Source organism: Nuphar pumila, chromosome 2 (genome assembly GCF_984573655.1).
Source record: "Nuphar pumila chromosome 2, dmNupPumi1.hap1.1, whole genome shotgun sequence".
NCBI classification, from domain to species: Eukaryota; Viridiplantae; Streptophyta; class Magnoliopsida; order Nymphaeales; family Nymphaeaceae; genus Nuphar; species Nuphar pumila.
Window position 1 is genome coordinate 140,474,739 of NC_143250.1, and position 141,098 is coordinate 140,615,836.

Consider the following 141,098-nt stretch of genomic DNA (forward strand, 5'->3'; position numbering starts at 1 on the left):
CTGGCAGCTGAGATGCCAGTTTATGCATTTGGCAGGTACCTGGTCAAACTACCTTGGCTGTGTGTTTGGAAACTGGTAGCTGGGATTGGAGTTTTTGCATTTGGGAGAGGAAGTGAGACTGTCTCCCCTTTATATTTGCACTAAAGAGTGGTGGCATGCAGCTACCACTTTCCAAATGCATAAATTCCCTCAAAAAAACAGACCCTTAGTTATAAATTTACGACATTTACTGCAGAAAATGAGAGCTTTTTTCATAGGCAAGCTGGGGATATGCAGAGCCCCACCAGTTATACATCATACCATTGGGATTTGAACTTGCAACATCCCTAACACAAGGTGACGTGCACTAACAGCTCCTACCAAACAAGCGGAGCCCCCCCACCCCGTTGGTTGAAAATGGGATAGGTGGACCTGCAAGGAGTGGGACAAACCCAGGTCAAGCATTCATATTCCCCTATGCACCTAGCTTGGCTAGGATCCCTGGTATATGCCTGAGCCTAGACAAATCCATATCAGGCCCAGGACTTTACATTAGATCCGAGCATCTGGATCCATCAGGGTTGTGCTCCCAAGTCTGTCGATTTGAAACCAATTGGCAAACCGGTGTGGATGAGACAGTATATTGGACAATCCAACTACAAATCAATTTTGTGTAAACTTGGAAGGGTTGCATAAGATAGCTGGACTGCTTAGAATCTCACTGTCTTACCCAACGGATCTAATCCTATCTGGGGCAAGTCCAGCTTGACTATCAAAAGGACAAAGGCAGGGGGTTTTATACAATTTGGCCTGCCCATCCATTCGGCAAACTTGAGCACAGGATGCGATTGTATTTAATGGGGTCATCCTGATCCTGCTTCATACACTTGTCTTGAATTCAATTTGGGATTCATCTTGATAGGAACAGGGCCTAAGCCCAACTTGAGCTTGGTTAGTCTCCAGAAACCTATTTATCACACAAGCAGCCATACCCCTTGGTGGATTGCCACTGCCATGAATGGGCTATAGGACCCAAGAAATATGTGATTCAATTCTTTCTTGGTCAGAAGTGATCCGCTCCCGCTGTAGGATATCCGCAACCAGGGCTCACAACACGCATCAAACTCAAAGTCTTCATTCTGAGTCCAGTCTACCACAGATGCAGCGGTGACAAACCATTACCTCAATCATGGAGAGCGCATGTTTTGGGAGGTCGACTATGAGCCACATTTCCTCTTGAACATTTCCCTGCCATTAAAACAAAACAATAGTTCATTAAGACTGTAGATCCTGTTGAACTTGATTACTCTCAAGGTGAGGGTTTCCAAGTGTGTTCCCATGAACTCCACAGCAGCAACGCAAACACGCAGCGTTCTACTTTCCAATGACAAACTCGTGAGAAACTAGGCTGCCAACCTCTGAATTTCACAAATCAAGATACAAGCACAACTTCTGCAGTGCCCCCTCTTTAACTGCAATTACCAGGCTCATAGTTGACCAGCACGTCACAAATAAAACAAAAAGGACAGGAGGGGCAGAATTGCTTTGTCATCACCTACAAAGAGAGCCCTAGAGCTGCTCCCACACTTCTTGATTAACTTCATGATAGATCCAAACAATAGTACCGTCATGCCCAACTAATAATAGGATATGAACCAGCTAGAGGAGCTTGCCCCACTTCCATTAAAATCCATCTGGTTTGCAGGAACCAGAGATCCAGGATGCAGGCCAAATTGCCATGCAGAAAGCCAAACCATCAATTCTAACTGGCTTTGTTATTGGAAACTAAAAAATGAAGCTCAAAATTACAACAAAAACAGTGTATGAATTAACAAGAGAATGATTATATTATACAATGTAACAACAACACAGCTCGATGATTCAATACCATTTTACAAGAGAAGCAGCTGGGTGGACCAACCCTTGGAGCCATCCACATTTTTCCTCTTCCAGTGAAAACCAAAGAAACAGAGGCTCTTGGCTCTTAACTGACATTCCAACAAAACAACAATCCCATTCTAACATACATAGCTCATATTATCTGCCTTTTTGTCTCTTTTCTTCCAGTGCAGCAGCTTCTTTCAACATATCAGAAGCATCATTGTGCATATCAAGCTTTGTAAGAGCTGCCGCTTGCATGTAAAATGCTGTCGGCCATTCTGGATGAACACATTGTGCTTGCATTGCATCTCGGAGGGCCTCATCCGGTTGATCACACATCAAATGCGAGAGACTGCGCCTAGCATAAACAGTAGGAGATACCATTGTTCCCATGTTTATAAACTGCAATTTGGGAACAAATGTGATGGCCATGGTTAGTTTTCATTAAAACAATTACAGGGACTAATGTGTTCATTATTTGCATAACCTACATGAGTAAATCCATGTTCCCGCAGGTAGGTAGGTGTATGTGTAGTATGAATCAAGTGGAGCAACATCATTTTTGCAACTAGTTCTGCAATAATATTTTTTTGTGAAAAGGTATTCTCGAGAGAACTTAAATTTATATATCTTAACGTCAATAAAGTAGAAAACTCAGAAAATTAGAGAACTGAAACAAAACAGGAAAGAAGCTGGGGATAGGGATACAAAAGGTTAAAATTCTTTTTTTTCTAAAGCACACAAAAAATTAAAAGAATTTAACTAATTGCAACCATCGCAAAAATTGTTCATAGATTCTTTACGCCTTGTTAAAATATCAAAAGGTTTAAATCATGCAATATTTGTTGCATAAATGAAAATGGTGAGCATAAGTCAAGGTTGCAACGAGCACATGCCCTACTATCAGTTTAGTTGCCCAATCTCAAGTCAGGTTTTTAAGACTTTACAGATACATAATAGATGACAAGGGCAAAAACGTGCCTGAGAATAACAGTCGATAGCAGCTCTGAAATTTTTCTCACGGAATGCAACATCACCACGCTTTCTAGCTTCAAGCATATCTCTCATCTGCTGAGTCCACTCTTGAAATGATAGCTGCACACCCAGCAAACCCATGCTGCATGAACAAACTTTTACAGGTTTCTGGCTTCCCAAGTCAAGTTTCAATTAATCTACACTTTTACCTCATTGGTCCCCTCATCATCCTTGTAGTGCATAGTGATTAGTATTTGGTGCATTGCAGTAAGATCCATTCTTGCACATGCATCACCTAATGGAGAAAGAGAAAGTTTTGGAGGAGAAGGGGGTTCCTCTTGCTTCATTATACCCATAAGGATATAAGAAGGCACCTGTATTAATCAGCAGATACAAATTGTGAGCATGAATATTTGTCTATTCAAATGCAAGAAAAGCAAGGTTTTCAAAGGTATATACTTGGGATGAGCAAACAGTGAAAAGACAGACAAGATGTGCTCATTGTAACAGAACCAATGCCAAACCATGCAATAAGATTAAACTAGATAACCATCAAAGGATAAATTACAATACAGCCGACGTATCAAAAGTCATTCTTGAGAAGTTCGCAAGAACACAAGGGAGGGTTTTAAAATTTTGTTTTCCTCTATGAAATATCTCAAGATGATAGAAGTTTTACTTTGTTCATATAAATTTTGGGATAGTATGGAGATAATCTCATGACATGATTGTGAAATGGGAGAATAGCACAAAAATTCAAATGCTGATATTTTTAAAATATCACTTCCTCTGGAAAATCACAGTTAATTTTAATATATTGAGAGGTATTTATGTACAATTCAATTACTTAATGATGTCAGCTGTTCAAAATCAGGAGGTACACATGGAGTTTAACAAAAGAAATGGAGGCAAATTTAGGGAAGGAATCTTTAATAATTTCACACACACACACACATGTATCCAGTAAAAAGTTAGAAAATTGAAAAATGAAGTGAAAAAGAAACGATTGATTAAACTATATTTGAGCCCCCCCTGGACTGAAATAAATCAACCTAGCATCCACATGACCAGCAGGGCAGCTAATCAAGCAAATAGGTTGAGTCTAAATTTTAACCCATATCACACTTGCAAACATAAAGATTGACAGAGACTGAGAGACAAAATACTAATTGAAGTCTAACTATACATGCTGAATGCAAATGAATTACAGAAATTTGGCTTTCCTCGAACAACTAGAATAAACTGAATTGGTCAGAAAAAAAAACATATATATGATGGTATGCATATATGACCTTAGATCAAACCAGCTTTGAAAGTTTTCAGGATGTAAACCAAGCTGATAGAATGACCAGATGAATGATGTGACGACCTGGTGACATCTAGAACAAAGTGACAAGATAGTAATAGCCACCTTGACTTGTATTTGCTAACAAGTTTTATAGCCTAAAACATCACAACAGAAGCCATTCATGGCTAAATATGTACACAACTATGCCTTCAAATTTGAATAGTTATTTGGTACAAGTAATGGCTAGGGTTACATCACTAACAATGGACACTAACAATGGACACTGCCAAAAGAGGATCATGTGATCTGCAAATAATATGCCCAAGAAACAAGTTTTGTACTTTAAAAGCACCAAAGGATAAATGTATTGTCTGTGTTACTGGACCCCAGGGTCCCAAGCACCAATTTAGTCCAAGCTATGGTAGCAATCCAATCCTTGTATAAGGTTGAAAGAATCATAATAAAACCAATCAAGCATATAGCAACTACAAGATATTGAGAAATTTAAAAAGAAAATGCCAGTTTTTTATATGCCATTCCAGTAACACAAAGTCATTGATGTTACATTAAAGGATGGATGTTGATTCTTCAATATTTTCTCAACAACCAGTATGCCAAAGAATTTCACCAGCTCATTATCTTACATTCACCACAACCCTCCATCATAAGAAACTGAAGCATTTTCAATTTGAAATTCCCAATTTTGAGGACCACGTACTCATAGCCTGCCTCTCAAGGCTACAGTTCTAAACTTCTAAGATACAGTTAACAGATTCTAAACACAATAATCCCCTGCAACTCCTTCCTAGATTGACAGGCTTGAGGAAGATGATGCTGAAGAGTGGAATTACGGAATACAAGTAATATTGGTATTGGACGAAAGATATGCCACTGAATGCAACTAAGAAGGAACTGGCAACAGTCACCAAGGAGCTGACCAAGGTACTGTTGTTTACTATCACCATGGCACAGGTGCATGCATGCATGAATGCATGTGTGCATTTAGTTGACGTGAAAGACTTCATACTTTTGTACCATTAAAAAAATGTGTAAAGGTATCAACAGCTTATAAGGAGATCTAAAAACAGCAGGTATGAAGGCGATCATTGGTAGAGGGTTAAGGAATTTTGTCAAAAGACTCAAAACGGTGAACACATAGGAAGAGAGTAGGCGTTTGCATGAAGAATATGTGATCGCTGCAAATACATAGAGAATTGACCGAGTCCGTGTCTATTGGACAAGGTTTAGCAATGGCAACCATTGGCTCAGTTGGTTCTCCATGTGCTGCAAGGTTAAACATCAAGTTGACATCCACATTTTGTAAACTTTAAAAATCCATCAAATTGCATTCCATTGCCTTGGACAGCACCACCAAGACAATTTTCAAATATCACTAGTACTAGAAAAATGATTGCACAAACTATCGTGGTATAAAACTCATGAGTCATACTATGAAACTTTGGGAGAGGGTGATTGAGTCTAGGTTGAGGAAGGTTGTCATGATATCGGAGAATCAATTTGGTTTTATGCCTGAAAGATCAACTATGGAAGCTATACATCTTCTTAGACAACTTATTGAGAGATATAGAGAGAGGAACAAAGATTTGCATATGGTTTTTATTGATTTGGAGAAGCCATACGATAGAGTACCTAGGGACGTTCTCTGGTGGACAATGATGAAGAAAGGTGTTTCTCTCAAGTACATTAGTATAATTAAAGATATGCATGAAGGAGTAGTAACCAATGTCCGCACTTGTGGAGGAGTGACAACCAATTTTCCTATAACGGTTGGGTTACATCAAGGATCTGCTTTAAGCCCTTTCCTATTTACTATAGTGATGGATGAGCTTACGAGATCAATTCAAGAAAATGTGCCGTGGTGTATGTTGTTTGTTGATGATATTGTTTTGATTGATGAGTCTAGAGCTGGGGTTAATGCTAAGTTAGAATTATGGAGACAGACATGGGAAGCAAGAGGTTTTAAGTTGAGTAAGAGTAAGACAGAATATATGGAATGTTGGTTTAGTAAGCAACGAAGTAGTGATGGGAGTGTAGTGAAGCTTGGTGAGCATGAAATACCGGTGGATGATTGTTTCAAATATTTGGGATCTATCATTCAAAAGTATAGAAAAATTGATGGAGATGTAAATCATAGGATAAAGGTTGGGTGGATGAAATGGAAAAGTGCAACTAGAGTGTTGTGCGATAGTAGAATGCCATTGCGGTTGAAGGGAAAGTTTTATAGGACGACTATTAGGCCCGCCTTGCTATATGGTACGGAATGTTGGACTGCCAAGAGACATCATATTCAAAAAATGAGTGTAGCTGAGATGTGTATGCTTAGATGGATATGTGGAAATACAATAAAAGATAAGATTCGAAACGAGGAGATACGTAAGAAGGTAGGCGTTGCACCCATTGAATATAAGATAGAGAGAATCGTTTATGGTGGTTTGGACATATTCGGCGAAGGCCTAATGATGCTCCAGTTAGAAGGATGGAGAAATGGGAAAATAGATTAGTTAAAAGAGGTCGGGGTAGGCCTAGGAAGACATGGATGGAGGTGATAAGAAAGGATATGAATGCTTTGAACCTCACCGAGGACATGGCATTGGATAGAAATGAATGGAGGAGAAGGATTCATGTGGAAGACCCATAATGATTTTCTTTGTTGGTTCATATCGCCGACCCCAATTGTTTTGGGATGAAGGCGTAGTTGTTGTTGTTGTTGTACTAGTACTAGAAAAATAATTCAACACTAAGGAATTTCAGAAATTGTTAGGAATAAGGAAATTTTGGGTAACTTGAAAACATCCAACATGAGCCATGAAAGTTACCAGGTTCACCAATTTAACAAATTTCAGAACAGCACGATTTGCCTTAATAATCACATCAAGGGTATGTTGAATTCAACCACATGGAATTACCTGTTAAAAAAGAGTACCCAGTTTTGGAAAGAAAAACTCACGTAAATGCAATTATACCTTGTATAAAATTACAAGGATGCCCTTAACATCTTCAACAACTAAACTATCAGGATTTCTGGATGCAATTAAAATTCTTTGATGCTAATATAGTATATAGTAATTTGCAGGAAACAATTTAATTGAGAAGCTAAAAATTGATACTATTCAAAATTACATCATCATAAATGTAAACCAAGCAATCGATTGAAGCAAAAGGAAACAGTTAATTTACATCTGTTCTGGATTGCAAGGGTGCCAGTGCTGCAACAAGATCTGATGGATTAGGCCTATCCTTGGGTTCATATTGTAGACAACGTGAAACAAGGTTGACAACTTCCATTCCTTCTTCAGGTGAAAAATTTCCTTCCAAGTGTGAATCCATAAGCACTAAACCATTTTTACCCCTTATAACATCAAGAGCCTGCACACAAATTACCATGGACAGAAATGGAGTTCAGCTGTATTCCTAATGCTGTTAAACGAAAGAATATGCTTTTTCAAGTTAAGAAAAGGTACATGTATTCACCAAGACGCAAAAAATTTAATCAATGAACAAATAACAAGCATGGAACCATAATATAGGTATCAATACATAATATTGCTTGGCATCGTAGGCTGTGGCATCGTGGGGAACACATGCCACATGGACCAAGAACAAGGCCGTGACAATTGGTATCAGAGCAGGTTGACCCTAACGATTGATTGAAAGAAAATGAGAAAATGGACCGTTATCAGCAAATCTAACATAAGAAGCAAAACTAGTGGTTGCAAGACTTATACAGAAAGCCTTATTATAGGCTGATTATGACAGTTTCATATAATCCAAGATAAACAGATCTTTTATCTATAATCAGCACTGAATCCTCCATTTTATTCAAATCCACCTTCTCCCCACCTGGATCAACCTTGCTAAGGCTGTAGAAGGATCACAGACTCACGTGTTAGATCATGATTGAAATTTTCTGTAAACAACCAGCACCAACTAGATTTTCATTCAGATTCTGATCGGAAAAGATCAGAACAGGTATCTCAACAATGGAATTCAATCCTAATATGCTATATGTAACTACTATATATGCTTGTGGTAACATAGGGTAACTACCCGGGACCAAGTGGGGTTCCCATCTCCACTTGTTATAGTATTAGAATCATGAACCACAAACAGGTGACTAGAAGAACCAGACCCCACACATGGTCCAAACCAAATCTAATTTTGTTTGATCCCATCAGACTATCTAAATCCAGCCCACCCACAAATTACTAAGAAATCCAGATTGGTGAAAGTGAGTATGTGGGTTGAATTGGGTGACTACTTTAGTGAGCGACAACAATGCAAGCCAACCATGATTGATGGCACGACAGAATCATCCTAGTCCAATGCATTGGCAGCCCTGTCATTCACATTTACATCAAACTGTCCACCAAAAGTAAAGCATTATCAGCAACCACAAGTACAACTATTTGATCCTTTGGCTGCAATCTTTGTAAGCTCACAAGTGATCAAACTTTTGTTGATCTAGCATGTCTCTTTCTATTTTATGTACTGAAGAATGCTTCCAAAAAAAAAGTACAAATAGTTGTGACACTGTAAGTTTTTAACAGTAGCAAGCAATGTATAATGTTAAAAAAAAGTCGAAAGAAAACCCTATTACAAAAAGGGAGAAGGGCTAAAAAGTAAGCAAAAGCAAAAAGTAACCAAGCTAAAATTGCAAGTAGAGATGAGCAGAAAATCTTTTCCCCAATCCAAGAATTCTCTAACCCTGCCATGTAATGCTTCTCTAAATATGAAGTTTATTTTGAATTACGATGCCAGCAGAAAGATAAGAACCAAATGCCCCCTTGAACTATGCAGTTGTTCCTCTCTTTCCAAATAAGCCAGCAAGTATAGAACCTATGTCACAAAGACATGGATGCATACATGCACGCGACTTGCGTACATCACATGAATTTATTAATTTTGTAAAAGACAGTAAAACGTGTATGTGTGTGTGTGTGTGCATATGTGTGTGTGTAAATTTTGAAATATATTACATTTAAGAGTTCACTTCAAGTGATGGCATTTTTGAAATATTTAAAAATGTGAGGAGAGATGAACGCTGGGCCCCAAGAACATCTAATGTATAGACTACAGAGAGTCGAGGACAGCTTTTTTGGGACCCACCATATATTAAACAGTCAAAAAGTAAAAAGTAAAGATTGAAAATGTAAAGAGTGGGGGCGGCTGTTATTGGGACTATCAAAATGGTAAATAAAGCAACAGGTTACGTGTTTTACAGGGTCACATAAAAAAAAACTTAAACGTTGCAATGAACTAACCATTTTGACAAGACCACATCGTAACAAATTTGGTGTTAGATTATGTGCCATGACATTGGAAGCTAGAGGTTTTAAGTTGAGTAAGAGTAAGACTGAATATATGGAATGTCGGTTTAGTAAGCAACGAAGTAGTGATGGGAGTGTAGTGAAGCTTGGTGAGCAAGATATACCGGTGAATGATTATTTCAAATATTTGGGATCCATCATTCAAAAGTATGGAGAAATTGATGGAGATGTAAATCATAGGATAAAGGTTGGGTGGATGAAATGGAAAAGTGCTACTGGAGTGCTGTGCGATCGTAGAATGCCATTGCGGTTGAAGGGAAAGTTTTATAGGACGACTATTAGACCCGCTTTACTATATGGTACGGAATGTTGGGCTGCCAAGAGACATCATATTCAAAAAATGAGTGTAGCTGAGATGCGGATGCTTAGATGGATGTGTGGAAATACAATAAAAGATAAGATTCGGAACGAAGAGATACGTAAGAAGGTAGGTGTTGCACCCATTGAAAATAAGATGCGAGAGAATCGTTTACGGTGGTTTGGACATATTCGGCGAAGGCCTAATGATGCTCCAGTTAGAAGGTTGGAGAAATGGGAAAATATATTAGTTAAAAGAGGTCGGGGTAGGCCTAGGAAGACTTGGATGGAGATGATAGGAAAGGATATGAATGCTTTGAACCTCACCGAGGACATGGCGTTGGATAGAAATGATTGGAGGAAAAGGATTCATGTGGAAGACCCAAAATGAATTTCTTTTTTGGTTCATATCGCTGACCCCAATTGTTTTGGGATGAAGGCGTAGTTGTTGTTGTTGTTGTTGTTGTATTATGTGCCATGATGTGTCACACGAGATATGTGCACAAAATGACATGTCATTGTGACATAGTATAGAACACTTTCTAATAACAAAAAATATTACAAGCATGCCATCAGATTTCACAACTAAGATATATTACGATACTCAATCTAATAATGAAGATGATACAAGAATCAGATATTTAAAAATATCTATATTGAACAACTATATGGGTAAGGTTATTCAGCTGCAATTATTTCAAAATGCACCATCATACTGTCATACAAGACCAGCTTCCTGGAGCTATAGAAAATAACTTTATGAACATATAAAGTGTTAAAATATATATGTATATATATATATATTTCTATATATATTATGTTATAATTTATAAACTGTTTTGTAATAGGTAATGCCCTTTAGGGGCATTTTCATCTTTTTTCTCATTGTAATAAGTATTGTCCACTAGGGACAGTTTTGTACTTTTCATTTATTTTTATTTTTATTTTTATTTTTGTCTTTTTGTGTTTACAAAGGGGTGTTTTGGTCTTTTGTACCATAGAGCTGTTGGGAGTCCCCCCAATAGCCCTATTTTGGGAGCTCCCTTCTCTTTTGTATCCTATAAATAGGGGACTTTTTGTCCTTATTTCTTAATACTTTTCTTAAGCATTTTATGTGTAATAAAGATACATTTTTTATGTTGTGTTGATCTTTTTTATTCTTTGAAGTCTTGTATATGCACTTTGTGCTTGTGTAGTGCCTTAGTGCTTTGTTGTATTGTCCTATATTGGGCTTGTAATAATGCTTGTGCAGTTTGTTTTGTATTTTTGCATATTTCATTGCATGGTATCAGAGGCATAGTGCTCTTGGACTTGTGGAGGTGACCATCAATGTGTTTGTGTGTTCTTCCACATCTATCATTTTTTTCTTCTTTTTTCTCTCTTTCAACATGGAGCATGATTACAAGATAGACCTCTCCAAAATCAATGGGACAAACAACATGATGTGGGCTTCCGCTATGGAAAACAATCTTAAAGGAAAGAAGCTTTGGGGATACATGATGGGCACTATTCTCGAGCCTCAACTTGTGTTCACCAAGAAGGTAGGAAATGAAGTTAAAGCTCTTAATAGAGATGATCGTGCTAAAACCATTTGTGATTATCAACCTAAAGTAGAAGATTGGGAGAGTAATCGTGCAAGAATTCTTGCATAGTTTATGATTCCTTTTTTTCAGCCAACTTTTTCTTTTTGGGAACGGATAAGTGATGCAAGACCATGGCAATCTTAAGCCTACCAAGCTCCAAAGATAGAGCCATCTTAGAGGAAATTTTTATGTAATAGAACAAAAAGTATGAAAGCATAGTTGGCCATAAAAGTCAATTAATATAGGCATAGGAGTACACTTTGTGGGGATATATACAAGCTGCTAGTGTTTTATATATATATATATATATATATATATATATATATATATATATATATATATATAGAGAGAGAGAGAGAGAGAGATAAAGAAACTGGAATATATAAACCAGCAAAAATATGTAAACTGATATGAACCAAGATTTTCATAGTTTTTTGTTGCAAATCTAACCCTACAGATGCATTCGGCGTGGTCCATTTGCTTGTAATCAATTATTGGATCATCGTAATCAGATCAAGAAATGTGACTTTTTATGCTTTAATATTTACGAAAATTCTGATTCGTTCATTTTCAAGCCTTAAAAGATTCTTCTTATACATCGTAATTGGATGATCCAAGAGTTTGTTTCTATAAAACCAAGCATTTAGATCGCATTCGTATGGTAAAATTTTAGAAAAAAACTATGAAAATCTCGGTGCATATCAGTTTACATATTTTGTTGGTTTACGTATTCCAGATGTCACAAGTTTGAAACCCACAAGTGGCATTCCTTGTTGTAAGGTCAAAGCTGGGTGTACTACCCTGTGGTTAAGGGGGACCTCAAGGGTTTTATTTACCTACAGGAGGCCAGCCAATGTGCGGTCGGTGCTTGGGGGTGGGGGCGGGGGCAGGGAGGGTTTCCCTTGGATTATTCAAAAAAAAAAACTCCAAGATTATGTAATCTACACAACAGGGTTAAGAAATTATGTGATTCTGAATCAAATATTTGCATTAACTATAGAAAGTATGCTCCAGGTGTTGAACTTTCACAACTTACCTGAGAAAGTGGCCACTTTCTCAGGTAATCATCAGACGTTCCCTAAGTTAAATAATGATCTTAAAGATTTAGCGTGCTTAAGCATACCTACAGGGCTTTCTAACTTTCTTGTGATGTAAAGGAGGGGGACTTCTCCCCCAGCTCTGCTATGATAGAGAAAAAAAGCTAGTGTGGGGCCCACAGGCATAATGACATGATATACAATCAATATTATGTACTCATATATGTCGCTCATAATCAAGTATAAGATCATGGTCAGTTGGTCCATAGATTCAAATTGGCAATATATTGAACACAATGCCAAATATCTATTCTTTCTAAATTATGCTTCATTATTCTACTTTATCAATTTGCCAACGTCTATCAGGGAGAGTCCCCTTCCAGGTATGTATTCTTTGATTCTTGATTTGGGAGCCTCTTTTCATATGACCTTTTATGAAAACTCTCTTTTTGATATATGCACCAACCGAAATTTATCTTTTATTTCAACCACCGATGGGACCTCTTTAAAATTTGAAAGCATTGAGACTTTAAATTCAAAAACCTCTCAAAATTTCCTTGTTCCAAAAATAAGAAATGTTACTAAACTTAATTTAAATATTTTTTCAGTTTCTCAAATTTTCGATTATGCATGTGAAATCTCTTTCTCATCAAAAAGTTACATCGTGCAAGATCTCCGGTCTAGGAAACGGATTAGGCAAGGAATTACAAGAGAAGATCTTTATTATATGGATTTTTTGTCTATTTTTTCTAAGTCATTTTGTAGTTATGTCCAAGAAAAGGATATTGAAATATGGCATAAAAGACTTGGACATCCTAATTTTCCAAGATGTATTTATCCCATTTGTTGAGAATTATTTGAATGAAAAAGATATTACTTGTAAAGATTGTATTTTTCAAAAAATGAAATCTATCATCTTTCCTCAAAAAACTTTTATTTCAAAAAAAACTTTTGAGTTGTTGCATTCAAATGTACGGGGACTCTCTCTGATCATATCAAAGGGTGGTTACTCTTATTATGTTGTTTTCATTGATGACTTCAGAAGATATGGATGGGTCTAATTCCTTAATTTCAAATCAAATATTTTTTCTTTCTTTGAAGAAATTAATTTCAAAGTAACATTTCTATCCATAGATTCGACTCGAGTGGAGAATATATGTCAAATGATATTCAAAATTATTTAAAGGAAAATGGTATTTGTCAACAAAGAGCGTGCCTTAGAACTCCTCAACAAAATGGGTTGGCAAAAAGAAAGCATATGCATATCATGGAAACCGTTAGAATCATGTTTATAAAAATATTCCTAAAAAGTTTTGGGCCAAAGTCGTTTTAACTTCAACATATTTAATAAATAGAATTCCTTCTTCGTCTTCGCAAAATACTTCTCCATTTGAAAAATTATTCAAAATGACACCCGATTTCAAAAGATTACGTATTTTTTGTTGCAAAGACTTTATACTTTCCCACAAGAATGATAAATTGCCTCCAAAGGCAATTGAATGTCTTTATGGAGTATGGTGAAACACAAAAAGGATATAAATGTTTTGATTCTAAGAATAACAAACTTTATTTGTCTAAGGATGTGACTTTCTTAGAAAAAGAAAATGGCTTTGATAAAGAAAGTAACAACGAACTAGACTATGCTTTCTTGTTTGATTGTTTGCCAAGGCATGAATCGAACAACTGTGAATTAAGTCATGATATCTCTTTGAATGATAATGATACTTTCCTGTATGATCAAAATCCCAATAACGGTAATTTGGAATTATTCCACAATAATGATAATTTAGTTGAAAATCCCTCTCAAAATATTCAAGTTTATACCCAGTATAGTCAAGAAAACCAAACAAATGCTTATAAAGGATACTCTCAAGACCTTTCGTTAAATGAAACACCTAGTCAATATTTGTCAAATAGAGACACCACACTTGGGATGCCACGTCCCCCAATGTGATGGTCATCTTAATATCTTTGAACTGGAATGTGTTAGTTGCCAAGGAACTTTCATTCCACCTAATAGGTTTATATCCTACGAATCCTCACAAAACTACTGGATATGTCTTCTAACTATTCATTTTTATCATGAACCCTTTATTATAGTGAAGCCAAAAATTGTTTTCATTGGATTGAAGCTATGAATCTAGTAGGGCCCATACTTGGGAGATAGTAAATTTAGGAAAGAAATCTTTAGGATGCAGATGGGTTTTTAAAGTTAAAACTAAAAGTGATGGAACCTTAAAATGATACAAAGCTAGGATAGTTGCCAAAGGTTATTAACAATATGAAATTGACTATGAAGAGACTTTTGCCCCTGTAGCCAGAATGACTATTGTTAAAACTCTCATAGTTGGTGCATCCACCCCAAATTGGCCTATTTAACAATTAGATGTGAAAAATGCATTTCTCAATAGTGATCTTGGTGAGGAAGTTTACATGGATCCTTCGCTAAGTTTTAAGATTGAACAAGAAAAAAATTTAAAATTAAAAAAGGCTTTATATGGTTTTAAACAAACTCCTAAGGCTTGGTATGACCAATTTAGTGTTATGATAAATTTGGGTGTTCGATCATGTTATACTGACATTACTCTCTTTGTTAAAAATACAAGTACAAATATTGTAATATTGTTGTTATATGTTGACGATATGATAATTAAAACTTGAAGATCCTACACCACATAGACAGTTGATCGGATCCCTTACCTACCTATCCATTGCCAGACCCGAAATAGCCCATGTGATTCATGCAATCAACCAATTTCAGCATGCCCCAACGATTGTGCACATGAGTGCAGTATTAAGGATTATTCGATACTTTAAGAACTCAATAAGCAAAGGCTTTTTCTTATCTTCATCCTTCTCTTTAAATTTTTTTTGCTTATACTAATGTTGATTGGGGAGGAAACCCTAATGATAGAATCTCAACTACTAGATTTTGTGTTTTCTTAAAAGATTCTATAATTTTATGGAGATGCAAGCAATAAAAAATATCTTTGTTCCCAATTAAAGCTGAATATTGTGTGATGGTTACGACAACAATAGGAGCTTGAGAAGTCTTCTAAAATACATGAGAGTGATCATCTCAAATTTTTCGAATATGTGTTGCAACAATAAGAGTGCAATCTCCATTGTGAGCAACCACACCTTTCATGAGCTATGTAGTCAAAAGCTCTAGGCAGTACATAGTCGGTAGACCCTTAAAAAGACTAGTCAAGGACAAAGCGGGACTAACCGGACTAGTCGGTACCCCAATCAAATATAAAAAAAGTACATAAAATATACATGAAAATATATTTAATTCTTTTACTAATAAAATGATTTCATTACACAAGTGCAAAATTACACATGCTTTCACAAAATATATTAATATACATAACCAAAATATACATATATATAATTTTACACACACACAATATATATATATATATATATATATATATCAATTATTCATAACATATTTAGTATAATCAACAAAATATGCTTTCAACCTCTCAATAAAGCACAATAACAAATACATATATAAATAACATATTACATAATTCATAATGCTAAACATGCTTTCAAGCTTTTATAGAAAAATTCATATGAAACAAAGTGACACACACATAAAAAACATAATCAATTAAAATTAATTGTGCATGCTTTGAATGTTTCACAAAAAAATCCCAAAAGCAAAGTAGCACACACACATATATAAATATAATAACTAAGCATGTTTTCATGGTTGCACATAATAAATCACATAAAAATATGCACATACATATAATTATATATATATACAAAAAAATAACAATATATATATGAATAATAAATAATTAAACTGCCCTCGTACCTTTTAAGGTACCCACCTAGGAATTGCAAAGCCTAGCTATTTTACTTAGCCCAAACCGACTAGGCTGACTAGTCGGTGCCTAGTTGGGGCTTTTAACTACAGAGTTCATAAGCGAACCATATATATTGAGATGGATTGTCACTATATACACAATGAATATCTGAGATGAACTAATGAGTTGTTGTATGTTACATCAGAGTACCAACTTGCAGATTTCTTCACTAAAGCTCTTGTTGCACCTTAGTTTATTTTCCTCCTTAACAAACTTTCGATAATTTTACCGTAAGTTTGAGGGAGATGTTATATATATATATATTATAATAGGTAATGCCATTCAAGGGCATTTTCATCTTTTTCTCTCATTGTAATAAGTATTGTCCACTAGGGACAATTTTGTACTTTTCTTTTATTTTTATTTTTTTCTTTTTGTGTTTATAAAGGGGCACTTTGGTCTTTCGTACCAAAAAGCTGTTGGGAGCTCCCAACAGCTCTATTTTAGGGGCTCCCTTCTCTCTTGTATTCTATAAATAGGGGACTTCTTGTCCCTATTCTTAATGCTTTTCTTAAGCATTTTATGTACAATAAAGATATATTTTTTATGTTGTGTTGATCTTTTTTACTCTTTGAAGTCTTGTACATGCACTTTGTGCTTAGTGCCTTAGTGCTTTGTTGTATTGTCCTATATTGGGCTTGTAATAGTGCTTGTGCACTTTGTTTTGTATTTCCGCATATTTCATTACATGAAGATCTCCAAACTACATTGTAAAATGTCTTACACTCTACAAACCGTATATCTGAGCCCCGTGCTGCAATTTCTCAGCACTATTACTTATCCAAATAGCCACTTCAAAGGAAGCTTGTGTTAAAATATATGTAATACATATATTTATATATATATATATATATATATATATATATATATGTAACCGTCACTACCCGATAAGGGGTAGTTTTGTAATCTCGCCCAATAGGGGCATTTTAGACTTTTTTCTTTTCTTCCTTTTTCCTTTTTCTTTTTCTATTTTTTTTCTTATTTCCTTTTTTCTTTTTTGTTTCTTTTTGTGCATTTAATGCACAGCCATTGGGGGCCCCAACAAAGAGTCGTTGGACCCCCAACGGTCACAATTGTGACCGTTGGGAGCCCAACGACTCCTTGTTGGGACTCCCAATGGTCCCTCTCTCTTGCTTTTCTCTAACTCTCCCTCACTCCTCTCTTGCCTATAAATAAGTGGGGTCTCCCCCTTTGTAATGTGTGGCTTCTTCAAGCCCTTTAGTGCATTTATAAGATTTTATGCTTTCTAGCCATTATTGGCTTTTGTGTATGTCCTCTTTTGGACTTGTTCTTTGATTTCTATGTGTGAATGTCCATTGTAGGACATACATTTCTTTTCCGCATATTTCATTACATGATATCAGAGTCAGGTTGTGCTCTTGATTCATATAGCTAGTTGTCTTGTTTTCTCTCTCTCTTTATTTGTCCTCCATTCTTGATTATATAATGAAAGGAGAATAAAAGATTGATCTCTCCTTCAAGCTTAATGGTACTAACTACATGATGTGGGTCGCCGCCATGGAGAACAACCTCAAAGGTAAAAAGCTTTGGGGATATGTTATGGGCACCATTAGGGAACCTCAACTTCAACTTACAAAAATTGATGGTGATCAAGAAAAAGCTCTAGAAGGCAATGCTCGCATGAAGGCTATTGAAGATCACCAATTCAAGGTAGAAGATTGGGAAAGTAAGCATGCAAAAATTCTTGCATGGTTCATGAACAACGTGGAGCTAAAGATTTGCGCCAACATTGCTAAATTCCGCCTAGCAAATGAAACATGGTTCTTTATGAAAGGTATGTATACCCAAAAAGACCTTGCTCGTCAATTTTTTATCCAAGAAAAAATCCATACCATTAAGCAAGGTGAAATGAGTGTAAGAGATTACTATAAAACTTTTGGACCTTTACGGGATGAGCTATCCCTTCTTGAATCCAAATGGGTATCAAGTGAAGATGTGGAAATGAGAAGAGAACAAATGGAGAAAGAACACTTTTTCCAATTTTTACATGGGCTTAGGCCCGAATATGAACAAGTTAGGTCCTCCCTTCTTCATAAATCAAAACCGCTTCCATTGGAAGATGTCATAGCCGAAATATGCCAAGAAGAAACGCGTCTTGGCATGATTAAAGGAGGAGATGAAGTTCTTGCCGTGTCTAAACCCGGCAATCATATGAAAGCTTATAAGCCTCCACACTTTGGGAGGCAAAATAACTATAATGGCAATTATAGGAAAGCCATTTGCCATCATTGTCAAGAGCCGGGTCATATAAGACCTAATTGTCCAAAGATAAATGAACCTCCAAAAGGTAAAGTTGCTATTATTGAAGAAATCCCACAAAAGAAGGAGGAGCCAATGAAAAAGAAAGAGTCTTTTTCCCTTGCTCAACTATCCGAAGCACTTCAAATTCTACTCAAATCGCCGTCAACTTCGGGAGCCGCCATTGCCTCTTTTTCTCCTCCAGGTACGCCTTCTTGGATTCGTGATTCTGGAGGATCTTTTCATATGACCCCTATTGAAAATGGACTATCCAATGTATGTAGCAACTCCAAAAAATTTTTTGTTTCCACCGCCGATGGTACCTCTTTACAAGTTAAAAGTTTTGGAACCTTAGACTTTTCAAAAGATTTTTTTGTGCCAAATGTAAGAGTAGTACCTCAACTTAATTTAAATCTTTTATCTGTATCTCAAATATGTGATCATGGATGTGAAATCTCCTTCTCAACCAAGGATTGCTCTATACAGGATCTCCAGTCCGGGAAGCGGATTGGGCAAGGCCATAGGAAGGGAGATCTCTACTACATGAACAATTTGAAACTTCCCACTAAATCATTTTGTAATCATGTCCACGATAAAAATATAGAAACTTGGCATCAAAGACTTGGACATCCCAGCTTCTCAAAAATGTACTCCTTTCCTTTTGGAAAGAAATTTTGTAATGAGAAACATTTTGTTTGCAAGAGTTGTAACAACAACAACAACAACAACTACGCCTTCATCCCAAAACAATTGGGGTCAGCGATATGAACCAAAAAAGAAATTCATTTTGGGTCTTCCACATGAATCCTTTTCCTCCAATCATTTCTATCCAACGCCATGTCCTCGGTGAGGTTTAAAGCATTCATATCCTTTCCTATCATCTCCATCCAAGTCTTCCTAGGCCTACCCCGACCTCTTTTAACTAATATATTTTCCCATTTCTCCAACCTTCTAACTGGAGCATCATTAGGCCTTCGCTGAATATGTCCAAACCACCGTAAACGATTCTCTCGCATCTTATTTTCAATGGGTGCAACACCTACCTTCTTACGTATCTCTTCGTTCCGAATCTTATCTTTTATTGTATTTCCACACATCCATCTAAGCATCCGCATCTCAGCTACACTCATTTTTTGAATATGATGTCTCTTGGCAGCCCAACATTCCGTACCATATAGTAAAGCGGGTCTAATAGTCGTCCTATAAAACTTTCCCTTCAACCGCAATGGCATTCTACGATCGCACAGCACTCCAGTAGCACTTTTCCATTTCATCCACCCAACCTTTATCCTATGATTTACATCTCCATCAATTTCTCCATACTTTTGAATGATGGATCCCAAATATTTGAAATAATCATTCACCGGTATATCTTGCTCACCAAGCTTCACTACACTCCCATCACTACTTCGTTGCTTACTAAACCGACATTCCATATATTCAGTCTTACTCTTACTCAACTTAAAACCTCTAGCTTCCAATGTCTGTCTCCATAATTCTAACTTAGCATTAACCCCAGCTCTAGACTCATCAATCAAAACAATATCATCAGCAAACAACATACACCACGGTACATTTTCTTGAATTGAACTCGTAAGCTCATCCATCACTATCGCAAATAGGAAAGGGCTTAAAGCAGATCCTTGATGTAACCCAACCGTTATCGGAAAATTGGTTGTCACCCCTCCACAAGTGCGGACATTGGTTACTACTCCTTCATACATATCTTTAATTATACTAATGTACTTGAGAGAAACACCTTTCTTCATCATTGTCCACCAGAGAACGTCCCTAGGTACTCTATCGTATGCCTTCTCTAAATCAATAAAAACCATATGCAAATCTTTGTTCCTCTCTCTATATCTTTCAATAAGTTGTCTAAGAAGATGTATAGCTTTCATAGTTGATCTTTCAGGCATAAAACCAAATTGATTCTCCGATATCATGACAACCTTCCTCAACCTAGACTCAATCACCCTCTCCCAAAGTTTCATAGTATGACTCATGAGTTTTATACCACGATAGTTTGTGCAATCTTGTATATCACCCTTATTCTTATATAAAGGCACCAAAGTACTCTTCCTCCACTCATTAGGAGTCTTATTTGTTCGCCAAATCAAGTTAAAAAGATTTGTCAACCATTCTAAACCTTTCTCTCCCAAGCATTTCCAAGCCTCGATAGGTATACCATCTGGGCCAACTGCCCTTCTTGTTTGCAAGAGTTGTATTTTTGGAAAAATGAAATCCACCCCCTTTTCAAAGAGAACATTTGTGTCCAAAAGACCCTTTGAATTAGTTCATTCGGATGTTTGGGGTCCTTCTTCGGTCATATCAAAAGGAGGATACTCATATTATGTTACTTTCATTGATGATTTCACTCGATATGTGTGGATCTATTTTCTCAATCTAAAATCCGAAGTTTTTAATTTCTTTAAAAAATTTCATATGATTGTCAAGAATCAATTTTCAACTAATATCTCTATTCTTCGATCTGATTCCGGTGGAGAATATATGTCAAATGAATTTCAAGAATATTTGGAAACCAATGGAATTTGTCACCAAAGGTCATGTCCTAGGACTCCCCAACAAAACGGTCTAGCCGAGAGAAAGCATAGACCCATCTTGAAAACCACTAGGACTCTTCTCATTTCCAAAGAAATTCCAAAATGTTATTGGGCCGAAGCCGCCTTAACCTCCACTTATTTGATAAATAGAATGATATCCTCATCCCTACAAAGTATATCTCCATATGAAAAACTTTTTGAAAGAACACCCGACTTTAATAGATTAAGAATTTTTTGGTGTAAGTGTTTTGTCCTTACACATAAAAGAGATAAGTTATCTCCCAAAGCTATCGAATGTGTGTTCTTAGGATACGGAGAAAATCAAAAAGGTTTTAGGTGCTTCGATCCCAAAAGTAACAAACTATATGTATCCAAAGATGTTACCTTTTTAGAAAATGAGAACGGCTTTGAGAAAAATAAAGATATTGATGAAAGTGAATATGCTTTCTTATTTGATCTTCTTTCTCAAGAAGATGTGACTCCTCACGTAGAGGATGTTCCTAATGATTTAGAGGATACTCGTCTTAGTAATGTTGAAGATGGAAGTAATGATTTTGAAAATAGGTCAATTCAAACCTATACAAGGCGTGGTCAAGAAACTCCCATAAGCGCTTTAGAAAAATATTCTCAAAGTTCCAACATAGAAGAAACCTCTTTAAGAAGATCTAGCCGAATCTTCAATCCTCCTAAAAGGTTTGTTTCCTATGAGTCCCTAACACCTAAATATAGGGCATGCCTAATTGCATTACACTCTTATCATGGACCATCACACTATAATGAAGCCAAAAACATTCCTCAATGGGTTGAAGCCATGAAACTAGAACTTAGTGCCCTTGAAAAGGCTAAAACTTGGGAAATAACTTCATTATCCACGGGAAAGAAGTCTATTGGATATAGATGGGTCTTCAAAATTAAAACTAAAAGTGATGGGTTAGAACGTTATAAAGCTAGGTTGATAGCCAAAGGATATGCTCAAGAGTACGGAATAGACTATGAAGAAACCTTCGCTCCCGTAGCTAGAATGACTAGTGTTAGGACTCTTATTGCGGTTGCATCCGTTAAATAATGGCCTATCTATCAATTGGATGTTAAGAACGCATTTCTTAATGGTGAACTAAGTGAAGAGGTCTACATGGATCCTCCACCAGGAGTATCTATTGGTGAAAACAAAATTCTTAAACTAAAAAAGGCACTTTATGGGTTAAAACAAGCTCCAAAGGCTTGGCATGATAGATTTAGCAATGTAATGACTAGCCTAAATTTTCGTTCATGTTATACTGACACTGCGTTATTTGTGAAAAGTGCAGGGTCCTCTGTAGTTATTCTACTACTGTATGTTGATGATATGATCATCACTAGAAGTGATGAGCAAGGAATCCATGATATTAAGAAAATTTTAAAAGAAAATTTTGACATGTCTGACCTTGGTTTCTTAAGATATTTTTTAGGTATTGAAGTTGCATATTCACCTCGAGGGTATATTCTATCTCAAATGAAACTTGCTGCTGACATTTGTTCCAAGTCTGGAATTTCGGATGATAAGAAGACAGAAACCCCTGAGGTTATCAATGCAAAGCTAAGGCTGAAAGATGGGACACTTCTTGAGAATCCTACTCACTGTTAAATTATGTAATCAAACTTGTAATTTCGCATATATATTTTATACATATAAGGTAATACATATACATAATATATGTATATATATTTACCAATTATATATATAAAATATATATATTCCTAGTAAGGGTAGTTTAGGAATTTTACACATTCTTTTTCAAGAATATGTTTTTGTAATTATTTTCTTTTTCTTTTTCTTTTTCTTTTTCTTTATTCTTTTTATTTTTCGCATTTAATGCTTGTACTAGCATTGGGAGGGGCCCAACCCACTAGTCGTTGGACCCCTCCAACGGTCACATTTGTGACCGTTGGAGGGGCTCCAACGACTATGTGGAGCCCCTCCCAAGGCCTCCTCCAAGCCCTATATATATGGGCAGCTCCTCTTGTATTTTCTTAAGGGATTTGGGATTATAGCCCAACCTCTTTAGTGTTTATGAAACTTATGGGTGCAAGTGCACATTTGTGATTCGGTGTGTTGTGCTTGTTGTGCACAAGTGTTCTTGGGTGTGTATGTTCACACATTTATTCTTAAGGTTGTTGCGTTATCGACTAAAGTATCTTGTTGAAGATACTTTTACATGGTATCAGAGCCTCGTTGAAGAAGAAGAATTATGATTCGCCTCCTCTTGCATTCCTCGAAAAGCGTGCCTTCAAGTTTCTTGAAATCAAAGGAGATCACCTTCTTCGAGCAATATTTTAGGCTCCTCTCTTGTCAAGAAAGACGTGAAAAGTAATTAAGGTACGTACTATCCCTTGCATTCTTTCCTCTCTAATGGGCGAAAAAGACTCCCATTTCTCCCTTGGGTTTAAGCTTAATGGCTTAAACTATCATGTTTGGGCCGGTAATATGGAAGCTCATATTAAAGGAAAGGGGCTTTGGGGTTACGTTCATGGATCCATACCGGAACCGGAACCCAAAATTACCATTATTGAAGGAGCGGACATTAAGATCCTTGAAGGGGATGAAAGACAAAAGGCTCTTGAAGAGTATTCTAAGAAACATGATGATTGGGAAATGAAGAACTTCAAGATCTTATCTTGGATATTTTCATCCGTTGAGACCAAGATAAACGCCAATATCATCAAATTTAAAAGGGCCTCCGAAGCTTGGGTATATCTTGAGAAAATGTACACCTCAAGAGATCTATCCCACAAGTACTTTCTCCAAAAGAGGGCTTTGACTCTCCAACAAAACGACATGACCATTCGGGAGTACTTTGCCGAATTATCCTCCATTTGGGACGAGCTTGCCATCCTTGAACCTAAATGGAGTGGTGAGGCAATCGAATTAAGGCACAAACAACTAGAAGAAGATCGGTTCTTTAATTTTTTGAATGGCCTTAGACCCGAATTTGAACAAGTTCGGTCCTCTCTTCTCTCCGCCTTCACATCCCCCTCTCTTGAAGATGTTATCACCAAGCTAAGTGGTGAAGAAACCCTTATGGGGATTGGCAAAAATAATCCTAGCATTCTTGTTACTTCCTCTACTCAAGAAGATGGTGAAATGGCTAATGCCGTGTCAAGACCGGGAAATAACATGAGGACCTATAGACCTCCTCATTTCAAGAATCAAGTTCAAGGAGGAAATGATCGATATGGTAAAAGAGACTATAGCAAAGTGACTTGCTATCATTGTAAAGAACCCGGACATATCAAACCTTTGTGTCCTAAATGGAAGAAATTGATTACAACGGCTATGGCATCTCAAGTTGAAGAACGCCCTTCCTCATCAAGTGAGTCTTTTTCTCTTCAACAAATCGTAGAAGCTCTACAACCTCTTCTCAAGGGAGGCACTTCCGGAGCCGCTATGTCATCTCCTTCCCCTGGTAAGACATCTTGGCTTTTATATTCCGGGGCATCGTTTCACATGACCCCTAGCTATTGCTCTCTTTCAAATTTTTCTAAAAACTCTTTTCCATCCTTTGTATCAACCGCGGACGGAACATCTCTTGAGATTAAAGGAATAGGGAATTTTGAAAAACAAGACTTCTTTGTTCCAAAAATTCGTTTTATCCCAAACCTTAACCTAAATCTTCTTTCCGTTTCCAAACTCTCGGACCATGGTTGCGATATAAAATTCTCTTCTAATAAGTGTTGGATACAGGATCGCCAGTCCGGGAAATTGATTGGGGAAGGCTCTAGAAGAGGAGACCTCTACTACGTTGATTTTCTTCAAGTTCCCAAGAGTCAATTTTGCAACGTCGTTCAAAACAAAGATATTCATGTATGGCATAAGAGATTGGGTCATCCCAATATAGTTAAAATCTCCTATTTGCCTTTTGTTAAACATCTTTGTAAAAGTGATTTTTTGTGTAATGAATGCATTCTTGGGAAAATGAAATGTTTGCCTTTTCCTCAAAGATCCATGTTTACGACAAAACCATTTGAAATTGTCCATTCCGATGTATGGGGACCGGCTCCGGTAATGTCAAAAGGAGGATTTTCATATTATGTGATCTTTGTGGATGACTATACTAGGTTTTGTTGGATCTATTTCCTTAAACATAAACATGAAGTTTTTTCAACTTTTAAGAATTTTCACATGATGATTTCAAATCAATTCAATGGATGTTTGAAAATCTTTAGGTCTGACTCTGGAGGAGAATACCTCTCAAATGAATTTAAAAGTTATCTTGAAAATTTTGGTATTCTTCACCAAAAATCTTGTCCGAAAACCCCTCAACAAAATGGGTTAGCCGAACGAAAGCACAGACACATCATTGAAACAACTAGGACTTTGCTCACTTCTCAAAACATTCCAAAAAATCTTTGGGCTGAGGCAGCCCTTCTGTCTATCTCATAAACCGACTCCCATCGAAAAATTTAAACAAAATTTCCCCTTTTGAAAAACTGTATGATAAGGAACCTGATTATAGCAGGTTAAGGGTCTTTGGGTGTAAATGTTTTGTTCTCACTGATAAGAATGACAAACTTTCTCCTAAAGCCATTCCTTGTGCCTTTCTTGGCTATTCTGAAACCCAAAAAAGGTTTCGTTGTTATGATATCAAAAGTGATAAATTGTATGTTTCCAGAAACGTAAGTTTCTTGGAAAATATTAGTGGATTTGAACGTTGTGACCCCCATAATGAAAATATGGATTATTCCTTTTTATTTGATTTACTAAACAAGGACGATGACACTAGTGATAATGAGTCAAATCAAAGTAACACAAATGAATTTGAAACCGAGGAAAACATCTCCTTACCACCTTCGTCACATCAACCTAATGAATTACCTAGAGACCCTATCACCTACTCTCATAGAGATCAAAACAACTTTAGGAGTGCTCTTGACAGATATAATGATGTCAGTTCCAGTACCTCTCAGAATGAAGTGATCCCTCGTAGAACTGAGAGAAGTAGAAGGCCTCCTTCTAGGTTCATTTCCTATGACTCTTTTTCACCAAGATATAGAGCCTGCCTTAGTGCCATCCACTCTTATACCGAACCAAGAAATTTTGAAGAAGCACGAAAGTCCCCTGAATGGATTAATGCCATGGACAATGAACTTGAGGCCCTAAGAAGAGCCAAAACCTGGGAATTTCCAAATCTTCCTAAAGGCAAGAAAACAATAGGGTGCCGATGGGTTTTTAAAGTAAAAACTAAAAGTGATGGATCCCTTGAAAGGTACAAAGCTCGCTTGGTTGCAAAAGGATATAGTCAAGAATATGGCATTGACTATGAAGAAACTTTTGCTCCTGTAGCTCGTATGGTCACCGTTCGATGTCTTATAACCGTTGCCTCTATCAACAAATGGAACATCTATCAAATGGATGTGAAAAATGCCTTTTTAAATGGCGACTTAAGCGAAGAAGTTTACATGGATGCTCCTCCTGGAATGGAGACTCCTAAGGGAAAGGTGCTTCGTCTTCAGAAAGCACTCTATGGTCTAAAGCAAGCCCCCAAGGCTTGGTATGATAGATTTAACTCTGTTATGATTGAAAATGGGTTTTCCTCTTGCTTTACTGACACTGCTCTATTTGTTAGAAAATCCAATGCAGGGATTGTAATTTTACTTCTGTATGTTGATGACATGCTCATCACTGGGAGTGATTCTAACGGGATTAAGAGTATAAAATCTATCTTAAAAGATAGATTTGAAATGTCTGACTTGGGTTTTCTGACTTATTTTTTGGGAATTAAAGTAGCATACTCTCTTAGAGGATATTTCTTATCTCAAACTAAGCTTGCTTCTGAGATCATTGACAGGTCAGGTATTACAGATGAAAAGCTTTGTGAAACTCCTGCGGTTGTAGGAGCAAAGATGAAAATTGATGATGGGGTTCCCCTTTTGGATCTGACACCCTACAGACAGCTTTTAGGATCTTTGATGTATCTGAGTATTACCAGACCAGATATATCCCATGCAGTCCATACTGCAAGTCAGTTCCAGCATGCGCCTACATCCGTTCACATGAGTGCCATCTTACGGGTCGTAAGATACATAAAGGGTACTCTAAATAAGGGAGTTTTTTTGTCCTCTTCTTCTGACTTAAAATTGATTGCTTATACTGACTCAGATTGGGGAGGTGACCCAAATAACCGTCACTCCACCACTGGTTTTTGTGTGTTCTTAGGAGACTCACTAATCTCGTGGAGATGCAAGAAACAACAAAAGGTGTCGCTCTCCTCAACTGAAACTGAATACCGGGCCATGGCAACTACTACCATGGAGATTGTTTGGATTCACCAACTGCTAGAAGACATGGGGATCAAAATTGAAGGACCCACCAAGCTATGCTGCGACAACAAGAGTGCAATCTACATTGCAAAGAATCACACCTTTCATGAGCGGACTAAACACATTGAAATGGACTGTCACTATGTTCGTGAAGCATATCTCCGAGGAGTTATTGATCTTCCCTATGTCACGTCCGAATATCAGTTGGCAGACTTCTTTACTAAAGCCCTGTGCGCCCCACGATTCAACTTTCTTCTTGGCAAACTTTCGGTCATCTTGCCCTAAGTTTGAGGGGGGGTGTTAAATTATGTAATCAAACTTGTAATTTCGCATATATATTTTATATATATAAGGTAATACATATACATATATATAATATATGTATATGTATTTACCAATTATATATATAAAATATATATATTCCTAGTAAGGGTAGTTTAGGAATTTTACACATATTCTTTTTCAAGAATATGTTTTTGTAATTATTTTCTTTTTCTTTTTCTTTTTCTTTATTCTTTTTATTTTTCGCATTTAATGCTTGTACTAGCATTGGGAGGGGCCCAACCCACTAGTGGTTGGACCCCTCCAACGGTCACATTTGTGACCGTTGGAGGGGCTCCAACGACTATGTGGAGCCCCTCCCAAGGCCTCCTCCAAGCCCTATATATATGGGCAGCTCCTCTTGTATTTTCTTAAGGGATTTGGGATTATAGCCCAACCTCTTTAGTGTTTATGAAACTTATGGGTGCAAGTGCACATTTGTGATTCAGTGTGTTGTGCTTGTTGTGCACAAGTGTTCTTGGGTGTGTATGTTCACACATTTATTCTTAAGGTTGTTGCGTTATCGACTAAAGTATCTTGTTGAAGATACTTTTACACTCCCTACCGTCAACTTGTTGGGTCTTTGACATACTTATCCATCACTCAGCCAGACATAGCTCATGCAGTTCACTCCGTCAGTCAGTTTCAACATGCACCTACAACTGTGCACATGAGTGCAGTCTTAAGGATTGTCAGATACATTAAAAACACCATAACTAAGGGAGTTTTTCTTTCCTCCTCATCATCCCTTGATTTAATTGCTTATACAGATGTTGATTGGGAAGGAAATCCCAATGATAGAGTCTCAACCACTGGTTTTTGTGTTTTCTTAGGTGACTCTATGATTTCTTGGAGATGCAAGAAGCAGCATAAAGTATCAGTGTCCTCAACTGAAGCGGAATATCGTGCAATGGCCACTACAACCATGGAGCTTGTGTGGTTTAGAAGTCTCCTCTGTGATATGGGCATCGTCATCTCAATTCCTTCGAAGATATGTTGCGATAACAAGAGTGCTATCTATATTGCAAGCAACCACACCTTCCATGAGCGTACTAAACACATTGAGATGGATTGCCACTATGTTCGAGATGAATACCTAAAAGGAACCATAGCACTGCCCTACGTCACATCCGAGTACCAGTTGGCGGACTTCTACACCAAAGCTCTTGCTGCTCCTCGTTTCATGTTTCTTCTCAACAAGCTTTCTGTTGTATCCCCGTAAAGCTTGAGGGAGGGTGTTAAAATATATGTAATACATATATATATATATATATTTAACAGTCACTACCCGATAAGGGGTAGTTTTGTAATCTCGCCCAATAGGGGCATTTTAGACTTTTTCCTTTTCTTCCTTTTTCCTTTTTCTTTTTCTATTTTTTTTCTTATTTCCTTTTTTTCTTTTTTGTTTCTTTTTGTGCATTTAATGCAGAGCCATTGGGGGCCCCAACAAAGAGTCGTTGGGCCCCCAACGATCACAATTGTAACCGTTGGGAGCCCAACGACTCCTTGTTGGGACTCCCAATGGTCCCTCTCTCTTGCTTTTCTCTAACTCTCCCTCACTCCTCTCTTGCCTATAAATAAGTGGGGTCTCCCCCTTTGTAATATGTGGCTTCTTCAAGCCCTTTAGTGCATTTATAAGATTTTATGCTTTCTAGCCATTATTGGCTTTTGTGTATATCCTCTTTTGGACTTGTTCTTTGATTTCTATGTGTGAATGTCCATTGTAGGACATACATTTCTTTTCTGCATATTTCATTACAGCTTGGTACATGTTCAATCATCTTTCTTTGCATATAATGCATCATAATTGGTAGGAGTTAAACACAAGAAAAGGATTTGATACACTTTGCCCAACAGAAAAAAGATTTCTGGCATTAAGCACATTTAGTCTCCATTTAAAAAAGCAAAAAGGAGAAATGCCCATCTATGGTGTACTTTTCTGAATGTTTATGCAAGATTTGTCTCTGTCAAACACCATGGTTCTCATGTACTGCATTATAATATTGGAGCTCATGATTTAGAGATGTAAGCACAATTGACAGAACAAAAATAATAACTGTGTATACCAAACTACATGTCTTTTGCACTTCCGCATGCATCTGAGCAAACCACAGCAATAAATAGAACATAGATCAAACCATTAACAAAATTGACCATACAATAGCAACAAGGATAATTGCAGAAGCACCAAGAACTTCAGAAAGCATATAACTTGGAGAAATTTCCGGATTGCCAGAAAAAACCTAATTTTTTCCACCACATATTTTCAGAACTAAATACAAAAATGAAAAGGATGAACAATAAGAAATGTGAACTGTGAACCACTCACATGGCTTGGAGGGATACGTTTTCCACTGAGAAGATCCAGGAGTACAGTACCAAAACTAAATACTACACTTTCTTTAGTAACTCTTCCTGTATGAAAACAATTCTAATTACAAAAAAAATCGAGAGGCTTCTACCACTTGATAGTGCAAATTCAGAACTTCCTGATTAAGTTTCGAGAGGATGCATAACAGTTCGACAAGGTAAAAGAAATATAGAGTAATCATTCAGCAGAAGATGACAACTTAATCTGCAAGAAATTGGTAAACACCAAGTATCAGATAGTCATGCATCATCAGAGATTCTTAACGGACAAAAGTTGAATAAAAGGTGTGTAAACAGTCCCGACCATTCTGATTGGGGGGCGGGGATGTTAAAGGATCAGATCCTGGCTTAGATCCTCCAGATCTCACTAAACAAATTTCAACACTCGATGATGGCACCAAATCCAGAAACTTTTCTGCTCCAGATAAGGCTAGTGGGAATCAGAGATCAAATGAGGATTAGTCCAGCTAGTCGTCCCTTGGATAGCGGAGATATCCAAAAATCAAGGAAACAAGAATTGGAAACCTTACACAAATTCTTTGTTGTAAATAATGTAAATGGCTATCCAAGGAAGCCAACAAGAGAAACTAAAACTGGGTAAAAAAATGCTACAATTCTCAAAAAAAAGAAAAAAAAAAAGTATACAAGCTGCCAATACACAATTAAGTATTGGAGGTGTGACCTTATGAATGCCATAATTGATAAATCATAAAAGTGAGACACCAAAGCTAAGCATGCTTCAAACATTTCCAAGTAATGTATATGAGTGATTATCATCATGACAATATTGTATACAATGTTGTTTGTATCGTACGATACGCTACGATATGTATCGTTACTTTTTAGAAAAAACGATATGATACACTTGTATCTGTTAAAATATGTACCTAATCATTTTATGTAATATATATATTTTATATATATAAGGTAATACATATACATATATTAATAATATATATGTATATGTATCTACTCATTATATATATAAAATATATATTTCTACTTTGTTTAAGCCGTAGGGGTAGTTTAGTCTTTTCCCTGTTTTTACGCACATTCACTTTATGAATGTGATTGTAATTTAGTTTATTTTTATTTTTATTTTTATTTTTTATTTCTTTTAATTCTAGTACCAAAAGGTACCTTGGGGGGCCACTCAAATAGACGTTGGGCCCCTCCAACGGTCACATTTGTGACCGTTGGAGGGGCTCCAACGTCTATGAGTGGAGCCCCTCCAAGGCTCCTTTTTGTGGTTATAAATAGGGGCTCTCCCCTTTGTATTTTCTCATGGCTTCGAGTCAAAGCCCAAGTGTTTAATAAATTGATTCCATTGTTTTTATGCCTTTGTGCATTTGTGGGTTATTTGTGAGTTGTGCCTTTGTGCACAAGTGTTCTTATTGTGCATTCGTGGTGGGTTTATTATCAAGAATATTAAGGTCTTGATCTTGGTATCTTGGTGGAGATACTTTTACATGGTATCAGAGCCTCGTTGAAGAAGGAGGATAGTGCATCCCGCCACTTGTGAAGTACCTCGGTAATCGTGCCCTCAAGTAAGTGAAGTTTTGAAGTATATCATCTACTTCGGGCGATATTTTAGAAGCAACTTTTGTCAAGAAAAGTTGGAAAGACTCTTAAGGTACACATTATTTTCTATCATCTTACCTCTTTAATGGGTGAAAAAGACTCCCACTTCTCCCTTGGGTTTAAACTTAGTGGTTCGAACTATCATGTTTGGGCCGGCAATATGGAAGCCCATATCAAAGAGAAAGGCCTTTGGGGATACGTTCAAGGTTCCATATCGGAACCCGAACCCAAACTTTCTATCATAGAGAAAGGGGATATTAAGATTCTTGAAGGTGAAGATAGACAAAAGGCCCTTGAAGATTATTCAAAAAAGTATGATGAGTGGGAAATGAAGAACTTCAAAATTTTATCTTGGATTTTTTCGTTCGTTGAAACCAAGATCAATGCCAACATCATTAAGTTTAAAAGAGCCTCCGAAGCTTGGTTGTACCTTGAAAAAATGTATACTTCAAGGGACCTATCACACAAATATTATCTCCAAAAGAAAGCTTTGACTCTTCAACAAAATGATTTGTCTATTCGGGAATATTTTGCCGAATTATCATCTATTTGGGACGAGCTTGCTATGCTCGAACCAAAATGGAGCGGAGAAGCTATTGAATCAAAACACAAGCAACTAGAGGAAGATCGATTTTTTAATTTTTTAAATGGTCTTAGACCCGAATTTGAGCAAATTTGGTCCTCTCTCATATCCGCTTTCACATCCCCTTCTATTGAAGATGTCATCACCAAGCTAAGTGGTAAGGAAACACGTATGGGGATTAGTAAAAATAACCCGAGTATTCTTGCTACCCCTTCTCAAAGTGATTATGAAGTGGTTAATGTCGTGTCAAGACCCGGAAATAACTTGAAAACCTACAAACCTCCACATTTCAAGAATCAAGGGCAAGGAGGAAATGATCGATATGGCAAGAGAGACTATAGCAAATTAACTTGTCATTTTTGTAAAGAACCGGGGCATATCAAACCCCTTTGTCCTAAATGGAAGAAATTTCTTGCAGCGGCTTTAGCATCTCAATCAGAAGAACGACCTTCGTCATCAAATGAGTCTCTTTCGCTTCAACAAATTGTGGATGCTCTTCAACCTATTCTCAAAGGAGGCATTTCTGGAGCCGCTATGTCATCCTCATCCTCTCTCGGTAAGTCATCTTGGCTCCTTGATTCTGGTGCCTCATTTCATATGACTCCAAGTCCTTGTTTTCTCTCTGATTATTCTAAAAATTTTCTTCCATCTTTTGTCTCGACGGCGGATGGAACACCTCTTGAAATTAAAGAAATGGGCAATTTTGAAAAACAAGACTTCTTTATCCCAAAAATTCGTCTTATACCAAAATTAAACTTAAATTTACTTTCCGTTTCTCAACTCTCGGACCATGGTTGCGATATAAGGTTTCCTTCTAATAAATGTTGGATACAGGATCGTCAGTCCGGGAAGTTGATTGAGGAAGGCTCTAGGAGAGGCGACCTCTACTATGTTGATTTTCTTAAAATTCCCAAGGATCAATTTTGTAATGTTGTTCAAAACAAAGATATTCATGTATGGCATAAGAGATTGGGTCATCCCAACATTGTTAAAATCTCTTATTTGCCCTTTATTAAGCATCTTTGTAATGAAAATTTTGTTTGTAATGAATATATCCTTGGAAAAATGAAAAATCTCCTTTTTCCTCAAAGATCTATGTTTACAACAAGACCTTTTGAAATTGTTCACTCGGATGTATGGGGTCCGGCTCCGGTGATATCTAAAGGAGGTTTCTCATACTATGTTATCTATGTGGACGATTTCACTAGGTTTAGTTGGATATTTTTTCTTAAACATAAACATGAAGTTTTCTCAACTTTTAAAACATTTCATATGATGGTTTTAAATCAATTCAATGGAAAGTTAAAAATTCTTAGAACCGATTCGGGTGGCGAATATCTTTCCAATGAATTCAAAAGTTATCTTGAAAATTATGGAATTCTCCATCAAAAGTCTTGTCCTAAAACTCCCCAACAAAATGGGTTGGCGGAACGAAAACATAGGCATATTATTGAAACAACACGAACTTTGCTCATTTCACAAAATATTCCGAAAAAACTTTGGGCGGAGGCCGCCCTTACTTCTGTCTATCTTATAAACAGACTTCCATCTAAAAACTTGAACAAAATTTCCCCATTTGAAAAATTATACGAAAAAGAACCTGATTATAGTAGGTTAAGGGTTTTTGGATGTAAATGTTTTGTCCTTACTGATAAAAATGACAAACTCTCCCCTAAGGCCATTCTTTGTGCCTTTCTTGATTATTCTGAAACTCACAAAGGCTTTTGCTGTTATGATATTAAAAGTGATAAACTATATGTTTCCAGAAATGTAAGCTTCTTGGAAAATGTTAGTGGTTTCGAAAACCTTGAAACTAATGATGAGAATATAGACTATTCTTTTCTGTTTGATTTATTAACTGAAGATGATGATACTAGTGATGATGAAACAAATCAAAATGACTTGAATAATAATGAAACTCATTCTGATTCCTCAACACTTCATCAACACATCAATGAAGAATCACATAGAGATCCTATAACCTACTCTCATAGATATAGGAATACTTTTAGAAGTGCCCTCGAAAGATATGATAGTGAGCCTACCCCTTCGAGTGAAGAAAATCTTCGTAGGACCGAAAGATCAAGAAGACCCCCTTCTAGGTTCATCTCATATGAGTCATTTTCACCGAAATATAGAGCCTGTCTAAGCGCCATCCACTCTTACATAGAACCTAGAGATTTCGAAGAAGCACGAAAATGTTCGGAATGGATAGTCGCTATGAATAATGAACTTGAAGCCCTAAAGAAAGCTAAGACATGGGAGTTTCAAGACCTCCCTAAAGACAAGAAAGCAATAGGGTGTAGATGGGTGTTTAAAGTCAAAACTAAGAGTGATGGGTCCCTTGAGAGATATAAGGCCCGCTTAGTTGCAAAAGGATATGGTCAAAAATATGGGATTGATTATGAGGAGACCTTTGCCCCGGTTGCTCGGATGGTCACCGTCCGATGTCTTATAACCGTTGCCTCAATCAATAAATGGAACATCTATCAGATGGATGTTAAGAATGTGTTTTTAAACGGAGATCTAAACGAAGAAGTATATATGGATGCTCCTCCTGGAATGGAGTCTCCTAAAGGGAAAGTGTTTCATCTTCGGAAAGCACTTTATGGTTTAAAACAAGCTCCCAAGGCTTGGTATGATAGGTTTAACTCCGTAATGTTAGAAAATGGTTTTTTATCCTGCTTTACTGATACTGCTTTGTTTGTTAGAAAATCTAATGTAGGGATTGTTATTCTACTTCTTTATGTGGATGACATGCTTATAACTGGGAGCGACTCTAAAGGGATTAAAAGCATAAAATCCATTTTAAAGGATAAGTTTGAAATGTCTGACTTGGGTTTCTTAACTTATTTTTTGGGTATTGAGGTAGCATACTCTCATAGAGGATATTTTTTGTCTCAAACTAAGCTTGCATCGGAGATTATTGACAGATCAGGTATTACAGATGATAAAATTTGTGAAACTCCTGCTATAGTAAGAGCTAAAATGAAGATTGATGATGGTGTTCCTCTCTCCGATCCTACTCCCTACAGGCAACTAGTAGGATCGTTGATATACTTAAGTATCACCAGACCAGATATCTCACATGCGGTGCATACGGCAAGTCAGTTTCAGCATGCAGCAACTTCTGTTCACATGAGTGCTATCTTACGTGTCGTGAGATACCTAAAGAACACTATTAATAAGGGAGTTTTTCTGTCTTCTTCTTCTGAGTTAAAATTAATCGCTTATAGTGACTCTGATTGGGGAGGTGACCCAAATAACCGTCACTCCACCACTGATTTTTGTGTTTTCTTAGGAGACTCATTGATCTCGTGGAAATGCAAGAAGCAGCAAAAGGTGTCTCTATCATCAACTGAAGTCGAATATCGTGCCATGGCGACTACTACCATGGAAATTGTTTGGATTCGTCAGTTGCTGGAAGACAAGGGGATCAATATTGAAGGGCCTATCAAGCTTTGCTGTGACAACAAAAGTGCGATTTATATTGCTAAAAATCACACTTTTCATGAGCGGACCAAACACATAGATATGGATTGTCACTATGTTCGAGAGGCGTATCTCAAAGGAACCATTGACCTTCCATATGTCACGTCCAAATATCAATTGGCGGACTTCTTCACTAAAGCCTTGTGTGCACCGCGCTTCAACTTTCTTCTTAGCAAACTCTCGGTCATCCTGCCCTAAGTTTGAGGGGGGGTGTTAAAATATGTACCTAATCATTTTATGTAATATATATATTTTATATATATAAGGTAATACATATACATATATTAATATATATGTATATGTATCTACTCATTATATATATAAAATATATATTTCTAATTTGTTTAAGCCGTAGGGGTAGTTTAGTCTTTTCCCTATTTTTACGCACATTCACTTTATGAATGTGATTGTAATTTAGTTTATTTTTCTTTTTCTTTTTTATTTTTTATTTCTTTTGATTCTAGTACCAAAAGGTACCTTGGGGGGCCCACTCAAATAGACGTTGGGCCCCTCCAACGGTCACATTTATGACCGTTGGAAGGGCTCCAACGTCTATGAGTAGAACCCCTCCAAGGCTCCTTTTTGTGGTTATAAATACGGGCTCTCCCCTTTGTATTTTCTCATGGCTTTGAGTCAAAGCCCAAGTGTTTAATAAATTGATTCCATTGTTTTTATGCCTTTGTGCATTTGTGGGTTATTTGTGAGTTGTGCCTTTGTGCACAAGTGTTCTTAAGTGTTCTTATTGTGCATTCGTGGTGGGTTTATTATCAAGAATATTAAGGTCTTGATCTTGGTATCTTGGTGGAGATACTTTTACAGTATCGTGATACAAGTGTGTATCTGTTAAAATATATATATATATATATATATATATATATATATATATATATATATATATATATATATATATATATATATATATATATTCATAATATATATATATATTTGTTGTAATAAGTAAAAACCATCAAGCGCATTTTAGACTTTTTGCTTTTGTATATAAGTCTTCTTATAAGGATAATTTTGTATTTATTTTTGTTTTTTATATTTTTTGTAATTTGTTGTAATGAGATGAATCGTGACTTCATGCGCAAGATTCAAAAGAAAGAAATTGCAGAGGCTTTGAAGAAAATGAAATAAAAAAGGGCAATTGGCCCAGATGGTATACCTATCGAGGCTTGAAAATGCTTGGGAGAGAAAGGTTTAGAATGGTTGACAAATCTTTTTAACAAGATTTGGCGGACAAATAAGATGCCTAATGAGTGGAGAAAGAGTACTTTGGTGTCTCTATATAAGAATAAGGGTGATATACAAGATTGCACAAACTATCGTGGTATAAAACTCATGAGTCATACTATGAAACTTTGGGAGAGGGTGATTGAGTCTAGGTTGAGGAAGGTTGTCATGATATCGGAGAATCAATTTGGTTTTATGCCTGAAAGATCAACTATAGAAGCTATACATCTTCTTAGACAACTTATTGAGAGATATAGAGAGAGGAACAAAGATTTGCATATGGTTTTTATTGATTTGGAGAAGCCATACGATAGAGTACCTAGGGACGTTCTCTGGTGGACAATGATGAAGAAAGGTGTTTCTCTCAAGTACATTAGTATAATTAAAGATATGCATGAAGGAGTAGTAACCAATGTCCGCACTTGTGGAGGGGTGACAACCAATTTTCCTATAACGGTTGGGTTACATCAAGGATCTGCTTTAAGCCCTTTCCTATTTACTATAGTGATGGATGAGCTTACGAGATCAATTCAAGAAAATGTGCCGTGGTGTATGTTGTTTGTTGATGATATTGTTTTGATTGATGAGTCTAGAGCTGGGGTTAATGCTAAGTTAGAATTATGGAGACAGACATGGGAAGCAAGAGGTTTTAAGTTGAGTAAGAGTAAGACAGAATATATGGAATATTGGTTTAGTAAGCAACGAAGTAGTGATGGGAGTGTAGTGAAGCTTGGTGAGCATGAAATACCGGTGGATGATTGTTTCAAATATTTGGGATCTATCATTCAAAAGTATGGAAAAATTGATGGAGATGTAAATCATAGGATAAAGGTTGGGTGGATGAAATGGAAAAGTGCAACTAGAGTGTTGTGCGATAGTAGAATGCCATTGCGGTTGAAGGAAAAGTTTTATAGGACGACTATTAGGCCCGCTTTGCTATATGGTACGGAATGTTGGACTGCCAAGAGACATCATATTCAAAAAATGAGTGTAGCTGAGATGTGTATGCTTAGATGGATATGTGGAAATACAATAAAAGATAAGATTCGAAACGAGGAGATACGTAAGAAGGTAGGCGTTGCACCCATTGAATATAAGATAGAGAGAATCGTTTATGGTGGTTTGGACATATTCGGCGAAGGCCTAATGATGCTCCAGTTAGAAGGATGGAGAAATGGGAAAATAGATTAGTTAAAAGAGGTCGGGGTAGGCCTAGGAAGACATGGATGGAGGTGATAAGAAAGGATATGAATGCTTTGAACCTCACCGAGGACATGGCATTGGATAGAAATGAATGGAGGAGAAGGATTCATGTGGAAGACCCATAATGATTTTCTTTGTTGGTTCATATCGCCGACCCCAATTGTTTTGGGATGAAGGCGTAGTTGTTGTATATTTTTTGTAATCACCTTGGTTTTGAGGGGTTCTTTTAAGTTAGATTCTTTTTGGACTAGTCAATAGAGCTGTTGGAACAGCCCCATATTATACGATATGGACTTGTATCATATTGTATTGTATGATACAAGGTGTATCGTACAATACACCTTCGACGCACTTCAAAAAGGCCCGAATCGTTTTTTGTTTTTTGTTTTTTGTTTTTTGTTTTTTTTTTTTTTGGGGGGGGGGGGGGGGGTTAAAGACCTCTTGAGGGTCGATTCTCTCTTATGTGTAAAGGTCATTAGAGAGGTATTCACGCACCCTAGGAGTCGTGAGAGCGATTTGAGGGCCGATCCGTGTGCAAGGGAGAGAGCTTCTGTGATTTCCTCAGGAGTGCATTTCTACCATTTTTTCACCCAAGGAAGTAGGTTAAGGTAAAAAAACTCATTCTTTGCTTCTTATTGAGTTTTTTTGGAAGAAGATGGCATCAAATGATCCGGCATGCAAATGGGGCACTCGAGTAATGAGTAAAAACTGATTTTATTGTTGCAATTTGTGCATTTCATCATTGTTTCGTGTATTATGATTTTTTAATTAAAGATTTTTTATGATACGATATGTATCTTATTTTGGGCCCGACCGATACGGGTTACGATACGATACTTACAACCTTTATCATATATTCATCCTGACTTGGTCCCAAAAGTTTTAAAAGTTCAAAATTTTCCATTTTTTCCTTAAACAATAAAAGATCTCTTTGAGAAATTCTCATATGAAAAATTTTAAATATAAAATATTTTCTTTTGTTTGTGTGACGTGAAAATCAAATTGGTAGAGAGAGAGAGCTTAGCATATGAAAATTTTCTCATTCTCCAAAGATGGAGAAATTTTTCATATGAAAAACTTAGATTTTAGAAAAATTTCATGTGAAAAAATATCTTTCGTTTGGAATCACTGAAAAACCTGTACCTTTTTCTTTCTACTCATAAGTATCCTATCAATTCATTTTCCCACTTTCAAAGATGACCTAAAAGTCTTTAAGATATACTAGGAACAATATTGTGAGCTAGGTTTGACCACGTGACATTCTGTCCATTCTACAGGTCAGCAAAGCATTACAACCTAGTCTTGACACGACTTAGAAGGTCATTTTGATCATGCGCTTCAACAAAAAGCTCTTTCCATGAGAAATTGTCCTCATGGGACTTTTCTACCACAATTCCCATGTTTGCTTCCATGCTATTTTACGTATTCCACTTGTATGTGCTCAACCTAACGTTCCTGAATCAGTTTTGTTTCCTATTCCTCTTCATTCCCACACATCCACATGTTTCATGTGTCACTAACATCTTAATGCACCAACAAATCTTTAACTGTTCACAGAATGGTCCGCTCTTTTTTTTTATAACTCAAAGAAACCACACCAGGCAAGAAAACCTGGTCGCACTGGCTCAGCCTACCATACCCATGGTCGTACCGGCAGTGTAAAACTCTGAGGCTAGGACCCCTGGCCCTAGGTCCTATTGCGCAGAGGGAAGACGCCCAGGGAAATCAAACCTTGACCGCCTGTCTACCAGCCAAGGTGCTCTTCTTAACACTGAATGCTTTAATTAGGCACCGGTTTTGCCAGGCAATCTTGTATATTTATTTTTAACTGATCAGAATTGGTTCAGTGTGTAGACTAGTCATGTCTCAACATTCAAAGGAAAATCAAGTCCTGGATATGCCATTTAACCCAAAAACAAAATAATGCAGCTCAATCCAAAGACTAAATGTATGCATTGATATTATCAATCTATAATCTAAAAAGGAATACAACCTAATGAGCCAAACTTGTTATAGACAGGGAGGCAACGAAACACTATAAGACCAAATTCAAGTAATTTTCATTGATAAGTGAATATTTATGTACCATTCAGTGAAAGATGCTTTAACAAGCCACAACTTCCATCTTCACAATCACAACCAAGAACATTGAACAACCCTTACATGTCCAATGAAAATTTCCTATTGCACTCCCTCTATTGGGTTAGTTAACAGAAGCAGAAAGCAAGTATGAAGCAGTGTGACAAATACCACGATATTTATGAAAAAAATCGTGAAAAATTTGCGAGAAATTACCTAAAAGTTTTAAACGGCAATTTCATGTGATATTTTCAAAATATTATATTTTTTTTATAAAAACATAAATATCATTTTTTAAACATGATATTTATGATTTTAATTGCTACTTATCATGAAAAACCAAGTGTGTTTTATTTGTAAATACATTTTGTGTATTTCATCATAAAAAAATTGTTAAAAAAATTTATTCTTTTTATTATTGCCAATATTCTGAAGAAAAAAAATGCGAGTTTTTTTTAACATGTTCTATTTCTTGCAAGTTTTTGGCTGCCGATATTTTTCCATTTTAAACTTTTGTCGCTATGGTTTGAAGAAGACACATGTGTGGACACAATGCACACACACATATACTGTAATGCCCCAAAATTTTAACCCAAAAATTTGATCATTTTTTTAATACGCAATTTATTACAAGGTCTCATCTATGGCATTGTCTTAACCGAACTAAGCTCTAAGGAGTCAGCTTGTGGGCAAGCGCTAGCGTTTAATAGCCTCTTAGAACATGTTTGGGAAAAGACAACCAAGAGCAAGTCAATAAAGTATTGTTCTATAGAACTAAGTTCTAGGAAGTCAGCTTGTGCGCAAACGCTAACATTTAATAGCTCCATAGAATCTAGCTCTAGAAAGAGACAACTCAGTAGCAAAACATCAAATACAGCAGAATAATTCTAGTTGGCCTTTGGTTACAAATCTTATTATTTTTAACCTCGTGAGACAGAATCCTAATCCCTTTGACTTGGGTCTACGTCCACTTTCGTAATTCGGTTCTACTAAAAAGAATTTAAATCTGAAACATAACATATGATCCATAATCGGAATTTCAAATCATTCATATAAGTAAACTATCTAATTCAAATTAAAAATGTAATATTCTTAATACATCAGCTTAAAATAAATTGTTTATGGCTTAGAAAAAATCTAAGTGTTTCTCTGGGATCCTAAAGAAAGTGTGGCTCTTAGCTCCTCCGTAAAGCCACTACTCATCACTTGAATGATTTATATAGGGTTAGACTCATTGAATCTGGTAGGTACAATAACAATGCAAGTTGCACAGAACTTAAGCATCCATAACCCTCATTCATTCAGGATACAAGTCAAGATAATACATCCATTGCATAATCATTATATACGAATATCAATTGCATGCTTTCAATATTTAAATTCAACGTAAGCATAATACAAAAGTTTTCACCAAAACTATTTCATAATCTCGCCAATGACTATCTTACCTTGCCATTCCATATGATGCAACATCGTACCAATATTCAAAATTAGGGTATGTTCCAAATACAAGGTAATTGTGATTACAAGGTCTTTGTTTTTCTTCCTTAACACTCTCACCAGGTACTTGTGGGATACCCTAAGACAGAAGAGACTATAATGGGCGTTTATTATGTTATGTTATTTCATTTCTCGTGCATCCAATTGCTCGATGAGCCAAGCAGATGATTTGTGACTAGGAGGAACCCCGCAAGGCATGCAACAATTAGGATGCACCCTGAACTTCTACATAATCTATGAATCTACCACCTAGGATACATTGGTAGTCCAATCTCCTATACACCCAAGGACTCGAGACCAAGTGAGACGTCTCGCTCTCATAAAATATCAAAAAGTTATCACACAGGGGATTGTATCACCTACCCTCTCCAAGGTAAGACTAGAAATGAATAGGTCATTAGGTTATGTTCATTACTAAGGGTTAATTTATATTACATGTGCATTATCTCTTTAGGCAATTCTAGGCTAAAATAGCCCAAGTACCCCTTCAGGGCAATCTATTATTCAAGTTCTTAGGTTTGACCAGACCCCAACCCATTCATGTATGCTCTGGGGCCTTCATCCCATACGAGCATATCGCCTGTGAGGATGATCATCAAATTATGTGTGCATGCATTTATATTATTCATAACTTGGTGCATTTATCGCACCCCATGGGTCCACATCAACCCCTTGCTCGTTCTAGAGCGAAACTACATACATGCATGCTTTTTCATGCCTTACAGTACGATAAAATCACATGTCACACATATATGTGCAAATCTGCACCACATTGGTTCCTTTGAACCCAAGCTCATGTTAAAATATTATGTCTCTTTTATATATAATGAGATGTTGCATGGGGTATTTCTCATGTATATATACTCCACTGTAAACTGAAATACCCATCAGGGGTATTTCAGTCCTTTTACTCAATAGGCGTCAGCCACCCTAATGGGCTAACATTTTTACTTTTTCTTTTTTATTTACTTTTTCCTTTAAAACCTTTTTCTTTTTGACTGTTGTGAAAGGGACAGCGCCATATAGTTGTTGGAGCTAATGTGACCGTTGGGTGCAGCTCCAACAGTCATATAGAGTTGCACCCTATGGCTTCTCTTTGTATTATAAATAGGCCTTAGTGGCCCTTGTAAACAATACACTTTTTTGTGAGTGTATATGCAATAACAATTCTTTTAATAAAGCCCCTTTTGGGACTCAAGTTATGAAAGTTGATATTTTTTATGCCCTTGTGCATGTGTATCCGTGCCTTTGTGCACTTGTGAGAGTTCTCCTTGTTGTCTTTGTGCACACTTCGTGGTTCTGGCATTGTGTTTATATACAAAAATCTCTTTTTATAGAGATTTTCACATGGTATCAGAGCCACATTGAAGAAGGAGGATCGTGCGTATCCTCATTTTTTAGTGCCTCGAAAATCGTGCCTTCAAGATTTTGAAGATTAAAGTGAGTCATCCTTCTCGGGCAATATTTTAGAAGCTTCTCTTGTCAAGAAAGACGTGAAAAACTTTTGCGGTACGGGGTTTTCCTCATCTTCTATCCTCTCTAATGGGCGAAAAAGACTCTCAATTCTCCCTTGGTTTTAAACTTAGTGGTTTGAAGTATCATGTTTAGGCCGGCAATATGGAAGCCCACAACAAAGGAAAACGCCTTTGGAGTTACATTCAAGGTTCGATTCCGGAACCGGAGCCTAAAATCACTTTGGTGGAAAGAGGGGAAATAAAAATTCTTGAGGGAGATGATCGAACCAAGGCTCTTGAAGAATATAGCAAAAAACATGAGTGGGAAATGAAGAATTTCAAAATCTTGTCATGGATCTTCTCCTCCGTTGAGACGAGAATCAATGCCAATATTATAAAGTTCAAAAAGGCATCTCAAGCATGGGAGTATCTTGAAAAGATGTATACCTTTAGGGACTTGTCCCATAAGTATTATCTCCAAAAGAGAGCGTTAACTCTTCTCCAAGGGAAAATGACTATAAGGGAGTATTTTGCCGAACTCTCTTCCGTTTGGGATGAGCTTGATATGCTCGAACCAAAGTGGAGTGGAGAGGCTATAGAGCTTCGCCATAAGCAATTAGAAGAAGATCGATTTTTTAATTTTTTGAATGGGCTAAGGCCCGAGTTCGAGCAAATTAGATATTCTCTTCTATCCTCCTTCACCTCTCCTTCTCTAGAAGACGTCATTACAAAATTAAGTGATGATGAAACTCGGATGGGCATTAGTAAGCAAAGTCAAAGTGTTCTTGCAATGCCCACAAATCAAGAAGAATGTGATGCGGTGAATGCGGTTTCTAGGCCCGGAAACAACTTGAGGACATATAAGCCTCCACATTTTAAAAATCAAAATCAAAATCAATGATCCAATGGAGGACAAGGCGGTAGAAGGGACTATAGCAAAATTGTGTGTCACTTTGGAAAGGAACCGGGACACATCAAACCGGTTTGTCCAAAATGGAAGAAATTATTGGCTATGGCTACCACATTCCAACCTCAAAAAGAAGAAGGAGCATCTACTTTCACAAATGAAGCTCTCTCTTTGAATCAAATTATGGAAGCTCTTCAACCTCTTCTTAAGGGAGCCATTTCTGGTACCGCCCTATCTACCCCTTCCCCTCTAGGTAAAACTTCTTGGTTGTTAGACTCGGGTGCTTCATTTCATGTCTCCAAACTTTTCTTCTCTTTTCGAATATTCTAAAAGTTTGTCACCATCTTTTGTTTCAACCGCGGATGGCATTTCTCTTGAAATTAAAGGGATTGGAAACTTTGAAACTCAAAATTTTTTTATTCCCAAAATTAGATTTATACCTAAATTGAATTTGAACTTACTTTCCGTCTCTCAACTCTCGAACCTTGGATGTGACATTCAATTTTCATCTAAAAAATATTTAATACAGGATCACTGGTCCGGGAAGTTGATTGGGGAAGGCTTTAGGAAGGGAGACTTGTACTACGTGGATTCTCTTCAAATCCCTAAAACCTCTTTTTGTAATGTGGCCCAACGTAAAGATATAAATGTTTGGCACAAAAGACTTGGTCATCCCAACATCACCAAGTTATCCTATTCGCATTTTATTAAAAACCTTTATAAAAGTATTTTTTCTTGTAATGATTGTATTCTTGGAAAAATGAGAAGTATGCCTTTTGAACAAAGATCTATGTTTACCCCAAAACCTTTTGAAATTGTTTATTTGGATGTTTGGGGACCGGCACCCGTCATATCTAAGGGAGGCTTGGCCTATTATATGATTTTTGTGGATGATTTTTCTCGATATTGTTGGATATATTTCTTTAAACATAAGCATGAAGTGTTTTCATGTTTTAAATCATATCATATGATAATTAAAAATCAATTTAATAGTAACTTAAAGATATTTAAGACCGATTCCGGAGGCGAATATTTTTTCAATGAATTTAAAAAATATCTTGAAGACTATGGTATTGTCCATCAAAGATCGTGTCCTAAGACCCCACAACAAAATGGGTTAGCCGAAAGGAAGCATAGGCATATCATTGAAACCACTAGAACGCTTCTTATTTCCCAAAGTATTCCAAAAAAAAATTGGGCCGAAGCGGCTCTTGCTTCAGTTTATCTTATTAATCGTCTCTCATCCAAAAATTTAGATAAAATCTCTCCTTTTGAAACTCTATATGAAAAAGAACCCGATTATAATAGATTGAGAGTTTTTTGTTGTAAGTGCTTTGTCCTTACAGATAAGAGTGATAAACTCTCACCTAAAGTCATTCTTTGTGCCTTTCTTGGCTACTCTGAAACCCAAAAAGGGTTTTGATATTATGATACTAAAAATGATAAGTTATATGTCTCATGGAATATAACTTTTTTAGAAAATGATTGTGGTTTTGAAAAGAATGAATCTCATTTAGAAAATGCCGACTATTCCTTTCTCTTTGATCTTTTATCTAAAGATAATGATATCTCTAGTGATGATGAATCAACATATAACAGTGACAATGAAGTGGTTGAAATCAACAATAACTCTAACCCTACTACCTCTCAAGAAGAAAATATAACTAGAGACCCTATCACATATACTCATAGAGATAGACGCACTTTTATAAGTGCTATTGAGAAGTATAGTGAACCTAGCGAATCTATCCCCTCACATGATTCAAACCCTAGAAGAACCAAGAGAACTAGACGAACTCCCTCTAGATTCATGTCTTTTGACTCTTTCTCTCCTAAATATCAGGCTTGCTTAAGTGCCATCCACTCATATTTTGAACCGAAAATTTTTGAAGATGCCAAACGATGTATTGAATGGAAAGAAACCATGGAAAGCGAACTTAAAGCGCTTAGAAAAGCCAACACTTGGGAATTTCAAATACTTTTCAGTGGAAAGAAAACTATAGGATGTCGATGGGTGTTCAAAGTCAAAACCAAGAGTGATGGATCTCTTGAGAGGTATAAAGCTCGTCTTGTAGCTAAAGGGTATAGTCAAGAATACGGGATTGACTATGAAGAGACATTTGCTCCAGTAGCTCGCATAGTTACTGTCAGATGCCTCATAACCATTGCTTCCATTAAAAAATGAAATATTTACCAAATGAATGTCAAAAATGCCTTTCTAGATGGTGATCTTAATGAAGAAGTCTACATGGATGCTCCGCCTGGTATGGAAATTCCTAAAAATAAAGTTTTTCTTCTTCGTAAAGCTCTTTATGGCTTGAAACAAGCTCCCAAGGCTTAGCACGATAGGTTTAACAATGTAATGACTGAAAATGGTTTCACTTCATGTTATACTGACACTGCATTATTTGTTAAGAAATTTGATGTAGGGATTGTTATATTATTGTTATATGTTGATGATATGTTAATAACAGGTGATGATATCAAAGAAATCAAGAGCATTAAATCTATTTTGACTTCAAGATTTGAAATGTCAGGCTTAGGATTTCTGACATATTTTTTGAGAATTGAGGTTGCCTATTCTCACAGAGGCTATTTTCTGTCTCAAACTAAACTTGCTTGTGAGATTCTTGACATATCAGGAATCACAGATGACAAGGTCTGCGAAACTCCTAAAATAGTAGGTTCAAAGATGAAGATTGATGATGGGATTCTCCTAAAAGATCCCACACCTTACCGACAACTGGTTGGATCCCTAACGTATCTCAGCATTACCAGGCCTAATATTTCTCATCTATATCACATGGGTGCGGGTGCGGGTGCGGGGATTCGGCACTTCCAAAAAACCCGGGTGCGGGGGTGCGGCAGGGGGGAAAATGTAAATATATATATGTATGTATGTATATATATATATATATATATACCGTAGGTTCCCCCGGCGCGGGTCGGGGTTCAGTTATCGACCCAGCCTGTTGCGTTCTGCTGACTGTCATGATTCAATCATGTCTGGTCTTTACGAAAAAAAATATTAGCAAAGGTTTGATGTGGTTTGTTGGAGAGAGTCTTCACGAGGCCTACGGCTCCACTGCCACGCCACTGCCTAGGGTTCTTCAAATTTCATTTTATATACAGTTGCACACAGATGACAGCTAAAAGAAATTTATTGGATTTGACATGTGGAAAAGAGAGGTCTACACAAGGCTACGACTAGAGCACCCATCTTGTTAGAAGAAAAGTGAATACTAATAGCCACCAAGGCTACCACCATCATTATCATTTATTATGGAGAGAGAAAATCCTTGACGAAGAAGGATCTGGATCGTTGAAGCCTTGAAGGATAAAGACTTCAAAAGGCTCTTGAATTTTGGTTTTAATTTTTGAGGAAGATGGATCATCATTTCCAAAATAACAGTGTGTTTTCCAATGCTGCGAATTAATTGTTTGGAGGCAGAAATAGCATGGGAATCTGGGATGCCAACAAAGCTCGTGAGATGTTGTGGACACAAGTGCCCCTTTATAAAACAAGAGCAGCATCAAGCAACTGTCAACAGATTTTTTTTTAAAAATTTTGAAGCCCATTTCGTAGGGCAAATTTTTTTTTTTAAATCCAAAAAAATGGACCGAAATGACCCTGGGTGCGGTCAACGCACCCAGGATCGGGTTGACCGCACCCGGTGCCGCACCCGCGTCGATGCGGGTGCGGCACCCTGCTAGCCGAATCCCTGTGACATAGTTTCTCATGCAGTACATGTTGCTAGTCAATTTCAACATGCATCTACTACAATCCATATGAGCGTCATCCTTCGCATCATCAGATACATAAAGGGTACAGTAAACAAGGGAGTATTTTTATCTTCTACGTCTGAATTAAGTTTAATTGCTTATACTGACTCTAATTGGGGAGGTGACTCAAATAACTGTCACTCCAACACTGGTTTCTGTATTTTTTTAAGTGAATCATTAATCTCTTGGAGATGCAAGAAGCAGCAAAAAGTATCGCTTTCATCCACCGAAGCTGAATATAGAGTCATGACATCTACTACCATGGAGATTGTTTGGATTCGCAACTTATTGAAAGATATGAATATTCAAGTTCAAGGGCCCACAAAATTATGTTGTGATAATAAAAGTACAATCTACATTGCCAAAAATCACACATTTCATGAGCGCACGAAGCATATCGAGATGGACTGCCACTATGTTTGTGAAGAATATTTAAGAAGAACCATTGACCTTCCTTATGTTACATCAGAATATCAACTGGCAGACTTCTTCACCAAAGCGTTGTGTTCTTCAAGATTTAACTTTCTTCTTGGCAAACTTTCGGTTGTGTCACCCTAAGTTTGAGGGAGGGTGTTAAAATATTATGTCTCGCTTATATATAATGAGATGTCACATGGGGTATTTCTCATGTATATATACTCCACTGTAAACTGAAATACCCATCAAGGGTATTTCAGTCCTTTTACTCAATAGGCATCAGCCACCCTAATGGGCTGACTGTTGTGAAAGGGACAGCTCCATGTAGTTGTTGGAGTTGCCCCAACGGTCACAAATGTGACCGTTGGGTGCAGCTCCAACAGTCATATAGAGTTGCACCCTATAGCTTCTTTTTGTATTATAAATAGGCCTTAGTGGCCCTTGTAAACAATACCCTTTTTTGTGAGTGTATATGCAATAACAATTCTTTTTGTAAAGCCCCTTTTAGGACTCAAGTTATTAAAGTTGATATTTTTATGCCCTTGTACATGTGTATCCGTGCCCTTGTGCACTTGTGAAAGTTCTCCTTGTTGCCTTTGTGCACACTTCGTGATTTTGGCATTGTGTTTATACACAAAATCTCTTTTTATAGAGATTTTCACAGCTCAATCATGAGCATTGTACATGCATGTATTTTCATGCCTTACGGTACAACAATTATATACCACACACATATGCAAGATGAGCATTGTACATGCATGTTTTTTCATGACTTATAATACAAGAATTACATGACATATTCATATGTGCAATATTGTACCCAAGCCGCCTTATAGCACTTAAATAACATTATGTTGCATATTCAATATCATGTTGCATCTCAACATATCATGTGGCATAAGAAGATCATGTTTAACATCATGAATCATTCTACTATCATGACAATATATAACAACCTGCTTAACATGTATTCATCACAAGCATGATATTTAAACACAATCACTATGTAGATAAACATAGTACTAACATAATTTGTTTCCACCTCAACAACACATAAATCACATGGCATTAAATTTGATTTTTAGTGCACATAAGCATGGAACGATTTGCATACATCAAATCAGATTTTCGGTGCACATAAGCATTGCACAATCCTAAGTATAAAATCTGATTTTCAGTGCACATAAACATTACACAATTACATAAAGTCTGATTTTTTGTGCACATAAACATAGCATCAATATACTCATCAAATCTAAAATTTTGATGTATATAAACATCACAATAAATCTTGAAATTTCTTGTACACATGAGCACCATTTAAGTTCAGAAATTTCTGTGTATCCAAGCACACAATTCAAATATGAAGTTTTTGTGCATATGAGTACACAATCAAAATTGAATTTTAGTCACACACATGCATTCTATTAAATCTGAAATTTTTGAGCATGAGCACGAAATCAAAACTTAATTTCAGTCATGTACATACATTCTATTAAATCTGATTTTTTTTTTTTTGCATATGAACACTTTATCAAAACTGAATTTTAATTGTTCATGTGCATTCTATCAAAACTGAAAATTTTTTGGATATGAACATTTTATTAAAATTGAATTTTAATTTTTCATATGCATTCTATCAAATCTAGAATTTTTGTGCATATGAATACTTTATCAAAACTGAATTTTAATTGTTATTAAATCTGGAATTTCTGTGCATATTATCAAAACTGAATTTTATTTGTTTATATGCATTCTATCAAATCTGAAATTTTTTTGCATATGAACACTTTATCGAAACTGAATTTTAATTGTTCATATGCATTCTATCAAATCTTAAATTCATGTGCTGAAATTAAGAACCATGTTAATTTCATGTTTGCATGAATGAAAAAAAATTCAAACACAATAGTTAATTTTAGATTTGCATGGAACCTTATTTCAATGCTCAAATAATTTCATATTTGCATAATAACATGGTTTCAACCCATGTATAAATTCAGTTATGCATAAAAACATATTTTCAATGTATGTCTAAATTCAGATTTGCATAGAAACGCATCTGTAATGAATCTATAAATTCAGATTTGCATAAAACTATATTTTTAATGCATGTATAAATTCAGATTTGCAAAAAACTACATTTCTAATACATGTATAAATTCAAATTTGCATAGAACTACATTTCTAATGCATGTATAAATTCATATTTGCATATAATTATGTCTCTAACACATGAATAAATTACAATTTACACAAAACATATGGACAAATTCAAATTTACATGGAACATGGCTCTACCATGCATATATCATTCAAATTTAGGAAAAACCCTAATTCTAATTAATTCTAATTTTTACAAAACATTATTCTAATATGCATTTAAAATTCGGATTAACATAATCTCTAATTCTAAAATGCATATAGATTCCAAATTTGGGAGAACCCCCAATTTTAACACATGAATTGATTTTAATTTTCACAAAACATCATTCTAATATGCATTTAAAATTCGGAATAACATAATCCATAATTCAAACATGCATACAGAATCTGAATTTGGGAGAATCCCCAATTATAACACATGAATTGATTTCAATTTTCATGAAACAGCATTCTAATATGCATTTAAAATTAGGATTAACAAAAACCTTAATTCTAACATGCATATAGAATCCGAATTTGTAAGAACCCTCAATTCTAACACATGAATTGATTCTAATTTTCATGAAACATCATTCTAATATGCATTTAAAATTAGGATTAACAAAATCTTTAATTCTAACATGCATATAGAATCCGAATTTGGGAGAATCTCTAATTGTAACACATGAATTGATTCCAATTTTCATGAAACATCATTCTTAAATACATTTAAAATTAGGATTAACAAAATCCCTAATTCTAACATACATATAAAAATCGAATTTGGGAAAAATCCCCAATTTAATACATGAATTACTTCTAAGTTTCATGAAATTTGATTCTAATATGCATTTTATACTTAGATTTATACAAAAACCTATTTCTAACATGTATTTAGAACAGAGTTACCAAAAGCTTCTTAGATAGGAAGGGAAGCTCGCTTCCCGAAAACTCACTTCGGAAGCGCGATACTTCTCGCTTTCAAAACTTGATGAGAACCTCGATTCCTCCACGCTTCTCTTATGCTTTCCACATGCTCCATTTATTCTTATTACATGTTCTCTTACTCAACTTTTTATGTTTTTTGTGTTTTCTCTAACTTTTTTCACTCACTTCCATGTACTTTTGCTAAATTGGTAGTCATCTTTAGATTTTATTAAAAATTTAATTCTTACACTAAAAAATTATGAAATTTAATATTAGTCATTTTTATTTGTGTTTTAATTTGATTCTCATTCAATTCTTATATTTTTAAAATGCATCGCTTCCTATATATTTTAAAATGCATCGCTTCTCGCTTCCGCTTTCCGTATCATTTTCCGCTTCCGCTTCCTAGTTTGGCAACCTTGATTTAGAATTAAGATTTAGCATGCTTTAGAACCATACAAGATTAGAGTATTCCCTACCTCTTGCTTAGAAATTGAATTCTCAAAAAAAAAAGAGAGAATTCCCAAAATCATGAGAGATTGAACTCCAAATCGTGAACTCCAATTCTAATATGCATATAGAAATAATTTGGAAAAAATCCTCAATTTAATACATGAATTACTTCTAATTTTCATGGAATTTGATTCTAACATGTTTTTAAAACTTAGATTTATACAAAAACCTATTTCTAACATGTATTTAGAATTAAAATTTAGCATGCTCTAGAACCCTATAACCATACAACATTAGAGTATTCCCTACCTTTTTTGTAAAAAATGAATTCTCAAGAAAACCAAGAAAGAATTCCCAAAATCAAGAAAACCAAGAGAGAACTCCAAATCGTGAATTGAGAGGGAGAGCTCCTTCTCCAAACCGAAAATGAGAATGGGGTGGAGTGAGCTCCTACTCCAAAAACGCCAATGAGAGAGAGATGAATGTTTCTTCCAAGTCGTTGATGAGAGTGAGTGTCTCCTTCTCTTCTCCAAAACGGCAATTAAGAGAGGTGAAGTGTGCTTCCTCGAACTTGAATGAGAGACATGAAGAGTGCCTCCAAATTCATGAATTGGGGTAAGGAGAGTGAGTAAGAGAGAGCAATGAGGACTCCAAAATTGTGAATAGGGGTTTGCATTGAGATGATAAGATTGAGAGATAAGTGAAATTGGGGGTGAGATGAGGGGTTACAAATAGTGGGGAATTAGGGTTTGTGGTGTTGGCAAGAGAGGGAGAGAGAGGGGGTCGACATTTTGTAGAGTCTCGGGGTGACGACTTAGGGAGAGAGGAGAGTGGGAGAAGCTTTCACAAGCTTCTACACACTTTCACCATGGGTTAAATTAATTTGGTGGTCCCCACCCCCATTATCCCACTAGGGAGGTCGACTAGAGAGAAAGGAGAGGAGAAAAAGTTTCCCAAAGCTTCTCCTTCCTTTCCACATGGGATACCCTCATTGGTTGTCCCCTCCACTACTTGCTCCAATTGCCCCACTTGCTCTTACTTGGCATGTGTGCCCTTCCACTTGGGTCTCCTGCCAAGTAGATCCAAATCATTCATTATATGGGTCAACCCACACTTGGGTCACCATTAAGGTCCAAATCCATTATTTAGACCCAATTCACTTTTTAATGGTTTTCTTAAAAAGCCTAATTAAATTAAGAATGCAATTTAATTTTAAATTATAATTTAAATGCCTTCTAAATTCTAAACAGTGTTGTGAAAAACGTTGTCGCATAGCGAGGCGCTCCACCAAAAACCAAGGCGAGGCGTAAAGCGTAAGCCTCAAAAAAATTTGAAAACTTTAAACAAATTATAAAAAAATATCTAAAAATATAAAGAAATAAAGAAATTATTTATTGATGAAATAACAACCAATAAGAAATGGAAAATCTCAAATAAATACTAAAAAATATGAGATTAACATATAAAAGTAACTAAAAACTGATTACATAACTGGAAAATATATGAGATTAACCAATAAAAGTTAAAATATACTAAGAAACTGATTACATAACTGAAATAACTGGAAAATATATGAGATTAACCTACAAAAGTTAAAATATATGAGATTATTCTAAAAAATATGAGATTAACATATAAAAGTAACTAAAAAACTGATTACATAACGGGAAAATATATGAGATTAACCAACAAAAGTTAAAATATACTAAGAAACTCATTACATAACTGGAATAACTGGAAAATATATGAGATTAACCTACAAAAGTTAAAATATATGAGATTATTCTACAAAATATGAGATTAAGATATAAAAGTAACTAAAAAACTGATTACATAACTGGAAAATATATGAGATTAACCAACAAAAGTTAAAATATACTACATAACTGAAATAACTGGAAAATATATGAGATTAACCTACAAAAGTAAAAATATATGAGATTGTTCTAAACAATATGAGATTAACCTATGTCACATAGGTGTGGGTGCGGATGCGGATGCGGCACTTTAAAAAAACTTGGGTGCGGGGAGGATATATATATATATATTTTTTAACAGTTTTAAGTTAACACTATGTGTATTTGTATGCATTTATGTATTTATATATATAATATAGATAAAAATGGACTTGATTAAGGTTAACTGAATCGACTTTTGGATAGAAATGGACCTCAGTATGGTTGACTTCACCTAACACAAAGGAAGTTGTGTCCAAGTGTCGCACTCGCCTGGGTGCGACGTGGGTGCGGTGTCCGGTTAGAAGAGTCTGTGTGACAGAGATTAACATATAAAAGTAACTAAAAAACAGATTATATAACTGGAAAATATATGAGATTAACCAACAAAAGTTAAAATATACTAAGAAACTAATTATATAACTAAAATAACTGAAAAATATATAAGATTAACCTACAAAAATTTTGTTGATTATGTCTTAGAAATCTTGTTGTACAAAAAAAATTATTTGCGCCTCATGCCTCAAGCTTGCGGCTTGAGGCACAGAGGGTCGCGCCTTGTGCACCTCAAGGCACGTTTTTGATAACACTGATTCTAAATTAATTGCCAATTTAAATATAACTCCAACTAAATGTTAATTCAATTAAATTCCAATTTAATTTAAAATCTACAATTAAATGCCAAATAAAAATTCAAATATCAATTAAAATTGCAAACCATATTTGGGTAAAATTCCACTTTTATTTATGAATAATCATGAAAAATTCATACAAAAATTTCAGATTTTACAAAGACAAGCACATACATATTTGTTCTACATACATAAATATCTACACATGATGTACACACACAAAAATATATACATACATGCATGATGTACACACACAAAATTATATACATACACACATGATGTATGCATGTGTGTGTATCATTGTACTATGTTTTTAAACATTTTTTTTCATGTAAGCTGAAAACTAAAACATAACAGTAAACTAAAAGAAAAAAATCATAAAACAATTATCAAGATAACACTACAAATTTATCACCAAAGAAGAGAAAGCAACACTACATTTTCCAAAAAATTTAGAAAAAACAATTTTTAAGGGGTTTAAAGTGTGAAAATAAAAATTTCAAAGGGATGCCAAATAAAAAGGAAGCTCTAAAAAAAGTTGTGTTTAACACAAATAACCAAGCATGAAACCGATGATTCAACAATGAACAGGGGAAGGTATCCAATATTGTCAAGAGCACAATTAACCATAGTTGGCAAACCCAGCCAGTCGACTTGGGATCCCGAGTCGACTCGGATCAGACCCCAAATGGGTCACCGATTCACGTTACTTATCCTAATGCCGATTATAAACTTTTTATCATGCATTTTATGATTTTAATGCACAATTCTTATATAAAGGCACTTGTTATGAATAATTTAATATTGTTCAATGAAAAATGTTAATGATCATGTATAGTTATAGTTTTTTAACTTGCCTGTTGACATATTACATCTTGAAGTTTAGTTATTTTCATGTCTTATTCATGTGCTTACACTATAAATATAGAATCCTAACTCGTCTGAGTCACTGAGTCGACCAGTTAAGTCGCGAGTCAAGAGTTGGGCGATCCGAGCCCGAGTCACGAGTTTGCCAACTATGCCATTAACTTTTTCCTCAACAAGTTGAACTAGACCCAGAATGTTCTGCTATTGTCATCAGTTGAAAAAAAGAGCATAAATCAAATTCAAAAATTATGTCACACAAACACTTCACTTAGCATGCGTATCCCGTATCAACACGACCGACCAACATGATATGACACTTCATGGACATAGTCAAAACAGTTTCAAGCACAATCAACATTGTCATTAACTTTATCTATTTTCCTTTATGATCTTATTTACTTATTTCATATTCACTTGAGTTAGTTTTCTTTTAAAATTTGTCATCAATTACATTACATTTCAATTTCAATTTAGGTCCATTATTTGATGTTCCTAAATGTAGTGATTTAAAATGCACACACATAAATACATCTATGTGTGTGTACAGTCGTGTCCTAATTTTTAAAATTATTGTATTGTGCTAAGTGTATCTGCATGATATCCCGCTCTCACATCTGTATCCATGTGATGGTTCATAAAGATATCATTATCAGCTCATGATATAGGAAAAGAATAAAAAATGAATATAACAAAGAATAAAATGTTACCAGTTCTGAGGAATTCAGGAGGTGTATATGCAAGATTTGTGCTATAACTTTTTCCATCACGGCTATTTTTCATAAGGCCGAAGCATGACAACTGGGGATCACCATCCTATAAAAGAACAAGAATACATTACAGAAAAACTAAACAGAAAAGATTTATTTCTTCCAAAATAAAGAATGAAATAATGCTTAAGAAAAAGAATTGACGCCTAATCAAGCTTACAAAATCATGTTCAGATTAAAGTTCTCCAAATGCAGGTCAGCATCAACTTGTACTATTTGCTACCCAAACTAACAGTAAAAGACTAAATTTAAAAAGTATAACAAGGAAAGAGTTTTGAAAATATTTTAATGGATAGTTTAGGAAACCAAAAGAAGTTTGTAAGGGTTATATTAGGGGTTTCTATTGGGGTATGTTCTGGTTATTTTTGGGCTTCTTCATTTAATATTTTATTTTTTCTTTATTTTCAATCTCCATTTTTTCTTTTCTTTTCTAATATGAGATTTTTCCAGTATTTTAGATTTAACATATAACCCTATTATATCATGGGATTTTCACTGAGATATTGCCTATATATTTTTGCAAATCCAACAATGCAGATTTGTTCAGCTGGTAAATCTAGGAATCAACCATTGGATCATGTATTTTCGATGAAAAAAATAGGATTTTTAGATGAATATTTATGAAAATTCTGAGCTGCTATGTCACACGAGTACGGGTACGTATGACACGGCGATTTCAAAATTTGCGGGTAGAAAGACATGACTATATATATATATATATATATATATTTGGACTTTGGATAGGGTTGGACCCAATCCATTTTGTATATATATTGTTTTTTTTCTTTCTCTACCTCCAGCACCTACAAAAGAAGAGAAAAAGAGGAATCCAAGTGTGCCTCCCCCCTCCTCTCTCTCTCATCCTCCTTTGTTTTTTCTTCTCCTCTCCCTCTGGTCTTGTTCCAACTCCCCCCCCCCTCCTCTCTCTCTCATCCTCCTTTGTTTTTTCTTCTCCTCTCCCTCTGGTCTTGTTCCAACTCCCCCCCCCCTCTCTCTCTCTCATTGTTTTCCTCTCTCCCTCTCGTTTCCCAAACTAGAGAAGGGGAAAGATGAGAGAGAGAGAGAAGGGGGAAGTCGATACCAGAGAAAGGGGGAAGACGAGAGCAAGACCAGGGACAAGGAGAGAGAGGAGGGAAAGGGTTTCGAGAGCGAGAGAGAGGGGGGTGGCCGCCCCTGTGACCTTGGTCACACCAAGGTAAAAAAATCAAAAAAAAAAAAAACTCAGAGTCTGGGTTGGACCCGACCTGTAGCAGTGCGGGACCCAACCCAGGGCATACCCGCACCTGTGTCGCCGCATGTCAACACGGGTACGTGATCCCTTTAGGCATGTCTATGTTACATAGATGAGTTGCTAAATTTCAAGCCTTAAAAAATTCTGGTTATGCATCATAAGTGAAAAGAATAAAAAAACCAAGAAAATCTTGGTTCACATGGTAGTTCTCATATTCTTGCGGTCCTATATACATATATATATATATATGTGTGTGTGTGTGTGTGTATAGATATGTGTGTGCACGCGCGAATTGTACATGGACGTGCATGCGCACAAAGCATCCAGATTTTTGTTAGATTTTACCAATGTTTATACCAAAGTTACCGAAAGCTTCTTAGATATGTGGGAAGCCCGCTTCCAGGAAACTCGCTTCGGAAGCACAATACTCCTCACTTAACCTCGATTCCCCCATGCTTCTTCTATGCTTTACACACACTTCATCTATTCTTTTTATATGTTCTCTTACGCAATTTTTCATGTTTTTTATGTGTTTTCTCTTTCTTCTAACTCACTTCCATGTGTTTTCTCTAAATTGGTAGTCATCATTTTTAGATTTTGTTAAAAATTTAATTCTTACACTAAAATCATGAAATTTAATATTGGTCACTTTTATTTTAGATTTTATTTGTGTTTTATTTTTATTCGCATTCAATTCTTATATATATATATATAAGAATCAAACATATTAGGTCTCATTTCTCGTTCTGCCTCATAGTTTTGAAGTGTTTTACGATAGATCTGAACCATTAGATATGTTTAGCATGCTCTATTTAATGGGAATCGACTCTTGGATCATGTTTTTTCGATGAAAAACATGTTTTTATGAGCAGGGAAAAACTGGTACTTTCATTGACATTGATTTTAGATCACCGGAAAAACCTGTATACAGGTCAGATTCCGGTGATAGAAAAGTCGGTTCCTACCAAACAAAACCTATAGATCACATCTATGGTGTTAGATGTGAGAAAAAATGTCAAAAACGATGATTTTTTAGGGGGGCAGAACGAGAAAGTGGGCAAAAGGAGCACATTACTATATATATATATATATATATATATTCCCGCTTTCTATACATTTTAAAATGCATCGCTTCTCGCTTCCGCTTCCTAGTCTGGCAACCTTGGTTTACACACTCCATACCCTTATGCCTACTAAGTATATAACAGTTTTAGGACATAGCATATATTGCTGATTTTTAACAAGGTTTGAGAATCCATTTTCAAAGCAAATATGGATTAGATTGATGTTCAGCCTCAACAAGTAGAAGCAAACATCAACCTGAGTGCCTTATAAGCTTCAACTACCTGGCTTATAACTAACCAAGCTAGATTTTGAGTCAATGGTCAACAAAAAGACTGCACTTTGGGTTATTAGATAGACATCATTTTTTCATAAAGCAATCCACATTCCAATGACCACTGCGTGATTTGAGCTGATGGAAAAACCATAGAAACAAAGATCAGTGCACCAAGAAATAGACAAAAGACCATTAGAATAAACAAGGAAAGATACATATGGAGACTAAAGTGGACTTCTTTGTCATTTTGCCTCATATATTAGAAATTTAGAAAAAACTCGTCATAAATTCAGCTCCAAACCATATCAAAATAAATTAATGAAGCTACCATTTGCGAGTAGTAGAGATAAAAAATTAAAAACAAGCACACACACACACACACACACACACACACACACACACATAAAGAGAGAAAGAGGAGAGATTTATATAATATAAAAAATGATTACCCCATCAAAAAGAACTCTGTAAGCATTTAGATCATGATAAAGTGGTCGACCCTCGTTGTTACAATATTCTAATGCTTCAGCAATGTAAAGGGCAACCCTTATCCTCATAGACCACTCAATCGTTTGCTTTTCCCCTGCCAAAAAATTATAAAAGAAAAAAATAATAGAGAGAATTGGACAATTTACACTGTGAATACCCGCAAAATAACAAAGATTAAGATCACTCACTTCCAAAATTTATTGTAGGACAACATACGATTGAAGCAAATGTATGTCATGCAAAAAAAAAAAAAACAGCTCAAAATTTTTTTGCATAAGTAACTAACAACCTTTGAATCCAATAAGTAGCTTCCCTTCATCGGACATGCTCCACTGTATCATTTTTCTCTATACTTCTCAGCACATACATACAATGTACATGTGTACAAACACATATATAGATATAAAAAAAAAATCTTAAAAAGTATCAGGACTGTTGCTGCATGTTTCCTTCTAGGAGATTCACCAAATCCATTGTCAATACTTTCAAATTTTCAGATAAAACCAACATTATGTCCTAAATTATTGCTTGCACAACAATGGTTTACAGAAACTTCCAACAAAAGTAGTAAAACAACAAGGAAACTATCTGAAAAGGAACCCAGGTAATTGGGCCATACAATACTGCTGCAATGATCCAATGTTAGCACACAGATTACCAACTAGATCAACTTCATAGATTTAGAACTTTAACCAGCAGAATCAAGCAAACAACTTGTGCCCCATACAAAAACTTGCAAGGTATAAAAACTTTTTCTAACCACCTGTAAAAAAAAACTTTTTTAACCAAATTTGGTGAAGCTGTCTGCTTCCAATGAAATGGAGAAAAGGTCACTGAAAGTACTCTTGTGGCTTTCTTTCAACATTTTCCTATAAAAGTTAATGCACCTCTTTGTGATTGGACCTGCCATAGGTATGTAGCTAGCAGACGATGACAGCAACTCTTTTCAATATTCTATCCTCCATAGCACCCCAATGCACCCCTTTGGAACCCCACGAATGCAGTGACAGACCAAGGTCTTTGACAAGTAAAGAACTCAAGCCACATCCTAAAATTATACTTAACTTCCACTTCAACCGCACTGAGAAAAATCAAACCATGCTTGGCTTTGTGCCCTTTGAAACCAGATACAACCTTGACAATTTTTCAGATTGTCCATAAGCTCCCTCCCACATGCGCCAAAGAGGTCAAGAGAGTAGATCCACTTCCACCCCCAGTTACATTAAGTTCCACTACGTTGTTTTGTTTATATTTTTAACTTATTCGTGCTAATTCCATTTCTTTCTTTATAGTTAATAATTTGAAATTTAATAAGAGATTGGAAAACCACATAAATCTATAAAATTAATACAAAAGAAGAAAATTAAATGAGCAAGCCGTTGGCTTTATAACTTCTTATTTTGCTTCCTTCTACCTCTTTAATTTTTTATCTGAAGGGCTAATCGGTTAACCCATCTTCACTATCAAATAGCTTTATCGTGCACATTCTCTTGCTTTCTAAAGGAGACTTCCTCCATCACTTCGCTGCCTCTTCCGTGCAAGGATGCAAGTAGAGATTCCTATACCTCTCCTCCTTGTAAGACTATCCATTTCCCTTGCCTTCAAGATATGTTCCACCCCTTGCCAAATTTCTTTATCATTCGCCCTTTCATGATAACCTTAAGGGGCACTAAAGTAACTTCAAAACCATTATCATTGTGCTTGCTTTCACATGCAGATGACTGGGAAGAGACTGCAAGTCAATACTCAACACTCTCTGGTGAAGAAAAGTCCATTCCCGCATTAAGCTAGCACAAACAAATTGGCACTATGACCCAAGTTTCTAATATATAACACTAAAAATTTCATCGTAAGCATATTCATGTTTCCATCCAAATGCTTTAGAATCGAACCACAGCTTGATCTGAAGCACTGAAACCCCCACCATACTAATCAGGATACAGTCCATGACCAAAATATGCAGCTTCGCATAGAATGCATAACCTTCCCATCAGGCTCCTCTTGTAATATACATCTACTGGTAATGCAGCATCCATGCATAAACTACCATTCATATTAAGCAGTTTCCTGTAATGTGCATAATCTTCCCACACCTGCTGCAATACATAGCTACTCATAGCGTGGTAATCCAACAATATCTCCATCAAACTTAACCTAGCATTCCTAAAAGGCACCAATTATAGGGCATGCAACAACTCTATCAGCATCAGCCAAACTTTTCACTTGTTTGCCGTCTTCCAACATATCATCTTCACTTTCACTTCCAGGCAATGTTTCAATGTACTCAGTTATCCAGCTAAACGGGATAAACTGGGAATTTAACCAGAAAAACTGGGGTATCGAGACAGGATCTCAGGAAGCTACTAAATCACACCTCATTCAACTAACTCAAGAAAGTCCAAAAGCTACAATGCTGCAACAGCAGCAATCAAAGAAAAGCACAACAATCATTTCTCGAAAAATAATAGTGACCACACATCCCAAAAGAAAAGTACACCAAGGCAATGACGGTGAATTCTCGATGATCCCCAACAAACAAAACCAGAAGCAATCAAGAAAGGGAGAAAAATCGAAAAATCCCATCGACTAACAGTGGAAAAGATGCTTCGCAAGCGTGTCATTCGGCATGAACTCCGCGACGAGGAGCCGCTCCTCGCCCTCGCAGCAATACCCGATCAAATTCGCAAGCCGCTTGTGCCGCAATTTGCCCACTCCCAAAGCTTCTTCCTACTCAAAATCCACAATCAACACAAACCAACAATCAGGAACGAAAAAATAATATGGATTTCCCCACTACCCACCTCAATCTCCAAAATGGAGAGAGAGGAAGAGAGGGAAGACGGGAATCGGCTGGTGGGTACCGCGAATTGGTTGGGGTCGGGCCAAGCCATCTTGGTGAATTTCTTGATGGCGATCCACCGCTTGTCTTGCCATTTGCCCTTGTAGACGATGTTGGGCGCCTTCACGCCACTCTCGGAGACGATGAACTCCGGTGAGAAGTTGTTTGTGGCAGAGCGGAGCTCCGCGAAGGAGAACTGTGTGAGGACCGGCACCAACCCGTCGTGATCCGCCGGGGCGGTGCCGGATTCCGGAGCTGCCCCGCCGTCGTTGTGGTTGTGGTGGTTCGAAACCACCGGTAGCGACGCCTGCTGCCGACTCTCCCGGTGGCGGATTCCGGCGAGGATGCTGGACTCGCAGCACCCCATTTTATTCTGTCGCGCGTGCGTGATTGTTCGTGCTTTCGCGTGGGAAAACCAAAAACACGCCCCCGATTTCTCTTTTGTTTATGCGTCTCTCTCTCTCTCTCTCTCTCTCTCTCTCTCTCTCTTAATTTTGTGGTTTCTCTCTCCTCATTGCTGTCCCTCTGATTTCTCTCTCTTCATTTCTCTCTAGATTTATATCCCGCTCTTTGTCCCTCGTTTCACTCTTTTGTTTATATTACATAGCTCTGGTTTTACCTCCTTACACTTTCTCTCTCTAAGTTTTCCTGGCGAATTTTCCGGCGGGAGGTGGGAAAGTGGCCGGATCTCATGTTGGTTGAAATTGACAAATATAAGACAACCAAAAGATCTTTTGGGATTAACTTTGTTATTTTACCTTCCTGCTATGTTTAGGACAAGGTTTGCTAGATCTTAGCTGCTGTAGATGTGTGGAGTTTGGTTGGACATTGTGGTGATCTGGATCATGGGCAAAGAGTTTTTAGGACTATATTGACTGCTTGAGTTGGATATGAAGCATCGGGTCCTAAACAAAGACCGAACAGTACAACAAACCACTAAACCATTGATCTGGCGCCTTTCACAAGAATTTTTTTAATGACCACAAAACCTGCTTAGGAATAAGTCCAACCCGGTTTCTAATCTGACCTTATTTATCACGAAACCCTCACCCTATAGGGCTTGGTACCGGTCGAGTCTTAGTCAAACCCAACCCATTGACGCTCCTAAGAACAAAGGTCTCTTAATGGCTCTCATTCGACATATTCAAATTGAGCTCTTTAAAAAAGTGATTGACTATGATATGCTAGCATGGACCAAGATGACTTGGAGGACGGGGCTTTGTTGATTGGACTTTGGTTGCAATGTGGGTCTCAATAAAGAAATTTGGTCTATGAATCCAGTTTTGCATTGACAGAATAATTTCTTTTAGGTGTAACTGAGCTCCATCTTCATTTGATGTGGACCTTATTCCCCTTGTCTCCTTACAATTGTTAGCTGGCAATCTAATCCAAAGAAAGCCTGGAAAAATCTACACTCAAATCAATAAGGATATTCTCAAATGCATTCACATTATATGCAGCGGCATGCTTGACAGCCACTCATGAGATGAGTATAGTGTTTATCTTGAGAAATGTTGAGATGGATGGTCATCAGCAATGGAGCTGCATGCTGAGCATGCAACACCGCTGCATAAAAAAATGCTGATTTAATCTTGAGTTCATCTTCAATATGAAGACAAAATGACTCTATTACTCTGCTAGAAATGTGGCTATATTCTTTATTGATACAAATTTATTTTTTAACTCTAAATCGTATTAAGTATTCATTATTTTCAAATATCTAAGATTATTGGATCACAATACAGCTTTTATCTGTCATTCAGCCTTATTGCTTAAGATTAGAAAGTTAAGACAAGGATATGAGTCAAAAGGTTGAAACTCAATTGGGCTTTGACTCATGGGTTATTTGCTTTACTGAAGTAAAAGTTTGAGGTTTGAAAATGGAAAAGTTTAGTGCATGTATTAATTAAAACCAAAAGTTTAGTGATCAGTTGAAAAATTCATTTTGATAAGAACCAACTTTACTAATTCTTTCAGAAAAAAAGTACCAACTTTACTACAAAGCCAGCATTTACTCTGACTAATCTTTTTGTTGGTAAAGATGTTTTTGGAAAGGGGCTTTTGATGGCCATGAGTTATCTTGTTTTCTTGCTTTGATCTTGCAATAATTTGTTATAGAAAGATAAACGTCACTGGATCTTTTCTAATTTTTTTATTCTTTAGTATAAAATCAAGGTAACCCCTAAAAAAAATTACTACAAAGTTGTTGAATTTGATCAAGTTCTAAATGTGGTTTATCTTTTTTTTCATCTCTAGGGTTGATTCAAAAAGCTTGCTTAGGTGGAGAGAAATTTACCAAAGGTCTGGTTTGTTTCTTTTGGTCTAGAACAAGGAAGGTTCTTGACATGCACCACTTGTTTGGCCCTTTCCACATCTGTGGACTTGACGAAAGAGGCTGCCATGGAAGGGCATATGAATTTTGGCTAGGAAGCATGTGACCTGTACGGTACAATTGCAATCTCGTGTAGACAAGCCTGTTGAGACAGGTTAGAAATTTATTTGAAGTACAAAGGGTTGGTAGAGGAGAACAACCTCTCTCTCTCTCTCTCTCTCTCTCTCTCTCTCTCTCTCTCTCTCTCTGGAAAGATAGAGATGATGGCTTTGTATTGGGTGGTGCTCTCGTATGTGATGGCAGTGGAGGGGTTGCTGGTCATGACGCTGCTTTCTTTCTCCCTCCAATATCGACAGATGAAGAAGAGAGGAAGCTAAGTACACATCCCCCCTCCTCATCTCTCTCCACTACCTCTACTTCTTCTCCCCCTCTTTCCTCTCTCTCGTTTCTCTCTATCTCTATTTCTTGCTCTTCTGTCAACTCTCCCAAACCCCAAACCCACATCCCCACCGGTTGTTTCTTCGTTTCTCTCAACAGTCCCAAACCCCTATCTCTCTTTCTCGGTCGGCAGCCACCGCCGTCAGCGTCCATCTATAGCCTCATCGACCTCCGTCGGCCCCCAGCGGCAGCCATTTGCGGCCACCAACGTCAGCATTCATCTTTAGCCATCATCGACCTCCGTCGGCCCTCAACGGCAGTCATCTGTGGCTTTTGCTTTGTAGTCAACACTCCCAAACCCCAAACTTCCATCACCACCGGCTCTTGCTCCTCTCTCTACGATACCAAACCCCTGTCACCATCGTCGCCTCCCCCCCAGCGGTAGCCATCTGCGGCCACCACCGGCTGCATCCTTCTATAGCCATCATCGACCACCGTCCATCTCTAGCCGTCGGACACTTCCAAACCACCATCTCCACCGTTGGCCCCCAGCGGTAGACATCTGCGATAGCCTCTACTCATCGTGGCAGAGCTCAGCCAACAGAGCCCCTCCTGATCTCTCTTTCTCTCTTTCTCTCTCTCTGCAAAACACCGGTCGTAGACACACATATTCCACCTCTGGTATCGAGCACCTCTCGATCTTCATAGCGCAGTTTTTCGCCCTACAGTGTTCCGCCTAGTCTGCACTCCCATACCTCAATGGATTGTTGCTGAGATCAAAGATAGCCCCAGCAGCCTTGGTGAACTCCCTGTTCTAGTCCTGGAGGAACTGTATCGCGTCTCCAACCTTCAAATTGGCCTTCCACCTTCCCTGCAAAGGTCTCGTTGAAGGAGACGCAGATCGTTCTCCCGAGGCAGCGAGACGGCTTGAAGATTCTGGCTCTGAGAAAGAGGAGCATCGTTTTAGTCTTGAAGTGGGCATGGGTCGCTTCCACATCTACATCTTTTTGGGCTACGTTTGTTAAGGAAAAATATGGTAGATTACCTGACTCCTTTTTTTCGACGCCCAGTTTAGTGTGTCATTCGTCCATCTGGTTGGAGTGGCGGAAAACACTTCGCTTCTTCAGTGATAGGGATCTTAAGCCTGGCCATGGTCGCCCGTGGCTTCACTGGGCAATGGCGAGCGGAGATAGGTTCTCCATTAAGCAAGTTTACTATTCCTTGTTGTCATCCGGGATTGATTAATTTTCCATTGATTGTATATGGGGTAAGAGGCCCGCTCAAAGAGCAAAAGCGTTGGCGTGGTTAGTGGCTCTGGATCGTGTTCTAACCCAGATTAATGCACTACAAGAAAATACGTTGTTAGCGACGGAAAGATTCTGTCGCTAGTTAGCGACGGATTGGCGAGCGACAAATATTCGTCGCTATTATCACTGAATCTTATGAAAGTAGCGACGGAAGATAGTCTGTCGCCTAGTCCGTCGCTAATTAGCGACGGATGTTGCGACGGATTGTTTTGTCGGTACGATCGCACCATTTACCGACGACGTTAGCGACGGAAACTAGTCCGTCGCTAACTAGCGACGGATGTGGCGACAGAATATAATCTGTCGCTATTTTCGCGAATTTGATTTTACGTTGGCTTAGCGACGGAATTAATCCGTCGCTAAGCCGTCGCTAACTTTCGAATAACCCTAATCCCAACCAGGTTTTCCTTTTCTTCTTTCGCTGCTCCTGCGCCGGTCCCGCTCCCGCCGTTCGCCGTTCGCCGGTCCCGCCGTTCGCCGGTCCCACCATCCGCCGGTCCCACCGTTCGCCGCCCGGAGAAAGGTAACGCCCTCCCCCACCCGTTTCCGGCAGGGGGTTAACCCCCTCCCGGTTCACGCAGGGGGTTAACCCCCTGCCGTTTCTGACAGGGGGTTAACCCCCTCCCAGTTCACACAGGGGGTTAACCCCTGTCGTTTCCAGCAAGGGGTTAACCCCCTTCCGGTTCACGCAGAGGGTTAACCCCCATTTTCACGCAGGGGGTTAACCCCCTGCCATTTCCGGCAGGGGGTTAACCCCCTCCCGTTTCCGGCAGGGGGTTAACCCCCTCCCGTTTCCGGCAAGGGGTTAACCCCCTTCCGGAAAACGGAGGGGGTTAACCCCCGCGTTTTCCGGCAGAGGGTTAACCCCCGCGTTTTTCGGAAGGGGGTTAACCCCCTGCGTTTCTTGCAGAGGGCTAACCCCCTGCATTTTTCGGCAGAGGACCCTTGCCCCTTGCCTTTTCGGTAGGGGGTCGACCCGGGCAAGGGGTCGACCCCGGGCAGGGGGTCGACCCCCTGTCGGAACAGCAGGAGAGTCGACCCCTTGTCAAAACAGTTTTTTTTTCGTGGTGACTTCATTTTAAAAAATTGTTTTTTTGTGCAGATTTCTCAACGGAACTCGCTTGTGCCCCGCCACCCGTGGTAAGTAAGTGACAAAAATAATGCAAATCGGGTAAATACCCGTGGTGAGTAAGTGAGGCAAGCGCATCACATGTTATTTAATTTATTGAATGTAACACTTTATTGTTCACACACTCACTTAGTTGTTGATATCTAGGACTGCTTTGTTGGAGTTCGGAGATCATGCTGAGCATGATTTTAATGTATGAATATGGAAGTGTTCTTATTTTTGGAGTACGGAGTCCATGCTATGCATGGTAGTAGTTAGTGGGATATTGAAGTGTGTTTGCTGCAGGTACATGTTTGACATTTGTTTGATATGAATTATTTTGATGTATTGCAATGTTTGATGTGATTGTATCCATGCTTACATGTAGTTACTTTCAATTTGATTATGTCTTCCATGTGAAATTGTATACTGAAAGCATGCTTCAAATGAATGTATCGTGTCATGAATAGTTTGCACATGAAAATATTAAGTTATCAATGCATGCATCATAATTCTTGTGATTGTATGACATCATATATTCCATGATAAATTTGATATTTTCTTCATCATAGCATTCTGATGGTTCTCTTTTAACTGGTTAGGATACTATTCGTAACATCATACGACAGAATGACTGCAAACTGTGAATGTATGTACCGTAGGATAGTGGACAATGAGTTATCGCATGAATATATGGATGGTGTCGACAGTTTTATTGAATTTGCAACGGCAAGTGTCAGTACGGTAGATCCCACAGGTCGGATTAGGTGTCCCTGCAAGATTTGTAAGAATAATCGATTTGTAGAACCTCATAGCGTTAGACATCACCTATACAGGAAGGGTTTTGTGAGTGATTATCAGAACTGCACGTTTCATGGAGAAGAATTTAGAAACGATTTTGATGCACGGGTGAATGTGGTGCACGATAATTCATATCCGGATTTGATATTTGATGTTGCAGGAACAGAACTGGGTTCTGCTATGAGTTCTAGTGATGTAAGAACTGTCGTAGATGAAGAATCACCAAACGATGCAGCTAGTAGATTTTATGATTTACTTAGAGATGCTGATGAGCCACTTTAGAACGGTTGTGAGAGTCACACTATCTTGTCTGCAGTTCTTCAACTAATGAATTTGAAGTCCAAGTATAATTTGAGTCAATCATGTTTTGACCGTTTGTGCATGATTGTGAAGAGTATGTTGCCTAAAGATGAGAAATTGCCACAAAATTTCTATCGTGCGAAAGTTATGGTCAACGCTCTAGATATGGGTTATAAAAAGATTGATGCTTGTCCAAATCACTGCATGTTGTATTTCAAGGAGCAGGAAAACAACATATCATGCCCGTCATGTGGGCATCCTCGGTTCAAGCCAAAGACAAGAGGCAATGGTAGCACGAGATCAAAGGAAGTTTCATACAAGTCGCTCCGCTACTTTCCTATCACTCCTAGATGTGAATTATTCGAATGCATTATAATACTTGATGTGAATTATTTGAATTATATGAATGTATTATAATTTATGCAATTAACGAATGATTTGAATTAGTGCAATACTTGATGCCAATGATTTGAATTATTTGAATGCATTGCAATGCTTGATGTGAATGACTTGATTACATTGTAATACTTGATGTGAATTATTTGAATGTATTTTATGACATATGTTATTTGTTAGAATATGGTTCATGGAGGTTATAGTGGTCGCTCATCCAGTAGTAGCCAGGCTCAGCCTTCATCTTCACGGGCTCCTGTGATAGGTATATCATATAACTAATTAGATGCTTGATTAGTTCAAATGCACATTCTGAGAATTTTTAATGTATTTTTTTACAGATGATGTTGCGCCTGTACACGACCCACCTACACCAGTTGATCACACAAGTCAACAGCCAACACAGGAAACAGGATCTTCTCAGGCTGGCACAAGAAGACTCATTCGAATAGTGTATATCGATAATCGACCGTAAGTATTTTGTTTTAAATTATTGCATATCTTTTAAATATTTTATATTGATATTTACTGTGTAACAATTCATGTGCAGCACGAGGTTTGAGCCACAAGAAGTAGTACGGGAGATTATGAATTCACTTCTTCAACATCTACCAGGACCAGTTGCTCAATGGAAAGAGTACCCAAAGAAGGTGTTAGACAGATTGTGGTCCTCATTCATGGTATACAGTTGTTCCTCATAGTTAATGTGTTTCATATTTAATTTATTTAAGCAATGTCTACTAACTTTCTGAAAATATTTGTAGGCTTCGAATCGCTTCGCAACTACGGTGGAAGAAAATGATGCAAGGAAGGTGTGGCAGAAGGTGGCTGTCAATCGATTTGCAGACATGCTGCACACTATGAAGACTGCAGCAAAAAAAACATCTGGCGTAGTAGATGATCCATTACTGTGGAAGGGCCATGGTCCTATTACTATCAGGAGAGATTACTGGGATGAAATGTGCGATAAGTGGGCGGGAGATGCATTTAAAAATCACTCTGCGAAGGCTTCACAAAATCGATCGAAGATGCCCGAATCCCATCTACACACAGGTGGATCTAAGACATTTGGGAGCCACCTAAAGAAAATGGTAACTCATCAATATATAATATTAATTTTATAAGTATTGTTGCAAACTTGTGTACTAAATCTTTTGTCATTTAACTTCGCAGGAAGCAGAAAAAGGAGGCAGTGTACCATATAAGGATGTGTTTGTAGAAACACATAAACGGAAGACCACGGGAGTCTTCGTATCAGAGAAGGCGAGAACGACAACGGTATGTATTAATTCTATTAATAATCATTGCAATATATATGCAAGTTATCATAATGTTATCATTAATTATTAATGAATACTTTAAACATTATTTTGTAGGAGGCATATGAGCAACAGATGGTAGAGCGATATGGCGAAGACGCTACTCAGCATCCATCATTTGATCCTACAGCATGGGTGACTGCAGTAGGTAAACCAAAAAAAGGTCGCGTGTTCGGGTTTGGGAGTAATATGAACATTTCACCAGTTATTGGTTCTTCCAGTTACGGCTCACCGACTTCTTGCGCTGACATAAGCTTCAAGCAGCCGACTATTCTTTCTGGTGATGACGTACGCGAGATCATTGATGAATCACTGAATAACTACTTTCAATACACCGTCGCCCCCTTTCTTCGAAATGAGATCAAGGCCGCTGTTCAGGATAAAGGATCTTCGATTCCAGGTCCCTCTTAGGTATAATCACATATTCAGTTTTTTGACTGCCTTAGAGCACATATGAGCCTGCTATATTCACATATTCAATTTTTTTACTGCCTTAGCACACATACGAGCATGATCGAATCACATATATAGTTTTTTGCCTGCCTTAAAGCACATCTGAGCATGGTAGAATCACATATAGAGTTTTTTTAGATGCCTTAGAACACATATGAACATGCTATAATCACATATTCATTTTTTTAACTGCCTTAGAACACATATGAACATGTTATATATCATTTATGATAGAATCACATATAAAATTTTTGGCTTTGCCTGCCTTAGAGCACATATGAGCATGCTATATTCACATATTCAATTTTTTTACTGCCTTAGCACACATATGAGCATGATAGAATCACATATATATAACTTTTTGTCTGCCTTAGAGCACATATGAGCATGATAGAATCACATATAAAGTTTTTTTTACTGCATTATAACACATATGAGCATGCTATAATCACATATTCAGTTTTTTGACTGCCTAAGAACACATATGAGCATATTATAATCACATATTCAGTTTTTTGACTGCCTTAGCACACATATGAGCATGCTATAATAACATATAGAGTTTTTTTACTGCCTTAGAACATATATGAACATGTTATATACCATTTATGATAGAATCATATATAAAATTTTTGGCTTTGCCTGCCTTAGAGCACATATGAGCATGCTATATTCACATATTCAATTTTTTTACTGCCTTAGCACACATACGAGCATGATCGAATCACATATATAGTTTTTTGCCTGCCTTAAAGCACATCTGAGCATGGTAGAATCACATATAGAGTTTTTTTAGATGCCTTAGAACACATATGAACATGCTATAATCACATATTCAATTTTTTGACTGCCTTAGAGCACATATGAGCATGATAGAATCAAATATAGAGTTTTTTTATTGCCTTAGATCACACATGATAGAATCACATATAGTGTGTAATTTATTTATTATATTTTGTTTATCAATACTGACTGTTCTTTTCTTGTGTAGGCTGCTAGCGATATTCAGGGTAGTGGAGCTGAAGGGACAGATAAAGACAATGAACAAGAAGACGCACAAAATCTTGGCGATGATTAGAGGACTGTGTTGAAGAAGTTCTATTTTTTTTATTTTTCCTAATTGTAATTATTGAATTATAAATAATTAAACTTCTTAATTTTAAGGTAGAACGATTAATTGTTGTAGATTCTTGTTATATGAATTTTTTTGTGTGGTTTGTTTTTTATTTACAAGAAATATAAATTGTACAGGAAATAGAAATTGTACAGTTCTCGGTAATTAATTTTCAAATAATTTTTTTTTAATTTTTTTTCGTGTTTGCGACGGATTAGCGACGAAACCATCCGTCGCTATTCATATTAATATAGCGACGGCATAGCGACGGAAGTAAATCCGTCGCCAAGCGGTGGTCGACGTTGAGTACCGGCGGATTGGCGATGGAATATAGCGCTCGTTATTCCGTTGCAATTAGCGACGGACCTGGCGACGGAATAATTCCGTCGCCAGTTAGCGTCAAAATATTCACGACGTAAGCATATTGTCGCCTCGCTATCGCTAATCCGTTGCTAACCATGTTAGCGACGGATTAGTGACGGAATGTGGTCGTCGCTAATCTACTGCTTTGTTGTAGTGATGTCAGGAAACGAGGGCTTCAATTTCCAAGCATGTGTGTTCTTTGCGAGAAGGCGGTAGAGGACACGACTCACCTATTTTGGTTTTGCTCAGTAGTTTTAGACCTATTCTTTCAAACTTGGGGTGCACCGCCTGTTCAAATGCGTTCGAGTTCTGTTATTCTGGACCTCTTGTTTGGTCTCATGAGTTTACGAAACAAAAAAAAAAGAGATTATTGTGGCGGGTATGGTTGTTTTCAGCATGGTGGGTGATATGGACTGAAAGAAATGATATCTTTTTCAGAGGCATCAAATTCAATTTTGGAAGGCTACGTCAGCGGGTTATGTTTGATGTGTATTTGACTCTTAAATTACATAGTAGAGACGGGGTTTAGATCTACTTGTACTCTGAACTGTGCACAGTCACCATCAAGATAGTGGCTATCTTACTCTTATGTTCCTCTCTCATCCAATATTTGGTTGGATGTATTTTGGTAATGTTGAATGATAAATGTTTTTTCTCTCTCTCTTTAAACAAACTCGTTGAGGCAGGTTAGAGATTTATTTGAAGTCCAAAGTAAGGGTTGGTACAAGAGAAGAATCTCTCTCACACACAGGGTTGGTACAACAGGACAGGAATCTCTCTCTCTCTCTCGTTGAAACAGGTTAGAGTTTTATTTGAAGTCCAAAGTAAAGGTTGGTACAACAGAAGAATCTCTCTCTCAGTGTCTAATCAAGCTCGTTGAGACAGTTTAGAGATTTATTTGATGTCCAAAGCAAAGGTTGGTACAAGTGATTCTCCAAGCTAAGAACATTTGTAATGATGCCATCATTTGTCTAATCCAAAATTCGTAATGGGGGATAAGTTCTACCTGAAAAGAGAGGTCTCTTTAAAAGGGAGGGGGAATTGCAAATGCAGATAGTTTTGGCATCAAAATTTTGTTGAGGAATCTCTCATCTATCTATCTGAGGTGTGGTGCTCCAACTCATTTGAGTTTTCCTTGTGATTCTTTTTTGGTTTTTTGGTTTTTGTTTTACCAAGAAATCATAGTGATAGTCCCCCCTATATTCGAATCCAAGAAACGTGTAGTCTGAATGCTCATTCCAACTGTAAAGATTAAAAAAATCATAATTATTAGTTGTGCTTACAATGATTAAGAGAATATGCTTTAAATCACCAATCATTGTGTATTTCATTCACACCGGGAGTGCATGTGCCGTTCAATAGTGGGCTTCATAAAGGCACCTGTGTTGATGACGCTACTCGGAGATTACCTGCTTTGGTGGAGAACTTTGCCATTAAAAAAAATTGATGGGGGTTACTACAAATGAAAGTCTGATCTTAGAATAATCTTATATTGATGTTCAAGGCTTCAAGCAAATCAACTTTAGGGATGACACTTTTAGTATAGATCTATCTATGGAGATGATCATATAGTCCAACTTTGAAAAATGATGGTATTGTATGACACAAATGATATGTTTTCCAAAATGTTTCTCAATTTTCAAAATTTTGCCTAATGTCTAAATTTGTAAATGTTTGACGGTTTAAGACTATTTTACCTTTCACACTAGTGAATCTCTTAAAGTTTGTGTGATATATCGATACACTCTTCTGGTGTCGCAAACTCTCACTAAAAAGGTAGATTTACATTTTTTTTACCTCACAAAATTCGCATAACTAAATCTTTAAACTTTTTTAAACTGAAACCTAATAAAACTTCATAAATATTTCATTAAATTTGCATATATAGTATGAAGTTTGCATAACCAAATATGAAAACATTCTGTAACTGAAATTTATTGTAACTTTATAAATATTTTATTAAATTATATATATAGTATGAAGTTTACGTTACTAAATTTGTGAATTTTTTGTAACTGAAACATGCCATAACTTTGCAAATATTTTACTAAATTCACATATATAGTATGAACCAAATTTATGAACTTTCTATAACTAAAATTTATCGTAACTTTGCAAATATTCTACTAAATTTACATATATAATATAAAGTTCGTATAGAACTGTGCATATCTCCTTTAAGTAATTGATCATCAAGGAGATCCGTAAATATGAAACAATCTACACAAATTCTTGGCATGTGAATTTTCTTATATTCGTATGTTTGTTGAATCATATATACTTTTTTTTGTTTTATTTATTTATTTATTTTTCTTGTTCGTTTCTGTAAAGAATGTTGACCCTTTTTTCTCTAGAATCCTCAACATTTTCTCTCTCCCCTTGCAGTGATTCTTTAGTATAGTTGTTCAACGAATATAGATAACCAACATAAATGGATAGATGTGTTGAACGATGATGTCATTTAATAGCGATGTTTACTTAGTTTATCGCAAAGCTAAAGAAAAAATTATTACTTACGGGGTTAAACAAAAAGCAATTAAAAGTGATGTGCAAGAAACAATTGATAAATAAAATAACGAAAATCGTGTGGAGAATGTATAGTTATCTCAGGCACCATCTATTGAGATGAGTCTTTTGACAGACATCAAATTGTTTTAAATAGTAAACGATATTGATGTCTGAAACAGTTAATATGTGTCACTTAATGTTGAGGACGTTGCAAGCAGAGATGCACAACGAGCTGAGCTAGCTCGGGCTCAACTTGTTTAAGCTCGGCTCAAGCTCAGACATAAATATAAATGAGTTCAACTTGAACATAAGTCCAGGCTCATTGTGCCTAAACAAGCCAAGCTTGATCAAGTAACTGAACTCGATTAAGCTCATTTAATGTATATATAGCATGTTTGCAAAATAAATCAATAACATCATTGTTTCCCTACTGGGCAAGGTGTTAGTTTCTTTTGCAGAAGGTGCTCAATTCGAATCAATAACATCATTGTTTTTGTTGTACAATAATCTACAAAAATTTTAGTATATGTAAGTTATTTTTGGGTCACTAAACAAAATACATGTTCTAGCTATCTCAACGATGGGTCATTTGTGTAGTTTTTTTAGAGGTTGGGGATCGAATCCCACCTTCTCTCATAAATAACTTTCGGAACAATGGCCAAGAAAGGTTCGGCTCGAGGTCAAAATTGAGCCAAGCCTGGACAATGTTGTGGACAATGTTGTTCAAGCTTGGCTCTGAGCTCGAGCCAAGCTTGGATAGGGGCATTGTGAAGCGAGTCAAGTTCCAACAGCTTAGGCTCAGCTTGTGTGCATCCCTAGTTGCAAGTTCAAAAGCCAATGGTACGGTTTTGTAACTAGTGTGGGTCTGCCTAACCCCAGATTTTTTTTATATATTCACATGGAGAAACCATCTCCAGGATCAGAGACCTAGCCGTGCTGGCTCTACCTGCCATACTTACGGTCGCTGTCTTGACAACATAAAAATCCATGAGATTACCTCTTGCCCTCATAGAGTCGCCATGCTTTGCTATAAATTTTTTTTTTGCATGTCCTGATCTGTGTTCAAGTGAAAATTTTAAATTTAAAAGCGTACGTTTAATGAAACAACCTCTCATTGTTGAGTTTTCCTCTAACTCAGACTCCAATTAGTTCTCTTTGGATTTAGTTTACAGCTAATATCTAGGTAAGTCGAAATTAATGGATCAGTGAGTGATTTGCCTTTTTTTTTCCTTGAAAATAATTGAGTTATTTTTTTCTTGAAAATGGAATGTTGATATGTAGCTTTTTTTAGCTTTAAAATTTGAATAATACTGGGTTAAATAACTACATTTCTTTAATTTTGCCTAGTTTTTTTTAGTCAAGCCAAGCTAACCCCCCCCCCATCACTCGTTGTACATTGGCAAGTCTCCAATTGGTAAAACCAATGGGGGCTCCGTTTGTCTGGTAGGAGCAGCTAGTGCACGTCACCTTGCATTGGGACGTTGCAAGTTCAAATCCCAATAGTATAGTTGTAGAACTGGTAGGGATATGCCTAACCCCAGCTTGCCTTTAAAAAAAAAATCCCCAATTGATAAAACCCTTGAGGTCCCCCTGCACACTAGAGACTATTCCTGAGTTGAGATCAAAGGAGCGGCTAAGTACCAGGGCTAAGTGTCATAGCCAATCCCATAACAGCATTGTATGAGGCCCACAGTTACTGAGTGCAGGCCCCACATGAAATGCTGTCATGTGATTGGCTGTGTCCAATAGTCATGGCACCTAGCCCTTTCTGGATCCCTGCTCAGTACTCCTAGCTTCTACCTTGCGGCAAAAAAGGCCCAGCATGAGTTTCAAACTTGTGATGTCCTATCAATTTTTGTGTTCTATGTTCTAGTGTCGAGTTTCTAATGAGTGCAAATGAGCTCTAGAGTCAATTTTGTGAATCGAAATGGGGTCTTCTTTACAACCATACCCATTAACTTAGATTGTAGACACTATTATTGCTTGGCAAAACTATGATTCTATCCTCCTACTACAATAGGAAAATTAATTAGCAATAATAACTCTATTAGTTACATAATGATAAAGAATCCACCAGTTTAAATCATAAATCAAGCTCAAATGGATCTTCGAGAAATAAAGCAATTAGAAAGTTGAACTAATCGATTCAAGAAAGATCTTTATATCATGGCCTTAGCCAAGATAAATATGTTAGCGAAAAGAATAATTAGGAGCATAGTTAATTCAATGCATTTTTCTTTGCAACTTGTGCTACTGGCCCCAAAGAGGTTTGACTAGTGGGATGAGACCTAGGCCGCTAGGCAGGTGGTCTAGGTTCAAATTTCATGGCCATCACCCCTTGCGTAAGCCAAAGCGTAGTGACTCTCTACGGGCATGGGATAAGCCTATAGAGTTTTTCGCTACCAAGACAACGACCGTAAGTATGGCAGGCAGAGCCGATGCTGCTAGGTCTCTGATCTCTTGTGGTTTTCTCTGTGTAAATATCCAAAAAAAAATGTGTTCCTGCCTTTTTTTTATTTTCTTCTCGGGCGACTTGCAAACTTGGGATCTAAAGGTTAGCCCACCTCTGTTTGTTCCTTAATGTTTTTTTTTTCTTGGTTTCAATCTTTTTTGCATTTCTTTGATTTCTCTCAAGATTAAATCCTCATACAAGATTGATTCTACTTATAATCCGAGTTCTCTAAGGTGATCTATAGGGAGCGTCTTGCTTTGCAGAAGGGGTGTCCACATGAGGATTCGAACTTGGGATAGGGGAAAAGCTCTATATCCACAAGCCCCATGCCATGTGGTCCATCCATGAAATAAATAGATATAAGCTCTTGAGTTACTTTTAGGGGTGACAGTACAGGGTCCGAACTCGGGTCTAATCAAACCCACCATAAAACCCACCATAAGAGAAACTATATCTAGATCTTATAATGATTATATGAATCAAACCTGTATCATACCTGGTAAAATAATATTTTTTATCTTTTATTATATTGAAAAATTACATATCTAAGTTGAAACTTTGGTGGGGCCTGGTATAAAATTTCACAAACCGTACCTGGCTCCATATATTAATAGGACCCTTCGGTTTCAACACAGATTTTAACTGGACCTTACTTATCACCTGATCCTAATGCTATAAGGTTTGGTACGGGTCGAGACCAGATCAAACCCGACCCATTTACACCCATACTAAAAAACAAGAGTTCTTGAGTTATTTGAATTTCCTATTATTGCTCTTGCTCCTTTATATTTAGATTAACTTAAAAAATAAATGCAATAATGGAAGCCAAATCAATCTTTGCACACCCAGTAGTACATAAATATTTATGCCGTGTTTGATACATTGCCAGCTAAGACGTTGTCCTTCTGGTTGGCAACGTCCAAGACACAATTGTCGCAACCCTTGTGGTACTGCCACAATTTTGTCCCACCAAAGCTCAACATGTCCTACTTTGGTGGGGACACCCACATCTTGGGTTTGATACAAGACGCAAGCGACCCAACCACGCGGAGGAGTACTCCCATCTTTAACCTTGTGGCAAGAGCAAGGGGTTTTAAACTTGTGACAGCCAGTCACCTTGGTGACATTCATAAGTCGCCCCTACCAAATGAGACGAGCTTATGTGGGCATTCAAACAACCCTTTAATGGTACCCTTGGGATGACAGTGGACCAGGGCGAGGGCAGGGGACAATGTCTCCACCCCTGCCCCGTCTTGAAATCCTACCCTCCATCTTGCATGGGTTTTGATTTTAACCTCCATCCCCGTTTCATGTCCTTCATCCTCGGTCCAAACGGGATGAGGCGGGACACCATTTTTCCTCGATATACTCTCATTTTTAAAGAAGGATCGAGGACGGGGTGGGGTGGGGCGGGGCAAGGCGGGGATTGAAGACGAGGATGGGACGGGGAAAAGTATAAATCCATCCTGTTGTAAATAGTGCACAAATATGGTGTTGGGGTTATCAATGGGTTGGGTTTGAGCGGGACCCTGACGCGTACAAAACTCTATAAGGTCAGTGTTTGGTGATAAAAAAAAAAGGGTCGATTAGAATCCGGGTCAGACCTAATGGGTCTGATTAGTACATGGAGTCGAGTATGGTTTGTGAAATTTCATACCAGACCCAGCCCTGGCCCGAGATTTAATTAACATCCACAAATTTTCAATGTAAAAATGAAAAAAAAATATTATTTTATAAGGTATGGTACAGGGTAGGATCCGGGTATGGTTTCTCTTATGGTAGTTAAGACATTTTAAGCCATATAAGCCATAATTTTACCTTAAAAGATATAATGATAGTGAAAGAATTACCAGTTCTTTAGACTCCCAAATTTGGCTACATGCACTATAAAAATGAAAAATAAAAGATATTTTAGGTTTCGAAGACACAGACCATAGGCAGCTACGTTGTACTAAACCACTTCAACCATTGTGGTTTTCGTCTTCACACCATAGTCACAAATCTTGTTCTCAGGAGAATGAGATTCTCATCTGATGAAAATCTTGGTAGATTTTCAAAAAAAAAAAAAAATAATAATTTTGGAAAAAATCTAAAAAAAAAAAATTGGGAGGAGTTTTGGTTTTCAGGTTGAAAAGTAGAAAAAGCTAAGTAGGAGGCAGGATCACAGTGACAAATATTTATGAAAATCTCATGATAATATCGCAAGAAATTGCCTAAAAGCTTAAAACGGTAATTTCTTTCGAGATTTTCAAAATATCATGAGATTTATAAAAGACATAAATATTGTTATTTAAATGCAATATTTTAATTTTTTAGACGGCTATTTATCGTAAAAAACTGTGTATTTTATTTATACATATTTTTATAAAAAATATTTTTTATATTTATTTATTTATTTATTTATTTATTACCAAGAATTTGCCAAAAAGTGAGATTTATGAAAATAATTCAAATTCCCGCGAGTTTTTGAAAAGCGATATTTTGACTTTTTTAACTTTTGTGAAAGGAGCAAAAAGTAAAATGCAAGAGAAGGGTTAGCGTGAGGGAAGGCCCTCCCCCAACTCTATAAATGCAGGGCTTCCCTCTCTCTTGTTTTAAATTTTCAAGATGGCTGCCAGCCACATCATGTGGGGGCAAGCAGGCATTATAACCTTGCCTATATTCAAAATGGTGGGCAAGTAAAAAAAAAATTGTCTTTTCCTTCATTGAAAAGCGTGACAGGGAAAAAAGATTGCTTTCATTATATTATGTTTTATTTAAAATATTATGAAAATAAGCGATATATTTAATAAAAGATATATTCAAAATATTGATTTTGACGGTTGAATTTATTGTGTTTTATTTATGATAAATTCAAAATATCACCGAGTTAACATGTTTTAGACCAATTTGTCCTAATCATTGGCTCTACAAAACCATGGGCCATTCTTTTTTGTTAGGTACGGTTAGGTCCGTTCAAAAATCATAGTTTTAAGTGAGATGCGTTGTAAAGGTCTTGTTTAGTAGTAACCAGCTTTTGGATTGCCCGAATCTGACCTGTATACAGGTTTTTTAGGTGATCCAAAATCAATGGCTATGAAAGTATCAGTGTTTTCTAGCTCATAAAAACAAAATTTTTTGTCAAAAACATGATTTAAGAATCCATTCTCACTAAATCAATCATGATAAAACACATCTAACAGTTCAATTCTAGCGTAAAACACTTAGAACCTAAGAGGCTTAATATGTTCAGTTTTCATATATATATATATATATATATATATATATATATATATATATATATATATATATATATATATATATATATATATATATATATATATATATATATATATATATATATATATATATAGAAAGAAAGAAAGAAAGAGAGAGAGAGAGAAAACATTCACCATTACCAAAATAAATCCATGAAAATATTGGATGAGAGAAACATAGGAGTAAGACAGCCACAATCTAGATGGTGGCTGTCCACGATTCAGAGTACAAGCAAATCAAACCCCCCTCTCTACTATGTAATTTAAGAGCCAGATACACATTAGACATGACCCATTGGCAAAGCTTTCCAAAATCGAATTTGATGCCCCTGAAGAAGATATTGTTTCTTTCAGTCCAGATCACCCATCATGCTAAAAACAACCATACCCACCACAATAATCTTTATTTTTTTTTTGTTTCGTAAAATCATGGGACCAAGCAAAAGGTCCTGAATAACAAAACTTGGACGAGTTTGAACAGACGGTGCACCCCAATTTTGACAAAATAAGTCTAGAACGATCAGGCAAAGCCAAAATAGGTAAGTCGTGTCTTCTACTGCCTTCTCGCAAATAACACACATGCTAGGAAATTGAATCCCCCGTTTCCTGACGTTAATCTGGGTTTGAACACGATTCAGAGTCATGAGCCACACCAAAACTTTTGCCCTTGAAGCGGGCCCCTTACCCCACATACAATCACTAGGAAACCAGTCCATCTCGAATGGCAACAAGGAATGATAACCTTGCTTAATGAAGAACCTATCTCCACTTGCCATGGCCCAATAAAGCCATGGGTGGCCATTGACAGGCCTAAGATCCCTACCATTGAAGGAGCGAAGTGTCTTTCGCCACTCCAGCCAGAGGGATGAATGACACACTGAATTGAGGGTCGAAAGAAGGGAGTCAGGTAGACTATCATATTTTTGCCTAACAAATGTAGCCCAAGGATATTGAGATGTGGAAGCTACCCAAGCCCACTTCAAGACTAAAACGATGCTCCTCTTTCTTAGAGCCGGAATCTCCAAGCCGCCTCGCTGCCTCGAGAGAACGATCTGTTGTCAAGAAACAAGCGGGTACTTTTTGTGAGACACATTCCCAGACCAAAGAAAGTGTGAAAGCAAACGATTAATAATTTGTTCTACTGTCGTCGGTATAATAGACATGCTCATACAAAACTCTGGTAATTAGACTAAAACATGGCGAAGCCTTCTCGGAGAAACATCAGTCGGACGTGCCTGGTGCATCCGTTATTTTTTTTGCCTGTTTTTGACAAACAAAACACATTCTACCATTGAACTTGTGCAATCAGCAACGGAAAAGTGTCTAATTTTCGTCGAACTCTTTGTGTGTTTGCCGATACATTAGTTCCTTTAAAAGAAAAATATCCTGCTGTTTTTTGTTTGCTTGATTTGCAGCTCTCAATGTTTGTCATTCCTTATTTAGAAATTTTGAATAGGTTTAAAGAAAAACTTCAATCACTTGTCATGAAGCGTTAGTACAATTTGAGCCATTGGTTTTTTATTCCTCTAAAATAACGCCTTAGCATGAAAAATACCTAATCTAATACATGTTTTCTAATAGATAAACCATAACAAACACATTTACATAATGGTGTGTGTTATATAAAATCTTTACACATGCATTGACATTATATTACACTACTTGTAGTAATAAATAAAGATTCTCATTAATTTAATTAGAATGACACTTATAAATAACAACTTAGACAAATGATTCATATTAAGAGCACATTTGATGAGCGGTTAAAACTATTGCACAGACAAAGCAGCCCTTGTGTAGGTTGTACCGTGTTAAATAAGGGTTTGTTTGATGACTTGTTCAAGATTAGACAAAACTAAAGAACAAAACATATTGAACACTTTATGTAACAACTGTACTCGATGGAACATTTGATGGTTTGTTCATGTTAAATTAATTAAAATGACACTTATAAATAACAAAATAGACAAATTCATATTAAAACTACAGCACAGACAAAGCTGCCCCTGTGTAGGTTGTTGTACTGTGTTAAATAAGGGTATGTTTGATGGCTTGTTCAAGATTGAACAAAGCGAAAGAACAAAGCATACTAAACACATTCTTACTCCCTCCAACATTTGATGGTTTGTTCACAGAAGTTGTGCTCCTTATGTCCAATGTTTGCTAGATTTGTTATGCTGACAACATGGACACACGTGGATAATGGGTCGGATAGCTTCATTTTAGATCATACGAGTGTTTAACATGTTTATTATGGATTTTAGCTAAAAACTAAAAAATGTTTAAAATTTGAATAATTTGAGAAAAATAAGAATTGATATGTTTTGATATATAAATGCTTTAATCAATGTCATATTACATATAATTATGAAAGCATATCATAAAAATATCAAATCTTAAAATCAAATTAATTATAAAAAATAAATTATCAAGCCTTATTGAATCATAAAACATTAAAATGCAAGAAAATAAATCACAAAAAAACCTTAAACCATAAGAAAAACAAGTTATAGAATCAAATAAAAAAGCCTTAATTCAAACCCTAATCAAATAAAATAAAAAAGATAACCTTAATCGAATTAACTATAAAAGCTTTAATTAAAAAAAATGATTCAGAACCCTAATCAAAGAAAAAAACTCTAATCAAACCAAAGAAAATTCTAATCAAATTAAGTATAAAAAACCCTAATTTTAAAAATTTGATTCAAAGCCCTAATCAAAGAAAATAAAAAAATCCAATCAAATTAACTATAAAAACCTCAATTTAAAAAATTTGAGTATAGCCCTAATCAAAAAAATTTAAATAAAGACCCCTAATCAAATTAACTACAAAAAACACTAATTTAAGAAATTTAATTCAAAGCCCTAATCAAATAAAATCAAGAAAAAAAACCTTAATGAAATCAAAGAAAAACACTAATCAAATTAACTACCAAAAACACTAATTTAAGAAATTTAATTCAAAACCCTAATCAAATAAAATCAAGAAAAAACCCTTAATGAAATCAAAGAAAAACCCTAATCGATAATCAAAGAAAAAAACCTATTCAAATAAAAAAAAAACTACAATAAAAGCCCTATGAAAAAAAATCTTATTCAAAACCCTAATCAAAGCCTTAAACCCCTAATCTAAGTGAAGAGAGAGAGAGAGAGAGAGAGAGAGAGACCAGGGTGCCATCGGCGAGGCGACGACGCCCTGGTCTCGCTGCCTGGCCGTTCCACAAGAGAGAGAGGACCCTCTCCTCATACTTGTTTTTGAAACGAGCCCCTCTGTCACAGTTCTTTTGGTAACTGGGGGGGGGGGGTGGAATGGTGATTTATCGTTCTTCAGATGTGGTGGACACGGATTGCGCGTGTTTGCCACATCCTTTGTTTGATGGCAAGGGCATCATGCGCGATGTGCTGGACACTTTCTTCCCCTCCATTGTTTTTTAAGAAGGGTGCATGGGATGCACCAAACACACCTAGGGACAAACACATGTTATGTATGTCTGAGCATTTGTCCCATGAATCAAACACGTCCTAAAGGTGCATTTGCGTGCTACAGATTAGACTCTCCTAAGCTCTCTTCTGCAAAACACAAATCTAATACCAATTCCTCATCCCATCCTTCTTTTGTAAGGAAAAAAAAACTTGTAATGTTTGTGTTGCGATGTTGGATTGTGAAAATGCACAGGATCACATGCATTTTCGCAACATCCAGGGCATGTTTGCTTTGGTCACATATGGGATGAACAATCACAACTGAGATGGTCGGTGAGGTCAATCTTGTGACCAACTTTCACAAGATTCAAATCTAAACAATCACAATCACAACTTATACTTTTCTCGTGTTTCAGTAGCCTTGAGAAAGTTTTGTTAACGTGATTTAGAATCAAAAGATCTTAAGAAAATCCAAGAATCAGAGGACATTGCAAACATGCCCCCAAACACACTAGAATGTGCACTACAAGAAATCAGGGTTTACTGGCGCAACATTTGCGCCAGTGAAAGACTTGCCGGTAAAGGCTAACTAGCAAAAAATTCCTCCGTTAAAAGCTTTCCCCTTTTTGATGCAACAACTTAGGCTCTATGCACCTGAAAAGTTGAGCATTCAAGTAATACACTAAGTTCTGGAAACACGAGCAGATAGACTACTACATAAGAACACAGCATAAAAGAACCACATTGTGTTAAACTCAGAAAAATTATTCAATTAAGAGATGACATATGCAAATAACATAGGAAATTAATCCACGTGTAATAGTTTAAGAAATAATGAAATTCAAAGCAAGCCTAAAAGTAAACAAAAGCTTACAATATTTGTGATATATTCAACTGCTATGTCCTCAACAAGGGCAACAGTTTCTGGAAGGGGCTGCAACCAGTTAAGAATAGATAACATCAGTTCCTTGTTGCAACTAGTTGTACAAGAAAGATCTTAATAACACCTCAAACTCAAAATGGGGCTATAGGTAAAATATATAACACCATATATATCAAACATTTTTGTTCAATGATTATGAAAAATCTGCAACATCAAGGATATTTTTAACTGAAAGTGTAGAACTACCCTACATTCACCAAAATCACATCACCTCTTATATTTTCTAGATAAGTATCGCATCCATTTCTTTCATCTCAGCGTACTTTTCTTTTGCTAATGCAATTAGATATACTATAATGTCAGATATATAAGATTTAGAATCATCTAATGCTCTGCCTTTTACTTAGAGATTAAACTGAGGCCCTGCCAATGCAATGGGTTCATCTATAACTGATGAGCATGCTGCAACTATAAATCATCAAAATAATGAAGTATGCACATAAAGAGACTCCTGTTCCTATAAAGGAAGATTGTTTAGTCGCATGGCCAAAAGAATTCCGGGTTCCTTTGAACCTAGAATCTCTTGCATTTCCTCTGCAAAAAACCTATGCTAGAATAAGCTGATTTCAAACATTTGGAAACAAGAACTGGCCCTAGTTGGCCAAAGTAGAATGAAACTGGCCTTTTCTGCATCAAATCTGAATTTCTGCTCAATGAAAGCCTAGGAATGGTCCAAAAACTGGCATATGCAATTTTTCTTTGTCTTCTAATAAAAGAGAAAAGGAGAAAAATTACTTTAACTTCAACATACATTAAGAAAAACAGGGATTTTGGGAGCAATTTTGAAATTTCAAAAGGTCTGAGGAGAATTTTCTCAAGATATTAACATCTGGTAGGTTATTAGAACATAACCAGCACAGTTGAAAGCCAGATGAGACTAACCCATTGCCCACCCCTAGTCTCAACTCCAGTCTTCACATGGTACCAAAGGCATTTGTAGATTAAGATTGTTTTTGACATCTTAGATCAATGTTGCTTTATCTTATTGGCAAGCTAACCTCGACTTTACCACAAAATAAAGATCTAAAAGCAATCCTAGTGATAAATCTCATTATGGCAAATATCTTTTCCTGGCAAGATCGACATGTTTTGGTCACATTTTGGATATGGGATGATAAATAGTCAACTCAAAAAAATAACATGCCTTAAAATGTAAATTATGCTAGTATGACAATAACATCTATATCCTTTAATTCCCAAAAAGAAGAACAACAAAGATAACCAGATGGCGCCAGTAAAGCTCTGATTTCTTGTAGTGATCTTTTTTCAACCTACATTCATTTTCAAGTTTTTCTTGAGCTCGAACAACCTTTTTGTTTCGTTTTCTCTCAAAACCAAAACACTTATCTTCTCTTTTTCTTTTTTATTTTCGTTACGATCGGGGATTGCAACAATTGGTATCAGAATTGAGCATGAAAATGGAGGTATTGCACTTTCATCCACTTCAGATGTTGTTAGCCCGATAATAGTTGGTACATTAGGCCCACACTTTGAGCTGGTTACTTGTTCCCAAAAGATATCTGTTTATAGGAATTCTTTACCACTCGACACTATGTTTGGTTGCATTCAAATGTGATTTGGAATCTCATGCAAATGAGAGAATGAATCTCAGCTGAACAGATAACCAAACATGTGATTTGCAATCTCATGCAAATAAGAAAAAGAATGTGATTGCAAATCACATTTGATTCCATCAGACGGATTCAAAATCACATGACATGCAACCAAATATGCCCTTATAGTCAGTCGACAAATATTAATGATTATGTTACTCACTTGGGAGGTGATTGTAGGAAAAAGGATGGCTCACCTGATCCCTAATCTAGACCAAGCTCTGAGCAATCACAGGTACGGCCAAGCAGATCTAACTACATTACAGAAGCTACTTCAACATATGAGCATGTTTGAGATGAATATAAATATAAATAACCATTTGATAAAGGGCTTCCTTTTAGAAATTGCATGCAAAGAAGCAAGAATATATGCTGAAACCTTAAGGGAAAATGAATATCTACAAGTTATTTTCGTAATGATCATAGTCAAGCTCACAGTGCAACAATTCACTATGGTTTGAGGGAGTTTGATGAGGCACTTGCAATCTTGGACAATCTGTTAAGCAGAAACCCCTACCATGAGGATGCTAGGGTTGTATACTCAAATGTGATGAATGCAAAATAGACTGGACAAGGACTGCTTATAAAAAAGGATGCTTATGGGACATGAGGGTGGGGATGAAGAATCCAGCTGCAATCCAGCTGCAACTGTTGATGATTATTAGATGGCTATTGATATACATGTTCAATATTATTAAGTTATTAAGGAAGAAAATAAAGGACAGAATGTAGCAAGATGTAAGCAAGAAGCTCAAGGGTGTCTGAAGATGAATGGGTCACGTTATGCCGATTGGTATCTGATTGTGTAAGACCCACAAATTTTTAGCAAAAGTTCTGATAAAATTTAGGAAGCATTTTTATGTAAAAATAGTATCTGAACCAAAAAATGGGAATCAAATCGATTTCAACAAACTAGTTATACTTAGAATATTCGTATCTTCGCAAATATATGCTTAAACAGTCAGAGAGCCATAACTTACTCCCTTAGTAAAATTAGGAGATTTGTATCAACCAACTTTCTTAGTTTTGTAAATACGAAGAGAACGGTGTACTTAGGATTTTTCAGAAAAAAATCATCGAAAACCCAAAATTTTTGTGAGACCCACAAAAATATTGGTGGAACCCATGAAAATATTCTTCAGAAAATATCTTGTAGAACCCAGAAAATATCTCATTGATTTTCTATGTACGCCCCACACCAAAAGAACCTCCAATCTTTATCTAGAAAGCCAAGGGCAAAATGTGAAGGAGGAAACTTCAAGAAATAGTTTCCTTTTTCTATAAATAGGCATCTTCCCTCTCTCGCTTCTCATATTTTTGACCCCCCTCTCTTATTTGCTCTCCTTCTATCTTTAAAACCTCCCCTACCTAGCCCACTTGGTTTGAGTCTGCCTGACCCGGTCTGAACCTACCTGACTTTGTCCAAACCCACTTCACTTGGCTTGAGCCCAGCTGTGTCTAGTCAAAAGTCAATGTCTTTTTTGGTCCTAAACTCAGGTTTTATTCACTTGACCTGGACCTAGCCTATGTGAGTCTGAACCTACCTGACCCAGTAGTCTTAGACCGAACCTAGTTTGGTTAAAACCACTTGGGTTTAGCAGCTTGACCTGCTCTTCCTCTTTCTCAACTAGGTTGAACCCATCTGCCTAGTTCAGCCTTTCGAAAGGAGGTTCAAACCCAGTTCAAAACAAGTTAAAGCAGTCGACATCATTCTTCATCGATTGAAAAATAAGTTTGGTTCACCGATCACTATCTCTCAAGTATTTGCAGATTTGTATTGTGATGTATACCGTATATGTTCTAAAGTAGTATCTGACCCTAGTCCATGGTTTACGCCTTCTAAGACACTTTGGTGTGCATGCACGTCTCCTTGCGACTATCGTTGGATATTTTAAGATTAAAGCTCCTGCATATTGCAGTATATATGTATTTGAGAATGTCATTGCGTTGAATAATGCCAAGACTCCTGCTTTTTGCAATTTATTTTATATATTTAAGATTATTGTTGTGTTGAATGACGCTAAGACTCTTGTTTTCTGCAAATATATAAGTATTTACTTTTTACAAGTTATTTAGTTCAGTTTTCCCCATCAAACATTAAATATGTACTCATTTACGCCACTGTATTATAAAGCACAAGCTCCTTTTTATATTACATATATTACGCATAAATGAGCATTCAAATGGAGATCAACTCTAAATCGCCAATGTTATTCTATTGTCGCTCATCGATCAAAATTCTGCTTGACGAAAGAAGCTCTTATTGAAAAGGCTTTGCATTTGCGTAAAATCGCTTTTTCGTAAAAACCTAAGTCACTTGTGCATGGCCTGACTAAGGCTCAAGGTTTCAACGAACCTTGATGGATGGAAAGTATGCATAACAGTCTGTATCCATCCCTAAGTTAAGCATAACAATTTTTTCGTCAAAGAGGAAAAATACTGCCAAAATTTCTGAAAAGATGCTCATCGAGCTTAAAATAAACACAAGCTTTCTCCATCAAAGAGGGGAAGTGTTGCCAAAATTTTTGAAGAATCTCAACAAAGCTCACAAAGAACGTAGCATGTTACTCCGTCATAAAGAGGAGGAGCTGCCAAAATTCTGTCAAGTATTTTCTACAATGTAGAAAGAGTCATCACACTTCTATCGTCAAAGCAAGGGAAGCGTTGTCGAAATGGTTGGCAAAAGAATTGTATGAACCGATTGAATGGCACGAGGGTGTCCTCTTGTCAGAACGCTACCAGAATGGTTTGTTCCCATGTTCGCCTGTAAGAGCACTTTACTCGTAAGAGTCAAAGAGCCAGAGTAGTTGTTGTACCTTGACGAGGCCAAGTGATCGTTGTGGTGATATATGTCGAGCTGTACATCCGTTGTGATCGTGTCATATGCATGCTCATAGAAAATATTGTTGCACAACTATACTCGTAAGGGTTGGATAGCCAGAGTTTTATGTCCACCCAAAAGTAGTGAGGTGCTCGTGATGGTCGTAGATGTCGAGAGCAGAGTTAAGTATGCATATGAATATAATTTAAGGTCGTAAGAACCTCAAGGTTGGATCGTGCTGAGAAATATTGAATAGGGTCGGGTATATATTTTCTCAGTACGTGATGCATTAGCTTGCCCAAATGACATGCAAATATCCGACAAGTAATGGTTAGTCCGACAGACCCTTTTAGGACTATTGCTCATCGTGAAAGATGGTGATGGTACAACCATGAGTGACACATATTTAATTATAAATCATAGAGTTCAAGGGGCCTCCCATCACTCAGGAGGTTTGGAGATCATGGTTATTCTGAAATATCTAAGAATTGAAGTCAACTACTACAATAGAGGTTGTATTCGAACCAGTCTGTTAGGGTTATCCCGCTATGAGTTCTACCACCTTATCATGTATAGGGTCAACACGTTGATGCTCGAGTTCTAACTTCTCCCATGTATCAGGGGGTGAACGGGTTAATATCGAAACAATGCATTATTTCTAGGTCCGGCGATAAATGAATGTATGAATGAATGGCCGTTGTTCTGTCAAGTCCTGCATAACCTTGAGAAAAGTGTCATGATCGATATACTACTAGACCGATAGGGTAAAGACCCGAGTTGTATTTTAATGACTAAGCTAAGCTCGCACTTGGTTTCATGGGATACAGATATGCCAAGTCTTAAAGACTTCAACTGGATGTTTCAATTGAGACCCAAAAGAGTTCAATTGAGGCCCTGAAGAGGCACACGCCAAGTTGTGGAGACTTAAGTGAAATATTCAATTCATAGTCCTGAGGAGGCTCTCGTGATATCCGCTAAGTCGTTGAGACATGAACATCGATGTTGTGAATAGTGACCCTGAGTGGTTTGTGTATTTTCTTGAGTTAATATTTGATTGCATGTGTGAATGAATGCTTGCTTACCAGACTAACAGTGGTTCTAACCTCGTTTAATGGAGCTTATAGGTAATAAACCTGTGATACAATATGTGGATCAAAGCGGCATCGAGTTCTAGGGTTTTTTCGAATAGTATTTTATTGCTTTCTTTATAAAACTAAATATTGTTTTTCTAAGCAGTGATGTTGGTAATAAATAAGTTACTTTGAAAAATAAAACTCCTTGGTGGTCAATGATTGCTTGGCCACATACCTGTGACTTGCCCAGAGTTTTCTAAAACTAACGACTCATTATCGTCCATTTTTGCTGCTAAAACCTTTTTTAAGTTCCGTTGTAAAGAAAAAAAAGAAATTCATGAATTTTTCAACTTAACTTTGTTTTTGAAAATCCAGGGTGTTACAAAATTGGTATCAGAGCCTATGTCTGAGAAACCTGGTTCAAGATCTGTCATGTTCGTAGTATCGCACTGTAAGTATTGTTTTTCATACTTTTTGATCTGGTAAAACCTTGTCAAATATAGATGGCAACTCACGATTTACGCTGCTATTGTTATCAGTGCAAGTTTATGGACGATGAATTAATATGTCTGTTTGAAATCCAAGACTGTCAGTATTGTGGCGAAGATGAACAATCCACCAATGAATGCTAAAGAAAATATACCATCGATATGGGTTGACGGACATCGATCGGTCTTAAAAATGAGACCTCTCGCATCAATGGATTCCACCATTTGAGTCTTGAGAGTAGTAGTACTCCATCGCCTTCAGATGGAATGGGAGGCAGTGATTGAATATTCTCTGTGGAATTCTATCGCTCTCCAAGCTACCACCCGACATCATGTACGAATAGCTTGTATGGCCCGAATGAAGGATACAACTCTTTTTATTCATCCATCATGATTTCGGATTCTCCAACCGAGTCATGATGCTACTATGCCACAGAATAGATGGGCATTACTGGCCTCACATGAGAGTGTGAAAATGCTGCTTGAGCCAGCTTCTACTGCGCCTAAGTCAAGGCAATATGGCGATCTACGAGCCTATTTGATGTTGTTTACGTTGAAGAAAAAAACCAGTTCTTAGAGATTGATTATGTTTATAGTCGACAGACTGATATGTATGGTTTTTCGTCGCCAATGTCCATCAACGTGGTGTGACGCTTGTATTAAATGGCGATGTAAGCTTGTTGTGATGAAATGCATATAAGTAAAAAAAAATTATTTTCTTATATACATCGAGAAACTAAACAACATTGCTTGTGTGTGAACAGATAAATAGCTCCTACGATGAGAAGAACCATGCCAAGCAAAGAGTCCCACACGCAGGGGTTCTTGCTAGAGACCCTTAACCATCTTGTGACAACCATCCATGAAATAAGTCAAGAACTGACCCCGCCTCACAATGAGAGTTTCAGAGGAATAACTTATGAAAAGTTTCTCAAACTTGACCCACTAGTCTTCGTCGGTTGGGCTAATCTAAAACTTACAGAAAGCTAGATCGAGAAAATAGAGTGTGCATTCCTAGTATTGGGAGTACTATAAGATAAAGAGATTAACTTTGGCACGTATAGGCTGAAGAATAATGCACGGAAGTGGTGGGATATCACTAAGATCATCCAGTTCTCATAGCTTGAATTCATCCATTGAAACGATTTTCGGAGAACATTCATGGACAACTACTTCTCGTTGCACTGGAGCAATGTGGTATGAGTCTCATCGACTATACCATAAAATTTCAAAATCTTGAGTGGTACTGCTCCCGGTTGTTTGAGATAGACCAGGAGAGGGCCGATGAGTATATCAATGGACTACGGGAAGGTCTGCAGTCTCGTGTCATAACCAGCATGCCCCATACTTTTCGTGTTGTTGTGGCGACGACTTTAAAAATTCAAGTTTACTCGGAGCAATCCAAAGTGATCGTAGCAAAAAAGGCCGTAGCGGATAGTGAGAACCACATGAGGATGTTCCCAGGTGGGCAAGGATCATGACAACCTTTTCGCAAGAGAGAGTTTCAAAGAAAGAACTATGTTCAACAGGTCGTGAGGCTACTACCAAGACAAGATATAGTTTAAACATACTGGCAGTATAACTCCAACTGCCAGAAGTGTCGCATGAACCACCCAAGAAGACAATGTCCTCGCGACACAGGTGGTTGTCTTTATTGTGGCAAAATGAGCCACTATATGAGGGAGTACGCCAAGAAGGTTATAGATGATCAAAAGAGGAACGCCGGATCAGTCAGACCCTCTCGATAAGCACAACAACGGCCTCAGTTCCAGCGACCGCCACCGAGAGTAGAACAAAGACCTGCGGCATGTCATGTATATGTTGTAATGATTGAACAAGTCAAAATGGTGATCTGATTAAAGACACTGTATCTGTGAATGGACATATCGCTTACGTCCTGTTTGATTGTGGTGCTACTCATACCTTTATCTTCGATGATTTCACTGATTAACTCCATACTTCAGGAGAACCAGTTGATAAAATGATTGAAGTATACAATTCTTTAGGTTCATTCACCAAATATATGTGGTGTGTAAATGACCTAGATATAGAGATAGCTGAACAATATTTGCCTATTGATGCCATCCTAATCGATATGGTGTAGTACAACATCATTCCTAAAATGAACTAGTTAGCCCAGAACCATGCTAAGATTTTGTGCCGTGAGGGTAGGGTTACTCTATCTCGATCGGGTTTACTTAAGGTGGAATACTGATTATCCAAACATGTCCCGCAGAAGTGACTCATATCAGCTCTTAAGACACAAAATAACCTTAAGAAGGGTTGTGTAGCCTTCCTAGTGAGTCTCTCGGCAGAAAGCTCAACTGCCAAGCCTGTTGAGATTTTGAAAGTGGTGCAGAAGTTTTTCGATGTGTTTTCTGAGGAATTACCAAGACTCACTCCACTTGGTGAGGTTGAATTTGGAATTCAATACTTACGAGGGACTACACCCATATCAAAAGCCTCTTATCATATGGTGCCAACAGAGCTCAATGAGCTAAAATGTTAGTTGGAAGAATTGATAGAACAATGATTCATCCGTTTGAGTGTGTCACCATGGAGAGCACCGACGCTATTTGTAAAGAAGAAGGATGGGTCCTTATATTTATGCACCGATTATTGGATGTTAAACCAAGAAACTATTAAGAATAAATATTCGTTGCCTCAGATTTAGGACTTATTCAATCAACTCAGAATAACGAGAGTATTCTCCAAGATCGACCTCAGGTCTGGGTATCATCAACTCAGAGTTAAGGAGGAAGATATACCCAAGACGACCTTTATAAAGAGATATGACCATTATGAGTTTGTAGTAATATCATTCGGACTTACGAATGCGCCAACTGCCTTTATAGAGATGATAAACCGGGTGTTCAGACCCTATTTAGACACATTTGCCATCGTCTTCATTGATGGCATTCTTGTTTATTCATAAAATAAGGAACAACACAAGGACTTGATAATTGTTTTGAAGACCCTTTAAGATAATCAAATCTATTGCAAGTTTTTAAAATATAAATTCTGGCTAGACAAAGTGATGTTTCTTGGTCATGTAATCTCAAAAGAGGGAATCACAGTGAATCCTGCGAAGGTGAAAGCTGTGATAAACTGAAAGCAACAAGAGAACATCACTGATGTTTGCAGTTTCCTAGGACTTGTCGAATACTACCGAAAGTTCATAAATTTCTTCTCCCAAATTGTCTTAAGTATGACGACCAGAGTAAGGTGTGTTATAAGATTCTAAAATAGAGGCTTACTACGACCCCTGTCCTTACCTTACCTTATGGTCAAGGAAGCTTCATGGTTTACACCGATGACTCATAAATGGGTTTGAGTTACATGTTAATGCAACATGGTAAAATGATTACATATGTGTCACGATAGTTGAGGATCCATGAGAAAAACTATCTAACCTACAACCTCGAGCTTGTTGTGGTAGTGTTCACACTCAAAATTTGGTGACACTACCTGTGTAAGAAAAAGTTTGAGGCCATGTCAGACCATAAAGGCTTGAAATACCTTTTCTCCCAAAAAGGAACTGAATATGCGACAATGGTGATAGCTGAAATTCTTTAAAGACTATGAAATTATACTTTTCCATCACCCTGAAAAGGTAAATATCGTAGTCGATGCCCTTAGTCACAAGACTGTCAACACTCTTGCTAGGCTCGTGGGACAATGAAAGTTGATGGAGGATTTCTTTAACTGGAAGCCATTTCTAGCTGATCCAAGCAAAATTCAATTGTCAAGTTTGACAATACAGCCTAAGATCCTAGATCGAATTGTAACCGAACAATTCAAGGACCCCCAGTACTTTGAACTAAAAGTAAGGGCCGATAGGGATGATACTTTCTTCTACTTAAAAGAAGATGAAAATTTAGGGACAGAAGAAAGGATGTGAGTTCTAAATAACCATGAGCTAAGAGAAGAGATACTTCAGAAAACACGCGGTTGCAAATACACTATCCACCCTTAAGGAACAAAGATGTTCCGAGATTTGCAGAGAAAGTACTAGTGAAGGGGGTATGAAGAGACATGTGGCTACGTTTGCCTTAAAGTGTTTAACCTGCCAGCAAGTCAAGATCGATCATCAGCGACCTGGTGATATGATGCAATAGATAGAAATTCTACAATAAAAATCAAAGGGTATTACGATAGATTTCATTGTAGGATTACCTTGATCCAAAAGACAATACGATTCTATATGGCTGATTGTAGACAAACTTACCAAGTTTGCTCACCTTTTACCAATCAACACCAGATATTCAACAGAAAGATTGACAGAGATTTATATTCAAAAAGTCGTCAGAATCCATGAAGTGTCGATATCAATTATATCTGACCGTAACCCGAAGTTCACCTCTCACTTTTGGGAGCAACAACAGAGAGCTCTGGGGACGAAACTCAAGTTTAGTATGACATTTCATCTCCGAACTGATAAGCACTCTGAGCCATCCATACAGACCCTTAAAGATATGCTAAGAGTTTGTATGTTCAAATGAAAAGGAGATTGAGATTCCTATTTACTGTTGACTGAATTTGCTTATAACAGTAGTTATCATGCTAGCAATGGGATGACATTGTACAAAGCCCTGTACAAAAGACTCTGTCAATCACGAGTTCATCGGGGTCAAGTGGATGAGCGAACCTTGGACTCACCCATTGTACTGCAACATTACACTGAGCAACTTCATATGATTAGAAAGAAGCTACTGACTGTTTAGAGCCGACAAAAGAGCTATGCAGATAAACGGTGTAGGGAGATCACTTTTTTAGTTGAAGACAAGGTTTTTGTCAAGGTCTTCCCAACCAAGAGTGTGTTCTATTTTGAAAAAAGGGGAAGCTCAACCCCAGATTCGTTGGTCCCTTCGAAGTTTTGAACCAGATCAAAGAAACAAGCGTATAGAGTAGCATTGCCACCACAGGTACATAACGTATTCCATGTGTCAATGCTTAGAAAATATATTCACGACTCTTCCCACGTCATCTAACATGAAGATATAGACATTCGAGAAGATATGATAGTGGAAGAAAGACATGTAGAAATTGTAGACCGTCGAGAACAAGTACTAAGAACAAGGTCATTCTTCTTGTTAAAGTGAGATGGCAACATCATGGAATCGACGATTGCACTTGGGAACCTGAATCCAACATGCGGGATAAGTATTCTGAGCTATTCACTTAATACTCTTAACAAAAATTTGAGGACAAAATTCTTTTAAGGGGGTAAAGATGTAAAACCCATACTTTTTCAGCAAAAGTTCTAATAAAATTCACGAGGCATTTTTATGAAAAAAATAGCATCTGAACCTCAAATATGAATCAAATCAATTTCAATAATATTCGTATCTTTGCAAATATATGCTCAAATAGTTAGGGAGTCGTAACTTCCTCCCTCAATAAAATTAGAATATTTGTACAAGCCAACTTTCTTAGTTTCGTGAATACAAATAGAATTGCGTACTTAGAATTTTTCGAAAAGAAATTGCCAAAAAGCTGGAATTTTTGCTGGACCCACAAAAAATATTGGAGGAACCCATAAAAATATTTTTCATAAAATATCTTGTGGGATCCACAAAATATCCCATGATTTTTTTATGATTGCCCCACACCAAAGGAACCTCTAGTCTTTATCTAAAAAGCCAAGGGAAAAATGGGAAGGAGGGAACTTCAAGAAGGGGTTTCTTTTTCCTATAAATAGGCATCCTCTCTCTCTCTCTCCTCATATTTTTAACCCCCCCCCCCCCTCTCTCTCTTTCTCTCTCTAAAATCTTCCCTACCTAGCCCACTTGGTCTCAGCCTGCCTCACTTGGTTTGATCTTACCTGACCTAGTCTGAGACTGCCTGGCTTGGTCTAAACCTACCTGATCTAGTCAAAACCTACCTGATCTAGTCAAAACCTACTTGACTTGGCTTGAGCCCAGTTGGGTCTAGTCAAAAGTCAAGGTCCTTTTTGGTCTTAAACCCAGTTTTGATTCACTTGACCCAGACCTATAGCTTATTTGGGCTAAGTTTGAACCTACCTGACTCAGTTGACTTGAACCGAGCCTAGTTTGGTTCAAACCACTTGGATTTAGCAGCTTGACCAGCTCTTCCGCTTTCTCAACTAGGTCAAACTCATCTGACCTAGTTCAGCCTTTCGAAAGGAGGTTCAAACCTAATTCAAAGCAAGTTAAAGCAACTAACGTCATTCTTCATCGATTGGAACATAAGTTTGGTTCACCGATCACTATCTCTCAAGTATTTACAGATTTGTGTTATGATATATATTGTATATGTTCTAAAGTAGTATCTGACCCTAGCCCTTGATTTACGCCCTCTGGGACACTTCGATGTTCACGCGTGTCTCCTTAAGACTATCATTGAATATTTTACGATAGAAGTTCTTGCACATTGCAGTATATATGTATTTGAGATTACCGTTGCGTCGAATGATGCCAAGGTTCTTGCTTTTTGCATATTACATATATATGTATCTGCTTATAGTTTTAAGATTGTCATCATGTCGAACGATGCCAAGGCTCTTGCTTTCTGCAATTTACTTTTTGCATTTAAGATTATCGTCACGTGCCGAGAATCTTACTTTCTGCAAATATATATGTATTTACTTTTTGCAAATTATTTAGTTCGGTTTCTCCGGCCGAACATTAAATATGCACTTATTTTCGTCATCGCATTATAAAGCACAGGCTTCTCCTTATATTATATATAATGTGCATAAATGAGCATTCAAATAGAGATCAACTCCAAATCGCCAATGTGATTCTATTACCGCTTCTTGATCAAGATTCTGCCTGATGAAAGAAACTCATATTGCAAAGGCTTTGTTTTTGCGCAAAATTACTTTTTTCATAAAAACCTAAGTCACTTGCGCATAGCTTGGCTAAGACTCAAGGTTTTAATGAATCTCAATGGATGCGAAGTATGCACAACAGTGCACATCTATCCCCGAATTAAGCACAGTGATTTCTCCGTCAAAGAGAAAAAATACTGCTAAAATTTCTAAAAAGATGCTCACTGAGCTTAAAAAAAATACACTATTTGTTCGTTAAAGAGGAAAAGTACTGCCAAAATTTCTGAAGAAGCTTAAAATAGCTCAGAAAGAATGTAGCATGTTACTCCATCATATAGAGTATGTGCTGCCGAAATTCTGTCAAGTACTTTCTACAACATAGAAAGAGTCGTTGCACTTCTACCATCAAATCAGATGCAGTGCTGTTGAAATGGTTGACAAAATAATTGTTTAAACCGGTTGAATGGCACGAGGATGTTCTGTTGTCGGAATGCTACCAGAATGGTTTGTTCCCATATTCGCCTGTAATGGCACTTTACTCGTAAGGGCCGAAGTGCCAGAGTAGTTGTTGCACTTTGACGAGGCCAAGTGCTCGTTGCGGTAATATACGTCGAGTAGTCGATCCGTTGTGATCGTGTCATATGTATGCTCATGAAAAATACTATTGCACAACTAGACTCGTAGGGGCTGGAGAGCCAGAGTTTTATGTCCTCCCGAAAGTGGTGAGGTGCTCGTGATGGCCGTAGATGCCGAGAGCAAAGTTAAGCATGCATGTGAATAAAACTTAAGGTCGTAAGAACCCCAAGGTTGGACCGTGCTGAGAAATATTGAATGGGGTCGCGTACATATTTTCTCAGTGTGAGATGCACTGGCTTGCCCGAATGGCATGCGAATATCTGACAAGTAATGGTTAGACCGACAGACCTGTTTAGGACTATTACTCATTGTGGAAGATGGTGATGGTACAACCATGAGTAACACATATTTGATTATGAACCAAAGAGTTCAAGGGGCCTCCCATCACTCAGAAGGTTTGGAGGTCGTGGTTATCCTTAAATATCTAAGAATTGAAGTCAACTACTGCAGTAGTGGTTGCATTCGAACCAGTCTATTGGGGTTATCCTATTATGAGTTCTACTGCCTTATCTTGGATAGAGTCAACATGACTCTGGGGTATCTAAAATACATAAAATAATAAACACTCAGAACATCGCATTGATGCCTGAGTTCTAGTTTCTCTCGTGTACTAGGGGTGAACAGGTTAATATTTAAACAATGCATTAGTTCTAGGTTCAGCGATGAATGAATGTATGTATGAATAGACATTGTTCTGTCAAGTTCTGCATAACCTTGAGAAAAGTGTCATGATCGGTATACTACTGGACTGATAGGGCAAAGACCCATGTTGTATCCACACGACTAAGCTAACCTCGAGGAGCTCTCGCTTGGTTTCGTGGAATACGGATGTACCAAGTCTTAAAGACTTGAGCTGGATGTTTCAATTGACACCTGAAAGAGTTCAATTGAGGCTCTGAAGAGGCTTACGCCAAGTCATTGAGACTTGAGCGAAATGTTCAATTAATAGCCCTGAGGAGGCTCGCGCGATATACACTAAGTCATGGAGACATGAGCGTTGATGTTGTGAACAGTGACTTTGAGTTGTTTGTGCATTTCTTTGAGTTGATATTTGATTGAATGTGTCGATGAACTCCTTGGTGGTCAATCAGTGCTTGCCCACATACCTGTGACTTGTCCAGAGTTTTCTAAAATCGATGACTCATTATCGTTCATTTTTGCTGATAAAACCTTTCTAAGTTCCGCTTTAAAGAAAAAAAAATCTTGAAATTTTCGACTTAGCTTTGTTTTGGAAATCTGGAGTGTTACCTATTGGGTTAGAGAGAGTGATTTGAACCATCCTTGGCATCTTTTTTATTGAAGATTTTACCTACACACAGTGTATAACTGATTAAAACCCTTTTTAGTCAGATATCATTATCACCAATACCACCTCCCATCGTTCCAGCATTTCCTGTCCCATTCCTTGAACAGCCTCTCCTTGGACCTAAAATTGGTTGGTTTACACCTGTCAGTTCGGAAGCTTCAATAATTGAGGTGAAGATACTTAAAGACCAGAGATCCTCTCGTAGAAGTTGTGTTTCATTGTGCCTAGAATCAGGGTCTTTTGAAAATAACCTTGCGGAGACTGCTATGATGATTCTAATTTGCAAAGAGAGGGGTACGGTTGCGGTTCTGGGATCAATGGAGGGGGGGGGGGGTGTTTGGTTAAATGGATTTTTAGATCATGCTTTGTTGATCTCACATATTGAATCTACCTATTTGGAACATGATCGATTACAATCTACAAGTTTACTAAAGGTATGCTTGCCACCTCTTTTCTGCAAAAAGTCGATTTATGGCATGGAGTATAAACTATAAAGCACAATTACAAATGTTCTTTCTCACAAAGAATTTGATGTTACATCGGACACACGTGCGTTCATAAGAAATAAGAGCTTTTGCTGCAGTCACTACCCCCGCTAAAGCTTTTTTTCTCCGAAACTGCCGCTAAAAGTGTTTTTACTTGATACTTGGCATTCGCTGGGCGCATCCAATTTCAGTCCAACACAAGGGGTTTCTACACTACCCCCTTTCAATATATATATATATATATATATATATATATATATATATATATATATATATATATATATATATATATATATATATATATATGTGTGTGTGTGTGTGTGTGTGTCCGGTATTGTAATGGGCTATTGGGTCTGAGATTCATTTAATTAAATGTATTTAGATAAGATCCAGATCCAATTTAGTAAAAGGGTGTTGCATTAAATAGTCCTAACCACTGTAAAATCATGTTCCAAAGTATTACATTTGTAGGCAGTTTCCTCACAAAGCGAAACACTCACCTCTTTTTCTTTACTATTCTTCTTATGATTGAAGATCGTAACACTCACGTCACATTAGCCTCAAGGGGGGTTGGCGTAGTGGGATGTGGCCTTGGCCAGGTCAAGGTTTCATTCCCATGGGCGTCTCCTCTCTGCCCAATCTGATGCAATAAAGTTGACCTTATCAATTGATTTGACTTTACCTCTGGTCCTGATCCGGTACATTACTTTTGGATATATCATACTAAGACCCAATTTGTAATAACCTCAGATTATAATTGACCTGGTAAACGAGATGAATGAGCTGAGCTTGAAGTGTTCAAGCTTGGCTCATTCTTGTGGCGAGCCAAGCTGAGTTCAAGTATATATTGAGCCCAAGTTAAACCTGCCAAGTTTGAGCTGGCTTGTTATAATAAAAATACATTGTCTAAGAGCTGAAAGAAAATAGGATTACAAAAAAAATACATATGTAAAATGTCACAAATATATTTCTGTACCTAAGGAGCTTATGTGCAGTCGAGCTGAGCCTATTACCTTTTGTTCATATAAAGTTTTTGTTTGAACGGGCTCGGCACCTTTTCCATTTTTGGAATTAGTTGATAATTTTCTGTAAGAAAACTTGTTACCGGTGCTTTACATGGAACTCTAATGCCATATAGGACCCAGGCCGTGCTTAATGCGGATCTTATTCAGATCCATTGCTTATAATTCATTTGGATTCATATTTGGATCGACCAGGATTATGCTCGCATGTGATCCATTTTGGAGCCCTACTTAGCACATTTGGATTAATTAGGTTTGGACTTGGACTTGAGGTTGGGCCACCCGAGCTCTTACCATACCCAGAATTGATCAGCTTGTACCTTTATCATCCTCCGATTTACTCCAACTTTGGATATTTTCAAAAACAATTTGAATCTTAAGCATTTCAGAGCACCATGACAAAGGCAAATTATCTACCTAATTGGATCTGCAATGGACAGGCCAAGACCAACAAATAGATTCGGGTTGTCTGCTATGCAAGTTGAATCTATACCTTTCACAAACCCTTAAACAGGTTGGATTTGGGTAGAATGTATGCTTTAGTGAAGACTACATGTCAGATGTGGCAACAACCAATTCCCAAATTAGATCCAGATGCAAAAAAAGGCCTTCACCAATCTTGGATCCAGTTAGCTATCCTTTAATTATCTAGAAACTCATTCTCCTGGTTCGGGTCTGGTTCAGATTGACATAAAAAGCCAGAATTCAATCCGACCAGTTGAAAAAGTCAGGTCTGGAAGGTTTTGTAGGTTGGACATCCGACCCAAAATCATAAGGAAAATCTTTGACCAGACAAATCACTGATTTGCTTAGGCATGTGGGTCCTTGACACAAGTGGACCCGCGATACTGATGATCCTGATTTTACAGTTTTGGATTTGAATCATAAGTCAACTGATTTGATTCTCAAAGTGGGTCTTTCTATGAATAGAGAGCTTAGTTGTGGTGATTGTCCTATACAAAAGAGCAAAGGAAGCAAGCATTTAGTCATTGACCTCCTTAATACATAGCATCCATCATGTGATCCAGATCTTCATACGTTCTTTTAGTCCAGATCCAATTCCATCAAGAACTATTTATTTATTATTTTGAAAGAGGAGAGTAGTTTTGATAAAAAATAGCCCTAACTGTTAATTTTTTTCTTGTTTGATTTTTCAATTTCAGCTCATAGTTCTTAATAGTTTTTGTATTCAATGCATCAGTCCTTTAGGAAGTTGTATCATAGATATCATTTTTTATGCAGTGGTGTTGAAGGATTAGCTGCCGATGATCATCCATCTCAACATTTGTGAAGATGAACACCACACTCATCTCAAAAAATACCTAGATGAGTGGCTGTTAAGAAGGTTGCTGCATGCCCACCATACAGCGTTGCGGCATATAACGGGAATACTATGTCATATGTGGCATGGCTAGTGGCTATGTGGGTCAGCTTAAAAGCATTTAAGTTGAAAGACATTGCGAGTTTGATACCTAGGTGTGTCCTTTGAGGCAAGGCTCAAACCAAAGTAATACCAAGGTGGATGGTGGATCTCAGTGATTTTATAAATGAACTGGATTCAAATCAAATGAGAACAAAGTTTTTTTCCGACCAAGAAAGCTGGGGTTAGGCAGATTCCTACCCGTTATACAACCATACCATTTGGGGATCGAACTTGCAACGTCCCAACACATGTCCTGAAGTGATCATAATCTTAGATAAGCCAGTCATTGCCATCACCAATTGGCATTTCAAAAGGTCAATATATTTGACAGTAATAGCTTTGAAAAATTACATCTCAATATAACTAGTATTATTTTCAAAAATTATTAATGATATCATTAATATTATTGGATGGGCAATAAAGTGAAAGATAAGATTATAAAGTGATCAAAGTGGTAGCCCTAAACAAGAAAGAAATAGAGAAAGAGAAATTGAAGCATAGTTGGCCCGCTCATAGACTTGGGCAAAAACCTTTTAGGATCTAACTCTAACTCAGTGTGACTTGAGGCGAGTCAACTCGATTTTTTTTTTTAGTTTTTAAGAGTAAAATTTTTAAAACATAAAAAAATAGTTTTTAGTAAAAAGTGTATCTACAAAATTTGATACTAGTTTTTAATAGACATTGATACAATTCCTTGATGATGGTACAAGTTTCTGAAAATTACTTATCATTATTTATGTTATAAGAGTAATGCTATCATATATATATCATGACAAAAGAAGTGCTAAGAAAAGCAAAACTATTAAAAATCCAAATATCACCTAATTTCACTATGTATAGCTATAGCAATGGGCCAATGTCTAACTAAATAAAGAAAAAGCATAGAACAATCTCAAGCTAGTGATGTAAGGGTTGCCTCTTACAAGAATTTATGAAAAGCATTATGAGAATGATCTCTTGCATCTTCTCAAATCTCAATCATAGAATAGACATAAAAAGTACAAAAATCATATTTAGATTAAATAAAAAGAAATAACCTCCACTGACAGCTTCAATGGAAGCGAGAGAAGATTGATAATGGTTTAAATGAAACTAAGCTACATCAACACATATAAGAAAGGTATAAGAGGGGGTTGTGGAGGTCCTATTATCTCATGTCTATACCTTGTTTAAAAGGGATACAATTATTGCCACCACTATAGATGAAACCAAGTTTGGTTATGGTTTCACTTATTTAAGAAACTAGTTTCTTATATTCTAAAGAATGAGTTTCATATGCATTTATAGATGAAACCAAGTTTGGAACTGGTTTCATTTATTTAAAAAATGGGTTTCCTACGTTCTTAAGGATGATTTTCATATGCATTTAGAAACAAGTTTCTTGGTATTTCTAAAACTGGTTTCAAAGTTTTTTAAACCAGTTTCGTACCAGTACCATGTATTGGTAAGGACAGAGTGTTGTGTGTTTGCCCCAAACACAAATTCATGTGTTCGGGTGTGTACGGAGAAATATCTTGGGACCCACGATAATTCATATGCCAATGTTATCCATGATGGTTTTATAATAAAATAACATATAAAAAAGATAAATAACATATAAAAAATAGATATGCGTTTGACAAAAATGTCCTCCCGTAAGATAGATATGCGTTTGACAAAAATGTCCTCCCGTAAATAGCTTTGCACATTCCTGCGAGTCTAGGTTCTCGCCTTGGTTTTTATCTAGTGTTACAACACATTGTCGCATTCTCGTCCCTGCTTTGTGTTACAAAACATTCCTGAGTTCGTTCCTACCTCATGGAAATAACTATAAATCGATCGACTAGTTCGATCATTGGTGGGCATCATAGGAGGATTTGTCGACCATCTCTTTTTACAGTCTTCTCTTCTGCTTCATTTTCGTTAGGCAGTATAGAAAAAACAATGACGCACAAACATTCCAACAAGTGCCAATAAGGCATCGTGAGTACCTTTCCATGTCATCATGCTATTGTTGAAGAGCGTATGTCATTGTGAGTGGCATTAAGGCATTGTTTTGTTATTGCAGGTGGATGTGGGCTTTTCGATGGTTGAAAAAGTGAAGATATTTGTAAGACGCAGGGACTTATTGACAATAATGCTTGGTTATAGATGCGAGGACGAGTCTCTACCCCATTTGGTATTGTTCATTCACTCAATATATGAAATGTAACGCAAAATGCAGTTGTAATAGCATACTATTGATTTGTGAGATATTGTTTTGTTTGTTAATAGCGATTTGTAAGCAATTATGCTGAATTGATGTATCAATTTATAATATATTATGCGATATGTATATTGATTTGTAAGATATTATGTGTTTTCTAGTGTCGATTTGTAAGATATTTGTAGTATGATTTTAAAACGTGTGCATGCACAATTTATATTGTTGCGTGTTTGCGGTGGCGATTTGCTTATTCAAATCATTACTTATTTAGTGATTTATATTTAAATCACTTTACAATGTCATAGATATAATTAAATCGCTATCGCGTGAATCACTATCGTCAACACACATATACGATAAATTGTTTCTTTTATTGGTATGGTAAATAACAACTCGATGCATAGTATAAGCAAATAACAAATCATTGTTGCTTTTATACTGGGATTCATTCAATCATTTCTTTGACTTGCTTAACTAATCGGTATCCGTTGTTATATGCATCTTGAATAAATCGTAGTAAACATATGCGCTGACTAACGCAAATTGATATCTTGCTTGTGACAGTGATGAGCTTATCATCTGGTTGCAGTGAAGATAACATATCTCAATAATTGGAAAGTTGTGAAGAAGTGAACATATGTACTAATGACACACATGAAGAAGTGAACATGTGCACTAATGATGCACATGATAAGAAGGGTGCAGGCATTAGATTCACTCTTGACTTGAATGTTTCAGCAGAAGAAATGTAATTCGATAATGAGGTAAACGATCATGACAGTACACTTGATAAAGGTGCAGACACTGGGAATGTACATGATAGTACACTTGACTCTATTCTTGTAAAAGAAATACGGTTTAATAATGAGAAAGCTGCATATAAATTTTATAATGATTATGCCTTAAAACATGGCTTCAATGTTAGAAGGTATTTTTGGTCAGAAAAAACACAGGGTGTCGTGGTGAGAGAGACATGTTTGTTCTAAGGAAGGTTGAAAGAAGTTAAGTGAAAATCCAACAAGGAACAAGCCAGATTTAAGATGTGGTTGTCCAGCAAGAATGGTGTTAAGAAGACTTTCGAATGAGAAATATGTGATTTATATGACTCATATGTTAAGGTCACATCGTAAAGCAACTAAAATGTATGTTGCAATTGCTGAAATAGTTGATAGTGTCGATATTGCACCAAAGACGACATACAATTTGTGTGCGCACATCAATGGTAGTCGCGGAAATGTGCCATTCACACCTATGAATCTAAGAAACCACTTAAAAAAGAAGATGATAGATAATATGAAGAATGAAGAAATATGTTCTTTGGTTGTTACTTACAGAAGAAATCAAGCAATGACCCTGGTTTCCTTAGTGCAATGCATCTGGATAAAGATGAATATGCTGTGAATATATTTTGGACAGATTCAAAGTTAAGAGTAGATTATGAATGATTCAATGATGTAGTTGTTTTTATACGACAGTAAAGGTTAATACTGAATAATGGTCATTTGCGCAGTTTGTGAGAGTGAACCATCACTTACAGAGTTGCACATTAGGCGATACTTTTTTGTATGACCAGACCAAGGAAACCTTTGAGTGGTTGTTAAGAGTATTTACACAGGTAATGAATGGGAAGCACCCTAAAGCTGTACTTATAGATGGTGATCAAGCAATTGCAGTGTCTCTTGTATGGCCAAATGAACATTATCGCCTATGTTTGTGGCATATCTTTAAAAATACAGAAAATAACATATGACACATATTTAATCAGAAGGCAGAGTTTGATAAAAAGTTTAGAAGGTGTGTTCTTGAGAGCGTAGACGAGGTCACCATTATGTCTGATTGGGAAGAAATGATTCTGATGTATGACCTTAAAGATTGTGTGTGGTTACAAAATTTATATACAGACAAAGAGAAGTGGGTATTGGCATATGGAAGACAATACTTTTGTGCATGAATGATAAGCACATAAATAGCTGAATCTATGCATGTTACACTGAAGAAAACCTTATATTTATGTTTAACAATGTTTCGCTTGATGAAACAATATGAATTATTTATAGACGATCTTAGACAGAATGAGCTTGAACAAGATGTTAAATAGTTCAGTACATGCCATGTAACTTTGGCCATGAAAATATTAATGCACCTGTAGTTTTTTATACACTAACTGTATTTGAATGGATTAAGAAGGATGTTATACAGGTCATGAATTACAACATAGAAGGACGTATGCAAACCTAGAAAATACACAAATACCATATTTTATGGAAGGATAAAGAGCCTCTGAAAAGGCAAGAAGCACATGTTACGTATAATGTTGACAACGTAATAGTTGAATGTACGTGCAAAATGTATGAATTCAAAAGTATTTTATGTCATCATTCATTAAAGGCACTTAATCAAGAGAAGATACAAGAAATACTTGAGTCATATTTAATGTGAAGATGAATGAGACAAACAAAGATTGAGCTGCTGGATACAGATAATGTCAGTTCATCTGGTGTTGATGAGAAGTGTCACATAGCCACCCGTTATCAATAACTATATAGGTCACTTATGCATATTATAGATTTGGCATTAAAAAGTGAAAAAGTCTATGTATACATGAGAAAAGTGTCAAGAGACTTACTTAAAAATGTGCAGTTAATTCACCATCAGTCTGTTACAGCTCATGAAGACCAGTCTAAGAAAATGAGAGTGAACAATGAAGGTTAGAATCATGCTTCCTCTGACCCACATGAGAAGTTGTGCTAAAGTGTAAACATCATCTTCAAGAAGTCAGGAGTCAACATTGTAGATTATAATAAAAAAAATCACCTAGCGAAGGGTATCGAAAGGAAATGTATCTCTGATCGAAGTCGTCGGAGAACAAAGGGTGCACTAGAATTGATTGACAAGAAAATGTCTAAGAAACAACCAACCCTTAAGTAAAAGCAACCAAACCATTCACATGAACAGATATGTAATACATTATATTGCTTTCTATGTAAATTGCATTATGTGCAACTTATCAATATCTAACTTGTGTAATTTTTAACATGCAGCAATGCCCTACAAACATGCACTACAATGTTGAAACCTTTAATCTTCCCAACCAGTTTGAGTGAAATGATGGCAACAATTTCAAAAGTCTTTTGATATATAATCAATGTTGGGAGGTTGTTTGCATTTCTTGTTAAACTTAATATAGTATCTTATATTATTCAGTTTCTTGACAGACTCAGTTCAATTCAAAAGTGAGCAATGAAATTCAAGAATTATGCATGAATTCTTCAGCTACATAATTGTATTTGATTGTATTAACATGATGGAACATAACATTATGATAACATGATGCAACATAATAAACCTGTGTGATTTATGAATTATGTAATTTGATGTAACTTAATAAATCTTCATGATGATTGACTTTTGTAATTGAAATCACACTGTAAAAAATACATCGTAAAAATTATTGTAAACAGTGATCATTTTAAGATCGATCATTGTAATATGTATCCTTCACATGTATAAATCGTTATCTTATCTACCCTACAGAGCTATATTTTTTATAACATTGGTAAATCGTTGTTGTTCAGTACTTATACCATTAGTAAAAATCATTGTCTCATGTAGCCTTCACATGTAAAAATCTTTGTATATACAAAACACTTTTTTCCTTTCAGTACAATTTTTAGTTATGAATGCTAAATGTGTGATGACAATTTGTACAAGAAGTGCTAACTAATATAGCATTTACTGACTTTCCCTATTTGGTAAATCGCTAGTATTAAATCGCTATTGCTGACATGTTTGTGGTTGTAAACCACGCCGATGCGTTACATTTACTGCATGTGCATGATCGTTGTTAAATCGTTGTAGTTTAATTTTTATACCATTAGTAAATCACCTTTGTAGTTTCCTATCGTGTTTTACTAATGGTATAAGAATGATGTCCTATGGCGATTTACTTGTTATATAAATCCTTATACCATGTAATGTCCTATCCTGATTTACACAATGATGTCTATGTCGATCATAACTAGATGAAAATTGCACTCTACATGAGTACAAATCGAGATAAAAGTTAGCCTTTTAAACACAGCTTACATTAGTACAATTTGAAGTACAATGTATATAATTTGTATTTGAATCGAGATAGATGTATATATTTTGTATTTGTTTTAATAGGAATGTACTCAGCAATATGTATACACAATCTATTACAAAATTTGTATATAGTATAAATTCTATTTCAAATCTCTGTACATCATATTACGCCAAACGGGCTCACATTGTTCGTTGTTTTGTAAATGAATTATATTAAAAGTAAAAATCGTTGTCTCATCTTGCCTTCACATGTACAAATCATTGTAAATAATTTTTTTTCCTTTCAACATGTTATATAAATTGTTATACCATATAGTGTCCTATAGTGATTTACACAACGATGTCTATGTCAGAGACAACGATTTGCCTTTGCTACGAATAACATTTGAACTTATTGAGGTCTATAGTAAAAGTGATTTATCATGTAGCCCATCGGTGTGATTTACAACCATATCAATTTACATAGTATCATATGTAAAATGATGGAAAACACAGATCTTTCCATTCTGAAAGTATATATCAGAATTCCTCTTGACATCATTTATTAGTATTTATCAGCATTCTTCTTGAAATTAGGGTAATTGTTGAATTTTTACTTCAACACGGAGAAATTTACATAATTTGTATACACAGTCTCACAAAATTTGTATATACAGTCTTATAAAATTTATATACACAGTCTACAAAATCTGTTACAAATCTATGTACATCATATTACTCTTGGAGGGCTCACGTCGTTCGTTGCTTTCTGGGTATTCTTGCCGTCTGCGTTTTTTTCTTTTAAGCAATTAGAAACTCATTCAATTTTTTGCATAGTTCTGTGCAAAATTCAGATATATCATCCTGCAATAAAAAAGTAATGTGAGACCAATATAGAAATTGAGTCTTCAATAATATAGGATAATAAAACATGTTTAAGTGTAGAGTATACAACATTGAAATTATGTTCTTCTCTATTATATATTGTCTCAATATATTTCATTAGAAATACACCACAATCAATGTCATTATTTTGTAAAGAAGCATCGAGTGCGCAGTGAAACCTCCACTTGCTAATGTTGACACCCAAGACGTCTTTGAGGAATCCTACCTATGGTTAATGCAAAAGCAAATAAATTATAGACCACCATAAAAGGTGCGATACACTTATATATAGAAGCTTACCAGCTGCATAATGTCACATTCTATACCAGTATGAAAGTCCAATGAGTTGTAGCACCATAGGTGTTATTTTCGTAAATCTATCATGTATAAACTCAATGCTTAGATGATCACCACAATGTACGAATCAATATCTGCAAATTGATGACAAAATATCTTATAAATCGATATGAAAATTCTTATTGATAGCTTAGAAATTAATATTAAGAATCAACATATAAATCGATATTAAGAATCAAAATAATATCTTAAATCAATATAATATCTTACAAATCGGTAGTACAAATCATGTTATGACTGTTATGCTTCATAAACCTTGGACAACAGGTTTATTCACCTACCTTTTCACTTGACCAAAAGTCTCTACAATGATCATCGTTACCTCAATATTGTAGTCTATCTTGAAATCCAGTGGCATATGGCAGTCGGAGAACAAAACTTTGTTGAACAAAACAGTGATAATAGTTAGGTTAAAACACGAAGCAACAAGAGTGAATCAAAAAATAAAATAAACATATAAGAGAACCGATATACCATGAAATAAGGGTTGACGATGTGTCTAGTATTGGTTGTTGCGTTGCTTTGAATTTATATGATAAAATCATATATAGTCTCTTCGCAACAAATATGTATGTGTTAATATACATACCTATGGCATACGTAAATGTATAACTGACAGTGGTTTTATAGGTACAAAATTACTGATAGTATTTTCTTTTACAAATTCATCTTGCAATCGGTTGATGTTTTCTTGAAGCTCTTTGCTGAGTTTTCGGGCACCTTTTTTGTGGATATTTCACTGACATTAGCAGAATATTCAATAAATAAACTATCGCATTATATTGTAACTCCTTTCTACATTACACAAAAATATATGACATAAAAGAGATAAATTTTGAAGATACTCATCACGAGGTTTAGAAAATATAACCCTGATTCGCCTCAAAGCTTTCTGCACTAGCAAGCTAGATTTCATGTGCACCTGAATTACATTCGAAGCACATCACTATTTCGACATAGGGGTGATGCTAATGATGATGTATATTTTCTTTGATGATGATGGTCATGTAATGTATTTAAGTCAATCCATTGGTTATGATGTATTGTAACTAAATACTCATATTTTTTATAAATGAATATGGTTAAAAATTACGACAATTTGTATTTATGAAGTTAATGCGACAACGATATGTCTTTGTTTGTCTTTGTGAACGATAACAATATGTAATATCGTGATTTCCTCATTGATTTGTAACTATTACTAAAATATTATTTTAGTATAAAACTTAAATCGGTATCAAGTTGTAAAATGATTTGTATTTATGAAGTTACCTCGATTTGTATCGTTGAAGTTGCCGCAATTTATACTTTACTAAGTCTAAACATTGTGTCGATTTCTTTATTATTTTTCTTTTCTACCTTTTATGAATTTGTCATTGTGTAAATCGTGATAGGACATAAGCAAATCATGATGGACAAATCATCTCTGCTTTATGTCTGTGGTTGTACAAATCATGATAGAACACTTCCTCTATAAAAAATAAATCACAATCTATAATAAATAGAATTATAGAATGTTATGTTACAATAAAGAATTATAACTGGTTGCAAGCCAATCGATATCAAGCAAATTGCGATAGCACGTAGCTACAACAAATAATTATCGAGATATAAAAATTACATAATATTTATTCAATGGTACTTGACGACTCAGATGGACTATGACATACAAATCATCTTTTTTTTTTTCTTGGTGGACTCTCTTTTCTCGGTGGCCTTTTGGTTCCCTCGATCTTATTAAAACCACTGATAATCATCTCTACCAGTGTATCATATTGTGACCGAATTTATCTCCCTAAATTTTGCACATGCTTTCATAACTCTTTATTCTTCCTCTCCAACATCTTTAACCTTATGGTGGAGACTACCTTCTTCTTTGTGAGATGTGTTGGCTCCTCATCTTGTACTGCAACTGAGGGGATCATAGTTATAGCCGGAGGGACATGATGGATGTTATTTTTATGCTAGGAGACAACATGCTGGGGGACAGGAGGGACCTTACTTCCACGTTGCTTCCTCTTAATCTCCAGATTTTGATGCATAGGTTCCCAATATTTTTTTAAATAGTTAGGGTCATATTATCGTTTTTTATAATCATATGTTGTAGAATGAACGCCACCTTTGTTTCAGCTATCCAATTATTTCTTGAAGCGTTCGTGCTAATTCATGTTCATGGCCCCACCATTATTTATCTTTCTTCTCACTATCACAGGTTGCTTTGGGGTCGACTGTCCCAAGCCAGCTTGTAGAAGAACTCGATTACCATGCTGCAACTCAGCTTTAGACTTGCTAAACAGCCAAATATCACTGCCAGACAGTCTCACAAACTTAGCCACAACCTATTGGTCCTCATCCTTCTCATCTCCATACGGTCTCCATACAACTTGTCCATTGGAGATTGGGGTTTAGGTATAGACATAATTATTCATGCTAATGAATGCTAAATATTAAAACAATTTATAATAACAATTGCTAAATATATTACAACAATTGTTACTAATGAGTGATTTGTATTAAAATGATTTACACTAATGAATGTGAAATATTACAACGATTTACAATAATGAATGCTAAATGCTAAAGCGATAACACTTTGTTCTAACGAAGACAAAATCCTACAATGATTATTACTTAAAAATGCTAAACATTGCAACAATTTACACTAACGAAAGTTAAATGCTAAAGCGATAACGGTTTGTACTAAGGAACACAAAATCCTGCAACGTTCATTACTTAAGAATATTAAACATTAGAACGATTTATACTAATGAATGTTAAATGTTAATGCGATAATGATTTGCACTAACGAAGACAAAATCATGCGTTGATGATTAATTAAGAATGCTAAACATTTCAACGATTTATACTAATGAATGATAAATGCTAAAATGATTGTAAACGATTTTAAACCATTTACCTCATTTAATTGCAGACCATCTAAAATAAACTTAGCATTATCCCCCTTGACATTTATTGTCGCCCACCGGTCGATTTTGGGAAAACCAAAAATCGCAGGGTCACACTAAAGACGCAAGGAAAAAATATGCTCCCACGTCCAGGCCTACAAAAATAATATATTAGAAAGACAATAACCTTCAACAATCTTAGTTTACAACTACTAAATATGTAATAAACAATTACCTGGCCAAATGGCCAAAACCCTTTAACGATTTTTGTACCTTTACTCAGACGGTAAAGTTGACTGTACAAGTGTGCGAGCATAGTAGCACCCCATGCATAGTTGTCGACTTCATCTAAGTCTTCCAAGAACTACAGTCACAGGCAACCTAACCTCGAACAAGACAAATTCGAAAATAAAGCAAGTCCAAAAAAATAAATAAGGAAGCCGCGCAACTCTTTGTCAGCTGTTTCAAATGCAAATGTAGTGTACTGACCTTCCCATTTATTACAGAAAGAAGAAATTTTCATCAATGTGGAATTGCTTTCACCAGAAATACATTAACCCCATTCCTCCATCGACATTTTTAGAAGGGTCATGCACTTGTCCCTTGCGTTATAGTTTGAATCCCGTGCTAGGACAACACTTTTATAGCACTTAAGACCCGCAATTCGCACCACATCTTCTAGGGTTATGGTGATCTCAAAACCATCAAACTGGAATATATTCATCTTATGATTTCACTTATTGACCAAGTGGGTCATGGTGTTTCAGCACATTTCAAAATAATATTGGTTCAAAAGGTCGTCGAAGTGCATATTTTGTAATCGGTGCTTCTGATATTCACTTAGTTGTCCATACCACAACAGAACTACATGCCACTGACACCGCCCTTTGAGTTTTCACCTGGTGCTCTACTTCTCTTTGGACCTCCCTATAATACAAAATTACATATTATTTGTATCAAATCACAATTAGTCTCGTTTGCACTTCTACACGTCATTGTACACTGTAATCACTATATATAATAATCATTGTATACTCGTTATCACTGTAATCGTATACACAATAATTGATATCAAAGTAATCGTTGCACATAGGTCACAGTAATCGCTATACATAGTAATCACTATCACAATAATCACTATATATAGTAATCGCTATACAAAATAATACCTATCACAATAAATCATGACAGGCATGAGCGATTTATGTGCCTTGGTCATACTTTTCTCCTCTTCATCCTCTCCCTCCTCTGCCTTTTTTGTTGGTTCATCATTCACTCATTTTCCTCTCTCCTCTGCCTTTCTTGTTCCCCATTCATTCTCTCCTCCTCCTTTGCCTTTCTTATTGCTCGTTCACTCTGCCACCTCCCTCCTCTGTTTTTCTACTTCTTCCTTCTTTCGCTCATTCGCCTCTCCTCCTCTGTCTTTCTTGTTGCTCTGCTGCCTCCCTCCTCTGCTTTTCTACTTGTTCCTTTGTTCGCTCCTTCGCCTTTCTCCTCTGTTTTTCTACTTCTTCCTTTCTTTTCCATTTTTTCTTTTCCTCCTCCTGCTTTTTCATTTTCTTTTCCTTTTCTTCCTAATCTTGCTTCTTCCTTTCCCTTTCCTTATCTTTTTTGTCATCCTTCTCTTTTCTTTGTCTTTCTTTCTCTTTCTCGTCCTCTTTCTCCTTCCTTTGCCTTTCATTCTCTTCCTCATCCTCTTTATCTTTCATTTGCCTTTTCTTCTCTTCCTCGTCCCCCTTCTTCTTCATTTGCCTTTTCTTCTCTTCCTCATCATCTTTCTTCTTACTTTGTCTTCCTTCTCTTCCGCGTCCTCCTTCTCTTTCATTTGGCTTTCCTTGTCTTTCTCATCCTGATTCTTATTTTTTTGCCTTTTTTCTTCCTTCTTCATCAGTTGCATTTCCCTCTCCTCCTTCTTCTTCAATTGCCTTTCATTCTCTTTCTCCTTCTCCTTCTTCTTCTTTAATTGTCTTTCATTCTCTTCCCCATTCTACTTATTCTTTCTTTGCATTTCCCTCTACTCCTGCTCCTTCTTCATTTGCCTTTTCTTCTTTTGCTTTTCATTCCACTCCTCCTTCTTCCATTGCTTTTCCTTCTCTTTGTCATCCTTTTTGTTCTTCTTTATCTTTAGTTCTTCCTCATCCTTTTTCCTTTGCTTTTCATCTTCAATATCTGGTGGATTAGGCTTTGCTTTATAAAAATCTAACACTTTGTCCCTGTCTTTATCATTCTCAATCTTCATTATATTTTGGTATGTTTCATAACGCTCATATATATCGGACTGACGGATCACTTCTCTAGTAGTCATCCCTCGAATGACGGAGGCTTTCTTGTCTTACGAATTTTAGTCATTGCTAACCTGCAGAACACATAAATTTAATTGCATCATTATATGTTACAACCACCTCCCCAAGTATACATTATTAAAAATTATCAAATTCATTACACAATCACCAATATTACAAATCATCACAATATTTGGCTTCATAAGTAAACATTGTTGTAAGATTTAGTAAACTTAAGTACAAATTGATATAACTTCATAAATACACATCCCTACTGCATCAAACGTATAAATCGTTGTTGCTTCAAACATACAAATCGCTACTTATTTAAATATATAAATCGTTCATGCTTCAAACATACAAATCTTTGTAGAAATCGCGCCCTTCATAAGTACATATTGTTGTAACGTTTGGGCTTCATAAGTAAACAACATTGTACGATTTAACAAACTTAAGTATGAATCGAGGTAACTTCATAAATACACATCGCTACTGCATCAAACGTATAAATCGTTGTTGCTTCAAACATACAAATCACTATTGATTTAAATGTATAAATGGTTCATGCTTCAAACGTACAAATCATTGTAGAAATTGCACCCTTCACAAGTACATATCGTTGTAATGTTTGGACTTCATAAGTAAACATCGTTGTATTATTTATCAAACTTAAGTACAAATCGTGGTAACTTCATAAATCATAAATACACATCACTATTTCTTCAAACATATAAATTGTTGCTGCATCGAACATACAAATCGCTACTCCATTAAATGTATAAATCATTGCTGCATTCAAACGTACAAATCATTATAGAAATTTAGCCTTTATAAGTATATATCGTTGCAATGTTTGGCCTTCATAAAAATAAATCATGCTAACTGTTTTTCAACGCCCAGAAGGTGAATAGGTACAAATTGATTTATTTCAGTATAAAATAGGTGTAATTTAGCATGAATAGTATAACCAGTTGTAAGATTTAACATTCAGATTTACAAATCGATTTGTTTACATAACGAAACCATACACGAAACTCATCGAAATGATAGGAGTTTTGGTAATCCGATAGTGGAGGAGAAACACCCAGAAGGTAGATACAATTGATGGTAGAAACAATGCTTTCACTGCGCAGACAACGACAAAGGGTACTTCGACGGCAGCAGACGATGACAAAGAGTGCTCCGACGACAACAAACGATGACAAAGGGTGCATCGTCGAAGGGAGCTCCTGTTACAGCAGATGGTGCATCGTCAAAGGGTGATTCGATAACAACATAGGAGTTTATTGCTTAGGGCAAAAACAGAACGTTTGAACTTTGAAGAGTTAAGATCATCCTCTCTTTTTTTAATGGAGGATATTTTTGTCCTTTTCTCAAATCATCGTTTCATGGCGGGAATGACGGAAAAGGGTACTTAAGTCTTTGCAATCGCATCGGATTCCGATGCTAAGTGATGTCAACACACATGAGGATATGAGCCTCACATGCTTATATATGTGGCGCTCATTTGAACCCCCAAACACGCACCTGCATGTTCGAGGGGGAAAACATATAACCTGCTTTGATTGGTAAGCCTTAAACGACACACATAGGGCAAAATATGGTTTGTATGCAACCAATTGTTCAAGTATAATTATGATTTGACTCCCATCGAGTGTGTGGGTGCCTTTAACTTGGGGCTTAGGTGTAATGACCTCACCTAGGGGCTCATTAAGTAGTCTTGATAGGGTTCCTCATCATTATATATATATATATATATATATATATATATATAGAGAGAGAGAGAGAGAGAGAGAGAGGTGGGTAGGTGCTAAATGAAATATGCTAAATGGATTTTTATGTTTTTTTGGTGTGTTTTTTGTAGTTTAGACCCCATAAATGGATTGGGCATGGTCGATTTACGAGGAATCCACACCTCGATAATGTGTTTTTGATGAAAAAATGATATTTGGAGCCTCAAAATTTTACAAAAATTTTGGACCATTGATTTTTTAACCTTATAAAAACCACCCATGTGTCAGAATCGAACACTTCAAGGGTTGATCCTTATAAAATCAAGTACATAGATCACATCTGTACTATCAAAATTGAAAAATAAAATGAAAAAACCTGAAATACTCATTTAGGACATATCATTTAACATGTTTCATTTAACACCTACCCATTACTATATATATATAGTTTATCCTTGCCTTAACTGACTCTTCTTTCAAAGACTACATAGGTGGGGAGGAGAAGACAATAAATAGCAATTAATTCTGTCCCAAACAGGTTAGCATGGTTCAATCCTGTCCATCTCAGCCTGGTTTTTATAAAACTGGTTCGGAACAAGTCATGCGTGAAAACCCTGAGTTAAATGCAGCCCATGTCAGCAAGAGGCCACCTGCAAGCTTACTCTATTTTTAAAAGAGAAAGAGCATAAACAACCGGGGCTCCGCTTGTCTGGCAGGAGCAGTTAGTGCACACTACCTTGTATTGGGACGTTGCAAGTTCGAACCCCAAATGGTATGGTTGTATAACTCGTAGGGGTCTGCCTAACTCCAGCTTTCTCTGTCGAAAAATAAAAGAGAAAAGAACATGTGTGAAGCAAAAAAAAAAAAAAAGAATTCTGCAACGATTAGAGGTGTCAATGAGACAAACCTAATCCAGATCCACCTGGGTCCGAACCCAGATATAACTTTCAGGTGCTAGTAAAAAAAACATATCCAGGTCCAATAAAGATTAGATGAGCTAGACCCTCTCTATACCCAATAAAATAGATTGATGCCTTCTACAAGAAAAACTTCCTCTCATTCTCCCATAATTAGAGGTGTCAATGTGTCAGGTATGACCCGTACCAGATCCTTACACGGTCAGGGTTTGGTTACAAAGAAGGGGTCCGATTAATCTGGGTCAAGTCTATGAGGTCCAATTTATTAAATGGGTCAAGTATGGTTTATGAAGTTTTATACCAAACCCAGGTCCGACCCAAGTTCCGATTAAGATCCATAACTTTTTAATGTAAAAAGCTTAACAAATATCATTTTACGGGTATGGATCAGGTCTGGTTTATGTAATTCTTATCGGATCTGGGTATGGCTTTCCTCTGAAAAAAACTGGTCGGACCTGAATCCGGATTTGATACCTGCATCACTTGATGGGATCCGGGTTTGGACTCCATCCATTTTAATTAGTAGGGGCCCAACCCATTGAAACCCTTACCCATAATCATATGAGTATATAGGCTTTTTAATTTTCTCTCTCTAAAGGCCACATTTCAACTACACAATAATTGCAATTGTTATTTCTAAAGGAAACCTTTCTAAAATATCAACATAAAAGGAATCTAAGCAATTGCATGAAAATAAAAAATGTCCACGACTTGTTCTAACAGAACAGGTACAGAACTGTAATTGGCTGTCCCACAAAAAATTATAATGGTCAAAAGACAAAAATATTCTGGTTCAGCCATGCGTATACGGTTCCAATTAAGTAGGGAAATTAAAAAAAAAAAAGTTTGAGTGACTTCTTCGATATTCTTAAAAAAAAATGTATATTATTCTTCAATAAGTGTACTACAACTTTAGGGATGAACATATATTTGCAGGAACTTGTTCAACCCGGTTTCTAACAAGGACCTCATGTTTCATGCATATCCATCATTCTTTTAGAGCACCAAAATACCCTTTTAAAGTTTGCATTATTTCGAAACGATATGTTTGTTCCAAAGGAATCAGTATCCAAACATTTTCAGTGTGTCGCATTGAAATCTAACCTCTTTTTACAAACATTTGAACTTTTAAGGCCGCGTTTGTTTCATTCCCATATAAAGAAAAGGCTTTACGTAAGAATGAACACGGCTTTCTAAAAAATCTTGTAATTTCAACCTTCCTATGAGCTTCCCTTAGGGGGAGGCATGTAAGGATTTACACAAAAACAAATCAAAACCCTGAATTTTAAATACATGATTCAACGATATGTTAATTGAAAAAAAAAAATAGAAACCCTTAAAATTCTAACCAAAATCCAGCATTCAAGGAATCATGTTTAATGTTGATTGAAATAAAAATGGTAAAAATGTTTAATTAAATATTCATGGCATTTAAGAAACCAAATAAAACTTCAATTCTACAAAAATCAAAGATTTAAGGGTTTAATAAGTAATAACAAAAATCACGCCTTCATTAATGGAATCTTGCTTAATGATATATAAAAAAGAAAAACAACACAAAAAATTCAAAAATTGTAAATAAACAATTGTGTCATTGGGAAAATGCTAACTGATACCCTAATTTATGAAAAATTCATGAATTTATGTTTATTGAAAAAAACCCCTAATATTCTAACTAAAATCAAACATTCCTTACATGCTTAATTGTTAATTAAAAAAATATACAAAAAACCTTAATAAACATTTATATTATTTAAAAAATAAACTAATAAACAAAAACCCTAACAAGCATCATACATCATGCTAAAAAAAGCAAATAAAACCCTTAAAATCAAAACAATCATGCTATTATCAGATAATTTCTAAGAAAAATAACACAAAAAATTTTAAACCCTTAATTAAACATTTATATCATTCGAAAAAGTCTAAATCAATACCTTATTTTTTTTTAAATCATAAATTTATTATGTCTGAAAATAAAAAAAAAAATATTTGTCTAACCAAAGGAGTATATATATATAGAGAGAGGTGGGTATGTACTCACCGCACTATCGGCTGAGGGTCACCCTGGCCCATAGTTGGCCCATCGAGTGCTCAGCCAAAAATCATTTGGGGGTCTTACTCGTGACTCGGCAAGACTCTAGCAGTCAACATGGATGACTTTTTTTTTTGTATATTTTACGAATAAATTTTCCAAATAATAATAATAATAATATATAATATTAAAAAACAACAAAATAAGGAAACATGCAAAATTCTGAGGATTCTTCAAAAACTTACCCTCACCTTGACCCATTATCATTTGAGCATTTTTTCAGGGTCGGGGTGGACACGTGCCCACCCTGCCCACCGCGTGGCTTAGCCCATGAGTATGCCCAACTTTAGCCTCTTAGCAAGAGACACATGCCTGTGGGTTTCAAACTTATAACATCCCTTCAGCTTGGGGACATTCATGAGTTAACCCTATTGGATGAGCGAAGCCTCATGGGCAAATCTCTTAAGTGATTTGATATAACAAGAATGTAGGTAATTCATGCATCACCCGTAACCATGGTTTTAAAACTCATTTACTCGTCACTCGGCTCATACTTGAGTGACCTGTGACTTGGCCAGGTCATGTTAACTTTATATTTTATATAAAATACTTAAATATATGTATATTTTATAATATTTATCAATATTATATAATGTGTATTATACAATATTTTTATAATATACTTAATGAATAATTTTATTAATATATGTATAACCAAATTTTTATATATAATATGTACATATTTATATTATATTTTATATAATATATATATATATATATATATATATATATATATATATATATATATATATGCTTGAGTAGAGCATAGGTGCTTGAAGATTAGGTACTTGTGATATGTGCTTGATGGGTTTTTCGGGTTTTTTGTTTTGTTTGTTTTTCTAAATTCTAACAGTACAGATGTGATATATGTACTTGATTTTATATGGATCTTGAAGTGTTCAATTCTGATACATGGGTGGGTATATCATTTTTTCATGGAAAACCCATGATCCAGGTGTAGATTGCTCGTAAATCAATCATGCCCAACACATTTATTGGGTCAGAATTGCGAAAAAAATACCAAAATAGCAGAAAAACACATCAAGCATGTATTACAAGTACCTACACTCTACTCATACATGCATGACTTGCCCATGACCCAGCTAACTCGTTCATGACTCAGTTGGGTCAACTCGTTGACTCGACCGAGTTTTGTACAAAACTAGTTTGTACTCGTTTGTTGACCCAGTGATTGTGCAATTTAGGCTGAGTTAACCGAGTCATTGGGTTGACCCAACAAGTTTTTTAACTATGCCCATAATAGGCCAGGTACCCAACAACCCATCAGCGATCGGGCATAATGTCCACCTTTTAAGTAAAGATAGCTAAAAATTTGGTTATCAAGATTTTTTTGAGAAAAAATTGTACGAAAAATGAAGAATTGACTAAATAAAAATAAAATAAAAAATTAGGATAGAGAGGAAAATAACAAGATATTTACATAATTCGGTCAAAGGCTTACATCACGTTCCGTCTTTCTTTCTTAATTTATGCAATCCCTCAAATCACATATTTATACATGTTTGTGTACGAGATAAATAAACTTTATATATAATATATAGAAAAACTATCATGATGGATTAAATCTCATCTAATTCTGCATATCCAGAGAGACTATAACCACAAATCTTTTTTCAAATTAATTTAGACAAATCTTTTACATATTATTGTAGATTTTAACATGCCCTAAGTTGGAGGATGAACAAAGAGAACTCTCATCTAATAAAAGAAAAAAATATATGCTAGAATTGATGCAGCTGATTGAAGACATCAATGTTTCAATGATCATAGTGCAGCAACGAAGCATCAGTTGAGCCACAATATGAACTAAGGTGACCAGAAAGTGAATAATCCGAAGATTGTAGTATAAATTTGTCAATGGAAAGAAGCTGCAACCTTCGAGTTGGTGAAAATGAATCAAGTCTCGCGCTAATACCATATGAAAAATAAAGAATTGACTGAATAAAAATAAAATAAAAAATTAGGATGAAGAAAGGAAAATAACAAAACATTTATATAGTTTGATCAAAATCCTGCATCCACCAAAAAAAACTCACGCTTCATTTTTCTTTTTCATTTTATTAAGTCTCTCAAATCACATATTTATACAAGTTTGTGATCTAGATAAAGAAACTTTATATCTAACAAAATAGAGAAATTAACATGATGGATTGAATCTCATCTATTCCATCAAATCAAGAAAGACTATAACCTTAAATATTTCTCTAGATTTAGATAAATCCTTCCATATTATTATAGATTCTAATAGTTTACGATAAATTAAAAATAAAACTTATTTTAAAAAAAAAAACGAAAAAATAAAATCCTAAATAGTGTGTTAATAATATGATAATATGGTGATAAAGGCCAGGTGATTTTTTAAAAGTATCATGTTTTTTGGGATTATATTAGTTTTTTTAAAACTCATGATAAAATCATCATCAAGCCTTATCCCAACAACATGGGGGGAAAACTCATGATAAAATCATGAGATTTTTAAGAAATGACTGATACCTATGGCTCTCACTGTAACACACACACATTATATATATATATATATATATATATATATATATATATATATATATATATAACTACTTTAGAATACATTAATCTCGTTGGTGATATATGTGGAACAACAAAAATTAAACTAAAATATTAAATATGGAATTAAAAAAATTGCCTTCAACATGGTTTGAATGAGTTGAAATAATTGCAAACAGTATTATCCTTTTATTTTGATATTAATTTTATAAAACAAGGTTTAAAAATGTCAATACATCATACTCATTATCAAGCTTTATATATCCTTACTACATAAAATACAAAACAAAAAAAAATTAAACAATTAATGTACATAACTATTGTCGATATTTGTGAGTATAATTTACATATGCACATGTATATGGCTGTTAAACGAGCCCAATGAACCGAACAGGGCATGTTTGGACACAGCTCATTTACTAGTGATCCGAACTCGTGACTCAGCCTGTGCTTGTGTTTCGCCTCCTGTTCAAATGAGCGAAACACGAGCCAGCTCATGTAAAAAATTCTATTTGATTTATACATGGAATATATATATATATATATATATATATATAAAGCTTAATAGTTCATATTTTACATCAATATTTTACATGCATCCTGCTTTTTATATATAATATTGTTTACATCCTTCTCTTTATAGATTATAGTTAAAATATATACATTTTTTTTATCTATAGGAGCTCAGCTCACCCAAGAAGCCAAGCCATGTAATTAATGCGCTGCTGGGTTCATTTACCAACCCTAGGTAGGTAGGTGCGTGCACAGGAATGACAAGATTTTGTTCCAAGGCTCAATGTAACTTTAACTTGTGTTATTCTGTTTTGTAAAACATTTTTATAATATAATTTTTTATTTTTTTTGCTTCTTTCAAAGAGTGAGTTTCTTGCTCGCATTCTTAAAAAGTTTCCTACGTTTTGTCTAATAAGTAATCAGAATATTTTGGTAGAGGCGACTGTGAATGTCAATCAGTTGACCGGACATCACAAGTTAGAAACCCACGGGTGGCATCCTTTGCCACGAGGTCAAAGCTGGTTATTCTCACTGGTGGGCAGGAGGGACCTCAAGGGTTTTACAAGCCGATGTCATCTAGGGGTGGCAAAACCTGACACGACCCGCCAACCCGCCTCTTAGGCGAGTTCGGGTTTGGAAAAAACAAACCCGTTTAATAAACGGGTCGACCCGCCTAACCCGTTTATTAAACGGATCGGGTTCGTGTTAGGGGTATGCCAACCCGGCTGACCCATTTAATAAACAGGTTAGGCGGGTGGGTCAACCCGACCCTCCAACCTGACCCGCGAACCTGAGAACCCGTTTACCCGACCCAACTCATTTATTAAATGGGTTGGCGGGTCGTGTCGGGTTACCCGTTTATTAAACGGGCCGGGTTTATGTTTTACACAGCCGACCCATTTAATAAATGAGTCGGGTTCGGGTTGAAGTATGCTGACCCGCCAACCCATCGGGTCGACCCCCCAACCCGACACGATTGCCATGCCTAATGTCATCCAATGTGCGGTCGGTGATGGGGTTTTTTCCTCGAAAAAAAAAAGTTTGTTAGATAGAGTTTCTATAACTGTGTGAATAGAGACTCAAGGAGTTTGGCATAGTGGGATGGGACGGACAGTCTAGGTTCAAATCTCATGGGCATCACCCTCCTACATAAGCCGAAGCTTGGCGAGTCCCTTGGGTTGAGAGGCAAGCCCTCAGAGTTTTAGGCTGACACTGAAATTAGGGCAGCCTGAGCCAGCATGGTTAGGTCTCTGTGCCTGGCGCAGTTTATCTGAGTAAAAAAAACTGTGTAGGGCACACAGTCATAAGATGAGATGAGTACTGATGAAATATAAAGTCATACATAATATGAACGTATCTGCTGTCTACGTGCTTTGATGTATCTTGTCCTTCCTCATAAGTCATAACTCTTAACCGTGAACGTGGGAAGAGGTCGAATATGGGCCCCACTATGAGTCCGTGTTCTCTCTGCCTTCGTAGAGAAGATTTCGTGAAAGAGAAATTTACTTTAAACTTCTTAAGAATTCAAATTCAAAGGCTCCTTTCACTCTTTCTCCTTCCTTTTTCTTTCTTTATCTCCTGAATAAATGCCTGCTATATTAGGTTTATTACTACAATCACAAATATCACTTAATATATCGACAAAATAATAATAATAATAATAATAATTATTATTATTATTATTATATATTTGGACGTCACAAGTTCTAATGGGAAGCATCTAGGGGTGTCAACAGGTCGGGTTTTGTTCGGAGTCAGGTGGAACTGGACCGAAACTCGATTTGTGATGATAGTACTGAGTTCAGACTCAGGTTCAATGAGACCCACCATAAGAAAAACCATACCAGGACCCTATAAGGATTACGTGAACTAGACTCAGACCATAACTGGTAAAATAATATCTTTGATCTTCTTTACGTTGGAAAAATGAAGATCTTAGTCAGAACTCGGGTTGGGCTCGAGTTTGATATGAAATTTCACAAATCTCGGCTCTATATTAATCGAATCCTTTTGGTTTGATCCAAATTTTAATACGACCTTATTTATCACCAAATCCTTAACCTATAGGCTAAACCCGTCCCATTGACACCCCTAGAAAGTGTCCCTTGCTTCAAGGTTGAAGCCTTATGCACTGCCCCGTATGCAAGGGGATCACCCCAAGGGATTTTACCAGTGAGTGATGTTTCACCATTCACCACTCTTCAGTTTTATGGCATTCTTTGACTACTTACCATAAGCCACCAAGACCAAGCAAATCAAATCTGCATCTACTGTTTTTTTTTAAGGCAAACCAGGGTTAGGCAGACCCCTAGGGATTCGAACCCGAGCCTTCAGCTTGGCACAGACCCCCACTTACCACATGGAGTAGGCATATGCCATGGCATATACCAGCCATCAAGTCAAGGTCAGCAGGACCCTTGAACCCGAATGAGAGAGAGCACATTTGTTGCACTTATCAACAACTATGCCTCTAAAGATGGCAGTAGATAAGGGCAGGAGACAAGGTCTCCACATCCGGCCCATCTCAAATTCCTGCCCTCCATTCTTGCACGGGTTTTAATTTTAACCTTCATCCCTGTCTCCATCCATGTTTTGTGTCCTCCATCCCTAGTCCAAACGGGATGAGGCCCTGTTTTCCCTCTATCCATTGCCATCCCTAAAGAAGAATTGAGGACGGTATGGGCGGGGCAAGACGGGGATCGTGACGGGGATGGGGCAGGACAAGGCGGAGATCATAATAGGATTGGGGAAAGCATAAGTACGTCCTCGCCCCCATCCCCGTACGGGTTTTGATTTTAACCTCCATCCCCGCCTTCATCCCTGTTTCATGTCCTCCATCCTCAAGTCCAAACAGGTCGAGGCAGGGCAGGGCTCCGTTTTCTCTTGGTTTACTACCATCCCTACATGCCTCACTATTTATAGTGGGAGGAGTGTGGGAATTACATGAATAGCCTAACCATTTACATGTCATATTGAATGTGAATTGTCAAACTAGGGTCACTTATGATTAGACCCAATCCAAAATGCATAACAATTCTCATAATTTTTTCTACACTCAATGCCTTTAACACAAGGCACGTTGCCTAAAACCAAACTCTTATTTTTCTCCTTGAATTGCAAGCAGAAAAAATTTGTAATTTTCAAATTCTTTTTTTTTTTAATCTTTGCTCATCTTACCCTCCGGATGTAATTTACAAATTTGGTTTAGTAAAAACCCGCTTGGATGATGTTTTTTCTAACGTGTATTTTGGATTTTTTTAGGGAGAATAAAACCTATTTATTAAACAAGAAAAAGGATTACAAAATGTCAAGTGGGTGAGTGCGGTGTCCTCAAATATTCTGTTATTGCGCTCCTTCGATAATGCCCAAGTAATCAGCCCCCAATACCAACGGGGGCTTCGGTTGTCTGGTAGGAGCAGCTAGTGCAGGTCTGTGTTTGGGGCGTTGCAAGTTCAAATCCCAATGGTATCGTTGTATAACTGGTAGGGGTCCGCCTAACCTTGGGTTGCCTTTAAAAAAAGAAAAGAAGTAATCAGCAGCCAGAAACGCCATATATAAGTCTATTGTTTGCCTGACAAACAATTTAGGCCCCAATAGCAGGTCTCCTCTGGTAAAGGAAATTTGCCTGACTTGAAGTTTATAGGGGTGGAGCAGACAAGAGGCTCTGAACAAATGCTTTCCCACAACCCTAGGGTGGGGCCTTGGCTGCTATACGGATTGTCAAGGTTCGATTCTCATGTCATCACCCCTCTGCGTAAGCTAATGCGTAGTATAAGCCCCGAGGGCAGGGGTCTTAGCCTCAAAATTATATGTAGCTGGCACGACGATGGTAGGTATGGCAGGCAAGCTAATGCATAGCATAGGCCTCAGGGGCAGGGGTTCTAGCCTTGGAGTTTTGCGTGGCTGGCACGACAATCGTAGGTATGGCAGACTGAGCCAACGTGATCAGGTCTTCGTGTCGAGTGTCGTTCCTTCGGGTTATAAATTAAAAAAAAAATGCTTTCCCAAACAAGTAGCATTTACAATGGATGAAAAATCACGTCTACAATGAATTGATTTTTTTTCTGACAAATTATTTTGATAATGTTAAATGTATAAATACGATTAAATTTGGTCAAATAAACAAATATATACATATATTGATTAAAGTATGTTAAATAGGGTTTTCAAGCTTTTTCCCCTTTATTTTTTAATTTCAACTATACAGAGGTGACTTACATGCTTGATTTTGTAGGGATCAGCTCTTAGAGTGCTCGACTCCAACATATGAGAGGATTCTTATAAGGTTTTAAAAAAAATCAACAGATCAAAATCTTTTTAAAAATTTTAAATTTTGAAGTTCCAAATAACTTTTTTTTCATCGAATGGACAAGATCCAGGTACTGATTCCAAGTAAATCAATCATGCCCAACACATCTATTGGGTAAGAACTGTGAAAAAAAAACACTAAAAAATCCATTTTACATTTTTCATCACTTTATATATATATATATATATATCATCAAAAAAATGTTAAATGGATTATATATATAATCCGCACTCAAATTATGAAAACAGCATGTGCACAATGGCAAAGACGGCTAACGTGGAAAAAAAGTATGTGGGGAATAAAGTTTTTCCATTTTCTTTTCGGTAGTTATTTACATTCATTGGGGTCGCCCGCATGGCCAGAAGAGTGCTTGTGAAGGTGTTGAGTTGAAGACCCCGTTTCAAACTTTGCTGGCGCACGGATGAGGTGGGCCAGGTAAGGCAGGGGTGGTTGTGGAGTCCCAACCGGGGTGGGTCAACGTAAGGCAAGGATGGTTCCGCCCTTCACATGAGTTCCTCGTCAAAGGCCGAACAGTTTTACTGGAATACGGGTCAGACCTCCTTGGGCCAGTGTGAATGGAGAACAAATTTATTGTGGGGGAATAAATTTTGTTTCCATTTTTGTCCATGCTAAATTTCCACAAAGACACGTGCCACGTAAAATTTGAGGGAAGGCAGTGACTCCAACGGTTAGTAGGTGTGCTGGTCCATGATGGCATCGATGTAGGATCAGGTACATGCCCAGGTCCATGTCTTAGATCCACTATCTGTACACCAGTCCTAATTCCCGGTTTAATTACTGGGTCCTTTACATGGTGAGTGTGGTTCTCCATATCTCTTACCGTTTTGAACCGTGACACCATTCTCCCCAAAGGGGTTTGGCGCAGTGAAGGGGGGGCTTAGCCGTTTGGCAGGTGGTTAAGGTTCCATTCACATAAATGTCAGCCCCTTGCAATAATATGTCCCTTGCCGAGCCTAAGCTTGGTGACTCCTTGAGGACAGGGGTGCACCATGGGTTTACACCATCGGAACAAAGCGGTAAGTATAGCAGGCTTAGCCAGCGCGACTAGGTCTTGAATTCTGAGTGATTTCCCCATCCTGCATAAAGAAAGCACGATACCATGCGTTTCAACATTTCTCAAGATGGACACCTGTAAACACCCCAAACTTTCACTCACCTCTCCGACATTTCCACCAACCATTGCAAACCATCCTTTAAAAGATCACTGGAGGGCAAAATGATCATTTTTTGAGCTTGAACCCCGCAGGAGTCCAGATTTCACCCCCGATTCTCAAAATTTCCCTATTACTGGGTCCTTTACATGGTGAGTGTGGCTCTCCATATCTCTTACCGTTTTGAACCATGACACCATTCTCCCCAAAGGGGTTTGGCGCAGTGGAGGGGGGCTTAGCCATTAGATTAATGTCCCTTGCCGAGCCTAAGCTTGGTGACTCCTTGAGGACAGAGGTGCACCATGGGTTTACACCATCGGAACAAAGCGGTAAGTATAGCAGGCTTAGCCAGCGCCACTAGGTCTTGAATTCTGAGAGTGATTTCCCCATCCTGCATAAAGAAAGCACGATACCATCCGTTTCAACATTCTGGAGATGGACACCAAACCCATATCAAGAAATGTCCAAATGAATGGCTGTCAAGTTTAGAGCTACCTGCTTAAGATGTAATGAAATTGCAAAAGAATTGAAGTCATGTTCAGGTCGGTTCCAAATGTGTCTGGTCTCAATTTGACTCATGTTTGTCAAGTCTAGATATTACTAAGAGTATAGAAATTGTATAGATTAATTGGTTTAGGTATAAAGTAGTTGGGGGCATAAATAGGTAGGTTTATTTTAATAGAAGTTTTATTAAGATATTTAACTTTTTACAATTAGAAAAAAAAAAATCTTTATGACAAAGGAACCTAAGCGAGCTGAATGAAACCTGCTATTGAATTTTTGGTCTTTTTAATTCTGACCATACATATGTGATTTATATATTTGTTTTTATAAGAATCACTTTGATTGAGATGCATTAATAGGTTTTCATAAGGCTTCAAAAAATTAACAACCTACAATTTTCATAAATTTTTGAAGGTTCAAATACATGATTCAATTGTCAATTTCTAGTAAATCAATCGTGCCATTGGCATGTTTCATTTAGCACCGTACCATTTTGTTATTTTTCATTTTATGGGTACAAAAATTGGGTTTTTTAGATTATATCAACCTATTTTTTTAAACGGGTTTAGATTTTAGACTCACGTAGACTCAGCTCGAGTCTAATAGATTCGGTTCGGGTATACCTGACTCAGTCAAACCCTACTTCCTAGTGGGCAAGACAGACCTAAAATTACGAGTCCTCAATGTGGTTGAGTTTGTTTACTTTAATTAAAAAAACAATAACAATAATAATCATTCTACAAATCTTTATTTTCCCGATCAAAGGCAAAACTGGGGGCCCGATGCACATAGGGAGGTCCCAATCCGGGGCCTAAGGGACATCCCCCCTTCCCTCGGTCATTTCTCCTCAAATGCTTTTCCCCAAATTGGAGGTCCAAAATTGTGGGTAAGGGACATTCTCATTATTTTCTTCAAAGTGAAGGGCAGCCTGAATGATTTCTCTTAAAGGTGACAACGGGTCGGGTTTGGTTGGAACTCAGGTAGAATCAGACTTGAACCAGATTTTTTGGGTATGATATTGGGTTTGAAACCTGAGTGTCTAATCAGGTCCACTGTAAGAAAAATCATACCCGGACCCGATAAGAGCTACATGAACCAAACTTGGTAAAATAATATTTTTTTATCATTTTTACATTAAAATTTTATGGGCCTTAATCAAAACTCGGGTCAGGCGTGAGTCTGATATAAAATTTTAAAACTATACATGGATCCATATGCTAATCAGACTTTTGGGTCTGGATCTAAGTCTTGATTGGGTCTTTTTATTTGTCACCATACTCGGACCCTATAGGGTTTAGTCTGGGTAAACCCGACCTGTTGACACCTTAAGTGTCAACTCTTAGACTCAAACATGATTTGAGATTATGGTACCCTGGTATAATTGAACTCAAGATAAGAGAAATCATACACGAATCAATCGTATCCGAGTACCATGAAATTTCACGAACTATACCTGACTCTATATATTAATCGGACCCTTCAGGTCCAACCCGAATTCTAATCAGGCTTTTATATTTATCACTGGACCATATAAAGTTGGGTACGGGTTCGATTTAGGTTAAACCCGACCCATTGACACCCCTAGTTTAAAGCTGCCCGCGCAAATGATGGTCTTCATCGGGAAACGCGAATTTGTAAAAAACCGCGCGTGCGGTCGACTTCTAGAGTGGCATCTTCGTAATATTATCAAAATTCCGCGTCAAAAATTGTCCCGGAGCGTCAAACTCGTAATTTCCTGGCACGCCACGGCTTTCTGACTTGGAAGTTGCAGAAGCCTTTTGGTCTTCCCCCTTCGTCTGTGCGGAAAAAAAATGGAATTGGAAGGAGCGAGGGATCGGTTCCTGCGTTTGGTTTGCCTTGCGCGTAGATACAGGGAATTCCGGTTTCCCTTTCTTCCCTCCTTCGTTCATCTTCTTCAGTTGTTTTGGTTTTCCTTTCTTTTTTATGTTTCCGGAAACACCCTTCTGAATGCGAGATTTTCCTCACGTATGGACGGGAACGAGGAGGAGGTCCGACGGAGGGCTTCGTCGTCTCCGATTCGCTTCGTCTCTGCGTTCCTTCTGGTCGTGAATGTTATAAAAGCTCTTTTCTAGCCATTTTCCGATTTTCCGGCTCTTTTTCTTGATATTTTTCGTTGAGTTTCTCGAAATTTTCGGTTTGAGGGAATTGGGTGGAGTTCTAGGGTTTTGGGGTGATGAAATGTCGTTGAATTTTGGGGTTTTTTTGGTGTGATGGAAGGAGGAATGTGCGATCTGGTTTGGGGTTTCTGTGGGAGGACGAGGGGTCGTTGGGGAATGCGGGATTAGGGTTTTTTGATTATGGGCTGTGGTCCGTCGAAGGCAGAGGAGACGCCGCTGGTGAGGCTCTGCAGGGATCGGAGGGGCCTGATTCGGTCCGCTATCGACGGCCGGTTCGCCCTCGCCGCCGCGCATTCCACCTACATTCGCTCCCTGGCCGTCGTCGGCGACTGCCTGCACCGGTTCGTCGCCGAGGGCTTCGTCCCCGCGGCGCCGAGCTCGCCGGTCCTAACGCTCCCCGGCGACGAGAAGAAGGGATCGAGCAAGAACGGTTCGTCCTCGACCTCTCTTTCGCATTCGTTCTCGCAACATTCGCCCGCGGGGTCGCACCTGCATTACGATTCGGGAAAGTCGGAGGCGGAATCGATCTCTCCCCTGCACAGCGCCCGGTTCGTCGACGAAGGCCCGAGCTCGCCGGTGCGTGAATCGCCTGATTGGAGCTCCCCATCGATGGTGAACTACGTCAATTCGATGGCGATTCCGTCAATGGTGTTTTCAGAGCAGATGCCTTGGTCTCCCCCGGAGGCCGTAATTTGGGGCGAGCCTGATTGGCGCTTCTCGGAGGCCGGAATCGGGCCGTCGATGCCACGAAGTCGCTCGCCACCCCCTCCTTCGCCTCCGAAGCCCAACTCTGGGTGGGATTTCTTAAACCCGTTCATATCAATGGAGAATACGTACAATTATTACTCCGGTATTCGCAATTCGAGCGGTAGCAGCGTGGATTCGGCAGAGGTGAGGCTGAAGGAGGGAATTCCGGATTTGGAAGACGAGACGCAGATTGATGATGTAAAAGAAGTGGAGAAAGAGCGAAAACGGGAGCCCGCTGCGAAGAAGGATGTGGGCAGTGATACTGCATCAGGAAGTGGGCACATTTTATTGGACGAAGATGACGATGATCACACTGATAGTGTGTCGCCGGAGAAGAGTATCGGTGTACCGTCTTCCGACGCAAGCGGCTCTAAAAGCACCAGGGTGTCTGCGAATAATAAGAACGGAATGAGTTTTGGTGGAGAAGTGGCTTCGGCGGAGGGTGGTGAATCCTCCAAGGTAGATGATTTGGTAACTATAGTAACTCAAGGAACAAGGGGTATATTAGATGTTGTTAACGAAATCAAGGGTGACTTTGTGAGCGCTTCCCAATCGGGTTTAGAGATTTCGGAAACGCTTGAGCTGGGAAAGCTCCCTTATCATCCAAGGAATACGTTGATTAAAGGTAAAGATTTTCATGTCATTATGGAATGTCGTAAATCTATTGCTGCAATTCTTTTTCTGAGAAACTCTGTTTATTACATATAGTTCTCTACTTCCTATTTGGGGAGACGTTATGCTCAAATCTAATTGCTTATGTCTTCGTGATAATCTTGGTTTGTTTAATTTTCTGTTTTTTTGTGTGTTTTTTAAGTAAAAGCAGTTGAATTTTGTTTTAATTTTTACCTGTTATTTTGGCAGTTTTCTATCTATGCTGTACCTTGTCCTCAACATCAACCTTTGAGGAAAGGGAGTAGAAAGAGATGAAAACTCTAAAGATATACGGTGTCACCAACCTAGTTTGAGAAAGAAATTTGTCATGCACCATTGACCTGTGCATCTTTTTCATAATCACATAATCTTTTATGCTTCTTGATGAAGCATCTCTCTTCGCTTATATTGTCAAGCAACTCATTATCGCCCTGTGGGATTCAAACATTAAACCCTTGGCTGAGGTGGAAAATCTTTATTATCTAACCATCATGTTCAGTTCTTCCTGATATTCAAGTGCTCTCTGTTTGGGTGTGTGTGTATCGGTGGGTGTCTTTCTGCATAAGCAACAAACCAGTCCTGACCAATTCAAAAAGTCATAGTTGCAGCTGCTATTTTCTTTTTTGCTTAAGCTGCACCCATATATGTGTTTATTATTCTTCTTTTACCAAGAAAACATGTTTTGAATCTAATCAATTCAAGGGAAAGACCCTAATTTTTTAATCATAAAGTTTATGTACAATATCAGCGGTCACATTTTAGTTCTCTATGAAAACTTTTCTAAACATGAAAAGTTTCCTAATCTAATTAATGTTTTACCGAATCACTCGGTGATCACATCTGTGGGTGGGTCTGATTTACAGAACATCCTTGCAACGATGTCTTTTTGAACAGGTTAGGACTGATTAGTCAATTAAGTCTCTCTCTCTCTCTCTATCTATATATATATATATATATATATATGTGTGTGTGTGTGTGTGTGTGTGTGTGTGTGTGTGTGTGTGTGTGTGTGTGTGTGTGTGTGTGTGTGTGTGTGCTGAAGCCATCCTACTATTTAAGTGGTCTGGAAAATTCTCTTTCTGAGGTTTTATTTCAATTTTGAACTTACTGCACTTTTATGTAGTCATCTCTATTGAGATTAAGAATTTTGTTGCTTTCCCCATATTGACAACTTCATGCCATTCACTAGTCAAGATGCCGCTGCTCTCCTCCATTAATATATCAAGAATGCCACCATCCAGCATCGCGGATCCGGATGAAGGTTTCAGAATGAACTTTGACGGGCTCTCAACAATTCTAGATGAGATATACACATGGGAGAGTAAACTGTATGTTGAAATTAAGGTATATATTCTGATACGATGAAATGACCCTGCAAAATATAGGATTTAAAAGTTGTGCATGTGCTAATGTATGTATCACATTACCTGGATAAATATTTTTTAAGATTTGTTGCATACGTGAGCACTCCTGCTGGATTTTTCAGGCTGTTACTATTTTTTTGTTTACTTGTTTCACAATTATCAAATGTCCAAGGAATGAATCTCTCTCTCTCTCTCTCTTTCTCTCTCTCTCTCTCTCTGTCTCTCTCTGTCTCTCTCTCTCTCTCTCTATATATATATATATATATACACACGAGAAATATTGTATAGACGAGAATTTTGTGGTATCTTTCCAGCAATGTGTCATCCAGAAACCAGTAGGAAGACAGGGCCATCCTGATTGGTTCTACTTTACTGGTTTCCCGCTGATACAACACCAGAAGGCTGATGTTTATAATTTGGGTATGTTGCAGTCAAACATGGTCTGAAATTAACCTGTTTGTTGCTTTGAAGGGTATTCACGTAAAAGAGCATGATATCACCAATTTCCGGCTAAACGGATGCCAGATACTGGTAGAGGAAACGGTTCCTGCCAGTTTCCAGCATGACCATTGCAGGAAACCATTTGAGTGTGTAGGCTCACCTATACACTCAGGTATACCACATCGGCCCGCAATTTAAATTCATCGATCCCTCAAAAAATCATAATGGTCTTAGTTTGTTCTCTTAATTTTTTGTATAATCAACCTCTCCAATTTATGTTGTTATAGGAAGAAGAGAAGATGCGACTTAGTTATGATCAGAAATTCAAACGATTGAAGGATTTAGGCAATAAAGGTGCAGAACCTGTTAAGCTTCAAGCTACCGAGGCATCAATAAAAAAACAGCTCATGAAGATTAGCATGACTATTAAATCCATTGATGCCATGTCAAATAAGATTCATGGGCTAAGAGATAATCAACTGCAATCTCATGTTACTAAAATGATTCAGGGGTATGATTTTTTCTTTTTCTTTTTTTCAAGCCTCATTCCTCTCATTTCTATTTATATGCTAGAATTTTGTAACTCTTAAATTTTAAAAATATTACTAGGTTCACTGTGTATCAGTATTTGAGTCCAACACACATGCACTATGTTGGAGTTTATAATATATTATACTTCTTGTAAAATGATTAATGTGCATGTTGTTTGAATATCACTTCCTTTTCTATTTTAGATTTTAGTGGCTTAGAGATTGGGTGGCAGCATGACCTAAATCTCTATAGACAAAATTTATCCATGCCTGTAGTAAGGTTGAAATAGATGCTGAGTTTGAGGCTTGTCATTTTCTGAAGTCTTAACAATATTATCTTGTATAAAATAAACAATGAAGTAAATGTGCTCTATGCTGCCCTTAGAATGTTTGTTTCTTCTCAATGAATCTACCCTAAATGCAATTTCCCTTCTTAACTCTATTTTTGCACTTTCTATTACATTATTAGGTTTTGAATCTCTCACCTGATTGTAATATATTTATGATTTAGGTTGAATTTGGTTTAGTGCACCACAATTCATAGAACTCTTGTAAGTCAAGAGAGTGTTTTTGTTCCCAGTTTCACATGCTGACGGCTGGCCAAAACTATCTTGAACTCTATGTCACATGGGTGCGGGTGTGGCGCAATTCCAAAAAATTTGGACACGGGGACTCGGCTATATATATATATATATATATATATGTAATTATATATATAACAATAAATTAACACATAAAGATTGTAAATTTTAAAGCAAAAATAAGAAGCAATTCTTAACAACACAAACTTACCAAAATATAACACATAAAGAAGCTTGTGAGTGTGATAAACAACAAAACTTATCATAAATCTGCCTCATCGTCTCAATTAGAGGGAAGAACAGGATCGAGGTAGTCCATGTTGAGAGTATGTAAATTATGTTCTCCCTCCAAGTCAAAATCTTCTGGATTTATATCTCAATTCTTGGATAGTCCACAATTGCATCAAAAAATGACTATATTAGTATCTAACTTAAAACTTTGAATACAAATATTTAAATACAAACTTTGAATACAAAGAAAAAAAGTACCTATACTCTTCTTTGGTGCGGCGAAAAATTAATCGTAGATTTGAGTGAACATAAACCAAATCCTCTGCTCTTTTACTAGTGAGTTTGTTTATTTTAATGTTGTGAATTTGAGCATATGTACTCCAATTTCTTTCGCAACTAGATGTAGCAGGTTGGGATAACAACTTCATTGTAAGACGTTGCAGATTTGGTGTCTCTGATCCATATGTTGCCCACCAATTAAGGGGATCTTCCTCGTCCCTTGCCACGAGTGCTGCTAAAGAATCAAATCTCCCAGTAGAAAACTTGCCAAACTCACTATTTACAACCTTAAACATGTGAGGATCATTAAAAAGTCTTCCTAAATATATCATTCTATTTCTTGATATCTTAGGATCTTCATTTGGAGAAACACGACCAACACCTGTGTCAACCATTTTTTTGCGTAGTATTTTGGATTGAGAGAGTGTGTCATCCAATGCAAAGGTGTATTGCTTTTATCCCATCTTCTTACTAAAACTGAATGTACATGATTGTAAAATTCTGAATCATCAAGTGCAATATCTTTCTTCTCATGTTTAAAAATGATACTTTAAACTTTTTCAATCATATTGTCTCACATTTCATAAATTCTATGAAGCATGGGTACATCTCTGTCAACTTCTCTCAACATTTCCCAAATAGGCTCTGTAAATTCAAAAAAATATGTAATTTTATCCCACCAAAAATCATCACAGATGCATTTTTTGATAGCATGAGCCTTGACATCATCTTCAGTACGATAAAAATCTCAATCTTGATCAACCACCATCATCATCAATGCATTCTTGAGTTGCTTAATTCTTTTTATCATAACAATGTGAGAAGCAAAACGAGTTTCAGCAACTTTCAGTAACTTGAGATCAGAAGGCCTATTAAATATAGAAAGAGCATCATGATGGTTTACAACAAAAATTTTAATATTTCGAACATCATGCTCTATTTCCTCAATCCATAAGCACATTTCATGTGCATGTGCATCATCTTTTGATGGATTGCATATACTCTTGAGTGCCAAATTTAAACTGTGTGTTGCACAAGGAGTCCAAAAAATATGTGAATATGTATCTTCACTTGTCAAATTCATTCCTGCACGACTGCAAACTGAAGCATTGTCAGTAATGATTTGCACCACACTTTCTTCACCCACTTCTTTTATCACTTCGACAAATAATCTCTTTAAATATTCAGCATATTTATACTCTCCAGATGCATCAACAGTCTTCAAAAAGATTGGCCCATTAAATGAGTAAGTAATGAAGTTTATCAGTGTTTGTCTTTGTATATCAGTCTACCCATCAGAAACAATCGACACTCCATGTCGTTTCCATGCAAATTTTTGGGTCTCTAACAAGTCTTCAATTCTATTTTTTTTCCTCTGCAAGAATGACCGTTCTTAGTTCTTCTGAAGTAGGAGGCACATAACCACTCAAATTACAATTAGCCAAAGATGTAATCATATCTTTCCAGTATGGACTTCTAGCTACATTAAAAGAAATTGAGCTTGAGTAAAAGAATCGACCAATCTTTTTATCAATTTTTGTTATTGCCATGTTTTTTAATGACGCTTGTATTGTTTTATTGCTTTCCATCTTTCTTTTCTTTAAAAGCTCTTCTTGTACATCACTAGCAATAAGAAAAGAAAAATTAATTGAATCACTTCTCATCTCTGCAATTTTCTTCTTTTCAGCTTCCTCTTGTTTTTTTTTAATTGCTTTAAGATGTCTTTGTCAACCGCAGAACATGCCCTAATTCCTTGACCACGAATATGCAAAAGATGTGCTTTCACACGCGTATAAGAACCTGTGAAAACAGTCTTACATAGATTACAATGAAATTGCACATTCCCACCACCACCACTACTAGCTTTTACCCTTTTTGTCACAAGCCTCCAAAGTGGTTGAGAAACTTTTAATTCAGGGTTAGAACTTGAACCAAATGTATTAACACTACTGCTAGAACTCGCCATTATATCTGAAAAGTGAAAACTGAAAAAAAAAAAAAAAAAAAAATAAAGTTAATAAACACTTCAAAATAATAGTAATAGGAGTTACCCCCTATCTAACGCAAAAAAGGAAGGGCAGGGCAAGCCCCTACTGAACCTTATCTGTGTCAGGGGGTTCGCCCTTGCCAAAAAGCCAAAGGCAGTAGGGGAAACGAGGAGGGGCTCAACCCCTCCTCGTTTCCCCTGTTGTTTCGTGGGGCAAGGATCGGCCTGCCAGCCGAGCCCCCTCCTTCCCCCACTCCTACTTCTTACCCCTGCGATAAAAGGGAAACGAGGAGGGGCTGAGCCCCTCCTCTATGAATCAGAGGCACAGGGAGGGGCCGAGCCCCTCTTCTGCGAGCAGAGGGTGCAGGGAGGGGGGCGAGCCCCTCCTCTGTGAATAGGAGGCACAGAGAGGGGTCGAGCCCCTCTTCTGCGAGCAGAGGGTGCAAGGAGGGAGGTTGCGAGCAGAGGGAGGGTCGATCGACATACCTGTTGAGTGTTGACGGAGGGGGAGACGGTGGCTGCCTATGCGTACCGTCGCCGGAGTCTGGATCGCCGGCGTGGGTGTAGGAGAAAGTTGCAGGGGCTGAGGGGGAGAGGCAAAATTGAGAGGGTAAGCCCCTCCCCTGTCGATAAACCCCTTTTAGGGTTCGGTTGCAAAATAAATTTGGATCTGGGTTGGGTCCGGACCCGACCCGACCCGGATCCAAAATGTAATTTAAAAATCGAAATGGACATTTTTGGACTCGGTCAAAGTTGACCGAGTCCAAAATGTGGACGGACTCGGCCTCGTCTCGTTGACCGAGTCCGGGCCGAGTCCGTGTGACATAGCTTGAACTGTATTTACATGCTAAATCAAATATGAAGGTTCTAACTCTAAACATTTCGTGTTATTCACAGCAAGTGAATTAAACGTAGCAAACTAGCTGGAAAATTCATAACTTTTCTGAGCAAAGCAAAACTATAGGCTTTGGCTTATTGTACTTAGTCCTGTTCTTAAATATGATGGATCACAGAAAGTCATCACTATTTCCTAGATTTAGCTTTTTCATAACTTAGAGATACAGTCTTTATTATCTTTAGATCAGTAACATTGATAACTTAAATTTCATGGAAGCTCTTTATGATTGTGTAAAAAGAAAAAGGGTAAAAGTTTAGATCTAAAATACCTCCCCTTCGACCAATACAACTAATTTTTGCATCAGATACAGAAATATTATCACAGGGCATGATGTGGTATCTATTTTTATATCCTTGTCTAAAAATTCATTTGATATCATTCTCTGGGATTATCTCATCAAACTTATTCTACGTATAGTGTAAAATAGAGATGTATAAATTAATTTTTCTCTTCAAAAGAATGCTTCCACTATGTCAGTATCTTCAAATGAAAGCCATATATCAGGCCATAAGTTTCGACCAGAGCATATGAACAGCTTGAAGGTGTTGCAAACTTGCCCTAAACTTCATTTGGTATTCTTACAGGTTTATGTTTATTGTTATTATTTTGTGTGATGATTGAGTTCCTCTGAGTTGTTAATTCTAGATGGATGGACATTTCTGTTCTTTTCTACTACTTTATTCAATCTTGATCATCAATGCAGGATGATAAGAATGTGGAAAGCTATGTTGGCCTGTCATCAAAAGCAGTTCCGAGCTATTTCAGAAGGTAAAGCTCTGGATATAATACCGAGAAACATCTCAAGTGAGTCTGCGATGAGGGAAACAATGCAGCTTGAACGGGGGGCTACAAGTTGGTGTTCCAGTTTTGTCAACTGGATGAAAGCTCAGAGAGCATATGTTCAAGCGTTGAATGGTTGGTTATCAAAATGCATAGATCAGAAAGCTGAAGTTACAGAAGATGGAGAGGTACCTTTTTCCCCAAGCAGAGCAGGAGCTCCACCAGTGTTTGTTATCTGCAATGATTGGAATAGAATGATGCAACAGGTTTCAGAGGGCCAAGTCGTGGAAGCCATGCATAAATTTGCTGCAAACATGCATAAACTTTGGGAACAGCTTAATGAGGCTAAACGCAAAAGTCTTGAAACTGAGCATCTCTCAAAAGACCTTGACAAAAGGTGGAGATTATTGCAGCAGGAGGAGAACCAGATTCTCAGGACTCGAGGCTTGTCAGACAAGTTGGCCATTTCGACAACTGAGGGTAGCGGAACTTCTCTGGCTGATAGGAGGATGGCACTTGATGCAATGAAAGAGAAATTGGATGAGGAGAAACAAAAGCATGCAGAGATGGTGAAGCAAGTTCAGGCCGGGACCTTTACTACTTTAAAAATAGGCATGGTGCAGATCCTTGAAGCCATGGTAGAGTTCGCTTCTTCAACGGTCAAGGCTTATGAGGAGATCAGAATCCCAAATGGTGGAGGTACGTACCCATTGATGTAAGCAACTAAGCACTGATGGTCATGGCTGTGGCATGGTTTTTGTCGCGCCCAACCAGCTAATCACTGTTGAATCCAAATTTCAAAATTCACGGTGCCAGTTTTTGGAAGCTGTTCTGCTCGGTTCGAGGAAGAAATAGGAAGGCGGTATACGGTGCCAGTTTTTGGGAAGCAGAGTCGTTTCAGGATGTCTGGCACCCCATGAGAGAAGTTCCATTGCACATTCAGGTTCGTGGTTTCCTGCCGTGTACAGAAATAGTTATTCTTTTTTACAATTACAGCAATACCAATTCATTCATTAACACAACGTACATTTCAGCATCCATAGTCTTTATGCCAACCTACAGGCATGTATAGTTCCATATTCTTTCGGTTTTATACAGATTTTTTATGCAAATCTTCTGTGCATGTGTAAGAGAGGGAAGATCAACAAAAGAGCTCCAAAGATTTTGGCATATGCACATTAAGCATTCAAACACTTTTGCAATGATAAAGCTACTGTTTGCTTGTTGCAACTTTTTATGTGTGTGTGTGGAATCCTGGTGCGTTATGGATTTTTTTGTGCAGACCAAACATCATTGTCATCAGGGTAGAGCTGGTAAATGAGCTGAATCTGAAACAATTAATTTGAAAAAAAATTCTGAAACAATTAAGGAAACCCCAATTCAAGTGGTAGACCTGGAAAATGCTATACAATCCATCATCAACTGGTTAAAAACCTCTCGGCCACCCTTCTTGTCCAACATAGAGTTTACTGCTTTGGCCTTAAGGCAAGGGATGCACACTCGAGAGTTGATTTGCATGTATTCAGGTTAGGGTGTCAATGGGCCTGGTTTACCTGAATCCGACCAGAACCAAACCCTATAGGGTCTGGGTATGGTGATAAATAATAAGACTCAATTAAGTTCCCGTTAATAAATGGACCCAGGTATAGTTTGTGAAATTTTATACCAGACTCAGACCCGACCTGAGTTCTGATTAAGACCCTCAAATTTTCAATGTAAAAATGATAAAAAATATAGTTTTATCGGGTCTGGTTCATGTAGTTCTTAGCGGGTCCGGATATGATTTTAATTATAATGAACCCGGTTAGACTGGGGTCTGTACCCAAAAACCAGGTCCAAGTCTGGTACCACTTGAGTCCGAACCAAACCCGACCTGTTGACACCCCTAATTCAGGTATCTGAATACACAACGATCATGAGCTAAGTGAAATTCA

The 141,098-nt window shown here is 36.9% G+C and overlaps 2 protein-coding genes across 4 annotated transcripts; one reads left to right on the plus strand and one right to left on the minus strand.

The window, feature by feature from the left end:
* Positions 1-748: 748 nt before the first annotated feature.
* LOC149847343 (serine/threonine-protein kinase BSK1-like) lies at positions 749-62,536 on the minus strand. 3 transcript variants are annotated; one of them, XR_016430371.1, is made up of 10 exons: positions 61,982-62,536; positions 61,712-61,847; positions 59,081-59,214; positions 56,002-56,107; positions 30,040-30,125; positions 7,322-7,510; positions 3,045-3,209; positions 2,842-2,955; positions 1,868-2,262; positions 749-1,227 (listed from the first exon to the last, which is right to left on the minus strand). XR_016430371.1 is itself a non-coding variant. In XM_089996948.1 (9 exons), the coding sequence occupies exons 1-9, from the start codon at positions 62,324-62,326 to the stop codon at positions 2,017-2,019; spliced, it is 1,521 nt and encodes a 506-aa protein (XP_089853074.1). In that variant the 5' UTR covers positions 62,327-62,536; the 3' UTR covers positions 1,785-2,016. The 3 variants fall into 3 exon arrangements, 2 of the variants coding, with proteins under 2 accessions (XP_089853074.1, XP_089853075.1); XM_089996948.1 differs by lacking the exon at positions 749-1,227 and having other exon boundaries at positions 1,785-2,262; XM_089996949.1 differs by lacking the exons at positions 749-1,227; positions 2,842-2,955; positions 3,045-3,209 and having other exon boundaries at positions 1,785-2,262.
* Positions 62,537-130,388: 67,852 nt separating this feature from the next.
* Positions 130,389-140,372, plus strand: LOC149847344 (protein ALTERED PHOSPHATE STARVATION RESPONSE 1-like). Its single transcript, XM_089998384.1, has 4 exons — positions 130,389-132,047; positions 133,263-133,417; positions 134,166-134,389; positions 139,088-140,372. Exons 1-4 carry the CDS (start codon positions 130,856-130,858, stop codon positions 139,881-139,883), a joined length of 2,367 nt encoding a protein of 788 aa, XP_089854510.1. The 5' UTR covers positions 130,389-130,855; the 3' UTR covers positions 139,884-140,372.
* The last annotated feature ends 726 nt before the right edge of the window (positions 140,373-141,098 follow it).

Coding starts and splice junctions, on each gene's coding strand:
- LOC149847344 (XM_089998384.1), top strand. CDS start 130,856: ATGGGCTGTGGTCCGTCGAAGGCAGAGGAGACGCCGCTGGTGAGGCTC. Junction 133,418..134,165: donor AACTGTATGTTGAAATTAAG/GTATATATTCTG, acceptor ATGTTGTTATAG/GAAGAAGAGAAGATGCGACT. Junction 134,390..139,087: donor GTTACTAAAATGATTCAGGG/GTATGATTTTTT, acceptor TCATCAATGCAG/GATGATAAGAATGTGGAAAG.
- LOC149847343 (XM_089996948.1), bottom strand. CDS start 62,326: ATGGGGTGCTGCGAGTCCAGCATCCTCGCCGGAATCCGCCACCGGGAG. Junction 3,210..7,321: donor CCTTGCAATCCAGAACAGAT/GTAAATTAACTG, acceptor TGATTAATACAG/GTGCCTTCTTATATCCTTAT. Junction 2,956..3,044: donor ATGATGAGGGGACCAATGAG/GTAAAAGTGTAG, acceptor CTGGGTGTGCAG/CTATCATTTCAAGAGTGGAC.